This window comes from Zootoca vivipara, chromosome 15 (genome assembly GCF_965207765.1).
Source record: "Zootoca vivipara chromosome 15, rZooViv2.hap1.1, whole genome shotgun sequence".
Lineage (NCBI taxonomy): Eukaryota > Metazoa > Chordata > Lepidosauria > Squamata > Lacertidae > Zootoca > Zootoca vivipara.
In genome coordinates, this window is record NC_142598.1 from 11,360,608 (window position 1) to 11,486,783 (window position 126,176).

The 126,176-nt window shown below is 44.5% G+C and overlaps 5 protein-coding genes across 13 annotated transcripts; 3 read left to right on the forward strand and 2 right to left on the reverse strand.

Annotated features, from left to right (window-relative positions):
• The first annotated feature begins 1,698 nt into the window (after window positions 1–1,698).
• Window positions 1,699–24,625, forward strand: C15H19orf38 (chromosome 15 C19orf38 homolog). 4 transcript variants are annotated; one of them, XM_035141269.3, is made up of 8 exons: window positions 1,699–1,830; window positions 5,070–5,393; window positions 8,385–8,438; window positions 8,694–8,786; window positions 12,368–12,392; window positions 13,082–13,125; window positions 14,304–14,341; window positions 24,321–24,625. In XM_035141269.3, the coding sequence occupies exons 1-8, from the start codon at window positions 1,782–1,784 to the stop codon at window positions 24,336–24,338; spliced, it is 645 nt and encodes a 214-aa protein (XP_034997160.1). In that variant the 5' UTR covers window positions 1,699–1,781; the 3' UTR covers window positions 24,339–24,625. The 4 variants fall into 4 exon arrangements, with proteins under 4 accessions (XP_034997160.1, XP_034997159.1, XP_088514969.1 ...); XM_035141268.2 differs by lacking the exon at window positions 24,321–24,625 and adding an exon at window positions 14,639–15,110; XM_088658844.1 differs by lacking the exons at window positions 1,699–1,830; window positions 24,321–24,625 and adding exons at window positions 3,413–3,544; window positions 14,639–15,110.
• Window positions 24,626–26,114: 1,489 nt separating this feature from the next.
• CARM1 (coactivator associated arginine methyltransferase 1) lies at window positions 26,115–67,576 on the forward strand. Of its 2 annotated transcripts, XM_035141258.3 has the most exons (16): window positions 26,115–26,323; window positions 41,260–41,385; window positions 41,800–41,906; window positions 42,997–43,101; window positions 43,744–43,854; window positions 46,774–46,951; window positions 51,269–51,359; window positions 51,685–51,766; window positions 52,922–53,007; window positions 54,831–54,920; window positions 56,166–56,303; window positions 58,028–58,117; window positions 60,326–60,438; window positions 62,238–62,315; window positions 64,506–64,574; window positions 65,993–67,576. In XM_035141258.3, exons 1-16 carry the CDS (start codon window positions 26,170–26,172, stop codon window positions 66,127–66,129), a joined length of 1,755 nt encoding a protein of 584 aa, XP_034997149.1. In that variant the 5' UTR covers window positions 26,115–26,169; the 3' UTR covers window positions 66,130–67,576. The 2 variants fall into 2 exon arrangements, with proteins under 2 accessions (XP_034997149.1, XP_034997150.1); XM_035141259.3 differs by lacking the exons at window positions 60,326–60,438; window positions 62,238–62,315.
• Window positions 67,577–67,949: 373 nt separating this feature from the next.
• YIPF2 (Yip1 domain family member 2) lies at window positions 67,950–85,086 on the reverse strand. 5 transcript variants are annotated; one of them, XM_088658855.1, is made up of 10 exons: window positions 85,004–85,086; window positions 81,967–82,014; window positions 79,928–80,073; window positions 77,097–77,177; window positions 75,676–75,763; window positions 73,716–73,814; window positions 72,827–72,993; window positions 71,601–71,783; window positions 68,759–68,879; window positions 67,950–68,525 (listed from the first exon to the last, which is right to left on the reverse strand). In XM_088658855.1, exons 2-9 carry the CDS (start codon window positions 81,995–81,997, stop codon window positions 68,769–68,771), a joined length of 906 nt encoding a protein of 301 aa, XP_088514981.1. In that variant the 5' UTR covers window positions 81,998–82,014; window positions 85,004–85,086; the 3' UTR covers window positions 67,950–68,525; window positions 68,759–68,768. The 5 variants fall into 5 exon arrangements, with proteins under 5 accessions (XP_088514981.1, XP_060124973.1, XP_088514982.1 ...); XM_060268990.2 differs by having other exon boundaries at window positions 84,806–85,042; XM_088658856.1 differs by lacking the exon at window positions 85,004–85,086 and adding an exon at window positions 84,207–84,341.
• TIMM29 (translocase of inner mitochondrial membrane 29) lies at window positions 84,281–86,545 on the forward strand. Its single transcript, XM_035141271.3, has 2 exons — window positions 84,281–84,355; window positions 85,753–86,545. The coding sequence occupies exons 1-2, from the start codon at window positions 84,292–84,294 to the stop codon at window positions 86,379–86,381; spliced, it is 693 nt and encodes a 230-aa protein (XP_034997162.1). The 5' UTR covers window positions 84,281–84,291; the 3' UTR covers window positions 86,382–86,545.
• A 9,976-nt stretch (window positions 86,546–96,521) lies between these two features.
• On the reverse strand, window positions 96,522–103,635 carry LOC118075321 (homeobox protein NANOG-like). The gene is made up of 4 exons (XM_035097234.2): window positions 103,434–103,635; window positions 100,710–100,981; window positions 99,169–99,258; window positions 96,522–96,959 (listed from the first exon to the last, which is right to left on the reverse strand). The coding sequence occupies exons 1-4, from the start codon at window positions 103,633–103,635 to the stop codon at window positions 96,522–96,524; spliced, it is 1,002 nt and encodes a 333-aa protein (XP_034953125.1).
• Window positions 103,636–126,176: the final 22,541 nt, after the last annotated feature.

Below are 126,176 nucleotides of genomic sequence, written 5' to 3' on the forward strand. Positions count from 1 at the left end.
ATATCTTACAAAATATCTTACAAAAAATATCTTACAAAAATATTTCCGGGGTCCTTGGCCAACATTGAATAGGGACGTTCTTTTCTTTCTTTCTTTCTTTCTTTCTTTCTTTCTTTCTTTCTTTCTTTCTTTCTTTCTTTCTTTGCTAAATTTGTATTATTATTTTTTCTGTTTTACATTTTAGAGTATTCATTTAAACAACCTTAAATCAATGGTTTCCCTTCTTCTCTTTCCGTGGTTCAGTTTACATACCATAAATCCCTGCATATTTTACATAAGCTGCTAAATTCAGTATTCCATTATTCCATCCATCACTGTTGTGGACCCCTACCCAGCCTCACCTGGTACTCCAGCTCCATGGAGCCGTTGCCCCGGTGTGCCCTGTTAGAAGCACTCCCTGCGCCCGGCTGGCAGCAGGAAGGTGAACTCGGCGTTCTGCGGGGCGGGCGGGCAGCGGCGGGTGGGCCTGGCCGAGGACCTCTCGGGGCGCCCCCACTGTTGAATTTATCTTAATACTGCCAGTGTTTTTAAATGTACACAGTTTTCAGCCATATATTCAATAAACATTTTCCAATCTTCTTTAAATGTATGTTCTTCTTGTTCTCTTATTCTATACATTGTTGTTGTTATACCACGACCATCTGACTGGCCTGCCCAAGCAATTCTATGAGTGGCTTCCAACATATATAAAGACATAACAAAACAATAAAACAACTACCTTCAGATGGTTACTTATCTCCTGGGTTCCGGGTGTTAGAAGAATTCAAAGGTCTCAAATATAGAATAAGTATTCATAAATGCACACATAACTAAATTTATAAGCTATGTGCCTGAAATAGTACAGGAGGGCAATCCTGAAGTCATTTTGACTCTCCCAATGACCTGAAATATTCCTCTGCAGTAAGGGAGGCAAATGGGGAAAGCCTTCCCATTTTCTTTTTGCTTACAAATCCAGCCATTAATGCCACATGGGAGGTATAGTTGTGCATTCTAACCAGTGCTGGATCTCTGCCCATGGCAGTCTATCTAATTGTCCACCCTGTTTCATTGTCACAGGGAGCACTCTGGGTTCTGCAGGGCTAGACAGGACACTCATTACAATGGGGTAGCTACTGTATTACAGTACAGTGGTACCTCGGTTTATGAACACAATTGGTTCTGGAAGTCTGTTCATAAACTGAAGCGAACTTTCCCATTGAAAGTAATGGAAAGTGGATTAATCTGTTCCAGATGGTCCGCGGAGTACTTACACTGAAGCGTTCATAAACTGAAGCGAACTTTCCCATTGAAAGTAATGGAAAGTGGATTAATCCGTTCCAGACGGGTCCGCAGAGTACTCAACCCGAAGCGTACTTAACCCGAAGCATGGATGAAATTGGTTCCGGAAGTCTGTTCATAAACTGAACCGTTCATAAACTGAAGTGAACTTTCCCATTGAAAGTAATGGAAAGTGAATTAATCCGTTCCAGATGGGTCTGCGGCGTTCGTAAACCGAAAATTCATAAACCAAGGTGTTCATAAACCAAGGTTCCACTGTAGTTACAAAGCAACCAAGTTTTGTGCATTTTTTGTGGCAATGGATTTGAGAGGGAAACAATAAAGTCATATTTGCAACAGGAAGTTGAAAGGTCTTGAAACTTTGGGCATATTGCAATTTCCTCCTTAGGTGGTGAAACTCCACATTAAGCAAATTGTCTTCTCTTTTTTTGTTCTTTCATATCTTGCAAGGAATTTGCAATGAACAGTTGGCTTTTTCCATCTCTGCTTACAAAAGATACAAAATGTTCCACAAAACCATGGATCTGAAAATTCTCTTTCTTCTGCTAGCTGGTATGTTTTCTGCTATATTTTTTTACGCCTTCTTTTGTGCAAGGACTTTCTGACGGCTACCCCAAAGGGACAGGGGGGAAAATGAAAGGAGGGGAAACTAACCAGGTGCTAGTTTGTACGGTAGGCAACTTACTGTCAATGTTACACAGATGTGGACTTTTGGAGTAGGCTTTGGCCTTACTAAACCATTGGGTGGGATTCTAAGAAGATCTGTTACAAAGAGGAGGGGTGAAGGTGAGGAAACATTCTTTGATGTTAAACAGTCTGCAATGCTCTTAAAAAAAAAAAGATTAGAAGAGGGAACGGGGCTAAACGAAGACACGAGTCACAATTGTGGCCTAAACAACAAATTCATATCTGATAAGGAAAGAGGTCATAAGTAAACAAAGCAGGCTAGAATTTTTGATAGTGTTCTATAATATTCAATTTTGGATAGTGCCCTGTTGCACAGTTTCAGGGAATTTTTTTAGGTTTGTGTGCAAGAGCACAAAACCATGCATTACCATATCTAGTTATCATGTTTCATATGATTCCTGTTTATATAATTTTGATGATGATGATGTTTTGACCAAACATTAATGCAAAACATCAATACTTTTTCTTATATTTTTAAAAAACTTTCTAAATAACTAGTGTTTTATAAATATTAAAAAGCCATAGGGAAGGCTTTTCCCTAAGGCCAAAATTTGGATAGGTTCTTAAAACTATGTTAGAAGCACAAGAAGGGCAAAGTAGGTTTACTGCTCATTTCAGAAGCTGAGAAGCTTGCAAGCATAGTGTGAATTTTGCTCTGCGGCATTCACAACATAAGGGGAAGAAATACAAATTGGCCCCCAGGGGCCCAACAACATCATATGTAGCCAATTTTGTGGCGGAGCTGAACGGATTCTGCTGTGCAGTTTCATTATAGAATGGTTAGAATCGTATAATTGTAGAATTGGAAGGAACCATAGGTAAAGGGACCCCTGACCGTTAGGTCCAGTCGCGGATGACTCTGGGGTTGCGGCGCTCATCTCACTTTACTGGCCAAGGGAGCCAGCATACAGCTTCTGGGTTATGTGGCCAGCATGACTAAGCCACTTCTGACGAACCAGAGCAGTGTATGGAAATGCTGTTTACCTTCCCGCTGGAGCGGTACCTATTTATCTACTTGCACTTTGACATGCTTTCAAACTGCTAGGTTGACAGGAGCAGGGACCGAGCAACGGGAGCTCACCCCGCTGCGGGGATTCGAACCGCCAACCTTCTGATTGGCAAGCCCTAGGTTCTGTGGTTTCTATTCCAACCCCCTGTAATGCAGGAATCTCAGCTAAAGCATCCTTGACAGATGGACAACCTCTTCCTTAAAAACCTCCAAAGAAGGAGAACCCACCACCGTCTGCTGTCGAACAGCTCTTACTGCCAGAAATTTCTTCCTGATGTTTGGTCAGAATCTCCTTTCTTTTAACTTGAAGCCATAGATTCCAGTCTTACCATCCAGAGCAGGAGAAAACAAGCTTGCTCCATCCTCCACGTGACAGCCCTTGAAAAATGGTTCTCCTATTCTCTCTCAATCTTCTCTTATCCAGGCTAAACATACCTACTCCCTCAACCGCTTCTCATAAAGCTTGGTTTCCAGGCCCTTCATCAACTTGGTCACCCTCCTCTGCACACATTCCAGCATGACAATATCCTGCTTAAATTGTGGTGCCCAGAACGGGACGCAGGACTCCAGGTGGGGTCTATTGGTTTGCTGTACTGCTTCTCTAACTTGAAGACCTGAACAGAAAAGGAGGGCAAGCACAGGCCTCTCTGATGTAGTAATTGTTGGAAAGGAGAAGCTGCAGCATTCAGAGCAAAGGGTAGGAGAAAGGCTTGAGTGTCAGGCAAGTCATTTCCAAACATATTTTGCTAGCTGGCCCGGCCACGTGTTGCTGTGGCTCATCCCTGTGTTTCCCCCCACCCTGTCCCTATCCATGACGTATCCTGCTCCCCATCCCACCCCCAGCTCATCCCTGTGATATTTTCCCACCCTGTCCTGACCCATCACCTATTCCGTCCCCTCCTCCCCCCAACCACCCACCCATGTGAGTCCCCACCTCCATTCGGCCTAATTCGGCCTGGTCTGTAAAGGCGAGCCGAGGTGCTGTGGAGAGGGAAGGTTTTCTAGCTGCAGTACCAGTGTAGCCGCAAGGATTTCTAGCTGCAGTACCAGTGTAGCAGCCGCTAGAGGGTGCTGTTTTGCAACCTCTTCTGGCTTCTTTTTCCCAGCATGCACTTTTGGGTGAGTTGTGTGTTCTGAAACACAGGGTTTGGGGGGTTTTACGCTGCGCAGGTGTGACATCTGTCTACGCAAACAGTATATGCTGCCTCTCACAGAAGCATGGCATGTTGTGTGCAAATTTGAACGCTATCGGTCAAGCAGTTTCGGTGGAAAGTGGAAACACACCCACATGCCCCTTTTACATTTACATATATATAGATAGAAAAAATGTAGTGGGCAAATAAAGTGAAAGGATTGGAAAAAGAAGGGAAAAGAAATAGGTTTTTATCGATACATAAAAGTTGGGTTTTCTGAGCTTGGAGGCAGGGTGACAACAGAAGCTTGACAGGAAAAATATTGGGGCAGAGTGTTTTGCATAGCTGCCAACCCTCCCTTTTTCTAAGCCACAGCTGTCAACTTTCCCTTTTTTTTGCTGGAAATTCCCTTATTCCAGCACCGTTTCCCGCTGCTATCTTGGATTGTTAGATATACCGTAGACTGTCCCCGGGACAGGTGAGGCTGCTGAGCCCTTATTTTCAAATCCGAAAGTTGACAGCTATGGTACTGTTTTGATAATTATGTTATGTCCTCTAAAAAGGCTGGTTATTTCACAGTAAATGCCCAAGGTGGAAACAGCCTTAACTAGACAGCCAGTCTGAAAGCACAGGGGGGGAAACACCCCACCCCACCCACCTAGTCTAAGAACACCAGCTCTGAATTTTCTGAAAATTTGACCACAACTTATGGCTGGTTTTTGTTGTTGTTGTTGTTGTTGTTGTTGTTGTTGTTTTAAAAGATTTGAGAGCTCACAAAAACTGATCAAGACAAGGTGGACATCTATACCACATCTGCTGTAGAAAAGACTAGCATTGCTTAAGCAGATTCATCCTACTTGTACAATCACTTGACTGTGCCTTTTGAAAGTACAACCTCGTTACTGATAAAACTGCATTATTGATTTCTTTGAAACCTCACTCTTACCATTGTGCTGTTTCAGGCTCTTTGGTGGCTTCCAGCCTTCTTCCCTCTCCACTTATTTTTCTGGATATGCTTTCCGGCACACTCAACGAAGGAGACTCCATTAAGATTGCTTGTTTGGCACCCAGGCAGTACAAGGATGCCTTGTTTTATTTGTTCAAGGTGAGCCATGCGGATCCGCTGCAGGTTGTGCCTGCCGCAGAAGCACAGCACCAAGTTACTTTCCTTCTGGAGAACATCACTCGCAGTGATGGAGGGCAGTACAAGTGCCGGTTTGGCGTCTACAATGGAAGTGGGTTGAAACCGTCTGAGTTTAGCAACCTCCTTGAGATTACAGTGGAAGGTGAGTGCTATCAAAGCTAGATGAGCTCATTTTGGGGGATTGGTTGCACCCGCACTGCTTGCAAGCCATAACCCGCATCATACCCCGCTGTAGAGGCTACCCCAGAGCTTTCCAAACTGTGTGCCCTGACACGTTAGTGTGTCAGCTGCATAGCTGCCAAGTCTCCCGTTTTCCCCGGGAAATCCCTGTTTTTCCAGCTGTTCCTAGCTGAAAAAACAGGTTTTTTTGTTTTTCCCCGGTTTATTCTGGCACGGCAGCCATTTTGGAACTGGGCGGAGCATGCTCAGAAGCGACTTTTGATGCTGTTCTGCCCAGTTCCAAAATGGCTGCAGTGCGACTTCTGGCGCGGTGGCCATTTTGGAACTGGGCAAAGCAGCATCAAAAGTCACTTCTGAGCATGCTCCGCCCAGTTCCAAAATGGCGGCTGCGCTACTTCCGGTATGCTATTTCTGACATCAACTTGGCAGGTATGGTCAGCTACAGTGTTGTTTTGTTAAAGTATTTTTTATTAAAGATTTATTGAATTACAAAGGTGTGTGCAATGACTCTCATATTTTTACATGTATCATTTTTGCAAATCAGTTTCATTTGTTAAGACACTAAGAAGAAAGAGGGAAAACGAGGTAGGTAGGGGGTGGGAGGGTGGATGGGGGTGGGATTAGGTGACGATGTTTCTGTTTTGCTTAATATATGTAGGGCTTTATGTCAGCTTTGTTTGTGTAGGTTCTCCTTTATTCGCTTGTGGGTTTTTTGGTGGTGAGAGAGATTGGGGCTGGCCAAGGGTGTGGTTGTTCATTTGTGATTGGCTATGGTGGTCTTTGTTTTCATGTGTGAGTGGGGTGGGTGGGTGTTTTGGGTCAGGTTAGCCATACTGATTAGTATGCTGGCGGTAAATTTTTGTCATTATAAATGGACCAGAATGGTCTAAACCCCCCCTTTAAATCCATATCAATGAAAAGAAAAGAACTCACCCTAAAACTCACCTGCAGGTGGTACCTAACACCAAGAAAGCTCGCGCTAATATGCCCAGGAACCTCACCAAAATGCTGGAGAGGATGCACCTCCACAGGTACATACCTCCACATGTGGTGGGAATGCCCCAAAATGCAATTATTTTGGGCAGCAACCATACGAGAAATATGTAAAATAACCGAACAAGTAATAGAAATTACCCCAGAATTGGCCCTACTAAACATCTTCCAAGATAATAATGCCCATTTATACCACAAAGACCTCATAACCCACCTACTTTCAGCAACCAGAAACGTCATAACCAGACATTGGAGAGACCTGTCAGGAGTAAGCATGGACCAATGGTACCAAATAGTATGGGAAACAGCCTTACTAGAAAAACTAACCAACAAGCTGAAACTGACACGGGGACAAATAGAAGAGGATGCCTTCACCACAGTATGGTTCCCCTTTATCACACACACAGCCCAACAAGCTGCAGTGTTTAGGTGTGTTGTGTGAACGCTCCCTGTGCTCCTCCCAGGGCTGGAAAGGGGTTAGTTCAGGCATCCCCAAACTGCGGCCCTCCAGATGTTTTGGCCTACAATTCCCATGATCCTTAGCTAACAGAACCAGTGGTCGGGGAAGATGGGAATTGTAGTCCAAAACATCTGGAGGGCTGAAGTTTGGGGATGCCTGGGTTAGTTTAACCTCCGGTTTGCTAGGAAAACTGAATGATGCATGTCTAAAAAGTGTCATCGGCATGAAAAGGTTGGAAAGCCCTGGTCTACATACTATGTTTTTTTTAAAAGGATTGAAGTTGTTGACCTTTTTAAAATGATTTTACTCCAAAGTTGTTGAGCTTTTTAAAGGATTTTACCCCAGGAAATAAACTGCCACAGGGGCTGGATTCAACTGACCAGCGGGCCCCCAAAATGGACTTTGGACACGCCTGGTTACTATACTGCACTGAAATGTTAAAATGCTTCTTTGCTTATTCTTGAATCTTCCCCCGCCACACTTTCCATCCTCTTCTGCCACATCAGTGTTGCGTGCCTCAGCCTTGGAAAGTCATTGCTATAGGGAAAAGGTTGGGAATATGTTCAGAGAATCACAGACTCTGCAGATGAGAGCTGGCTGACAGAGCCGAGAAGGGGCAGTTCGACCCCCACCCCTTCCCGAAGAAGACACTGCTAGCTCTCGAGAAGCGGGAGAGTTAGGAGGCAGCCCGAGTGTTGCTAGGCAATCAGCAGATAAGCAGAGGATTAAGAATGGGTCAAGTGAAAGTGGGGAGGGGGCAGTGGCGGAGCTTCATGCTCCGCCAGCGGGGGGTGGTGGAGGGCAGGCGCGCTGCCTCCAGGGACGTGCCGCGCATTTTGGGGGCGGTGTGCGCGTTTTTGGGGTAGGGCGTGCTGCCTGTAGGGGCGGGGCGCCCAGCACAGGCGTGGGGCAGCCACGATGGCGCCCCTAGGATTGTGCTGCCCGGGGCGGCACACCCTCGCTGCCTCCATCTTCCTACGCTACTGGGAGGGGGAAGGCCAGTCTCTCAGTCCCCGTTCTAGGAGACTGGATAAGATCAGAGGATAACGGAAGGGCAATAGGGGAAGAGCCGGAGTTTGGTGCCCTTCCTGCTGTGGGAGGGGCAAAGATTCAGACTGACCAACTATCGTCAAAGTGAGCAGGTGAGACACCGTGCTCTGGATGTGTGTGGTTTTTTTTGTAAATAAACATATATAAAACTGCCGGAGAGTCCTTACTTCTTATCGGGGCTTGCCTGCCTGCCTGAGATCATTACAATCCATGATTGAAAAAAGCCAGAGTATGTGGAAGCTGATGTACCAAATGTGCCCACAGAAAAACTGGATCTTTTAATTACCTGGAAGCACCCTTTGTTCTGTTCCTGGAGATCATTGTTTGGCTCTTGTAGGGGTGGGAAGATGACTGATTTTAGCAAACCACTTTTCTTTTACATTTATACATTCCTCTCAAAAAGGAAAAGCTGCCCGGTCATCTCTTTTTTTTTTCCTTTTTCTTTTTCAGCATCCAGCTTGACCACTTTTCCTCCAACAGCTCAGCCGAGATCTGATTCAAAAGGTAGGCGCTAAAGGGAAGATAAGCAGCGAGCGTTTGGGAAACATGTCAGAGAGCCCCTGGGGAAATGTTTGGGGAAAGATGCACGGAAGTGCAGCCGAAAGAAGGCCTTTTGGAGCCTACCTGGGGCAGGAAAGGGGGAGAGAAAGAGGACAAATACACACACACACATGCTCCACGCTCCAGAAAAGTAGATTTGTATTTTCTTGTTTTGTTCTCTTGCATTAACTGAAGCCGACTTGCTTCCTCCATTTCCAGGACCATTCTGGGTTCTCCCTGTTGTCCTGAGTGTGGTTGGAGTACTGCTTCTGGCTGTGATCCTGCTGGTGGCCGCGGTTGCATTGAGACGCTGTATGTGGAATTCAGAAAATGAATATGTCTAATCTTCCTGTTTAAGGGCACTGGCCAATAAGGATGATGCCTAGCCTAGGTTGGAGACCTCTAGGACTTTCCTACAGACCCTGTTTCACTTTGTGGCCTTTTGGTATATTACTTGACAAAGATTTTGCCAAAACAGTCCCTAACCGTGAGTGCATGATACGCAACGGTGATGGAAAACTGGATGAGGGGTTATACTACTAGACAACCTTTAGCTGTAAAATATCTGAAAGATTTATACTGTATTCTCTTTGCTCTGAAAGGTAATTACCATACTTGGAGGTAATTAAATGGAGAGTCCAGATGACATCATTATCAGCCCATTGCAGACCAATGTTTTTATTTAGTAATAATATACAGTATGAGCAGGAATAGCACTATTATAGCTTTCTAGGGCTAAAGGTAAAGGAACCCCTGACCATTAGGTCCAGTCGCGGACGACTCTGGGGTTGCATGCTCAACTCGCTCTATAGGCCGAGGGAGCCGGCGTTTGTCATTGGCCTTGAATTAATCAGTTACTGTTTTTATGCAGAGAGGCAGAATATTTTAATTACTGGTTTCCTCTTTGCAGCCAAAGAAATAACTATTTTTTTAAAAAGCACTGTTTTATTTAATTGCAACTGTGTGTTTAAAAAGAAAATGAATATTAGTATCATCCTCCTTATCCCTTGCTTCCTGTAACATCTCTCCTGGTTAAAAGCTTGCCACAAGATTGGGACATTTTGGTTGGTCCAAATAAAGATATCATTCAACTATAGATTTCTGAGGTTTTTTTCCTTATGGACCAACACTGCTACGGTACCTTGTCTGTGTATGCGTGTAGAATATGTGAATACTTATTTTTGCATCTTTTTTTCCTTTATTGTGTATTTTCCCCATATTTGTTTCATTTAAAAACAAATTTATATTTAAAAAAAACTTTAGCTGCAGGAAGAGACCAGTAATTAGCTCCCACTCCAGCAGTGAACAGGAACTGACTAATTAAGGAACAATTTTGCAATGCCATAGTTCCACTGAACGGAAGCTATTATAGGGACAGAAGATGCAAAGAGGAAGCTTCTAGTTAAAGGGGAAACTGAAGAGGACCTTTGCTGAATGGGACTTACTTCTGAGTAAATATTATAGCAGTGTTCTGGCCATGGGGCTAAGCATTACTAGATAATAAAGTTCTATTATTAATTGCCATGTAGAAACACAATTTTAAATCCACTTCCAGCCGATTATGGAAAGCAATGCCTCAGAAATGCTAAAGCAGGCATCCCCAAACTTCGGCCCTCCAGATGTTTTGGACTACAATTCCCATCTTCCCCAACCACTGTTAGCTAGGGATCATGGGGGTTGTAGGCCAAAACATCTGGAGGGCCACAGTTTGGGGGGGACGCCTGTGCTAAAGGATCCTATACTGTAGCAGGAAACACTAGGTACAGTTTCTTACTAGTGGGGATGTGCGGTCGGTGGACGTGGCAGACTAGGCCAGTCCCCCAAATGTTCCTGGTAAATCAGAGTATTTAAGTCTTAGAGTCTGGTGCCTCCTTCTAAAAGCCTGGGAAGCTTCTATCTTGCTTAGGAGGGAGGCATGATACTTCAAACAGGGTCCAATAGCCCTCCTGCGACCTTCCCCCAGCCTGACTGATTTTGGGAAGGAGGCAGGCATCTTCAGCATCCTATTAGAGGCATGGCTCCTCCTTCCCAAAGCCCGGGAAGCTTCTGTCCGGCTTAGGGAGGGAGGCAAAATGTTCACGTGTGTGACATTTCTCCACCCCGCCCCCATTGCCTTTGCAAGCTGGTGCCCTATCGGTTTGTTGTGGTCAATTTTAAACACAAATCCCCTAAACTTCTAAACCTTGAGTACATCTCTTATCCACTTATAGCTAGAGTTTATGAAGTAAAACATTTTCAAGTTTCAAAATATTTTCAAAGTTTGAGCAAACATTTTCAAAGTTACAACTCTTTCCTCCCAATATTTGCCATGTTTGAGTTGATCAGACTGCAAACATGGTTCTTCTACACAATTTTTTTTGAAGCAAGCTTGCTTCAAATTATTATTATTATTTTAAGATGGAAAACGTCCAGGAGGGAAGTAAGCACCACCTGGGCTTCCTTCCCACAGGGAGACTGAGGGGCACGGGTGCACCCATTTCTATCACAGCAACTGGGCTTTGGGTAAATCTACCAATGGAAATCTGGTCACTGTCCGAATGGGGGAAATGGACACTCTCCGAATGGGGAAATGGACACTCTCCAGAAAAGGGGAAATGGACACTCTCCGAAAAGGGGAAAATGGGTACCCTCCCGCACAGAAATTGACAGCAACCTCCCTGCCTCTTACAATGCTAATATTCTAAGTCCTACTGGACGCTTGCACAGTGCAATGCCAGATCGGAACTCAGAAGAAGAAAAGGAAGGAAATTAGCAGGTGCCCTTGCGTTCCCTGGTCAAAAGTCATCTCTAACAAAGATTGCTGTGGCAGGGGTGCGGCTGCACCTGGGAATTGTAGAGTTTGGGAGTTATAGTTCAGTGTGGATAAAAGAAGTGTTACCTTAATTTACGCCCTCCAACTGACTTGGTCGGCTGATAGAATTTAGAAGGAAAGGAAGAAGTCACAGACATCCGTAATCTGGGCCACTCTGAAGGATTTTGGGTGTTGTGAAAGATAAGTTGAAGTGTGAACTCACTCGCATATCCCAGTCTGGGTAACACTCCGAAGGGCTAGGGACATATGAGCAAGAAAGGGTTAGAGAAGGTACGGGTTTTAGGTATTTGATAGGAAAGTTTTAGAGAAATGGTTGCTGTAGATTGTAGCCCACCCCACTGTTGGTCCCTATTTATACTCACTTCCGCAAGTGCACTGACTTTATTCTCCGCAATTTTGCAGAATTGAAGAAAGGCAGAAGGACAAGGAAATAAAAATAAAAACTCCAATTCAGCCGGCTAGATCACCGTTGCTTTCCCTGGCCGGTCCTGCTGGAGATCCCAGTTAAAGCCAGGATTCAGGGTCCGCCGAGGAAGGATAAGTCCCCCTGCAAGAGGCTGGGTGCGCTTGGGCTCTCAGTCCCCGGCACCCTCAAAATCCCGGGTTACCAAGTCTCCTGCCTGGCTCGCCAAAAATGATATAAAAGTTAATAAGTTCCCTTAAAGGGAGATCAGCCTCATAAGGAGGACTGAAATCCTCTAAGGAGCAGAGTTACAGGGAACCAGGCAGAGGGCCTTTGGGGTAGTTGCACCCACTCTGTGTAATGCCCTCTCGGCAGATGTCAAACAGATAAACAGCTAGGTGATTTTTAGAAGACATCTGAAGGCAACCCTGTTTAGGGGAGTTTTTAGTGTATGATGTTGTATTGTGCTTTTACTATTTTTTTTGTTTGGAGCTGCCCAGAGTGGCTGGGGGAACCCAGTCAGATGGGGGGGGGGATATAAAATTATTGTTGTTGCTAAAATTGCAGCCCTCAGCTGGACACAAGCAGTAGGGACTTTGTACCGTCAGAGTACCTAATAATGCCAGGATTGCATTTCCTTTTCTGATACTTCCCTTTTGTTTCTTCCCATTTTACTAGTTAAAGAGAGAAGAAAGAAGCAAAGGTGAGAGAAGGTCACCCCCACTTATGGACTTTCAAAAAAATCTCTGGTCGAGGTGAAACATTTCCGATGTGTCCTGAAAGTCGGGGGTGCAGCGGGGCAGACCTGTGCCTGGCTGGAGTAGGGAATTATCGGGGCAGAGGCAGAGAGTAGCTTTCCCCCTTGTGGATGTTTTCCCTGAGGGGCTTGCTTTGATGAAAGTTTTCCCCAGCTAAGGGGCGACTATCAAATAATTGTAGAGTTGGAAGGGACCCTGAGGATCATCCAGTCCAACCCGCTGCAATGCAGGAATATGCAGCTGTCCAGGGATCGAACCTGCAGGCTTGGCATTATCAGCACCATGCTCTAACCAACTGAGCTATCCAGGCACAATGGAAAAGCAGCATGGAACACAAAGGGGTTTTATTAAATTCTTGTCCTAGAAAGAGCTTATAGCGATCACCACGCACCATGCAGCAGAGGGCAGAGCTTGCTCTCGTTGAAATCCACTTGTCTATACAACGGACCCAGGAAATAGGGTCTTGTCCTTGTGCCTGAAAGGATAAATCAGACCTGATAAATTAGGATAAATTAGCCTGGCGGGAAACTAATGTAGGCAGTAACTCTCAGCAGCTTTTTTTTTTTGGGAGAGCTAACAAGTACTGCAGAATTGCAAAATATTCCCATTAGTTATACATATTTTATTTGCTTAGGGTACTGGACTCCTGCTGGACAGAAACAAGCTACCCCACTACAGGTATGTTGAATGTAAGTGCCAAGGACATGTGACAGCACATTTTCCGTGGCTCCTTCTGATTGCATTTGTGTATCAGAGGCAGGTGAAGCATCAGCCTAGAGAGTTCAGTGGTCACAAATACCACCTGAATGCTGAGCTTGGGACAAGACCCAGCAATGGGGTCAAGGATATCGGTTGTGCTCTTATTCCTGAGCAGGGCTCTGCAACTTTATATTCATTGGCACGCGAAAGAGAGGAGCCCATTCACTTAGCATCACAACCCAGATTTTGAAAGTGATGGCTTGCTTATCATTGGCAACGTATTATTTACACCAGGAACTGAAGAAATACAGGTGAAAAACGAGTCTGGCCCAGTTAAAAGCAAACAAAGCCAGGAACAGAGGAGGAAAGGACTGCTGCTCATGTTGGTGGCCCAATGCCCAGAAAAAGAAAGCTTTGCCTTAGCAAAACAAGTTCTCTCCAGCCCAAAGCCATACTCTACAAACAGGGGGAGATGTGGGCATACTGTGTTCCATTCCTATTACAGTCATACCGCTGGTTATGTTCGCTGCGGGTTGCGTACACCATGGGATACGAATGCGCCGAACCCGGAAGTAATGGAACGGGTTACTTCTGGCTTCGGCGATTTGCGCATGCGCAGAAGCATCGAATGACGTCACGCGCATGCGCAGAAGTGCTGAATCGCGCGGCGAGCATGCACAGATTCAGTGCTTCAGGTTGCGCACTGCTCAGGTTGTGAACGGGGCTCCGGAACGGATCCCGTTCGCATCCAGGGGTACCACTGTACTAGCATCTCTAGACTACTGTAAGAGAAATCTTGTTCCTACGTTATGTGGCTGTGCTGACAGTGAGTGGAAAGGTCCAGACTTCAGAGAGAAGGGAGGGACAGAATAACTTCTTAATTCATTTGTATTGAATGCTTTCCACCCTCTTTCCTTTTTTTCCCACCAAAAGAACAACCAATATTATACCCATCAGTTCACCGAAAAGGAATTAGAGTTGGTGTTGATAATCTTACAGCTACATGTCATAACTTCCTTGATTCTGTGTGATCCCACATGGTCAATGAAAATAAGATATTGCAAGTGCTGCTTGGTTGCTTTTAGATGTTAAGACATTTGTGTAACTAAAATTCATTCAGTTATCAAGTAACCTTGTTCACGCTGCTTCTTCCGCAGAGACATCATTTGATAACTCCGTGTACACTATTACAATGGTAAGTTGTTAACATGGGAGCCAGAAGTTGGAATCTAGTTGCTTTTAGGAATTGAGATCAGAGAGTCTGTGGGCTATTATAAAGCAGTCTCTCCATGGCTAGGAATAACCCTAAGGCAGTCACAAAAAGAGCTGGGTAGCAAGGATATATGTTATGGCATCCAGCGTATCACAAGAGAGAGAAATTTAATGGTGATTTGGCTGTTATGTAGAGCTCATCCTCATGGTTTAGCTCTCCCCATTCTAGCCTTTTTTGTCTCCTTAATTTATCTCCATCTTGGCATTTTTATCTCACAAGAAAACAGACCAGGAAGCTATAGAGAACCACGGTGCTGGGATCTCGTCAGCCACGAGTACAAGACTTTCATCCCGCTGCTCTATGGAAAAGCCAGATTTTGTTACTTTTGGAGGTTCAGAATGACCTTTCACTTGATCACACGGCCCAGGGTCTCTCTGATAATCTTCCTCCCTTACATCAATACCCTGCAAGTTGTTCCTCTCAGATCATTAACAGAAACAGAGTTCATTGAGCGTTTTTGGCCAGAGCCTCCTTTCTAAGTACTCTTCCACCACCAATCACACATGTGGAACATGGGTCATGTGGAGGTGGGGAAGATGCTGCACTGATTTAATTCATTTCTGGAATTCCTGATTTGGGAAAAGTGGGAACAATAAGGATGAAAATAGCTTTGAGAGTTCTTCAGCTCTGGGACTGTGGCAAGACTGGAAAGAGATGAATAAAAACTGGGTGACTTAATCTTCAAAAATAATGCCATTGCCTGCACATTTGCATGTTTGAGACAAAAAGAACTGTTTTTTTTTGTTTTTGTTTTTATTCTGCTGAAAACAGCAGCATTTGGATCACATATCCTCAGACTTCCTTTAAGTGCCTGCAACCGAATGTTTTGCTCTACCTTCCAAAAACACTGGGAAATTCAGAATAACTTTCCTGGATCAAAAGCAATAGTGCATTCTGGGGCACCTTAAAGACTAATGAACATATTTCTTGTGGCATAAGCTCTTCCTGAGAAGAAACTGGTACCTGCAGTGGCTTGCATAATATTTTGCAACTCTTCCTCTGCCGGGCCAGGCAAACTGGTCCATCAGGCAGGCTGGTCTTTCGGTCCAGCTAAGATGGTTACTACTGATCCTAAATTTGCATACATGTAAATTAGTCAATTGCCTTCCCTCAACAGGCAACAACATGAACAACACTCTGGGGTGGGGGGTGGCGGCGGTGGCAGGGGGGTATGCTCTGGATTTGGGTGAGAAAACACTGGAGATCGTGCTTCTCCCTACTGCCAGTCTGCTGCCATACCCTGTTGCAGCCCTTCTCAACCTGGGTCCCCAGACGTCGTTGGACTACAACTCCCGTCATCCCTAGTCCTGGTAGCTAGGGATGATGGGAGTTGTAGTCCAGCAGCCCCTGGGGACCCAAGGCCGCCCTGCTGCCTCGCTGCACCCTGCGCACAGGAATTGCCAGCAGTGGCTAAGGAACTCTGGGGACAAATTTGTGGAAGGTGTGCCTATCAATTGCTCCTGCCAACCTAGCAGCTCGAAAGCACGCCAGTGCAAGTAGATAAATAGGTACCACTGTGGCGGGAAGGTAAATGGCATTTCCATGCACTCTGGTTTCCGTCACAGTGTTCCGTTGCGCCAGAAGCGGTTTAGTCATGCTGGCCACATGACCCGGAAAGCTGTCTGTGGACAAACGCCGGCTTCCTCGGCCTGAAAGCAAGATGAGTGCCGCAACCCATAGTCGCCTTTGACTGGACTTAACCATCCAGCCGCCTTTCACCAGCCGCCACTGCAGTGTTTTACTTCCACTATTGCAGGCAGCCCACCTCTGAATGCGAGTTGTTGGGAGTTGTAGTTGGAGAAAGTACTCTTATGAGCAGATTCGGCTTGCAGGATTCCTGTATGCACCTGGTCGGCTGCTGTGAAAAGAGTTCTGGGCTAGATGGGCTTTTGGCTTAATCCAGCAGGGATTACTGTCCAGGGCTCCTCTGGGAGGAAGGGTGGGATATTAAATGAATAAATGCAAATGTTCTCAGACAGCATGCACTTCTTGAGAGAGTCACACAGAGAGGCAAATACACCTAACTGTCTCTCAGGATAATGATGATGATGATATATTTCTCCAGCCGCTCTGGGTGGCTCCCAACAGAATATTAAAAACACGATAGAACATCAGACATTAAAAACTTCCCTAAACAGGGCTGCCTTCAGGTGTCTTCTAAAAGTCAGATAGTTGTTTATTTCCTTGACATCTGATGAGAGGGCATTCCACAGGACGGATGCCACTACCGAGAAGGCCCTCTGCCTAGTTCCCGGTAGCTTCACTTCAGAAGGCCCTCGGAGCTGGACCTCAGTGAACGATGGGGGTGGAGATGCTCCCTCAGGTATACTGGGCCATGGCCGCTTAGGACTTTAAAGGTCAGCACCAACACTTATGCTCGGAAACATTAGAAGTCCTGAAGGTGTATAAGCATCTACAAAAAGTTGCTTCTTCTGCCCTAACACTGCCTCCGATTGAATCTAGCAAACCCTACAAAATCTCGACTTCCCACAGATACGGGAGAATAAATTTTCACATACTGTACACCCTCAGTTTAGCCTCCATTTCCCCCTTCATAGCCTTGCAGTCTGGATCAGACCTGAAGGACCTGTAAGCCTCAGGAAATACTGTAGACCCATTTCCTCCTACCAGGCTTGGTCCTCACATGTATACCTACCAAACCATAAAGAGAGCACCCTCATGAATCTCTCTTTCCCACAAAAATGTGGGAGTAAGACTGCCAGGCATGTCTTGTATTTGGCTGGTAAATTTCTGTTGTTGTGCAGAGCAAACCCATTTCCCCATCTATGCAACAGATAGTTCAACAGTCAGCATCTCTGTAAAGGTTTTTCGTTTTCGTTTTTTAACAGAAACATTTTAAATTCCTTTTCACTCTTACTGCTTTTATTAATCAGTTTTGTTTTCTGTTCTTCTGTTGCTTGCTTTAGTGGTAATCACTTAAATTAATTTTCAAAACCGGCTGGCTTTAAAAGACCCATTTTGTTTGTATGCATGGGGCCAGAAGCTGGAGATAACCTGAACCAGGAGATTAGACAGGGCAGGAAAGGACTGTACAGCTCACTTATAAATATGTAGCAAGGAGCTACACAGCTCTACTTCCCCATCTATAGAGCTGTGAGTCAGTCTTCTGGAGGGAAAATGAGCAAGCACGACAGGTAACACTTGCCCAAGCAGCAATCACCCACCATTCAAGTACAGCACTCTTCTAAAGATGTCTTAGATCTCTGTCCTCAAATCTCCCACAAGTATCCTGCCCCAGGACTTTGGAAACGGACACCACAACAGAGGGGCGAAGCAGAAGGGAGCAGTTTGTGGCCTTCCTTGTCCAAGAGTCAAAGCCCAACATTCTGCAAACTCCATTCAGACACCCCTCTTCAGCCAGAAAAGCTCCCTGAGGGGCTTACGAATTGATGAAAATAACTCAAGTCTCTGCCCAGAAAGACATGTCATAGAAGGGGGAAAGGATGCGGAGGGAGGAGGAAACAAAGGAAGCCCAAACACTGAAAACTTAGTATTCTACTACTTCTTCTTTGGCGATCACTCGTAGCCGAGTAAGGCTGTCTTCCATGAACATGGTTTTAATTTGAAGAAACAAAATAAAAAAATTCCTTCCAGTAGCACCTTAGAGACCAACTAAGTTTGTCATTGGTATGAGCAACATGCACACTTCAGATACACTGAAACAGAAGTCACCAGATCCCGACATATGGTGAGAGGGTGGGGAGGGGCCGGACTGTTTATGGCTGCATTTGGTCTTACAGGAAAAATTTACGACTGTTTACGACTGGTCCCATAGGAAAAGCAAGTGGTGAGATGGTTAAAGATAGCTTTATCGTGTATAATGAGATAAGAATCCAATGTCTTTATTTAGACCAGGTTTCTCCATTGTTTTAAGTTTGGTGATAAATTGCCGTTCAGCAACTTCTCTTTCCAGTCTATTTCTGAAATTATTTTGTAATAAGACAGCTACTTTGAGATCTTGTATAGAATGTCCTGGGAGATTGAAGTACATACACACAAAAGCTCATAGCAACAGCAAACTTAGTTGGTCTCTAAGGTGCTACTGGAAAGAATTTTTTTATTATGGTTTTAACAGTGAGTCCGTAAGTGATTGTGGAGGTCAATTCTGGATCCACACGTCCTTTCACAGTGGGGACATAGGTTTCTGGGTGGGAGTTGATCACAGTAAGGTTTTGCCAAACGTGTTTCCCTCTTAGCACATTTCTTCCTTTCGTCCTGAGTTTGAGCTTCTTCAAAGCCCATGGCACCTTTGATAAAGGCTGTTCTCCAATTGGAGAGCTCGCAAGCCAAGGTTCTTGGCCAGCGAAAGACATTTGACACCTGAGGCCAACCACAAAATGGCGGCCTCCTCACCCCGCAGGAAGAAGGGGTGGGTGAAGATCTGCAACAAGAACAAGGGGGGGGGGATAAAGGGCTATATCTGGAACAGCGCCACCTATGTGCCAAGAGGCTGCTCTAGAGGCTGTGGGATGCAAAGGGTTAAGTGCAGTCAAGTCACAACAATCCCTAGATAGTCCACTTGGAGGACTGAGGAGGAGGATATGACTAAGCGTAGTTTCCTCTTCCTTCACATGCAAATGAGTTGAGGAAGTGGCAGATAAATCCTGAAGGAAACAGCCATTTTCCCTCTCTTGGACCAGACCTCTTGGACTACACACATCTTAGTGAGTCTCTCCCTCAAGGCCTCCAGCCTAGAGAGAGAGATGAGATGGAGTCTCACTTCTTATAAGTGAACTTCACAATGTATATATTACCTTTTAACTAAGCAAGTCTACCTCTTGAGTGTGCTGTACCTCGAGATGCTTGTAAGTAAACATCTTTTATACTTTTAAGAGCATTGTGTTGTGTCTTTTCTTTTAAGAGGGAAAAAGGGGAAATACCAGGAAAATACACTTTATTTTAGTGGCTTAAATCAAGCCTGCGCAAACGTTCTTCTGCTGTGTATTTTGCAAAAGGGGAATGTTTTTACTCTGCTAAAGTTTTGTGCTTGCTAGCGCAAGCGGGGATAGGATATATTAAACAATATCTCCTCATCCACATTCCTGAACATTCCCACATAGGGTTATTGCGGCCCAGAGTTGCGTATTTTGTGTATTTTTGAAGGATTGATTTGGATTGTGATTTTGAGCTGTGTAGGATTTTTCCAGTTAGAGTTTCCTGGTTGAGCACATGGTCTCTTTGTTCTGCAGTGTGCTTGGGGGATTAACTACCCCTCCCCTCCCTCAGAGTTTACAGCACTGAGAAAGCTCAGAGGTAGTGAAGATATTTTTGAGATTTTTGAGATTTTGATTTTGATTTTTGAAAGATTTTGAATTTTGGAAATTTTGGAAATTTTTGAAGTTTTAAGATGGCAAGCTCCAGTTTTGGTAGTGAGGCAAGACCAAGTTTTATGCTGCTGGATGACAATAATTTTGTGCAGTGGAAGCAGCGCATTTTAGTTTATCTTGCTGCTAGGCGTGTTCTGCAGGCCATTAAGGAAGAAAAGCCTACAGGAACCGATGCAGAAGCTTTAGCCAAGATAGAAGCTTGGAGTATTAAAAATGATGAAGCCAAGCACATAATTTTGAGCAGTTTGAGGAATGAGCATCTATCGATGATAAATTTTGAAGATGATGCATCTAAGATCCTAGAGGACATTGAACGCATTTATGCACAATCTACAGAGAGTTCCTATAGATATTTGTTGGATAAGTTACTCAAGTTGAAGATGAATTCTAGAGAAGAGTTTACAGAGCATTTTAAGAATTTTTCTGAGATTGTTCAAAGAATTGCCTTTACTCCCAGAGCCTTTGATGATGTGACTAAAGTAACGTTTATGCTTGCATCATTGGGACCTACGTTTGCTCCATTTAAAAGTATAATGGATCACACAAAGGATTTAACTTTTAATGAGCTTATCAACCATTTAAGAGAGGAATGCAGAGATAGCCTTGATTCTCAAGAAAGGAATCCAAGGAGGAAGGATAGCAGCTATGCATCCAAGCATTTTGGAAAGTCCAGAGAGACATCTAGAGAAATAATTTGTTTTAGATGCAATGGGAAAAACCACATAGCAAGGAACTGCAAGGGTTCAAATGGGGATGAAGTTGAATCCCACCCCTCAAAAACACAAGGCATTAAGAAGGGGAGTCGTGAGCAAACCATGTTGATGCAGGAGAGGAGTCTAGCTGTCCAGAATCGTGAAAATAAGCGCAATAAGTGGATTCTTGACAGTGGAGCGAGTTCTCATTTCTGTTATAAAAAGGAGTATTTTAATGAGATTAATAATGATGAATCCTCTGAAATTGAGATTGCTGATGGCAACATTGTAAAGGCATTTGGTGCAGGAACTGTGAACTTGCAATTCCACGTAGATTATGAGACAATTAATACAAAAGTGACTGAAGTTAAGTTTGCACCAAAACTCAATTGCAACTTACTGAGTGTTTCCAGTTTGGACAGGAAAGGATTTAAAATTACATTTGAAAAAGGGCAATGTATTGTGACTAAGCATGATGAAGTTTGTGCTCAGGGCACACTAAAGGACGGTGTATATGAGCTTAATATTTCAGAGAACCAGCGGAACCAGTCGACAAGGATGGCCCAACCAAGCAAAAGGGATCAAGCAAGTCTGGAACCAACAAGTGAGGAGTTTGTATTTTATCCTCTTGAACCAATACAAAGTACTAATCCAACTTCTAGTGTCGTAGCACCCCCTATAGGTGACACCCGAGAAGACGTGGAGGTCCAGGCCCCTGGCAGCACCAGAGACGAAGATGATGACGAGCAGCTGTATGGGGATATGCCACTGCTGGAGGAGGATGAGGAAGCTGATGCGGTCGAAAGACCAGAGGTCAGACGCTCATCCAGAACCAACAGAGGTGTTCCACCATTACGGCTGTCCTACCTTACAAGGTCGGCGTCTCCACAGGAACCTTCCAAATGGGAAGAGATAGAGAGGATGCCACCAGATGAAGCCAGTCTCTGGAGGAAAGCTGCTCAGGAGGAGATAGATGCACTTCATCGGAACAGGACCTGGACACTCACAGAACTACCTCCTGGTAAGGAAGCAATTGGAAGTAAATGGGTGTTCAAGGTTAAAAAGGGTTCAGAAGGGGAGGTGCAACGCTACAAAGCTAGGCTTGTGGCACAAGGTTTTTCCCAGAAGTATGGTGAGGATTACGATCAAGTGTTTGCACCGACAGTTCGATACAGCAGTGTCAGACTACTTTTAAGTATTGCAGCATCTAAGCAAATGTCGGTTTACCATATTGACATTGCGACAGCCTTTCTTCATGGCGAAATTTCTGAGCAGATTTATATGAAGCAGCCCAAAGGTTTCATTAAACCAAATGAGGCACATCTAGTGTGCAAGCTGCAGAAGGGACTTTATGGTTTGAAGCAAGCAGCGAGGGCTTGGAACCAGAAACTTCATGAGATGCTGGTGCAGCTTGGGTACAAGCAAGGGACTGCTGATAAGTGCTTGTACACCAAACAAAGGGATGGACAGTTTTCGTACATTTTAGCCTTTGTTGACGACCTTTTAATTTCTACGTCAAATGAGAAGGACTATAAAGACATAGTCAAACACCTCAACAGGGAAGTAGAGGTCAAGGAACTAGGAAAAGTGAAATACTACTTGGGAATTCAAGTTGAGAGAGAAGAGGATGGATCGTTCTTACTCAGCCAAAGGCAAAAGATAACTGAACTGATTGAAAGCATGCAGATGCAGGATGCACACCCAGTTGCGACACCGATGGCCACAGACTTCTTGAAGAATCAAGAAGGTTCGAAGTTGCTGCCAAACAACACGCAATACAGGTCAGCGGTCGGCAAACTTTTGTATTTGGTTACCACATGCAGACCTGACCTGGCAAGTGCAGTGGGGATCCTAAGTAGGAAAGTAAGTTGTCCCACTGAGCATGATTGGGCTGGTGTTAAGAGGGTTGTTCGTTATCTAAAGGGAACCATGGACTGTAAATTAAAACTGCCAGCCGTCAGAGACCCTAAACTGCTTGGGTATACTGACGCGGATTGGGCTGGGGATAATAAGGATTATAAGTCCACCAGTGGTTATGTTTTTATGTATGGGGACGGAGCTATTGCATGGGGAAGTTATAAACAGAAATGTATAGTTTTATCGTCCTCAGAATCCCAATACATTGCGGCTTCGGAAGCTTGCAGAGAGATCGCCTGGCTGGATCAACTCCTGAAGGACTTTGGCGTGCCAAGGAAGGGACCTGTCAGCTTGATGGAGGACAATCAGAGCAGTATGAAGCTGACACAAAGTGAAAAGTTCCTTGCACGCACCAAACACATTGGGGTCAGGTACCACTACATACGCCAGGTGATCGAGGATGGACTTGTTGAAATGTGTTACTGCAACACTGACCAGATGACTGCAGATGTCCTAACAAAGCCCCTGCCAAGAGAGAAGTTCCAGGATCTTCGTGGCAAGCTGGGACTCTTGGGTGGTTGATTAAAGTTGTTTATGTATGTTTTTGTGTATGTTGTGAATTGCCTGAGAAGGGGTTTGTGGGATGCAAAGGGTTAAGTGCAGTCAAGTCACAACAATCCCTAGATAGTCCACTTGGAGGACTGAGGAGGAGGATATGACTAAGCGTAGTTTCCTCTTCCTTCACATGCAAATGAGTTGAGGAAGTGGCAGATAAATCCTGAAGGAAACAGCCATTTTCCCTCTCTTGGACCAGACCTCTTGGACTACACACATCTTAGTGAGTCTCTCCCTCAAGGCCTCCAGCCTAGAGAGAGAGATGAGATGGAGTCTCACTTCTTATAAGTGAACTTCACAATGTATATATTACCTTTTAACTAAGCAAGTCTACCTCTTGAGTGTGCTGTACCTCGAGATGCTTGTAAGTAAACATCTTTTATACTTTTAAGAGCATTGTGTTGTGTCTTTTCTTTTAAGAGGGAAAAAGGGGAAATACCAGGAAAATACACTTTATTTTAGTGGCTTAAATCAAGCCTGCGCAAACGTTCTTCTGCTGTGTATTTTGCAAAAGGGGAATGTTTTTACTCTGCTAAAGTTTTGTGCTTGCTAGCGCAAGCGGGGATAGGATATATTAAACAATATCTCCTCATCCACATTCCTGAACATTCCCACAGAGGCAGGATTGTGGGGGCTGACCAGGGGCGAAACTAGGCTTTATTTCACCCAGGTCAAAGATCCAGGTCTCTCCCCCCCCCCTGCACATTTGTGTAATAACACACAAAGGCTGGGAGCATGGGAGGAGCCAAGGAGGGTGCAGGGAGGAGCAGCTGCCCCCCAAAATCAGTAAAAAGATATAGCTAACTGAGGTTCTGCTCCCCCTAATAAAATGCCCCCCAAAGGCCTGCCCCCCCCCCAACAAAAATACTGGCTACACCCATGGCTGGGAGCCTGAATGTTGCCCTTCTGTAGGCCTCACCTGGAGCAAAAAACCTGACTAGCCCCTACCATAGCTATGGCTCTGGGCACTGCCAAAAAGGAATCTCATCCAGCTTCTAAGGAGCATGCCATAGCCATTGCTGCCACTGGGGTAGCAGCCGGTGATGCATTCCTTGGAACCCATATCTGCTGCCCCTGTGGATCCTGCTGCCCAAGGCAGTTGCCTCACCTTGCCTCATGGGTGAGCCGGCCTTGACACCTTGACAAGGTTCTTATAGCAACCAGTTTGGATGGAAGTGGAGTTGCTTCACAGCAAAATTATTTCGGGATGCGGCACAACATTGCAGCATCCCGAAGCAAGGGACTCCACAAAAACTGGGCTGCAGGGACCGTGGAGATTCCTCTCTTTCCCAGTTTGTAGGCTGCAGCATCCAGTTTTGAATCCAGATAGAAGGTGCCATTATTATGGAGTGTTTCTGGATTTAAAATTCTATTTGTTTGCCTTGCTAGGAAGTGAGCGAGGTCTAGGACATCTGATGCCAAGAAAGGTGGCTCTGAGCTCTGGTGACAACAGCGGTGGTGACTCTGCGTTCTTCAGCTGTGCTCCTTCTTCCTCTGCATCTTAGTTTCCCTTTCCCGCGTAAAACCTACTTTTTCAACCTGTATGGTGGCAGAAGACGGACCAGGCAACTTGGCTGATGTATTTGGCTTCAGCATAATCTTTTGAAGCTGTTTTCTGTCTCAGTGAAAATGAGAAGCATATTCTGATGCACACAAACACCCCCAAAATTTTACACATCACTTGGTAAGACAGGTGAACTAATAACAGTGTACTGGAAGAAGCAAAGATCACCAGTGTTGAAGCAATGATTCATCAACATCAACTTCGTTGGACTGGTCATGTGCGGATGCCTGATGATCATCTTCCAAAGCAGCTACTCTATTCTGAACTTAAAAATGGAAAGCGTATTGCTGGTGGTCACTAAAAGAGGTTTAAAGTCTGTCTCAAGGCAAATCTTAAAAAATGTAGTATGGACACTGACAACTGGGAAACACTGGCCTGCGAGCGCTCCAGTTGGAGAACAGCCTTTATCAAAGGTGTCATGGGCTTCGAAGAAACTCTATCTCACGATGCAAGGGAGAAACGAGGAAGGCACGCTTGGCAAATCCACACCGTGATCAACTCCTGCCTGGAAACCAATGTCCCCACTGTGGAAGGACGTGTCTTCCCAAGTGATGTGTAAAAATTTTCGGAGACACCACTGATGGAATCAACCTGAAGGTCCCATTACAGCTGATGACAAGACTTCTCGAAAGAATTTGTTTAGGGAAGTTTTTAATGTTTAATGTTTCATTGTGTTTGTAATATTCTGTTGGGAGCCACCTAGAGTGGCTGTGGCAACCCAGTCAGAAGGGTGGCATGTAAATATAATAATAATAATAATAATAATAATAATAATAATAATAATAATAATCCCCCGGCTGCTGCCACCGCTTCTTTATGGCAGTGCAGTTTATTTGAAAAGCACTGCAAGGGAAAGAAACCTCTTTTGCGCTCCTAATTGCTTGACTACCGTAGTTTTTTAATATTTATATATGATTTTATTTTATTAATGAATAAAAGGTTTTTTATGATTGTTTCCTTTTCTATGTTTTTAGCTGTTCCCATTTTATCCACAAGCTGCCTTGAGTCCCTGTCAGGGAAAAGGGGGGGGGGGAATAAAGAAATCAATAACAACAACTACATCTGATCTGAAGAAGTGTGCATGCACACGAAAGCTCAAACCAAAATAAAAACTTAGTTGGTCTTTAAGGTGCTACTGAAGGATTTTCTTTATTTTGTAACAACTACAGAGTTTGCCATTTCAATGCATACCCACTCTGCTTTTGTTCCGCACATGCAGGATATAATAATAATAATAATAATAATAATAATAATAATTACTAGTTTGCCCATGAATTGCAATGCATGTCAACTGCATCCTTGCCCCTTACAATGCAGGATTTTGCCGCCGCGCTTGGGATCCGGAAATGCCGCGCACGATCGCTTCGGCCATTTAACCTCGCCTCTTTCCCTTTCTTCTCCCGCTTTTCCCCCCGCGGGCGCTGTCTCCGCTAGCGGCCGGCAGGGGTCGCCCTCCTCCTCCCTTGTCCCTCCCCGCTCCCCCGCCCGCCCATTGGCTCCTTCGCGGCGAGCTCCTTCCACCGCCGCCCGCACGGGGGCGCTGTCTCACTCCCTGACCGGCAGCGCTCAGGAGGCGCGGCTTCCGGCCTCTCCTCCTGCTCCTCCTCCTGCTCCTCGGCGCCTCTCGCAGCAGCAGCAGCAGCGGCGGCCGCTAGTCGGGCCTGGGATGCCAAGATGGCGTCGGCGGCGTCGGTGTCGGTCTTCCCCGGCGTGCGGCTCCTGACCATCGGCGACGCCAACGGCGAGATCCAGCGGCACCAGGAGCAGCAGGCGCTCCGCCTCGAGGCCCGCACCGGGCCCGACGCTGCCTGCCTCGCCCTCTATAGCCGTGAGTGGAGGCCCGCGGGGGCGAGAGACGGGGCAGGTGGCCGGGCGGGCGGGCGGGGGGAAGGGGCCTGCTCGGGCTGAGGGACGGGTGAATGAATGGAGGGATGGATGGATGGCTGGGGCGAGAAAGGGCCCGCGCCGGTGCCTCTGAGCATGTGGAGAGTGCCGCACCTCCGCCACGCTTCCAGTGACGGGGGCCGGCACTTCGGTCCCCCCGGAATGGCGCCGCCTCACTCTTCCTCCAGCTCTCCCCGTAGCAAGGAGGAAGAGGGTCAGCGAAGAAGTGCCTCAGGAACGGGGTTTGGATGAAAGGCCGACATTGGGATCCTGCCGCCCGAGGCAGTCGCCTTGCCTCGTGGGTGAGCCGGCCCTGCATCCCAGGGATAGTTTGCATGTTTTGTGCCACGATGGGCATCTGCTGAGGTGCAGGGCAGTGCTTTTTACCCCTAAACATTTTGTGAATCTTTGTACTTTTGTCCATTATTATATTAATTTATCACGATTTGAACTACAAAATGGTGATTTTCTTTAGTCAAAATGAGAGTACCCCTAAACATTTTTTTAGGGGAAAAAAGCGCTTGTGCTGGGCCAGGCAGACAGGTTTGAATTGTCCCGATACATCAGGGGTTATCCTTACGTTCTTAAGATGGGGCAGGCAGGCATCGTCCTTTGAAGGAATGGGCCAGGGTGACCGCTCATTATTCTCACCATCAATTGCATTTGTATCCCGCCTTTCCTTCAGAGAGCTCAAGACAGAGTACAGAAATTCTGCTCCTCCACATTTTACGCGCGCAATGACCCTGCAAGGTGGATTGTTGGGTTGAGAGGCAGTGGCTGGCCCAAGGTCACCCATTGAATTTTGTGGCCGAGTCCGGACCCTGGTCTCGCTTTCCAGGAATAGAGACTGGGAGTGGTAATCTTTACTCCTCCTTTGCAAGCAGGTGGGGTGGGAGGCTATCCCATGCCTATCCAGATTCCTGCCTGTTCCGTGCTGAGTGGCTGTCTGTGCTTCTTGCTCTTAAACACAAACTGACAGGTTTCTTGGAATACAGTACTTCACCTGCTGGATGAAGTGTTGCCTTGAAAGGCTTTCATAGTCTTATGTAAAACTTGCAGGGAGGTTAGTTGGTTCTTTAAAAAGAGTTGCAGATGTCTGTCTAGCCATCTGAAGTACCTTAACTAAACTAGTAGAAGTTGATTCCCCCCTTCCCCAAGCCATCCCTCAAATTATCATATCAATAATTGATTTCAAAAGAGTTGGGGGCACATAGTGGTTAAAGCTGCATGTGAAATATTTACTGTATTGTGATTCTAGAAGACAAAAAAGTAAATGGGTTGAAAGGCCAGGTAAGTAAAGATTTTAAAAGCGCTTTTTTTTTGGTCAATACATGAGATTAAAACTGGAACAGGGCCTTTTAAAATTCAGCTCCTGTGGAGAAGATCCTTAAGTTTGTTTCTGGCCTGGAAGCCAAACAGGTCCAAAATCTGACAGTTTTTATTTTTAACTGGGTTAAGAGGTTGTTTTGAATATCAGAAGAAAGTACCGTACTGTCAAGTCAGTCATCAAACTATAGAAGCATATGTAATGGGCTTCATTTGTCCTAGGTACAAATGGCATTTTAAGAGTGTTTTCATATACTGCTGGAATGGCTACTTGGAAGGATTCGCACCATTGTAATAACAATACTTAGTGACTGTATAGTACAGTACTTTAAAGTTTCTGTTCATTATCTCAGTAATCCAGTTCAGTAAAATAGACCAGTTTTAAAATTGCAGGTTGAGGCTGGGGTTGTCAAAGGTTGCCTAATGAGGTTATGTCTGCATAAGATCTGAATTGGATCTTCCTTAGTTCGCAGCTCCCAGTTTAAGCTACTCTGCAACACCACTGGCAGATTCCACTGCAGTTGTGACATCCTGATGCTGTGCTTTGTGTATGTTTAGTTAGCGAGGTCCTTCAAAGGGACCTGCTAATGTGTGCAGGATTGAAGTCCCAGGTTCCCAAGTAACAATGCAATGCTGAACCAGGTCTACTCAGAAGTAAGTACTATTCAATTCAATGGGGCTTCTAGGCAAGTGGGGTTAAGATTGCAGCCCAAGTCAGTCATACATAGCAGAGTAGTGCAAGTGGCTTTTAGCTTCTGGGACAGAAACACTTCTATCAAGTGTATCATTCTCTCTTTTTTTATCAGTAATTTTTATTATTTTCTCTTACATCAACTTAAACATAAACAAATAGAACACATAAACCATATTCACAAATCCCCAGGTTACAAATACAAGATAGGCAGTCCAATAAGTCCGTTCTGCCGAACTTGACTTCCCCTGTGCATTCGTTTTGGTTTTGTTCATTAAAATCTGATTAATGGGCTTTTTTCCCCTTCCATACAATATCTTTATATACAATCATTTCTTCTATGCATACATTATTTTTACAGTAGTAGGTGTTACATCATTCCTGTCAGTGTTTTTACCATTTTACAGTGCCTTTTGAGATATTCCAGAAATTTACTCCAATCCTTGTAAGTCATCAAGTGTATCATTCTCTGAATGATTGGTGGAAAGGATTCCTAGCATTAGGAAGAAAATGGGAAAGTGCAATGAAACTGGAGTATGTGGTTCAAGAGGGGACCAAATTGTTACCATGGAAGTTATCCAAAGATGTCATTCTAAAGGCTTTTAATGTGCTTGCATCAATGAAGGAAGGAGCAGGCTGCAGCCAATAGGTGTGCATATGTGACAACAGAATCAGCCTTGAAATTATTGGGCACGCTAGTAAAGTGTTCTGCATTTAGACCTGCAGAGAACATAGCCACTTACTAGGTTTAGCCAATAAGTGCCTCACAGAGTGGACGGTGTGTGCTGTTAGCTGTCATTCTTGCTTGATGATGATGCCTCTTCTGGAGACAACTGCAGGGAGACTTGAAAGACTTGAAGCTGTGGAAAGAAGCCACTGACTTTATTAGAATGAAAGCACCGCAATCCCGTGTGTTGCAACACAGTGCATCATGACTCCTCAGTAGGGTGACTACAACTCAGTGCTGGACTTGACAGGTTCAGAATATTTCATATAAAAAGGTAAAGGGGCCCCTGACCATCAGGTCCAGTCGTGTCCGACTCTGGGGTTGCGGCGCTCATCTCGCTCTATAGGCCGAGGGAGCCAGCGTTTGTCCGCAGACAGCTTCCGGGTCATGTGACCAGCATGACAAAGCTGCTTCTGGCGAACCAGAGCAGCGCACGGAAACGCAGTTTACCTTCCCGCCAGAGCGGTCCCTATTTATCTACTTGCACTTTTTTGATGTGCTTTCGAAGTGCTAGGTGGGCAGGAGCTGGGACCGAGCAACAGGAGCTCACCCCATTGCAGGGATTCGAACCGCCGACCTTCTGATCAGCAAGCCCTAGACTCTGTGGTTTAACCCACAGCACCACCTGGGTCCCTCATGCATCATGACTCCTCAGTAGGGTGACTACAACTCAGTGCTCGACTTGACAGGTTCAGAATATTTCATATACATGATCTCTAATCCTTTCTAGCTTGCATACCAAGTGAGCTCTTGTGTTGGGGGCCTGCAGTAGCAGGGTCAGGGGATACAACTGCAGTAGAACTGACCACTCTGTTGCCCAACAGGCACTTTGTTCAGGCTTAGTTGGCCTGATTAATGATGTGGAAATTTTGGTAAACTTCAACATACATGATGACTCTTTAGTGCTGGCTTAGGAGTTTATGGCCTCCATGACAATTGACCTGTTAACTGGTTGAAATTGAAACAAAAGCCCCCATGAAGACATACTTCTCTTGTGTTGCAGGGAACAGCAAAAAACACCAAGCTAATGTACGAGAACTGTCTCAGGGGAAGGTTGTGGGACTCAAGAGTGCAAATGCTGCCAAGTGAATAGGTTTTTGTCTTTCAAAAAGGCCTGGTTTCTTTTTTGCTTGACTCTGGAAGACTCATTGCAAGGTTGTCCAGGGGAATGGGGCCTACAAGACCCAACAATGGGTAGGCATTTTTCTAGTGCTTTTATTTTTCTGCAGAAAAATGACTGCTTCATAAGTTCATTAGTAACAATGAATGAATGCAATTGCAAATACAATATTAGGCAAGCATGGCAGTTTCAGTTTTTAGATTTATTTACTAAATGCAAGTAAAATAAATTGCAATAAATAGGCTGCTCTCTTTTGCAATAAAACTTTCTTTTGCAACTTACCCAAATTGCCATAGGGAAGTTACCCTAAATTGAATAGGGTCCCCCCCCATTAAAAACGTAACACCACTGATAAAACTAATCAGCTAAACACACAAAATTGCTTTTTCAGTAGATTACTCTCACCATCTTGAAGGAATTGTATAATTTTGACAAATCCAGTGTAGTGGTTGAGAATCTATAACTTCCCTTAGGTGTTCATCAGCTTTGCAGAATTGTTGCTAGTTTAGGTTAAATATGAGGAAAATATTTTGACACCTGCTTTCATGCACTAGTGTAACAAACTCATTGGTAGATGTGAATTTGCAGAGCAATTGTTTGTTGCTTTTGTTTAAAACATTTGAGAACTCAACATGGGTCCTCCTTAATCCTCTCTTTAGGCTACACATAGTCAGGTCTTTCCAGCTATCTTCTGAAACCCTTTCAGCTTTTCAAAATTCAGTTTGAAGGGAATCTAAAACTCCAGAGAAGGTTGTTGTTATCATTAATTAAATTTCTCTACTGGTTGGTATCTCTACTACCAGCACTGAGCAGTATGACAGCCATTTTAGAAGCAGCTGGCTCAAGGGGTTCAGCCTAAAACAGAAGTGATTTCTGCTACAGGAGGTGCTTTCTCTCGCAAGTGCCACTGTCTTGATCCCTGTTTTTGACCTCTTAACTAGGCATTTTTAGCGCCTACATTGTATTGGATATTGGACATGAGGCTCACAATACTTTACTTCAAATAACTCTTAGATTTGATGTTCTCTTCTAACAAGAGAGAGCACAAATAAATAAGATAATGTGCTATACTCTAGTGCTTGGTTTTAGTATGCTGAAACACTGCAATGTGCAACCTCCATTACCAGTATTTTCTTTTTATTAATATAGCTCTACTGATTTTTTTCTGTGAAGTATGCAAACAAATGCAAAATAAACAGCAAGTCATTTTGCATTAACCAAAACAAACACGAGCTTGGTGTCCACCAGCAAATTCTGGTATCACATAAAAAAGAAGAGAGTTTGATATTATCCCTCCAGACCCATTACCAGCATTCTTGAAATTATACCTTGTATACTTTCCCCATCTCACCTCTTGTAGAAGTTAATTGCTAGCTGACATTTAGACACACCTTGCAAACTGGACTCTTGGTAACTTAATGAATAGATACAAGTTATTTCTTTTCCTCAACAAGAAGATCTCCAGAATGGCTGCAGTCAAATATTTAAAAAACACACACATTAAAATATGTAAAAGAATAAAAGATGACAAAAATCTGAATTATATAAACAACTCAAGAATACATAAAAACTGGAAAGAGCATGGAATATAAACCTTCGAACCATGTCACAAAAGTGAATTCTTTAAGCCTTGTTGCTGTTCCAGGTTACCAGGAGGCAAAACTTCACTTGTCAAGCAGCAGCTTTCAGAACATTCTTCTAGAGCAGTGGTTCCCATTTGGATTATGTGGACCTGTTGGGTCTGCAGACCACTAATTGGGAGCCACTCTTCTAGGGTAAGTGACCTGATGCTTGGGCCTGTAGTTTCTCAGGTTAAATCTTAATGTTAAAAGCAAAGAAAGACCTCGGTCCATAGTGTATTGGTTGGCATGTGGGCAAACTACTAACCCGAAGTCTTGAGAAAGGGATGCTATAGCTTGTTTGTCAAGCAACAGTTTTCGCTATGTTGTCGTCCTATGCTTTCTCTTGCGACTTTGATTTCAAGGGATGCTCAGCAGATAATTTGAAGGGAAATTGACAACTCTTTCTTTCCAGGTTTCTTTCTAAGCCCTAACAAGTTTCTTGTTTTCCTTCTACCACTTACTTTACTTTACTTTTTTCTAATTACCAAAAGGAAAAATACCAGGTGAACTATTGGATCTTCTTTAAACAGTATTTCCTACCAAATTATGGCTTCTATCCAAACTAATTCTGTAAAACAGGGATTCCCAATGTCTTCTCAGGGCCACTCTGCTGACGGTAGTTCAGGGACTAGAAGTATATTTTTATACACAAACTGATCCCCTTACAGATGCCCTAAGCACAAACATAACACGTTGGCATAACCTAGTAGAAAGGACTTGACAGGGATTGGGCACCTACGACCCATCACAGCCATGACAACTGCATGCAAAATCTGAAAGAGATGTCACTGTCCTGATAGCCACCCAAAATATGTAAACAGAGGCTCTTACTTGTAAGTAAGTGACCCTTATTCAGGCAAGTAACAGGGCTCGTGATCATAGTGAAGTGTGGGGCACCTCTCATACCTTGAAAACATTTCCCTTATGAGTGAAAATACTGGGTCAACTTCTTACAATACCTTGATTAAAATATGGTAAAGCCAGCCCAGGACCTGATAAAATTGCTTTGGAATCTCAGTCCGGTCAGCCATATTTCCTTGTTTGTTTGGGGTTGAATGAAAGTGACAGCTGATTGATTTGACACTTCCTTTCTGGTTGGATGGGGCAAAGTTAGGAATGTGAGAGCTGGCTAGAGGTCCATTTACCATGTTCCTGGTAGTTTCAGAAAAGAAAGGAATGGTGTTTAGTAGCTCGATCTGATCACTGGAAAGTTTCTTCTAATGCCTGTCAGTTATCAGGCAAAGTTTCCAGTTGCTAACAAAATACGTTATGGCTGTATGCAGATGATAATCCTGCTTCACTATTTAAGCTAAGTGCTACTTGGAAATCCAGCAGCACTCAGATCCTTAGTATCCATTGATTATATATAGCTGAGGGAGCGTTTGTATAATTAAGGTGTGACCCTATTTTTAACATTCTGTTAGCTGAGTTTTCTATTAGTGAATACTAAGCTATTTAAAGTTCACAGAAATCAGATAAAATTGATATTTTTTCATTCACCTACGAGAGTTTCAAAAAACGAAGGTACAGCCCTGAATTTCTCTTTCAGCAATATGGTAGTTGAATACCACAATATGGAGGTAAGATGATGAGAGCTTCACATATGATTGTCTTCAGACATGAACTGGAACTCAGATTTTTTCTTTTTCTTTTTTAGCTTTCTGATATATAGAGGGAGGGGGATTTCTGCCTTCATGATTTAAACATACATTTTCCACCTGATTTTTCTGAAATTTTGAACTTTTCTATCCACTTAAGAGATCCTCTATGTAAATTTCATACTGAGAAGACAGATTGTAGCAGATTTACAAGAAAAGTAAAGATAGTGAGTCCCCCGGTAGAAATTCAGCACAGCAGCAAGCAAGTGTAATAGAAACCCTGGCAGACATCCAGCAGGTACTACCTTCCAAATATGGAACTTGCCACATATGTAGCTAATGAACTTCAACTAGACAGGGACATAACGTTGCCTGATTGTTCCTTGTGAACATTATTGGTCTGGAGTTTAGCTCTAAATGACTGGGTAGTCATTAGACTAATGTGTGTTCCCCGCCCGTGCACTATTTAGTATTTAAGAAGTACAGTAAGGTTGGTAATTCTGTAGGAGCTATGACGCCTGGACAACTTAAATGTTTCTGCAGACTTTAGCTAAATTATGTTGTTTTTCACTGGGACTGTTTTAAGTAACGTTATATTACTTAACAGTATATAACAGGCCCTCTGTTGCCTAGCACAACTAAGGACTTAACCAGTTCTTCAGAGGAGAAGGGAATTTTCGGGACTGTATACCTCTTACACATTTGCATCGTAAGTAGCTGGGTTGTAGAACTTGTGTATGTGTCGCTGTAGCATACAAAGTTGGAAATGCAGAACTGGAAAAGCTAGAGAGCTAGTGTAGAGTGGTAGTGTCCAGACTGGACTGTAAAGATGGGAGACCTTGTGCAAATCTTGTTTCCGTCATGGGTTGCAAGGTAAAACATGTGAAATCCTTTGAATCCTCCAAAGCATCATATAAATGCTAAGTATTGGTGAGGATGCTGTTTCTGCTAAAAAGGAGGATATACGTGGATATTAGAGGGAAACAGAAAAGATTGGTGCCTGCTCTGAGCCCACAAGCTTGAATTATTATGTGTTTATATTTGTTAGCCAAGTAAATGGAGCAATAGCCAGAATCCAGCTCCGCCTGTAATGGTGGAGCCAAACCTGGGAAGAAATCAAGTACCTTATCCACTATTCAGTTATTGAATGAGATACAGATGTAATAGTTAAGGTACTTCATGTCATTTCATTTCACTTTGGTCCCAACTTGTGTGACCTACTACCTGGGCTCTGGATATTGCTTCCTTTACTTGGCTAACACATTAAACGCATATGTCTGAAGATGTTCAGACAGGCATCAGTCTTTTCTGTTTCCTTCTAGTTCCCAAGGTATCTCCTTTGAATTCAGTGCACCATACATTTGCTTCGCTATTCCTCTTGAAAGATAATGACTTGGCGTAGTAGAAAATTGAAGCTGAATCTCTTTGATCCATATACAACATAGATCCACTACACTACGCTGTCAGGTGGAGTAATCACTGCATAACTGCTATCAGTAAGGGAATTTTTGTTGTTGTGATACATTCATAGTTAGAATCCCTGTTATAATTGAATTCTACCCATTTAACTCATTGTAGTGGTCTCAGGGTCTATAAGCAAGAGTGAAAGCAATATGGTTGGCCGTAAAAAAACAACTGGTCATTTGATCAAGTATTTTTTTTACGTCTTTAGGTATTGCAATTAATTATTTTAGTAGAATTGTATTACTACAAAACCCAAGTTAAGTTGTGACCGAAATCCAGTGGAGAAATAGGTAAAGGTAAAGGGACCCCTGACCATTAGGTCCAGTCGTGACTGACTCTGGGGTTGCGCACTCAACTCGCATTATTGGCCGAGGGAGCCGGCGTATAGCTTCCAGGTCATGTGGCCAGCATGACAAAGCCATTTCTGGCGAACCAGAGCAGCACATGGAAACGCCGTTTACCTTCCCGCTGTAGCGGTTCCTATTTATCTACTTGCATTTTGATGTGCTTTCAAACTGCTAGGTTGGCCCTCTCTGTACATCTAGCATAAACACACTGCAAGTGTTTTAAGTAAAAATGAAACATTATGTAAAAAGCACTAGGGTAGTGTTGTGTGCACTAACATACCCTTTCTCCTTAGCTAGTACGCTTTGTACCTTTACAGCAAGATCCACAAAGAGCCTTGTGGCACCTAAAAGGGCTACTGGTTGTTGTTGTTGTTGTTGTTGTTGTTGTTGTTGTTGTTGTTGTCTAGTCATGTCCGACTCTTTGTGACCCCATGGACCAGAGCATGCCAGGCACTCCTGTCTTCCACTTTTGGTCAGTTTGGTCAGACTCATGTTGGTAGCTTTGAGAACACTGTCCAACCATCTTCTTGTGCCCTCCATCTTTCCAACATCAGGGTCTTTTCCAGGGAGTCTTCTCTTCTCATGAGGTGGCCAAAGTATTGGAGCCTCAGCTTCAGGAACTTCCTTCCAGTGAGCACTCAGGTCTGATTTCCTTAAGAATGGATACTGGTAGGTTTGATCTTATTGCAGTCCATGGGACTCTCAAGAGTCTTCTCCAGCACCGTAATTCAAAAGCATCAATTCTTCAGTGACCAGCCTTCTTCATGGTCCAGCTCTCACTTCCATACATCACTACTGGGAAAACCATAGCTTTAACTATACAGTGGTGCCTCGCTAGACGAAATTAATTCGTTCCACGGGTCTTTTCTTACAGCGAAAAATTCGTCTAGCGAATCCCATAGGAACGCATTGATATTTTTTTGAATTTTTTTTTTGCCCATAGGAACGCATTAATTGAATTTCAATGCATTCCTATGGGAAACCGCGATTCGCTAGACGAATTTTTCGTAAAACGCATTCGTCTAGCGAGGTAACCTCCGCTCGAAAAATCCTTTCGTTAAGCGGAAATTTCGTTAAGCAGGGCATTCGATAAGCGAGGCACCACTGTACGGACCTTTGTTGGCAAGGTGATGTCTCTGCTTTTTAAGATGCTGTCTAGGTTTGTCATCGCTTTTCTCCCAAGAAGCAGGCGTCTTTTAATATCGTAACTGCTGTTACCATCTGCTTTTTTGTGGACTAAAATTCCTTGGTGTTTCTCAAACTGTGGGTCGTACAAAAAGGAGCCCCCCCCCTTCCCAGGACAAGTAGCCACCTTAAGAGACATGCTTACTTTCTTGCTTGCTCCATATATGCCCTACTTAAATCAGATTCAGAACATGATTACAGATTGCGTTTGAACTAAGTACAACCATGTTGGTTCTCCAGTGACATCCACACATTCCTGGTTGCTGGGATTGGCGTAGTGGTTTGTGACTCACCTAGCTACTAATCTTTATTTAGGGAAAGGATAATTGGGATGTAACAGAGTGGGTGAGGATCAGCCTTTGGTTTCATGGACTGTTCTGCTTGCAACTCTCTGGATTGCTTGGGAAAATGTTGCCTGAGCCATACCACAATATAAGGTGTCTGAGGCATACCACTACCAATGTAAGACAAGTTGAAATCATTTTATTTCGTTTCACAGCAGTCATGGAGATGAGCCTAAATGTTGGGAAATGTAAAATCTAAATTGGCCATATTTGGATTGCTTATCCTTATTCCAGATGCTTCTCCTGTTTTGTGAACAATCATCACATAGTAACATAAACAGTCTTTGATTTTTCCTCTTCTGTATTTAAGCCTGGCACTTGCTGGAAATACACTGAGAAAGTACCTAAGGAAGAATGTGTTCCAATACAGCAACTTTGCAGTACTAGCAGTGGAGCTTAGCGTAGATAAAATATTAGGAGGTGGGTGAGACACAAGCTGCACCCTTGGAATAAGCCTGCTATTGGAAGAAAGCTGGACTCTGGAGTGGAAGCAAGGCAAGCGTCTCATCTCATGAATCCAGCTCTGATGTGACAAGCTCTGGCGGCCTTTTTGAATTCACCAAGCATTCAGCCCTTTTGTGCTCAGTGTATGGAAGCCCAGAGCACATCTGCTGTGCCCCTTTTATCACTCACAAAGAACTTGGAGGCCCAGCTTGACAGCTTAATTAATGTGCATGAGAGACATTTACATTGAATAGCTTTCAAAAGCAGAATCTTGAAAAGGCAGGGCTCTCTTCTAGGATCTGAATTGTGTTCTTTGCAAGGCACACAACTGCTCTGGGATTTTTATCCCCTCCCTGTCTTGGACTAACCCTTGCCTTTCCAGTCAATTTCAGTCTGTGGCATTGTTCATATCCTATCCTGGCTGCTTGTGTCTTCAGGAGACCAAGCCTCATTGTGTTAATTTTACTACATTGTGCAGTAAAATGACTCCAACTGAGCTCATGGCCTTGTCTCTGACCTGTCATTGAATTGCCAGCTCTTGGTGTTGCAGGGAGATTGCTTGGTGGAACTCTTGATTTGTTCCCTCTTCATCTCCATCCTGTCCTCTCGATTTTTGTCGCAGCGCAACATGCCATAATCTGTCCAGGGGGATGAGCAGAGCTTTAGAATAAAAAGCAAACAAACAAAAGGGGGAAAAACTCAAAATTGTCAGGTCTCTCTCAGAACTCTTAGTATAAAAATTGCACAATGTATTTACACTTCAATTTGCACTGGTTGTTGCATTCATTTATTATACAGGAGCGAAGAGGGCAGTTTGATGCTCGGGATAAACTAAAATAAATTACAAGAGTGCCCACTGGAGTTACTAGAAGGATGCTGTGTTTGTATTCTGTGCCATTCTGTGCTTGTATTCTGAATGCTTACCTAGTGAATGCTTGCCTGTGGGGCAATCTGAGGTTGTGACTGTGAATGTGTGTGGTGCCCACAGCCTGGTGCTCCTTTCCAGTGGAGGAAATGAATGTTCATTTCCAGGAAGCACTCTTTTTTTTACTATAGGAATGACTGAGATTGATGTAGTCCCAGGGTTATATTATTTAGAAACCCCAGCAATTGTTCTTTAAGGAAAGTGTAGCTGTGTTTGATCTTGCCACTTGAGTAACCACTTCTATTCAACCTCATATTAAAAGGAGAGAGCCTTCTTTTCTAAACCACTCAGGGTAGGATTCTGGGCCTTCTATGGTATAGTATTTTGAGCTTTTGAATTCTAGATGAGCCTTGAAATATTAGAATGGAATTTGGTACATTGCTCAAGGCCCAGTTTAAAAGAACGAACCCATCCTGTCGGGTGGGGGGATGGAGTGCATGCTGAAAAGATGCGAGACAGAAAGCAGCGTGCTGTCTTTTGATGACTCAAGCATGCCCCTTTTTATTCTGGAGTGTTCTGAACACTATTGAGCATTTGGAATATGAACCCTAGTTTAACCCAGCACCTGTCTTCAAAAGGAAGGGAATGCAAGATGCATTGCATCATGATATGTTTCAATGTATATTTAGGTAAAGGTAAAGGTACCCGTGACCGTTGGGTCCATTCACAGACGACTCTGGGGTTGCGGCGCTCATCTCACTTTACTGGCCAAGGGAGCCGGCATACAGCTTCCAAGTCATGTGGCCAGCATGACTAAGCCGCTTCTGGCGAACCAGAGCAGCGCATGGAAACGCCGTTTACCTTCCCACTGGAGCAGTACCTATTTATCTACTTGCACTGGCACTGGCATGCTTTCAAACTGCTAGGTGGGCAGGAGCTGAGACCGATCAAACGGGAGCTCACCCCGTCACGGGGATTTGAACCGCCGACCTTCTGATTGGCAAGCCCTAGGCTCAGTGGTTTAGACCACAGCGCCACCTGCGTCCCCTAACATATATTTAGACCCTGTCAAGTAAACTTTCCAGGTCATGGGAAAATGTTGTTCTTTCTAGTAACTACCAGCCCTTGTTTCTGGGAAATTCTGATAGTTTTCAAGTTTTATGTGTGAACAAAATAGAAATTTCACAGTTGCACACCTAAATTGGCAATGATTCAGTAGGGTAAAAAGGCATGTAGGCCTTTACTACTGGCTTTCAATTGCATTCCAGGCTTGTGTTATATGACACTGCTGAGCTATTGCATTTATTCTCACTGATTCCTGAACTATATTTATGAAATCTTAGTCAGATTTCTTTGAATACTGCATATAAGACAGCTTGCTCTGTCACAAGAGTGCTGTCATAAAAATAACAGGACATTTAGCTAAAACCAACACCAACATTTGCTGAATCAGTTGAGTTTTCTCTTCCTGCTTTGTTGTGAATTCAGTTGTGGTTCTGCAACATGCTTGGTGGTCATGGATGTAGCCTTCTGATAGTTACCAGGAACAGAGGTTCTCCATATGTTTTAAGGGTTTGGAGAGAGCCCTACTGGAGAAGGCACTCTGACATCAAAATAATTTCTTAGACACTCAGACATTATGATCCACAGCAGATGCAAACACTGATGAATAGATGCTGCAAGACAGAGGTGAGCCCTCTTCCTTTCCCCCCTTTCCTTTTGACAAGCCATCCTGGCTCAAAAGATGCTCAGGGCTGCTTTTCCTCAGGCCATGATTAAGTGGACTAGTGTCTGAATAGAGTATTGCAAAAACTGTTCAACTTAAACTCTTGACAGAATAAATTACTCTGCTTGTTAACCTTTGCTAGCATGCGATTAACTTGTTCAACCCACAGTGCACCCTGAATGGATTGTTAAGATGCTTACGGTAGGAAGAGTTTAGATAGATTAACTTGGAATCTACAGTGGGTTATTTATTTTATCTTGTTTATATAAGATTAATTAGTATTAGGGGCTAGGCACTGTTCTCCAAAATTTCTCATAGCTGATGCATATCTTTTTCCTGAATTAATATTGAGAACACATTTTACAGCCTCAACAGTTTACCTTTAAGAGTGCAAGAGTAAGAACTACCTACTTTTAGAGGATCCCACTGTGATGTTGCTCTATAAGGTATATACCGGTAGCCATTGAAACCATTGTGCTAAACATATGTGAAAAAGCAAATCATGAATATAGGTAGTTAGGACAGACAACGTATACTTTTGCGAACATCCTTATACATTATCATTTGAAAACTAAATGTGACAAATACCTTAAACTTTCAGTTTCCATTCAATGGCTGAAACAGCTTTCACAAATATCTAACTAGCTGCCTAACTGGCACCTTAAGGAGGGCTGAATATGAGAGAAGATTGCTGACAAACTACAGCTTGAGAATTGAGCAATACATCTGCCAGGGAGATAATATAATTTACCATGTGGGAAAAGTTTCTCATGAATGGACAAGAATAAGAGATTAAAAAAAAATAGGTTGGAGGAATTCCCTCAGTGTAGCATATATGCAAAACAAAGAAAACGGAATAAAGCAATTGCAAACTTTGCACATGCTAGGCACTGAGTGCATGAAAGGTAAATGAAGCAAAAGCCTGTCACTGGTTAGGGTTCAGTTTCCCTATAATCCAAACCAAAAAAACCTTGACTGCATATGAACTTCCTTCAAAATGACCCACCAAAGGGGACTGTGGGGCAATAACTAATAGAAAGATGGTTGATGTGAACTAGCAGATGCCTACTCACCTTACTGAATATCTGTAGGGAATGGCTACAGGTAGTGAGGCATTTCTTTGCTGTAATGAAGATTAGGAAGTTCCTGAAATTCAGGTTCTTGCTTCTGCAGAAGTCCCTGTTCTGCTGAAGTCACAAATCTGCTCCAGAGGGCTAGAGGAAACCCCACAACAGATTTAGGGTGTGTGTGGTGGAGGGTGGGGAGAGAGTTCAGTTACACAAGTGTAAATCCTTGTGCTGCTCGAATGAGATATTTGGATATTTGCCCTTGTGTCCCATCTTTTAGGAGACAATGTTTTCAGCATTTGATAGAGTCACTGATTCTATTTTCTTCTTTCCTTCCTTCCTTTCTCTCCACAGAAGATGACGTTTGCGTGTTCAAGTGTTCTGTGTCGAAGGAGACGGAATGCAGTCGAGTGGGCAAGCAGTCTTTCATTATTACACTGGGGTGTAATAGTGTCCTTATACAGTTCGCAACGCCAAGTGGTATGTACCACCAGATTTGTGTTTGATTTACGTACATCTGCTGCTCAAGGGGCTGTGAAACTCCAGATTGCTTCCTTAAAAAACAACTTCAGAAGAAAATAACCTTGCTGGTTTCAAGATAGCACCAGATACATTTTATATGGGTAGCCTTCTGACTTGCAATGGGTGATACGTAGTCTCTGACATGCTCGTTGCTGAGGCTGTGAAGCTGTATGCAGTCAGAGGGTTAGATACTGCGTTAATAGCCCACATGGGTTCAACACAGCATATGAGACGATTGCCCCTCTCCTTTCGCTGCCATCCTAATCTCCATCCCCCAGGAAGTGTGTCGCCTGTCAGTTCTCCAAGTTCTGTGTTGGATCTGAACAGTGGACATTTGAATACTAAACAGGCTGTGTTTGACTTTTCTTTTAGACTTCTGCTCATTTTATAATATCTTGAAAAACTGTCGGGGCCACAACACTGAGCAGTCTGTGTTCAGTGAGCGTACAGAAGAGTCTTCTGCTGTGCAGTACTTTCAGGTAGGTGGGTGAGTTCAACAGCTGATGCTTTTTTCTGGTGTGTTTGTGGAGTCACCGTAAGTTCCTTGTGTTCATTTCCCAATGTATGTTTCTTGCAAACTGGAGATTTTTAAAGCTCCCTATTGGTAAATAAGGGGCTTCTGCTAATTGAGTGTGTATGCTTGTTTGGTAAAAAGGTAAAGGGTAAAGGGACCCCTGACCATTAGGTCCAGTCGTGACCAACTCTGGGGTTGCGCGCTCATCTCGCATTATTGGCCGAGGGAGCCGGCGTATAGCTTCCAGGTCATGTGGCTAGCATGACAAAGCTGCTTCTGGCGAACCAGAGCAGCACACGGAAACACCGTTTACCTTCCCGCTGTAGCGGTTCCTATTTATCTACTTGCATTTTGATGTGCTTCCGAACTGCTAGGTTGGCAGGAGCTGGGACCAAGCAACGGGAGCTCACCCCGTCACAGGGATTTGAACCGCTGACCTTCTGATCAGCAAGCCCTAGGCTCAGTGGTTTAACCCACAGTGCTACCTGTGTCCCATATGCTTGTTTGGTACTCACTCATTAACTTTTTCAGCTGTTGAGGTAGGGATTTGGGGAGGAGGCTTGGAAATCTGGGAAACAAAGCAAAAGTTGTATGTTAAGGGCTGAATGACAGGAAGATGAGCAGAACTTTGTCTACTGGAATCCTCCATAGATTCTCGGTGTGCTATAAAGCATTCAAAAGAACTGGCCAAATTGTGGGCACAGCTTTCTCCAAAATCATGAGGTCATGGGCCTTAATTGCAATTGTGCAGATTGCTGGATGCATGTTCTGGTCATTGTCAGAAACTGGGGCAGTGTAGTGTCAAGAGTAGTTCTGCAAACTAAAATTACCAGGGCTTGTACACAGGCAATATATGTGCATTTAATATTTCCAAGTGGCTTACACAGCACTGCCACATGGAGAGAGAGTGAGTGCAAGAAGTGAGTTCTTCTGGTGGCAATTACGCGTAAACTATGCTATCGTTTGGGATACTGAATGCCTATATCAAGTGAGGTGCTTCTTTCTTTGAGTTACATGTTTACCGGCTTTAGCAGAGGCTTTTTGTTTCCCTTTAGTTTTATGGATACTTATCTCAGCAGCAAAATATGATGCAGGATTATGTCAGAACAGGCACGTACCAGCGAGCAATCCTGCAGAACCACAGTGACTTTAAAGACAAGGTAAGGGGGTGGAGTCTATTGGCACTTTTTGAGTGCATCCTGTATTTGTGATGCAAGCAGTACAGGCTCCTCCTAATAATCCTGTGTTTGTAAAAGGCAAGACCAAATGTCTGCAAGTTTCACACCCAGGCTGCACTTCTTCTGTGTTCAAAATAAATGTTATCTATTTCGCATATTTGAAAAGTGGAAAACATCTGAGCATTTGAAAAGCAGATTATAACAATTAAATTTTAAAATAGATGTGGCCTCACACCCATGGCAAGGGTCCTGAACTGGATCCTAAGAAATTCTGTCTGTACACCTCTGCTGGGCATTGGAATTCCAGGGTCAGTGAAGAAATGTTGACTAGACCAGGTCAGGTCATAGAATGAAGTCTTATGCTTAAATGCTTCTAGGGCTGGTTTGTTCTCTAATATGAGGACACTGCCACTTAAAATCTGGGCACTGGAACTGCCTCCTTCAAAGATGGAAATATTCCACACTTTAGAATTTTGCAGTTGGTTTGGTTAGATTTTGTGTTACATTCTAACTTCCTGTTATACAAATATTTAATGCATTTACAAAGTCGTTTGGGGGGGAGGGAGAACTTGCTTATGCTTAGTGACTTGACTATATGTCTTGTCTATTCACTTTCCCCACCAGATTGTATTAGATGTTGGCTGTGGTTCTGGCATCCTGTCGTTTTTTGCAGCACAGGCTGGAGCAAGAAAAATCTATGCAGTGGAAGCCAGTACAATGGCTCAACATGCAGAGGTCAGTGATGTTTCAAGGCTTATGGAAAAGCCTCTGGGGATCCACCCATACTTAGGTCACAAATGCTGACATTTTGCAGCTGACAGGACAGTTTCCCTTCTCTTCCTTGTGCTGCTCTAGCCTTATGAAGAGAAAGTGGTGTTGATTTAGGCACTGAGAAGAAGCTAGGCTTCGGTGCAAGGGTGGAACTAATCTTTCCCCCCATACAATCAGTTTGCTTGTGTGCATTTTATATGACGATCTGGCTCAAGATTATCTCGAAGGTCAGGATGGGGAGAAGTCCAGAGGAAGGTTTTTGAGCACATGTATGAAATTAACTTTGGACCAGCCTAACCTACTTGACAATCTGGTTGTGAATATATTGTAGGGAACATCCCATGTTTATAGTACTGAGTCTTTGGGAGGCATTTCCAAATTTTCCACATTTCCAATTTTTCTCCACAACCACTTTGTGAAGGTGGGATTGTTATTTCTGACTTAGCATTGGAAGTGATGTCTTATTGGAACAGGGCTAAACCCAAATTAGGCTGATTCTGCACATGTCTAAAATCCTGGTCTAATAATAATAATAATAATATATTAATTATACCCCATCCATCTGGCTGGGTTTCCCCAGCCACTCTGGGTGGCTTCCAACAGAAAAATAAAACACAGTGATCTATTAACTCTAGTTCATTACTTCCCCTGTGCCATTTTTATCCTTGCTGCAAGTTTGCAGATGTTGCATTCTGTTCCAAGGAAGATACTCTGTATCCCTTTAAGCTGCTCAACAGAGTTATTTTGAACTATTTTAGCATTTAGGAATGCTATTGTATTTTGCACACATGGCAGGAACCTGCATCCCTTCTGATGCACTAGACCAGGGGTCCCCAAACTACGGCCCCCGGGCCGGATGCGGCCCAATCGGCCTTCCAATCCGGCCCGCGACGACCCCCGCCGCCCGCTGCCGCCGCCCGCTCTCACGGCGCGCGGCGCAGCGGCGATCTGAAAAATCGGCAAAAAATCGCCGAAAATCCTTTGTGCGCATGCGTACGGGCCTCTCCCGACCCGGAAGAGGTCATTTCTGGTGCACTTCCGGGTCGGGGGAGGCCCATACGCATGCGCACAAGCGATTTTCGCCGATTTTTTTTCTGCCCGTGTGCGTGTGCGCATGCGCACGGGCGAGCACTCCCCCGCCCTCCGGCCCGCTGCGCGCGCACTCCCCTGCAGTCCGGCCCACCGCGCGGTCGGCGCGGCGGGCACCGGCCCGCCGCTCCGTAAGTCTGGGGACCCCTGCACTAGACTGAAGGGATAGCTCAGTCAGTAGAGCATGAGGCTCTTAATCCCAGGGGATTGAAGCCCCACGTTGGGCAAAAGATTCCTGCATCGCAGGGGGTTGCACTAAATGACCCTCGGGGTCCCTTCCAACTCTACAGTTCTATGGTTCTACTTTTTGCTGTTATTTAAAGGAGAGAATGGCAAATTGTTCACATGCACATCCTTCAACTGAGGGCTGATTCAGACTTCCATTTGCTCCAGGCACAGGTGGCGCTTTAAAGCTCCATGTCTGAGCATTGGTGGGTTTTTGTTTTTTTGTCCTGGCACTTTCCCTGGGAAAGCCCACATTTTGCCTGAAACGAAAAACCCTATTGCCGTTTGCTCCGATTCAGCAGTAAAACATGGGTTTTCCCAGGGAAAGTACTGGGACAAAAGAGCACACGGTTGGATACAGAGCTTTAAATCCTGGACAAATGGAAGTGTGCATGAGCTCACAGATACTACATATGTATTTTGTATCGGGATATCTCTACCCAAGTTTATAACATATATATAAGATGCCAGGTGTCTGAAACTGGGGAATCCTATCATGGGGTCCCAAGTAGAAGAAGAGTTTGGATTTGATATTCTGAAGGAGTCTCAAAGCGGCTCACAATCTCCTTTCCCTTCCTCCCCCACAACAAACACCCTGTGAGGTGAGTGGGGCTGAGAGACTTCAAAGAAGTGCGACTAGCCCAAGGTCACCCAGCAGCTGCATGTGGAGGAGCGGAGACGCGAACCCGGTTCCCCAGATTATGAGTCTACCACTCTTAACCACTACACCACACTGGCTCTCCTGTACATGCTGTCAGTGCATTAAGTGCCCTGTACATGCTGTCAGTGTTTGAAACTCCCATTGTTCTAGGCGCATTTTGTGACAGGGAATTTCATTAGCGCGAGCAGTTTCTGAGCTCTGGTTGCAGTACCTTGCCTAAGATTTCAGAGTAAAACTGCAGAGTGGAAGAAAAGGAGGACCTTTTCCTGCCTCCCCACTTCCAGCTACTCCCTGAAGACTAGAGAAGAGACCCTCTTAAGAATATTGGTGGGTGGGCAGGGGAAGGGCTAGACCATATGAAAAGTGAACATAATATTTTAACTGCCGTTCATTCATTTTCAGCTTTGTATTCTTGTTATTAAAAAGTGTGCCCAGACATTCTGTTGCTGCACCCATAACCTAGGTTTAAGGTGCCATTTAGCTCCTAGCTTTTATATCTCAGTTTCTAACACTGCACACTGTGGCAGCTATCTGGAACTGCCAAAAGATTGTACTGCAGCTTCCGGTACCAGTCCAGCAGGGAGCAGATGACAAAAAAGAATCAACAAAGCAGCTGATTCTGGCCTGACATCTCAGTGTGAGGAATTCATTGCTTAAGTTCAAGATGAACTGTTTAGCCACATGCTGAACTTGTTTCCATGTCCTTGGTCCTGACAATGACATAAGCAGCAGCCCTGAGTATCTGCCTACCTGTCTGGGATAATATTGTTTTTGGTATACTGTTAGAGAAGCCCTTAAAAGCATCCACCCCTTTCTCACAACAGATATCTAAGGACCAAACAGGTGGGGGAATTTCTGTGAGTGATCGCTCTCTTTCTGTTTCCCTCCCATGATTTCCTCCTGAACAGGTTTTAGTAAAGAGTAATAACCTCACTGACCGGATCGTGGTCATTCCTGGGAAGGTAGAGGAGGTCTCACTTCCAGAACAGGTGGACATCATTATCTCTGAGCCAATGGGGTACATGCTTTTCAATGAACGTATGCTGGAGAGCTATCTGCATGCCAAGAAGTATTTAAAGCCCAGTGGTAAGTGACTTTTGCGCCCGTGGTGCAGTGATAGGGTATGGCTGGGCAGAAAGGCTTTTGTCAAGGCTTCTTCTGGCACACTAAGCCAAAATGGCATTGGGTTACTCAATAAGCAAGTGGTGCTTCATAATATTTTAATATGAAGGGAGTGCATTTTAATACGGAAATAATCTTGCAGGCTGCAGGAGGTGACCCTACTCTGTTTTGCTCAATGTGGCTCTCTGTCTGCCTTAGATGCTGGTGAAGGAAGAGTTGGGGATGACCTGGTTTCCTGTTCATGGTTTAAACAGGGGTTCACTCACCTTTTGATGCTAGTATAAAGTAGAGGTGGGCCAAAGAGTGAAGGATTAGGAAGCCATGCGAAGCTTCTGTATGCCAGTGTTTATAGCAGGGGCTAGGATCAAAAAGCCTTTGGTTTAAGAGAAAGCTGTTCCAAATCCACTCATGCAGCAGAGAGCATGAAAATTGGCGGGTTAAGGCACCTGCCTCAATTTCTGCGGTTTGTAAGCACTAAACATGTTTTGCCATCTTGCATGTGGTGCTCACTTACAGCATAGGCTTCATGCACTCAAGTCTTTTCTGTTAGTCTTTCAGGCCTGATTCTCTTGTTTTGAAGGCTGGGGCAGCAGTGAATCTGGCGTTAGTGGTGTTAAGTCAATAATTTAATAAGATACATACCGTAGTTGTTTAAGGGCAGGACAGAATTCTGCAAAATAAAATTTGCATGCAAAGCCTCAAATCCCTTAATTCTCACAACCGGTCCCTTGCAAAGCTTATCTTACAAAAACTTGATCCTTTGTTGTAATTTCTAAGCTTTTTAAAGTTCCGACAGCATAGTATGTATCCAGTCCTGTGCATTGCAGGGTGGAGGGATGTTGAAGCCCTACCCTTCCTGTAATGTACTGTGGATTGGCTTTAGTGGACTGCGGGGAGCAAAGCAAAGGTGCACATTGAGACCTGAAACTTCTCTACAGTGTGTGTGTATGGGAAGGAGTGTGTGCGTGTGGCGGGAGGGAGTTTCCCCCCAACCCCAATCCATCTTGAGGAAGAGGAATTTGGTTTGGATGGTGCCTAACGGCACACATCCACCAAGCCCAATTTCCTCCACTTTGCCCCACCAGACTAAAGGGAAGCAAGCGGCAGGCTCCACTATGCCGATGCAGCTCTTCCCTCTCCAAGCAGGCTTCAGTAGCACAACGGAGCGTTCACTAGGTAAGTCGCCCACAATTCTCTCTTCATTGAGTAAAATGGAAACGTTTTAACTTAGCAAGTTTCAATCTTCACAATGGATTTTTCGAAACCAACAAGGGGCGCCCCCTAGCAACGTAAACAACTTCCAAAAACAACATCTAAGTAGCCAGAAGCAAAGGGCCTTTGTTTCTGTATCCAAATTCCTAAGCTGCTCAAACTCACCCTTTTACATGTGTTTTTAACATTCAACTAACTTGTACACCTGAGCTAAAAAAAGAACACCCCCCCCCAATAAGACATATCATAAATCAATCCTACAAGGAACTTGTGGGACCTACAAGATGGTGTTGCGGTGTATTACTCTTTCCTTTTTTGATCCTGAGGGCCATGTGGAATGGGGGACTGGAGCCAGTGATAAGTGGGGTTTGGATCCAATCTTCCCTAAAGCAGGCACAGCTTTCCCTTCTCTTGTGCGCTCTCTCTCTCACTTTTCCCTCCCCCTATTCTCAGAGCATCAGGGTGGGAGGAGGGAGGTTTCAACCTTTCCTTCCAGCATGTTGAGATCCCATTGTGTGAGCTCTTTGGCACCAGTCAACTGCTGGGAGTGAAGAGGGAGCCTCTGGGCTGCGGGCTGCATGGGTTTCCCATATGTGCCCTAGAGCAGTTGTTCCCAACTGGTGGTGCATGCCGTGTAACCCACCCAGGGATTCCGTGGTGCCATTCACAAAACAAAAACTACCATAGAGATAGGAAAATTTTCAAAAGCTTGGCTTTTGAAAAACAGGGGGATCCACAATTGGGAACCACTGCCCTACATCAAGTGTGGGCAGACTTCAGGTTTGACCGATCTACCTTGTGGGTTTTTTTTACTTGATTCCCAAAGTTTGTCCATTCGAGCTAGATACAAAAAAACATGCTGTTAGAATTGAACAACAAGATCCATCTGAGCACATTCAGATCCTGGGAATTTGTTTTCAGTATTATTATTATTATTATTATTATTATTATTATTATTATTATTATTATTATTAAAATTTCCATACCACCCTTCATCTGAGGATCACAGGGAGGCTTAGAATATAAAAACACAAAAATACATAACCTAGTAACAAACTAAAACAATGCCACCCCCCTCTCCAGTACATGAACTAAACAGACCTCTTGGTGATTTAGCACAAAAGTTACTCCAGTTTAGCGTTCTTCATTTTGGCCACTGGTAAGGTAAGACCTTATAGGCTCCCTTGGCCTATAGAGCGAGATGAGCGCGCAACCCCAGAGTTGTCCGCGACTGGACCTAACGGTCAGGGGTACCTTTACCTTTAATGTAAAACAACTGGGAGTCAGGAACGCTTGCTAATGTATTGCAAATCACCCAGTGATCTTCTGCCCACCCCTGCCCTCAAACGCTGCAGTTCAGGGTCCAGCCAGCCTGTAGTAGGAGCCTCCTAGTGTTGGTTCTCTATAGCACTATAGAGGGGTAAGGTTTATGGCTAGCTTCCTGTTCTAAACCTGAGCATCTGAGTTGTATTAGCTGGGGTGGCAGTGGCTCTGGAGAGAGTGAAAGGGAAATGGCTTTCTCCATTCCTTCCTTCTGAAATGTCCCCATATAGACAGGGAGAAGAAGAGTTCTATTCACTGCATAGCACCAATGGGTGCCCCCTGCTCCCAACGCTACCTCTGTCCAGTGAGCTTCAGCAGGCTAGTTTCCTCTCTCTTTCCTCTGCCTCCCATTTTCCTCCCTTTTTACTCAGTTGACATCCTAACATTCTGTGTTTCAGCTGTTTCCAATCCACCAGCCATTTTCTCACCTCTTCTGGTGGGCACCATAACTGCTCTCAGGCATAAGCTGCACATAGCTGCCAAGTTATCCCTTTTTTTAAGGGATTTTCCCTTATGCTGAATAGGCTTCCTCGCGAGATAAGGGAAAACTTGGCAGCTATGAAGCTGCATTGATAAGCACTCAGTCTGCCCCATTTCTAGTTCAAAATGGCAAAATCCAGGTTATTTACATAGTGGGGCAACAGCATGTCATGGTCCTTCCACCCTGCTCCCCAAAAAGCAAAAAAGACAGGAGTTCTTGTTGCTGTTCAGTGCAAATCTGGAAGTTCACTCTTCAGATAATGAGTTACTATTTTCTTACCTCTAAGCCATCAGTCCCAGAGGCACACAGGTGCTTGTTGTGCACTTTGACTTAAAAAAATATAATTATGTTTAATTTACAAATTAAGTTGCTCAGGTGTATTGTATCCACTGCCTTTTTCTTGGATGACCCCATTTTGCTTCCAGACTGATCTTCTGCACTCAACCAGCCAATTTTGCTACTAGAAGGAATTGCAACATTTTCATGCTTTATAATAGTAGGACAATTAAAAGTGGTCACGCCTTATAGAGACGCTCCCTCTATTGGTTCTGTAATTAGCAAGGCATCATTGCTGGTGTTCATCAGAAGCTTGGTAGAGGCCGAAGGATGATGCTGACAATGAAAGCATTCCCCATAAAAACAGTAGATCAAATAAAAACCAGTTTTAAAGAGGAGAAGCTATGCGGAAAGTGAATAATAAATGCACCGCGAGGAACAACCGCCATCATTTGAAACAGACACATCTTCAATGGGCTCCTGGTGAGGTGATACAGTGGGGCAGTGGTCAGAATTGAACTCAATCAATTCTGTGGGAAGGTTTTGCCTGAGGTGCTGTTGATTTCCTTCAAATGCTTATGGCAGTGACTCAAGGTGCAGCAGAGTATTAAGGAAATTAGTGGTTTGAAGGCATTCATGGTGCCAGTTTAAATAAATCAAGATTTGATTAAATAAATCAAGAACAGATTTATTATTAATGACAGTTTTGTTTTGTAAATCTCACTCTACGCTTACCTGCTGCTCCTCCTATCTCTTTTAACTTGTTTTTATTTTACTGTCTTCCCAATTTCTTTTTCTTTTTAACCTGATCAATCCTAGCTGCCATTCTGTCTGATTTTTAACCTGTTCGTTAATTTCTTTCCAGATCCCCCCTCCAAATCCTGAAGTTATCCACATTGGGGTTTTTCTTTGTTAAAATTGGAAGGGGACCATAAGTATATTTCTATAAATAAATAAACAAACTATGTCCATCTTCCATTCAATTTCAGGAAATATGTTTCCAACCATTGGGGATGTCCACTTAGCACCATTCACAGATGAGCAGCTCTACATGGAACAATTCACAAAAGCTAACTTTTGGTAAGCCACTTTTCCTAGGAAGCAATACTCTCAGCCCAGTTCCACAACTGCTGCAGTTTATCCGGCAGAAAACTAGCTGCTCATGTAACAAACTGCAGTGTTGATCTGTGCCAGACAGACTCAGGTTGGGGTAAACCTTAGCAGTCCGATCTTTCCTAGTCTCCTAGATAGCAATGAAGAACCTCCATGGTCCTCTGCAGTGTAACTGCTATCTTTCTAGTATAGGTTCTTTGGGAGGAGACTAATATTTGAAACCTCACATTGGTGCATCCTTGGATACCCAGACCCTCCCAAGTCACCCAGCCTGCTGTGTTTTGACTTGCAGGTATCAGCCATCCTTCCATGGGGTAGACTTGTCAGCACTTCGGGGTGCAGCAGTAGATGAATATTTCAGGCAGCCTGTTGTGGTAAGTCTGTCCTATAACGCTGACATGTTGCGGCAAAAGTTGACATTCTTCCTGATGGTGGGAGCATGGTGAGGGGAAAGGATGAAATGTGATTGAAAGCTGTCTCTAGTCCTCGGAGCCTTCCTAAGGGAGCTTCTGTCTGAAGAAATGGGTGGGGGGATTTTCCAGCTTTTGGAGTCTATTTATCGAAGCCTGTGTGTGTTCATTAGAGACTAATACCATGTGCTAGCTTGGTTACTTGCTCACAGGTAGCACAACCAGTAATCAGCCCAGTTGATGAGAACCCACAAGCTTCCAGCCTCCTCTTGATGGCTTGAACACCTGTTATACTTTAATTTTAAAAACCATAGTGCACCTGACATGAGCATTTTTTCTTATATAGAGAGCCATCAGTTTTATGGCTTTGCTGTTAGACACATTTACACAAAGATGAGATTGGGTGGCCTGTAACTTCTCCCAGGTCTGATTTCTTCAAATGGAGCAAGTAAACGCCAGGGAACTGGTGCTGCCATTTGAAGGAAGTGATGAGCATTGGGGGGGGGGGTAGAGTGTCTTGGTCAGGGGTCAGCAAACTTTTTCAGCAGGGGGCCGGTCCACTGTCCCTCAGACCTTGTGGGGGGCTGGACTATATTTTTTTTGGGGGGGGGAAATGAACGAATTCCTATGCCCCACAAATAACCCAGAGATGCATTTTAAATAAAAGGATACATTCTACTCATGTAAAAACACCAGGCAGACCCCACAAATAACCCAGAGGTGCATTTTAAATAAAAGGACACATTCCACTCATGTAAAAACATGCTGATTCCCGGACTGTCTGCGGGCCGGATTGAGAAGGCGATTGGGCCGCATCTGGCCCCCGGGCCTTAGTTTGGTCTTGGTTCATGCCACTGTTTTGCATGGAACAGAGCAAGGCTGGCAACCACGATGCTCATCTCCGCTTCCCTCATAGGGTGGCAGGGAAGACAGGCATTGTTCTGTTGTATGGCATAATATTCACAAGCATCTTCTGGTCCTCAGTGTAAGTTAGTAGTCTGTTGTCTGTCTTCTTTACATTTGTCTGGGAGTGGAAGTGGGTGGAGAGGAGCTCAGACTTGTAGTTTTCCACTTCCTGACCCAACCAGAGGTTTTCATTTATGTGCTTTTCTTCCCAAGGACACCTTTGATATCAGGATTCTAATGGCCAAATCTGTTAAATACACAGTGAACTTCTTAGACGCCAAAGAAGCGGATTTGCACAGGTATGTTATCCCCTTTATAGGAGACCAGAGGGATAATCCAGTCTGGCTCCCAACTGTCTGTTACACAGGGGTGGGAGAAGCCAAAGTTATACTGTTTCTGTCTTTAAAAAGGAAAAGAAAAAAAAGAAATTGTGTCTGCGGTACATGCCAGTGTATGAATCTTCATGATTGTATTGTTACTGTTGTGTGGCAGAGAAAGATGAAAGTAGCCTGGCAGTCTTTTCTGAGCCATATTTTGGTCCTGCATAGGAGCCCAGTCTTCTTCCCTTGACCCTTTAACCAATTAAGGTTTGCTAGAAACAGTCTGGGGGCTTGATGCATGCTTTGCTTGCAGGAGACCTCAGACTTAGGGGTCAGGATAAACAAAAATGGGCTGAGTTGGTATAAGAGAGTTCCAAGCTCAAGAGGGCCAACATTTAAGAACTGTTTGTGTTGACTTCCTGTTCTTTGTGTTTTCTGCCATCCATCACTCTGCTTGTTGAGGTTTCAGGCCGTGCCTGCTGAGGCTATTGATGGTTCATTCAAAAAATTACAACCTGTTTTTGAGGGCACACTGTCCAACCAAAGGAATTTAAAGTAAGGTTTTAAAATAAATCAAAATAGCAACAGTTTAACCATTAACTTAAAACCACCAGCAGCTAAAATTCTTCTAGCATAGTAAATAAATCAATAAAAACCTCTCCAGAGTTTTCCCAAAAATCAGCAGTGACAAAGCCATATATATACACTGTATATTCCTGCATATAAGACTACTTTTTTAACCCAGGAAAATCTTCTCAAAAGTTGGGGGTTGTCTTATATGCCGGGTTGTATTTCTTATACGGTGGGTATATCCCAAATTCTGTATTTTAACTGGAAAAGTTGGGGGTCGTCTTATTCGCCCAGTCGTCTTATACGCCGGAATATACGGGTATTTCTCTGGGAGTTTCAAACATGGAGAACGCTCAGTCTCTGGTTTCCAACAGTCTAACCATTCTTACAAGTTGGTTAGAGAGCAGGGCCTCTGGTCTTAATTCTGGGACTGGCTCATGGGGAGTCCCTTGTTTTGCCACTTCCTATACAGAAATACAAAGTCAAAAAACCTTCCTCAATGGAATGGAATCTTGTCTTAACGATTTCCCACCCACATCCAGGTTGGGCTTGTTTCCAGAAGAAGGCTGTTGAGCAATGACAAGATACAATCGTCTAGTGTAGAATGACTATGCATAGTACTTGCATGTCTTAAGTCTATATCAGTGGGGTGGGTCTTATCTTTTGACCTCCTGAAAATGTGAACGTCCAAAATTTATATTCAGGTTAGAATGAAAAAAAAGCCAAAAAAAAGTACCCTTAAGAAAGCAGCCACATGCTATTGATTAGTGCAGCTGGAGAAAGTGGGAGCCACAGCCTGATAAGACCCAACTTAAAGGAAGGTCTTAGGTGACCTCCATATGAGACAGAGGCAGTCTCAGACCTCCATCTACATGCATACATACATGCACAGCAGGTGGCACTGTGGTCTAAACCACTGAGCCTCTTGGGCTTGCTCCCGTTGAGCTCCCGTTGCTCTATCCCAGCTCCTGCCAGCCTAGCAGCTCAAAAGCACGCCAGTGCAAGTAGATAAATAGGTACCACTGTGGTGGGAAGGTAAAGGGCGTTTCCATGCGCTCTGGCTTCTGTCACAGTGTTCCGTTGCCCCAGAAGCGGTTTAGTCATGCTGGCCACATGACTTGGAAAGCTGTCTGTGGACAAATACCAGCTCCCTCTGCCTGAAAAGCGAGATGAGCACCACGGGACTGCGAGGGAGAGGGTGAATTCACGTGGCATCTCCTCTTGTTTTCCAGGATAGAAATCCCGTTCAAATTCCACATGCTGCATTCAGGTCTAGTCCATGGGTTGGCTTTCTGGTTTGACGTAGCCTTCATCGGTTCAATGTAAGTGGTGGCAAAAGTGCTCTTTCCTCCCATCAGAACTTGGATTTTATAAAACAGATAACTGATTATCACTCCTACACTGCAGTAAACTGGCAAGTTCAAATTAAATTATCTTTTGACTTGTGTCCTTCGGTAGATGAATGTAAATATGTTTGTTTAACATGGCAGCAGGGAAACGTGTTTTTTTAAAAAAACAACCCTCGGGATAGTAAATGGAAGCTTGCACTTCTTCCCAACGCTAGATTTGCTCTTGGCTGTACAGTTTGATGGAGCGAGTGCTTGCTTGCCAATTCTGATTTTGTTTCTTTATTTAATTCCAAGACCAGTTAAGGTACTGCTTGGTTTTAAAGCTCTTAATTTTTAAAACCCTGACTATCTTGGGAGAATGCTGCCTCCCATGTGAGATTATCTAATGAGGTCCTATTGCAGGGACTACCTTTTTATGGATGCCATATTAGTTTCAAAACATAACTAAATTGTTTCTGTAATTGTCTCAACGCACAAGAAAGAACTCCCTTGGGATATCTGCTTGTCTTGCTGTGTCACTGTTTTGCAAGCAGACTAAGGTGGCCCTGTTCTATTGGGTGTTTTGGAGGAGATACTCTCTTATTACACTGTTTTTTATAGTATTTTAGCTGTGTTTGTGTGTTTTGTGATTGAATTTTATAGTGCTTTGAGAATTGTTGTTTTCAGCAACCACTAGTCAACAAAAGTGACTGTAACAATTAGATGGAAAGCATATCTTCAGTTTCCTGTTACTGCTAACATAACAGAACCAAAATATCCTCAAAAAGTAACAAGTCTTCTATTAATTGTGGCCTTTCTAATTAAAGTTGGCCTTCGCTCATTAATCAAGTGAAGCTTCAGCTGGTTAAAATTTAAGCAATTTAAAATTGATTTAAGCACTAATAAAAGTTGACTAAAAGGACTGGACTGTAACACTAACCATTAAAAGCAAGATGAAGCAGGAAGGTCTTGACAGGTGCTTCCAAAATTTGCACCTGCCACCAAAGTGAACTTTCAAGAGGGACTGACTTGAAGAGGAAAAGCAGGAGCCTTGGTTTCTCTGTGGAGAGTGAAAACAGATTGGTCTATGACAAGCCAGACCGGAGTGCAGCTACTTTGCAGCTGGGGATATGCTGGCAGTTGGGAAACAGAGCAATCTGAGAGGGGTAGGATGTGGATTTGTGAAAACTCAACTCCTTGTGTCTAAACATGACTTCCTTGCCTCTCTCCTTCTGCTAGAATGACCGTTTGGCTTTCAACCGCTCCGACAGAGCCTCTAACCCACTGGTACCAAGTCCGGTGCCTCTTTCAGTCTCCACTTTTTGCTAAGGCTGGTGACACCCTCTCAGGGACATGCCTGCTCATCGCAAACAAGAGGTAAGCCGAGAGGGGCCATCTCAGCCACATGGAAAAATAATCCCTCTTGCAGCTAGGTCAGATTCTGCAGCGGCAGTGTCGTCTAGGGTGTTGTGTGCTGGACTTGAACCAGAGAAAGAGGAGTTCAAAGCTATGTGCCAGGCTGATTAAGTTGTTACCAGGGTGGGGGAAAATTGATGATTTAAAACATATTTTAAAAAAAATCTGATTACTTTGGATATAAATCGGATTTTTTGATTTAAATCGGATTTTTAAAATAAAATGCTTTTGGAGGAAAAATATTTCTAAAGCTAGTTTTCTATTTAAGTTACATTATAGTCCAAAGGCTATTCATCAGGAAAGAAGGATTTGTTTTAAGTTTTTCATGTGCGTTAAAACTCAGTCTCGATTTTTTTTGGGGGGTGAAAAATGTGTAACTACGTCAGTTAACAAACATGGATACATATGCTATAATGTTATTGTTTTAGCTAAATAAATTGTTTAAATTGTTATTAAGGAAATGATTATTTTTTGCCTTCCAATAAAGTTGTCCAAATATAAACTGTTAACTCATTAAACCTCACAATAATTTCATAATTATCTGTCTATGTATTTATACTAGTATAACCAAATCAGTAATTTTTGATATAACTGTAAAAACTACTCTGAAAATTTTTTATTCCAAAAATGAAGCCTTCATCTGGTTGTAATTAAGATTTACCAGCAAGAATGAGTCTTTCTGTAAAAAAAATGATTTAAATCAAGTCTTACTGACTAGTGATTTAAATCGTTATTTTAAATCAAATTCACCCTGGTTGTTACCTTTTCAACAATAAATAGGGATAATAGTTACTTTCCCAACAGGAAGATGCAACTTAGTTCTGGGCTTGTGTAACTTGAATCCAAGCTCAGCCTTCTTGGCTGCTAGCTTTTTTTGGGGACTGTCCTCCCTTTCCATAACCCACTTCGGTCACAGCTGCCTTTTTGGTGTTTCACTCTGCTTCATAGAACCCAGCAGGATGAGCAAGCCCATTGCACTCCTGACATTTTGGGATTTGCCCCAACTTCTCCTGTGAAAGAGGACTCACACTATGAAAGAGACTGAGTTTTAGGCCTTATCTGAGTCCAGTTACACTCCTTCATGCCTGGCGACTTATTGCCATTGCGAAGATTTCTGAAAGTATAGAATCAGGGAGGCCTGCAGTTAAGATGGAGAGGCTTATGTATCCAATCATGCTGGTGGCTGCCCCAAATTATCCTTTTTGGTGATGGCCCCCCCAGTTCTGAAATCACTTCAGTGTGATATATCCTGGAAACATGCTCTCTTAAATGAGCTATTAAGACATTTCTCTTCAGACAAACTGCTGCTAAGTTGTTGTTTTTAATGTTGGCAATGTTTTATCATTGTCACTATAATTTTATTTACACTGTAATATTTTAGCTCTAACCCGCTTAAGGAACAACTGTTGAAAAGTAGGCTAAAGATAAAAAAATTAAGATATCCCTCGTCCAGGTAGAACTGGCAGAGCAGAAGGTGAGCTGGCTTTGTTTGAGCTTTGAAGCTTCTGCAACACTTGGGAAGTGTATGTTGCCGGACTTCCTGCCGGTGTCTCCATTTCCTTTTCCAATAAGCAAGATTCTCTCACCCTCCTGTAGAGTCCTGGTCCCCATTAGAAATGGCCCTGCTGAATTGTCAGAAGGAACTGGAGAGTCCTTTACCAGTATCTCTTCCCCTTCTCTTTCAGGCAAAGTTACGACATCAGTATTGTTGCTCAAGTTGATCAGACAGGCTCCAAGTCCAGCAACCTCCTTGACCTGAAAAACCCATTTTTCAGGTATGTCATAGTGAATCCCACAAGGGTTTTTTCCACCTCTGTAATAAAGTTGTGGGTTTTTTTAAAATGTCCGCTTGTGTGAGTGAGGATGCAGTGTGTTTGAGGAACTGCTTTTCAGGGAACTACTTCTGCCTAACTCAAAAGCAAGTCTTGACTGAGCAGACTGGGAGGGGAAGCAGGCTAACTCTCCCTGATTGAATCGTTTTGCTTTCGTGACCTGTGTTGGGAGGGATCGGGGGCTGGGTTGGAAAGACACTCAGCAATTTCAGGCAAAGGGGGTAGGAAAGGAGCAGAATTGCGTTCCTTTCTTACCAGTATAGTCAGATAGCTTTTTGCTGGCGAGAGGAAAGCAAGGGGGACAGAAAGATGCATATTCTTTCCTATTCCTCCTCTATCTTCTGAGGTGAGCCCCCCAATAGTATGAATAAATGTGAACCACTAGAATGTGGGTCCTTTCAGCAAGGCCAAGAGTATAAGAAGCCCCCCCCCCCGGATTATCTCACATATCATCTCACCCAGTATCTGGGTTTCCCTCAGTGGCCAGCCAGATTTTGAATAACTTTCCATCTTCCACAAACCAAGCTACTTCACTGCTCACTGCTTTTTTGATGAGAAGAGGGGACACGGGTGGCGCTGTGGGTTAAACCACAGAGCCTAGGGCTTGCCGATCAGAAGGTTGGCGGTTCGAATCCCCGCAACGGGGTGAGCTCCCGTTGCTCGGCCCCAGCTCCTGCCAACCTAGCAGTTTGAAAGCACCTCTAAAGTGTAAGTAGATAAATAGGTACTGCTCTGGCAGGAAGGTAAACGGCGTTTCCGTGCGCTGCTCTGGTTCACAAGAAGCGACTTAGTCATGCTGGCCACATGGACCTGGAAGCTGTACGCTGGCTCTCTCGGCCTATAGAGCAAGATGAGTGCTGCAACCCCAGAGTCGGTCACGACTGGACCTAATGGTCCAGACCTAACCTTTACCTTCATGAGAAGGGAGACATCTCCTCATTGGGGTCCTGGTTTGTTGTGAATCAGATTCTACTGCCTTAAAATATTCACATCTAGTTAGTCCTTGTTTTTATTTCCAACAACATCTTGCTAATTTATGTTGTGATCTACCTTGAGTGGGTGAGGAAAGGTTAGTGTGCAGATATTTTAAATACATTTGCTCCTGGCCAGTGACTGCTGGAGCCCTAGAAATCCGGTGGCATAGTTGCCTCTCTGCATCTTGCATTTTGGACAGAGGAGCCCTTAAAACGGTGGCAAGCAGAATAGTTGCTCTTGCTTTTTCCTGGTGGGATGTGATGGCAAAATCTCTGTGTTGTACAACATGCATTGCCACCACTTCTCGAATACTTGGTTTAGTTTGAGAAGGTGGCTAAGCTGTGGCTTTCCAGATGATGTTGAATTACAACTCCTATAATCCCTCATCACTGACCCATACTGTGTTCGGATGATGGGGTGGCACTTCGTGGGCTGTCCTTGGATTTAAGTGTGGCAGAGGAATTCTGGCACCAGCTTCTTAACAACAATAGCTTTTTGGAGACACAGTATTGTAGAAAGGGTTTGGGGTTTTTTTATGTGTCCTGCCATGTGTGTGTTCAAATTTTCAAAGTGCTTCAAGCTCTACCCTGCAAGAAAGTGAAAGTAACAGGAACAGCATTGCTGCAATAGGAAACTGAACATTTTGGCATGATTGTCATGGCTATTGGGCAGTGCTCAATATGTCTCTCTCTCTGTGTGTGTGATAGAGATATTCTGTATTTTACTACTTGAAACATCAGTTCTATATCTGCATAAACATTCAGGTAAGCTATTCCCCTGCCTCCTCTTTTTAAAGATGAAAGCAGAATTTTGCTTTGGTGTGTGTTCTTCTCTTAAACCAAAGGTGGATGCTTTTTTTAAAATCCTAGAATGCATTTGAATGCATATGGAAATGTCATATACTTTCCTTCAGTGGTCTCTTGGCCCCACAGTATTAGCTTCTCTCTCTATGCCAGTTTGTGTAACCCACTTCATGGATTCCACAAAAGCTTGTGCCGCAATAAATTTATTTTGCTTTTAAGTTGCCACAAGATTCTCCTGCTCCTCTGGATGATGGCTGGAAATGGCTCACTATGTCTAGAATGATGAGCCACTGGGGCGCTTTGATCTCCAGTGTATTGATGTTGGCGCTGGTGTTTGTGTGTGTGAGTGAGGGTGTGTGTGTCTGCCTTCCAGGTACACAGGTACAACTCCTTCACCCCCGCCAGGCTCGCACTACACCTCTCCTTCAGAGAACATGTGGAACACAGGTGGCGCCTACAACATGAGCACAGGGATGGCTGTTGCTGGTACTGTACCTTCTTCACTGTCACTCCTGGGCAAAGCTGATGGGTCATCTATGTTCCTCAGTCATTTTTGGGTCTAGGCAGTCAGGACAACAGCCAGGAGTGCTGGATGCCACAGGGCTAGAGCTTTGCCTTCGATTTGAAGGTTCACTGCATGGTTTTTGCTGTAAAGCTTTCTCATACAGTAACATGAGGGCCTGCGGCAAGCAATCTGCTTTTGTTTGCAGCCGTATCTTCGTCCACTTCTGGTGGTTCAAAGTCCTTTCTGCAGCGGAGCATAGGAACATCTTAGACCCATGTAATCAAAACTGAGCAGTCTGCAGAGGCAAGCATTGCAAGTGGGAGGATTTTCTAGCTAATGTCACGGAGTTTAGATGTTGAGTAGCTATGGGGTGATGAAGAGCAAATTTTCTCCTCCAGGGGCGAGCCCTATCGGCACTGTGTCCATAGCATTAATCAAGCAAATCATTTGCAACTAGAACAGTATTTCTTGGGATGTGGCAACTGCCTTTCTGTCTCTCTGTAGAGTTGGCACATGTGTGATGCAGAATACCATACTTCTATATAATCACTATCCTTACAAGAACCTTGGGGTGTTGGTGCCGCTGCCCTTATCTTCCTGCTGGTGGTTATGCAGTAGATCATTGTGTGGCATGTACACCCTCAGTCTGTTGGAGATTATCTCAGACCAGAAAGAAGCTGGCTCCCTTGCCCCGAGCTCACACATGAAGATGCTCGTACTTACACAGCAGACATGAATTTTCCTTCTCCAGTTGACCGTTTTGAGGTTGACTACTATTCCCCTTTGGTGACTGGAGCACTGAGACTGAGGAGTACCTGTTGCGCTGGTGCTGTCAACATTTTTCTGTTTGTGTTTCTTGCTGTCACCTGCAGACAGCTGCCTGTAACCCCTCAGCAGCTTGCTCAATGTTTTGTCTCATTCTGCTGAGCCCCTGATGCCGTAACCTTTTAGCACTCGTAAAGCTAAGCAGATGTGGATGAGAGATTGCTGGGAGCCCTGTGTCTGCTGCTTTTTTCAAGGAAGAGTGGACGTGGAGTGTGATTAATATAAATCTCCTATTGTCCCTGGGGGTACAGCAACCTGGTGTATGTTTGATGTCTACCCAGCTTCTGTTGGGAGAAAATTTCCCTTTCCCCCGACCATCCTCCTGTTGGGCTCCTCTCCGCTGGCCACTGCTGTTCACCCCCTTTGTACCTGTCTGAGTTGTGTTGGCCAACACCTTTGTCCCCACTCCCAGGCACAGCAAGTGCTGTAGCCTCCATCAGTTGCTGAGATGGTTCCAACAAGGCTGCCAGCCTTCCTCGACCAGAGAAAATCCAGATTCCATCCACTTCTGTTCAGCTAGTTCTCAAGCAGCAACTCCTTCCTCCTCCAAAGGCAATTTTGGCAAGGCATCTCTTTCTCAGGCAACCCAGCCAGACATATAGAAGGGAAGAGAGAACTTCCAAGTACTGTGGAGTGGAGTGAGGAAGCCCCTCTCTTACTTTTCTGTAAGAACCAGATTATGGCCCAGCCTCACTGCGTTTGCCCAGGAGAGCTTCTGCATGAAAAACCCTATCCCTGCCTGGAACAGCCTGCCCCCTTTTGAAAATCAGCTTATGGGAGGAGGGGTGGTGCAGTGTGTGTGGCCTGGAGAGGCTCATGCGTCTGTAACACTTACCATGTAATGGCCTCTCCTGCCACAACGGTGCTGGGCAGGATGCTTGAAGGTCTAGGTGTGTGTGTCTTGGTTAGTGCCTTCCTCGTTTCTCACCCTCTTCCCTTCTACCCCGTGCTGCAGGGATGCCCACAGCCTATGATCTCAGCAGCGTGATTGCTGGTGGCACCAATGTTGGCCACAACAACCTTATTCCTCTAGGTGAGTTTATCTGCAATGTGGAGCAGATTATATCTAAATGGGAGGATCCTAGGAAACATGAGAGTCAGTGGCTGAGATGAAGGCCCCAGGTCTCAGATCTCCTGAGCACCCAATCTTTTGGGCTTTACTCCTGGCTCAGAGGTCATGAGGAGATCCTTTGCCCTACGTCATCCAAGTACTGGGCTTGTGAATGTTCAACAGGGTATACATGCCTTTGGCCACATAATTATCTTCCTGCTCATTGTCCTTGAGTTTAGCGTGTGCATTAAGCCCAACTGCAGGAGAAGAGTGTCCCTGCTGGTTCTAAGAAGTTGGGTTGAATAATTAGAATTTTGGGTTCAGTTCCAGTTCCAGTTCATTTGTATTTCTCTGGTTCAGACACTTAAGTTTTACAAAATGTTTTAAAATAGAACTCATAAGACTATCATGACTCATTTGCTTACAGTGTAATTCCTATGAAGAGTACGCTTGACATTTAACATTATTATTTGTTCTTAAAACTGTTGCCTGCACTGCTATTCCTCAAAACTCATCAGCCATGTTTGATTCCTGATGGAACAGAAAGGTGCCCTCTCTGTGTTGGGTTATATGCTCAAATAGTTTGAACTGTGCCAGCTTCCAAAAGCAGAAGCAACAAGAGAGATTCAGTAGAAGCCATACTTGATATTCTTCAGGCCTAGTCTGTGCTGTAGTGCAAACACATGGGTTTGGGGGCCTGTGCAGAGCCAGTTTCAGGAACAAGTTAGAGAACTAGCTTGAGAATTGGGGCCTGCTCCTTGTCCCCTTGAAAAGAAGCTAACAAGGGATGTGCAGCAGAGGGTGAGGTGGGAACTTTGCAACTGCCACATAGATGTCAAGTGTAAATCACAAAGAAAAGGCACCTGCAGTGGGGAAGGAAGGCAGATTGTGTGACTGCACGGATAGCAGTTGTTATAGTTAAGCAACCTGCACCACTAATTGTGATCTCTGTGCATTCACACATGCATAACTGGCAAGCTGACATCCCTGAAGGTGGGTGTCAATGTTCTTATAAAAACAGAATGCCGAACAGCCTTGCCACAGTTGACTGCTGGGATCATTGATGGGATGGTCATGATGCAGTCCTCTGTGGGACACCTTGCTTTTGAGCATCAGGAGACCCATTATCAGTAGATAGTAGGCTTTACCCTCCCTGCAATCTTGGCTCCGAGTACTGTACTTTGTTTTCTCATAGGAATGAATGGCAAACGATTACCTTTATGGGCAAAGACACCAATTGGCATACTCTGGACACCACTGGGTGGGGCAGATAAAAACTACTCCATGCCCCTTGTGGCAAACGTGTCTACTCCCATCTGTATCCCCATCCTGGCTTGTTTGTGAATATGAAGGAACTAAGGAAGTTATGAGAAGGTGTGGGCAGGCTTAGCTAAACAAGTGCTGGCATTATACTTAAGCAATAGACATGTACCTGCCCCAGGAAGCTTGCACAATAAATGGTGATGGAAGGGGGAGAATGAATGAGAATGTCAGTCACAGCCGGTTCATCATTGGAATATGAAACTTTAGAAATTTAGCCATGCACACTTTATTTAAATTTGCTGTTTCTTTGCCCTGAGAGAAGTGGTTTGGGGTCAAAGTACGTAAATGCAGAACAACCAAGCTTAGAATCTCCCTTCCTGTCTCTCTTGGCCTACTTCTCTAGACCTGAAGTGGGTGCATTATAGGTTTTTTTCACCACTTCAGCCCTAGAGAGGTTGGCCAAGAGAGACAGGAAGCAGGATTCTGGGATTGGCACGTCTGCATTTACTATGTAACTAGTTAAGCTACTTCTCTCAGACCTCAATAATTGAGATACTCATTTTGAACTGGTTATGGTTTGGGGTGGCTCAGGTTGAGTCCAAGGCATCTTAGGCTCGGGTAGTTCTGGCGTCACGAATCAAAATGCCTCTGAATTTGAGATCATACTTGTTTGGAGGCCCAGGTGTTTTATCTCTGCTGAGTAGTTAGCAGCCAGAGGCAGAGTGGGAGAAGCAGTCAGAGAGTGGGATTCACTATGTTTACAGCCTGTTTTTGAGATGCTGTTGGGAATGGTCCATCTGTGGTGCATGCTTACAGCTTGGGAGGTGGGGGTTAAGGTAAAGTGAAGTAGCCTAGCGCAGATTGAACATGTCTGTGTTTTTCCTCCTCCTTTTTCTTCTTCCTGAGCAGCCAACACTGGGATTGTCAATCACACCCATTCCCGGATGGGATCCATCATGAGTACAGGGATTGTTCAAGGTAAACCTGGTCTGGGCTTTCTTGGGAGTTGAGGGGAAAGGATGTGTGTGCCTCTGTTGAGCCTTCTCCTCTTTGGGGGTTTGAGCTGGTACTTCTTTGGGAACGAGAAAGGTCAAACTGGGCTGCCGTGTTAATTGCGGAATGCAGTCAAACCTCGGTTGTCGAATGTAATTCGTTCTGGAAGATGGTTTGACTTCCAAAACATTTGACAACAGAGGCTCGGCTTCCGATTGGTTGCAAGAGCTTCTTGCACTCAAGCAGAAGCCACATTGGATGTTTGGGTTCTGAAAAATGTTCAAAAACCAGAGCATTTCCTTCCGGGTTTTTGGCATTCAGGAACAGAGCTGTTAAGGTTTGATTGTACTGTATCACCCCTGAAGCTTAAACTTGATACCCCCAAAATGCCAGTGATGTGAACACTAAACATTTATCGCATCCCATTTTGGCATCCAATTACTCTGCTTCATGATGGGTGAATTAATTGCTGAATTGGGTAGGTGAAGAGATTGACTTGGCTTATTGTGACAGAGGTTTCCCTAAACCAGCGTTTCTCAACCGCTGTTCCGCGGCACACTAGTGTGCCGCGAGACGCTGGCTGGTGTGCCGCGACGTGCGGCGACGAGAAGGGCGATTTGCATTGTCACGTGCCTGGCGGCTGCCAATAGGCAGCACTAACCCGCCGGAAAGGAAGCCGGCCGGGTCACGACGCGGAGCGAGCGCAGCTCTCAACAGCCACCACCATGGGAGGGTGGTTTTAGACAAACTTAAAGAAGCTGGCTGGATGAGCTCAACCTGAAACTTGCTGAGCAAAGGATTGTGCTGGCAGAGAAATCAGCGGCTTGTGAAGCCTTATTACAGTAGATTGCAACCAACACAGCAATTGGCAAGTGTTTCTTACAGTCATAATTATATAGTCAATATAGGGCGGCACAGAGTTAAATTTTTTAACTTTTTTAATGGTGGTGTGCCTCGTGATTTTTTTCATGGAACAAGTGTGCCTTGGCCCAAAAAAGGTTGAGAAACACTGCCCTAAACAAGCATTCACCGTCTTAGATGCATGGACCGAGAAGCTAGTGGGCTATATTGTGACAGCTTCAGTCTCCTATCAACTTCAGTAAGCTATTGCCTACAAAATTTCATGCCATAGCACTTTGCCTCTTGTTCCTGCAGTGTGTGGTTGCCCAAGGTGGTTGAATTTCATTTTTCAACCGTGTATGCAGATAACACTCAAAAGTGAGGAGAATCTGAATTTATATTGAAACCTGTCAGTTCAGAGTTGCTTTAGCTCCCTCATAGAGGTTCTCAGTATATATAAAAAAAGTTAGTGGTCTAGTGCTCAGTATTTTTATTTCTGCTAGAAACCCGACTTGATTCCTTACATATGAGACTTCTGAACTCTTTTCTTTTTTCCCCTGCAGGTTCATCTAGTGGTCAAAGTGGAGGAACATCAAGTGCTCACTATCCTGTCAACAGTCAGTTCACTATGGGAGGCCCGGCCATTTCCATGGCATCTCCCATGTCCATCACAACCAACACAATGCATTATGGGAGCTAAGAGACCCTCACCCCTGATCCTCTGAACTGACAGCACCAGGAAACCAAATGAAGAAGAAAAAAAACCCGCCCTGCCCACCTGCCTTCTGCACCTCAGTTTGGCAATTGCTTCTCTGGATTTCTTCTACCCCCTGCCTCCCTCCCACCCCCATCCCCCCCCACCCCAAATTAGGCTTGCCAGAGATGTTCTGACCATTGTACAATAGAAGACACCCCCCACTTGTTCTTTGATAGCAGACTTGTACACTTTTTTTATGAAATGTTGGAAACTTCAACTTGCTCAACCATGACTGAGTTCCTGCGCTCACTGTGTCTTACAACCAATCATGTTGCTAATGGTATCATTCTTCAACTCTTCCATGACTGATCAGCATTAGGCACAGGTTGTAGAGCAAAGCTGCAACAGGGCTTCTCAGCAGTACTGTGGACAGCCCAGCGGCAGTGCCAGTAACCTGAGCCTTCATCCTTGCTCCCAGTGTTTTGAACGAAGGGGCTGCAGCTGGCTGTAGAGTGGGCACAGGCGAAAATCCAGCTGCACATCCTTTCATCTACGCGTTGGTTTCTTTCACCCAACCTCCGGGTTCGTTGCTTTGCTAAGACTTAGGAGGAGGAAGTGTGTTTCCTGTCGTGAGGGAAAAGCAAAACGCCAACAAGCCAGGGTCCTGGCTGGCTTTGCGAGGAGTTCCGGCAACTTACTGCTGTAGATCTTGGGCTTCCGGAAGAACATCTGAGATGAGATGGACTGTTGTGCCACGAGTATCTTATCAGCCGGTCTGATGATTGCCTGTCTCGGGGGGGGGGGGGAATCTCGATGTAGCATCAAAGGGTTAAAAAAATTTAAAACATGAATGTACCAAAAAGAAAAAAAAGGTTGCTGGCTGGAAGTGAACAGTTTGTGTATCAGTTTCCTGTTGCTCAGCTCATCTTGACGGCTATGCCCAGTTCTGGCTCCATTTCCACCCTGTTTTCTAGGCTGTTGCAGCTGCTGTCTCTAGTCCATTTTTTCTCTTCAGCTGGGCAGGCAGTGGGTACTGGGTGCCAAGTGGCTTAGTATATAGACTTGCCTGCTCCCTGCAGTAGCCACCAGGGACTCTTAGAGTAGATGGTTCTGGCATCTGTTATGGAAGCCCCTTTGTAGTCTTTGTATGTGTAACCTGTAACCATTAATGGTATTTTCTTTCTAATTTTCCTTTCAGAGCCACCAGTTGGCATGTTCGAAAGGAATTGGCAGGGACCCGTTTTATGGAGGGGGGGGGAAGTGTGTTTTACTTAGGCAGTTTCCTTTGGCTCCCAACAGGGGCTTGGTGGGCTGAATTTGGGGGGGAGGGAGGAGGGGGTCTTGTGCAGAAGCTCCATAGTGGATGAATTGTGGGGTCTACACAGTCAATTGTTAGGTCTGGCTGATCAATGATTTTGTGACTATTGAATAAAACTGGGAGGGTTTTGAAGACTTGTTTACAGTGGCTGGTTTCCCCCACCTCAGGTTTTGATGTGACTCCACAAAGCTCATTTCCCTTTCGCTCACATCTTCAAAAGACAAGCCTCTATTTTTGACATACAGTTAAGAGACTCTCACTCTGTACAAAGGCTGCCTTTAGGACCTCAGACAAAGGACCTTTGTACCTTTGGGTACAAAATCCTTGATGAGGAAACCCAGAGGTTTCCCACCCATGCCATTAGGTGTTTCTTTCTACCAGATTTTCGGTCACCCTCTTTCACTGTCAAAGACAGCATGTTACATGGATACTTTTGCTGATCCTGTGTATGTGGCCACAGAGGATGACAGTGTTGGCTGGAAAAAAAGCTTGGAAAGAGCCACACTCCTCTTAAAAGGCAGTTTTATTTAAATTAGCTTTCCATAGAAAACAAAATCAAGTAGCTAAACTAAATCAAAGTAATCTGCAGTGCTCAACCTCCCTATCATTCAAGCTTCCCTCCAAAGAAGCTCTTATTCTATTCCTGATAATCTACCCTTACTCACCGAGGATCTAAATAGTCTCAGCCATCTGCTGATTCTGTTACATCCCGCCGTTACCAAAGATTTAACCGGAAGGGGAACAATAGAGAATCACTCCATGAAATCGCTTTCTGCAGCCCTGTCAGGACCTCAGGCCCATCCTGTGATGAAGGAACAAAAGGCAGCTGCATCTATCCCATGTAACGTTTTGTGATGTTAACAGCCAGGCCTTTAAATTTGTTTCCAAAAGTGAGGCTCTTTGCAAATCGGGCACCTTAGTGACATGGCTGGCTGAAGTAGGACGACAAAAGCCTTGAAATGGTGAGGTGATGCTGCTTGGTCCCTGTTCCAGCTCAGGTGTCTCCTTGCCTCTTGAATGACTGTGCACTTTCCTTCGCCCATGGGCTTTCCCTGAGGCCAGACATTCATGATGAAAGTGTCTGCAACAGAGATTGGTACAGTTGTAGGTCTTGTAAGCAGGGCATGCACTAAGGGAGGAAGATGAGAGATGCCAACCCCTTGTTACGTCTCCCAGAAGCACGTTAGTTCCTATGCTTCCATTGGTAGGGGGTGGGGATCGTGGAGCAGTGGGTGCTTTGACAAAGAATATTTGACACCCAGCAGCATTTTTAGCATCTGTTGCATGCCATACGGGGTGGCCAGAAGTTCTTACCAGCTGCCTTTCAAATGTGCGTATTGGAGTGGTTGGCTGGGTGAGGCGGTGTGCTTCTGCCGAAATGAGCAGCTGGCGTGGGATGAGAAGGTGTGCCGGTTGCATTCTGGAAGAAATACAGCTTCAAAGAGAAGAAAATAAATCAGCTGTAGAAATCAAGCAGGCTTGCCTTCCTCCACCTATAGTCAATAAGTTAATTTGAAAACTCAGTGACTGCACTTTGAAGAATACTCTGGTTTAATCAAAACCTGAATGCAAACAAGCAAGAGCAAAACCTGTGTGTCTAAAACTGAATACATGACCTGTGGCAAATTATTTTTGGGCTACTTTTCTGCTACCAAGTTAACGGCAAAACAAGGTCCTATATTAAGGGCCGGAGATGCCATATATTCTCTAGAGTAGCCCACTGGATGTGCCTGCTTCCTTGTTCTGCAAGTTGCTTAGGGAGCAAGCATTACCATTTCCCGTTTCACAGAGAAACTGGTCAGTACCTGTTTCTTCAAGGCTTAGACGTGCCAAAAATACATAGATTTGTCAGCCGGGGGGGGGGGATCAGGTTTGGAAACATTGTGTAACACTTTTTCTTGTTACCATCCTAATCCAGTTTGGGAAATGGCAGAAGTATAAATAATACACCATTCTCTAGAGCACAAAGTTTTCTTTTAAGAAGCTGAAGTTTCCTAGGGTAGCATAGTGAGACTGTAAATCTGTACATTTGCAATCAGCATGTACTAATAATTGAAATGTAAGTGGGAAAACTGGATTCACTTTAGCTGGGTAATTTAATCCACCCCACCCCACGTTAGGCTGGATATCCAGCTATAACTGTTTCCCTATTTATTAGACGAGAGCTTTGTACAGGATGTCCAAGCAAGCCCTGGGGCATGTGCGTAAGAACAATAATCCACATCCTTGTTGGATCTTGGCTGTGGAGTTTGTATTGACACTACCAAGGTGGGGCCAAAGAGTTTGCTTAAGAGTTCTCATTTAAGTTCAGTGTTGCAGGCAGAATGTGATTAATCCAGAGCACATTGCACTCCTCTGTCTCAGCCTACGGTGCAGTGTCATTTCCAAACCTTGAAATGCATGCATGTGAAAAGTCCACACTGTAACGCCAACTGTATTTTTATAACATGCCTAAAACTATATGAAAACACAAGACAAAAGTGAAGGGAGTTTAACAAAGGAAAAAATGGATTTGGGGGGGGGGGAAGGCTAGCTGCAAAACAGCTCACTTATTTTTATAGGCTTCGAGGTTTAAAAATATAAAACGAAAAGACAGCAAAAAGCAGATAAACCAAGCTTTTAAGGAATGTTAGAATATTAATACTAATATTTATTAACATTTGCCTCTCTTCAAAACCCTAAGTATTCTCAAAGCAGCTCACAATCAAGGGAGTATAAAATGTTTAAAAACACATTGAAATCCTACAAATTAAAACTAAAAATGTGAAACTAGCAAAAAAACAAATCATCACAGACAGCCAACAATCCCATTACTACACTGAGTGTAGTATTCAATTAAAAACCACCCCAGTTTTCTCGGGTGGACTTAAAATATCTTTAGGGCCTGCTTAAGACGAGGAGAGAGCAAAACGTATCTCCCTCAGGGAGGGAGTTCCCTAGCTGAGAACCATATTTTGCACCCTCCAGCCTGGATAGAAATGTGTCACATAAATCCAAGTCCCACCCACCACCAGCATGCAGCCTTCATACAGAGAAAAAAGCCCCTCCGCCCCCCCAGCTCTGGTTTGCAGGTACACCAGCGGAAGAACCAAATGGTTCTCAAAGTGAGAGCAATCGTTACTCCTCCATTCACCCCAGGATGCCGTCGCAAGCGGAGGTCTTTTTGCACCAGAAATGTCCTTCCCATTACATCTGGCAACATTTCCCCCACCCCTGGTGGTCCAACCAGTCTGAAGAAAAGTTCTGATGAGCTCAAAGTCTTGATCCTGACCAACATTTAGTTGGGCCTTAAAAGTGCTGGAACAGTTGCTAGAAAGGTTTCAGTGGTAAATCGCAGCCTGTTGTTTCTTACTTTAATCAAATTCCTGTTCCGTTCCTCGTAATTTTGGGCACAATGAGCACTAGGATAGAATTACTTTATCTATACAGTGGAACCTGAGAAGCCAAACACCTGTAAACTCGAACCTTTCGGCTCGCAAACGATCAAAAACCGGAAGTGATCGTTCCGGTTTTTGAATGATTTTTGGAAGCCGAACGTCTGGCGTGGCTTCCGATTGACTGCAGGATGCTCCTGCAGCCAATCAGAAGCCATGCCTTGGAAGACGAACATTTTGGAAGTCGAACCGACTTCTGGAACAGATTTCGTTCGACTTCCAAGGTACGTCTGTACTCCCACTATGCAATGTTTACATCATATTCTAACGATTTTTTCAGGGGTCTAGTATAAAGCTACCTCAAATATTGTAAGATCAGAGCAGATTTTGTCAACATGTTGCCCTCCAGACAACTCCCAGCCTGCATGACCAGGTAGGCAAGGTTTAGGGATGTTCATAATACTAAATTGCCACAGGGTACCCAAAATTATACAGTAAAATCATGCAACAACATCATCATGTTTCTAAAGTCCCTCAGAGTTTTATTAAAAGTGTGTGTGTGTGTGTTAAAAAGTGCCTTCCTGTTTCCAGCCCCGAGTACTTTTGCTGCTGTAAAATCTCTGCAACTTCTGAGGCTAAAAACTCATTTGAAATATCTGACTTTCTAGCGGCTGCAATCGTACACAGCTTATTTCCCTCTACTTTTCCTTCCCCTCTCGGCACAAGTAGCATTTTGCTCTCCAAACCTTGCCCTATCTTAATGGGAAGAGAAGAAAACATACCTTGCAACCAATAGCCAGAAGGACATGGAGAGAAATGACGACAGCCAACAGAGCACAAGCTGCCAGCCTGGTGTCTGAGCGGATAACTGGCCAGAAGGTAAGAACCAGAACTGAGCCAGAGAGACCCACGGCAAAGATGAGCAGCAGCCACTGCAGCCAGGATATAGGAATCAGCCACAGCATCTGTGAATGAAGGCGGTTGAGTTTTAATTCAGGTCCCTTTTGCTGAAATCCTGCTGCACAAAACTAGCAGTGCTTGAGGAATGTGTGAATGTCTGGAGGCGGTTGGAGAATGGATGGCGGCTAACAGATTGAGGCTGAATCCTGAGAAGCCGGAAGTACAGTTTTGGGGGACAAAGGGTCAGTGGGTATGGGGGAATCCCTGGTCCTGAATGGGGTAAGTGTGTCCCTGAAAGACCAGATGCGCAGCCTGTGAGTCATTTTGGACTCACAGCTGTCCATGGAAGTGCAGGTCAATTCTGTGTCCAGGGCAGCTGTCTACCAGCTCCGTCTGGTACGCAGGCTTGAGACCCTACCTGCCCGCAGACTGTCTCGCCAGAGTGGTGCATGCTCTAGTTATCTCCCACTTGGGACTACTGCAGTGAAGGTGACCCGGAAACTACAATTAATCCAGAATGCGGCAGCTAGACTGGTGACGGACTGGCCGCCGAGACCACATAACACCGGTCCTGAAAGACCTACATTGGCTCCCACAATTTCTGAGCACAGTGTTTGTGCTGACCTTTAAAGTCCTAAGCAGCCTCGGCCCAGTATACCTGAAGGAGCGTCTCCAACCCCAATGTTCAACCCGGACACTGAGGTCCAGCTCCAAGGGCCTTCTGGTGGTTGCCTCACTGCAAGAAGTGTGGTTACAGACAGAGGGCCTTCTCAGTAGTGGCACCAGCCCTGTGGAACGCCCTCCCATCAGATGTCAAGGAAATAAAAAACTATCTAACCTTTAGAAGACATCAGAAGGCAACCCTGTTTAGGGAAGTTTTTAATGTTTTATCATGTTTTGAATATTCTGTTGGGAGCCGCCCAGAGTAGCTGGGGAAACCCAGCCAGACGGGCAGGGAGTGAGTGAATGAATGAATAATAATAATAATGGAAAGCACAATGGAGCAGGACTTTGTGAGTACTTTCTACCGGAATATTATGCTCTGCAAACTAAAAAGGAACGACATATGAACCAGTCTTCTCCCTGCCACTCCATTTGCCTTACTCACCGCAGTGGGGATGTACACAAATAGGGAATAACCATAGACGCACACCATCTCCAGGAAGGTGTAGGAGTCCACATGGACCTGGACCCCCTTTCGCCACTGCAGATAGCCCCACAGGGCAAGGGGTACCAGCCAGGCATAGCAGTAGATAATTATTCCGGCAATGGACACTATAGAAAAGGAAAAGAATATTAAGAGCAGCATTTGCTCCAAGGCAAAAACACTGGGAGGGTCAAGAACCAGGGCTTACCCTCCCAGGAACAAGCCTCTACATATTTGCCTTCTGCCTGCCCTTCTCCCGCAGAAGCTCCTTAGCATAACTTAGTCATAAAATGAATGGAAGCTTTAAAAGTAGTTCTGTTATGATAGTAAACCCAAGAGGGAGGGAGGGAGGGAGGGAGGGAAGGGTGTATGTGTGTATGCGCGCACACACACATGCACAAAACTTCCTTCCTTCCCTCCCTCTTGTGTTTACTTATCATAACTGAGAACTACTGTACTTTTAAAGCTTCCATTCATTTTATGACTAAGTTATGCTAAGGAGCTTCTGCTCCTCTGCGAGAAGTTAAGGGTATCTGGGAGCCAAAATTTAGGCATTCTGAATACTGTCCATTTACCCATCTCACACATCCTCAGTAGGAAAGAAAGGAGTCATTACTACAACTCTTGTTTCCTGCTTCTTTGTAGGCCGCATGCCACCTTGCTCAAAAGCTTTTGCAGGTAACGTGCAACTTATTTTTTACCTCCCCCCCAAAAAAAACTCTAATTTGCCCATTCTTTGTGTGCCTTCAACAATACCCAATATATAAAAGGGGTATGATTGCATTCAACCGCTTGACACTCTGTCCAGAAAGCTTAAATTGCAAGAGACGCTCCCCCGTCAACCCCTCACCTTTGTGGAACTGGGGGCTGCCCTTTTTCTCCTGGAAGCTGGACAAGTTGCCGCTGATAGCCAGCGTGAAGACCAATGTGGCACAGATCCAGAACGGTCCTGTGAGAGGCAGAAATACAACATTAGAAGACCCAAAAAAAGACGGGCAGAGGAGACTTCCTGTCTCGGCACGGGGCAAAGAATGGAGCCGACTGTGAACTCATTTACCATATACAGAATAAGGAAGCAACTAAAGAGCTGAGGGTCCGGGGAGGTTTCTCAGCACATCACTGGAGGCTACCTGGTAGAGCATGCCTGAGAGGGAAATCTACATTCCCCAAGCACAAACCTTGGACACACAAAAGTGTAACACATTGTTAGGCTATCAGTCCATCTAGCCCAGCCTCCCTGCCCCAACCTTCTGTTCTCCAGATGTTTTGTGCTTAACACCCATCATCCCAGCAAGCTTGGCCCAAGGGTCAAGGGTGATAGGAGCTATAGTCCAAATAATCTGTAAGAAAGAATCAGAATCAATGAAGAGTCTTCTTCGACATCAACTTCATTTCGACTGGTCATGTTGTTCGGATGCCAGATTAACAAAGCAACTACTCTATTCCGAACTTTAAAAAAATGGAAAGCGTAATGCTGGTGGTCAACAAAAGAGGTTTAAAGGCTCTCTCAAGGCAAATTTTAAAAGTGTACTATAAACACCAACAACTGGGAAACACTGGCCTGCGAGCGCTACAATTGGAGAACAGCCTTTACCAAAGGTGTCATGGGCTTTGAAGACACTCGAACTCAGGACCCAAGGGAAAAACGTGCTAAGAGGAAGGCACACCTGGCAAATCCACACTGTGATCAACTCCCACCCGCAAACCAATGTCCCCACTATGGAAGGACGTGTGGATCCAGAATTGGCCTCCACAGTCACTTACGGACTCACTGTTAAAACCGTGTTCATGGAAGACAATCTTACTCGGCTACGAGTGATCGCCAAAGAAGAAGAATAATCTGTAGGGCACCAAGCTGGGGAAGTCTGATCTAGTCCTAATTCCCATGGCTTTTACCGGCCCAGCTCTTAGACATCCATTGACTGATGATGCCCGGGGTAGACCTGGGACCTTCCACTTGTGCAAGGTATGTACGTAGGGATGACAGAGCAAGGAAATGAAGGCTGCACTTCTGGAAGATGACCAGCAAGCTTCACCTCCCCCCCCCCCCCGCCTGCTTAATCAGGACTTGCTTCTCAGGATGCTGAGCAATCTGCATTCTCTGTCTTGGACATAATAATAATAATAGTAATAGTAATAATATTAATAATAATTTATTATTTATACCCCGCCCATCTGGCCGGGTTTCCCCAGCCACTCTGGGCGGCTTCCAACAGAAAAATAAAACACAGTAATCTATTAAACATTAAAAGCCTCCCTGAACAGGGCTGCCTTCAGATGTCTTCTAAAAGTCTGGTAGTTGTTTTACTCTTTGACATCTGTTGGGAGGGCGTTCCACAGGGCAGGCGCCACCACCGAGAAGGCCCTCTGCCTAGTTCCCTGCAACTTGGCTTCTCGCAACGAGGGAACCGCCAGAAGGCCCTCGGTGCTGGACCTCAGTGTCCGGGCAGAACGATGGGGGTGGAGACGCTCCTTCAGGTATACTGGACCGAGGCCATTTAGGGCTTTAAAGGTCAGCACCAACACTTTGAATTGTGCTCGGAAACGTACTGGGAGCCAATGTAGATCTTTCAAGACCGGTGTTATGTGGTCTTGGCAGTCGCTCCCAGTCACCAGTCTAGCTGCCGCATTCTGGATTAGTTGTAGTTTCCGAGTCACCTTCAAAGGTAGCCCCACGTAGAGCGCATTGCAGTAGTCCAAGCGGGAGATAACTAGCAACATAGTATGCTACATCACAGTTTACAGTTCAATCCAGACTTTGCAAAGCGGGAGGCAGTGCTCTGCATCAGCCTGAGCTTCTCTGTACTCACCATACAGGTCAGGGTTATTCCGTAGATGGTGCCATACAAAGTTTTTCCCTGGCAGTGGAAGCAGCGACCCCTTTATCCTGTCCAACACCTGATAAACAAGAAATAGGCCTTGCGTCACCAAAATGGACCCCTTGGGGATGTGCAGGAATGCAGGGCTTTTTGCTTCCCGTCTCAGGTGGTGCAGGGACTACTAGAAATATTGTACAGGCATTTCTATGCCTTGCACTAGATAGACCGCATTGTCAGGGTATGATAATAAATAATAATAATTTTTTATTTATACCCTGCCCTTCCCGGTTTAAAAACCGGGCTAAGGGCGGTTAACAGCAAATATAAAACATTGATTAAAATGCAACTTTAAAAACAGCATAAAATACAACATAAATGCAGCATTAATGTCAATAAAATTCAAAAATTCAGGGTCATTTGGGGGAGGGGAAAACAGTTCAGTAAACATCAAGTGATTGTCAGGGCTAACTGGCCAAGTTGGTCCTGCTAGGGCCAGCAAGGAGACCAGGGAAGAGTTTAACCCAGAAGGGTTCCTTCATAGAAAAAGGGAATGGAGGATCAGGCTAATTCAAATTGAAGGCCAGGCGGAATAGCTCTGTCTTACAGGCCCTGCGGAAGGAGATCAAGTCCTGCAGGGCCCTAGTCTCGTGGCACAGAGCATTTCACCAGGTCGGAGCCATCACTGAAAAAGCCCTGGCCCTAGTGGAGGATAATCTGGCTTCTTTAGGCCCGGGACCCTTAAGCTATTATTATTCAGGGACTTTAGGGTCCTCTGTGGGACATACCAGAAGAGGCGGTCCCATAAGTACGGGGGTCCTAGGCCACATAGGGCTTTAAAGGTCAAAACCAGCACCTTCAACCTGACCTGATACGCCACCGGGAGCCAGAGCAGCCAGTAGAGGACTGGGTAAATATGCTCCCATGGCAAGGAGCCTCGCTGCAGCATTCTGCACCTGCTGGAGAAGACTGATAATATGTTTGCTCAACGCCAAGCAAGCAAGCTTGTGAATTATGAGTTATTCTAACTGCATGGTTAGGAAATCTCCATTCCCATAGTCAGAACATCACCGCTGTGAATTTCAGCTCCTGAAAATATCAGTCGATCAGGAAGATCTTCAATTTGTAGCCAACAAAATAACGGTAATTCAGCCACAGCAGATCCTGGAGCCAAATTAGGCTCAAAGCACAATACAAATGTGCCAGCCATGAGGTTGTGCCTCCAGCTATGAAACAGAACTGGACCTTATGGATCATCTAGCCCAGTGGTGGCCAAACCTGGCCCTCCAGCTGTTTTGGGATTACAATTCCCATCATTCTACATTCCCATCATTACTACATTCCCTCATCTTGTCAAGTGTGGCTGATTCTTGGCTGCGCCTATGAAGCTAGAACTACACGGGTAGTACCCTTACCTGGTATGTGTCAACATCGAAGAAAGCCTGGTAATATTCAAAGGTCCAGAAACTGGATTGCTTCTTCTGGGAACTCAAGAGCTGCAGGGATGAGAATGCAGGTTACTGCTTTGCCCTTGGCCAGGAAAGATATTTTGGGTGAGACAAAGCAACCCCTGGGGCTCTTGTGAAGATAGAACTCCTGACCTCGTGCCCTAAGCATTCTTACATTAAAAAATAAAAGAAAAAGAGGCAGAGTGCTTCACTCCAAATAATGACCCAAGGAAAAGACCTCTTTCTTTCATGGACGCTTCCCCTCCCAGTTGTGTGTGTTAAGAGGTGGGGGTGAAACTTAGGGGACTGTAATGACTGGGGAACATTATTTTTATGGAAATTCTTCACACAAGGAACAATAGGAATTTCGGCTGCTCAAGCGTGAATTAGTCAGGTAGGGTGACACAGCAAAGTGCTCTGTGTGTGTGTGTGTGTGTGTGTGTGTGTGTGTGTAGGCATTGTGTTGTTATTTATTGTCTTTCTTACCCACCCTTCACAATAAGGTTCCAGGGTGGGTTACAGCATATTTTAAAAAAACACCACACAGTAGATTTAAAACATCAACAAACAAAAAGCACACCTATTACCTAAAAAACACTAATTCCATACAACACGTTACAGGCGGGACCCAAAACCAAATTCTTCCCTTCTCAAAGCAAACAATGGAAGCCAGACAAACTTCTGTGGAAAGGAAGGTCCACATTCTTGGAACTACCACCAAGAACATGGGTAGGCAAACTAAGGCCCGGGGGCCGGATCCAGCCCAATAGCCTTCTAAATCTGGCGCGGGAATCAGCGTGTTTTTACAGGAGCAGAATGTGTGCTTTTATTTAAAATGCATTTCTGGGTTATTTGTGGGGCATAGGAATTCATTCATCCCCGCCCCTCAATATATATAGTCCAGCCCACCACATGAGGGGGGACTGGGGACTGGTCCCCTGCTGAAAAGGTTTGCTGACCCCTGACCAAGAAGGTAATCTCAGAAGCTCCCCCAAACCTGTAAGAGCGGCAGGACTACCAGGAAGGCCTCCTCTGCTGATCTTAAGCCTCAAGCTGGTCCACACAGGGAATGAGGCATTCTTTCAGTTATTTGGAGCCCCACCCCCTTATCTAGGCTTTCAACACAAATGTGAGGGAGCACCTTAAATTGGACTGGGAAGCTATTAGGGAACCAATGCAACTGCTACAGACCAGGTGTTATATGCCAGGGGTGGCCACTCACAGAGTTAAAAACTGGCAGTGATCTACCCCCTTTTTGGGGGCTCAGGTCAAAGTTGCTAAGCTTTTTTTTAAGAAGTCCTGTGTGAGTGTCTGGAGGCGGTTGGAGGTCGGATGGCGGCTAACAGATTGAGGTTGAATCCTGATAAGACAGAAGTACTGTTTTGGGGGACAGGAGGCGGGCAGGTGTGGAGGACTCCCTGGTCCTGAATGGGGTAACTGTGCCCCTGAAGGACCAGGTGCGCAGCCTGGGAGTCATTTTGGACTCACAGCTGTCCATGGAGGCGCAGGTCAATTCTGTGTCCAGGGCAGCTGTCTATCAGCTCCATCTGGTACGCAGGCTGAGACCCTACCTGCCCGCGGACTGTCTCGCCAGAGTGGTGCATGCTCTAGTTATCTCTCACTTGGACTACTGCAATGCGCTTTACGGGGGCTACCTTTGAAAGTGACTTGGAAACTACAACTAATCCAGAATGCGGCAGCTAGACTGGTGACTGGGAGCGGCCGCCGAGACCACATAACACCGGTCTTGAAAGACCTACATTGGCTCCCAGTACGTTTCCGAGCACAATTCAAAGTGTTGGTGCTGCCTTTAAAGCCCTAAACGGCCTCGGTCCAGTATACTTGAAGGAGCGTCTCCACCTACATCGTTCTGCCCGGACACTGAGGTCCAGTGCCGAGGGCCTTCTGGCTGTTCCCTCGCTGCAAGAAGCCAAGTTACAGGGAACCAGGCAGAGGGCCTTCTCGGTAGTGGCAGCCGCCCTGTGGAACGCCCTGCCACCAGATGTCAAAGAGAAAAACAACTACCAGACTTTTAGAGGACATCTGAAGGCAGCCCTGTTTAGGGAAGCTTTTAATGTTTAATAAATTGTTGTATTTTAATACTTCTGTTGGAAGCCGCCCAGAGTGGCTGGGGAAACCCAGCCAGATGGGCAGGGTATAAATAAATAATAATAATAATTATTATTATTACTATTATTATTATAGTGGTACCTCGGTTTACGACGACGATTCATTCTGGGGAGCCGGTCGCTCCCTGAGTTTGTTGCTCGCTGAAGGCATGTTTCTGCGCATGCGCGAAGCGCTGATAGAGTGCTTCTGCACATGCGCGAGCTGGGCAGATTGCTTCTGCGCATCCGCAGAATCCGGATGTAAATACTTCCGGGTCCGCGTCGGTCGCTCTCCAAGTTCGTCGTAAACGGAGGCAGTCGCAAACCGAGGTTCCAATGTATAATAAAATCATGAGCTTTTTTAAGTTGAACCAAAGTTGTTGAGCTTCTTTGGGGGGAGCCAGTGATCTACCAGTAATCTACCAGGGACATCCAGTGATCTACCGGTAGATCACGATCTACCTGTTGGACATGCCTGTTATATGCATTCTATGCCTCCTATCCTCCTTATCTATGTAAATCGCTGTGCTTTAAAAGCTCCCATTTGATCAGTTATCTCCTTTCCACTCTCTTCCAGGTCCATAGGAAGTAGCCCCTTGGCTAGGCTTATGTTTCCTTCCTGCCGCAAAGCAGCTACTTCTCCAGCTAGCTATAAATCAACATGCAGGACAGAATTTGAAACAGCAGCACCTCTGTTTTATCATCCTCCTCTTCTGCCTCACGCTCCTCATTGTAGCCGGAAGACATGTTTACGGTTGTGTGGCTTTGCCGCTCACTGATGCTAGGAGTGGTGGCATCCGCGTTCTCAGCCAGCAAATCTATGGCTTCGTCGAATTCTGCAGAAAATAAAATACGCCAGGCAGTCAGGACAGAAATACAAGCACAATCAGATTTTGCTCTACAGCCCCTGTAGCTCAAAGCTAGGATAGGACTTCCATAGCGTGACACTCAATGAAAGCAGTTTTGCAGGTGAGCAGAAGTAGATTTTTGCTTTGCCTATTGCAGAGCTGCCAAGTTATTTGTCTGGAAGAAATTGTTAGCCAAGCCAGTCACTGCACCATTTTCTCATCTGGTGCTTAAAATCCCAGGATGCCACGAACAGAGGAGGTGAAAAAACCTGGACAGCTTTATCCTCTAGTTTTAACATACTTTGTTTTGCTTTATTACATTTATATCCCAGCGTACATAGTTCTCCCTCACCCTCTTTTTATTTTCACAACAACCCTAGGCTGGGAGTGAGCGACTTGCCCAGGGTGACCCAGGCTAAGTGGGGATTTGAACCCTGGTCTCCCAGGTCCTAGGCTGGCACTCTAACCATCACACCACACTGGCGTTTCAGGTACAATTTCATGTGAATGTGGTACCAGAGGCAATATTTGAAATTCTGAAAGAACAGGTATAGGACCCCACTGTTTGGTGAGCAGAACTTCTGCATTTCTCCCTCCTTGCTTCAACCTGTTTTTTTTTTGGGGGGGGGGTTCCCCCCAAGAAAAGCTCAACAACTTTAAGGGTGTCCTGGTTTCTACTTTTTGAAACATGGCAGCCCTAGCTTAAGGTAGAAACAAAACTTGGATACGTCCAAAGAACTTGTGTTTCCTTGAGAAATCAAGGTAGGCTTACCTACCTTCAGAGGCAGCCAGAGCAATCTACACCAAAGAAAAATCAGCACACACGTACCCCCCAAAAACCCAGCCTGCTTACAACATGGGTTTTTTTTTTTGCACTATGCAAAAAAAATCTCCACAGGTATAAAAACTGTTCATTATATTCTCCTGAGAGATGCTGTATATGATGGTTTGTGGGCTGGGAAATCCCCAGTTCAGGTCCCACCACAGCTACTCCTATGCATGATTACTCAGAAATAATCCCATTGTGTTTCCATGGGGATTACTCCCTACTATGTGTTTAGGATTACTTTTGAACAGACATGCATAGGCTTCCACTGTAAATCCCATTGCCTTCAATGGATTCTGCTCCCATTACAAGGTTCAATCTTTGCTCCTTCAACCCTCTTTTAACAGCAGGCAAGTGCTCAGCACTTATGTGGTGGGTACTCTCCAAGAGCCAGAGTTCAAAATTAGCAGGGCGCCAGGCACATTTTGCGACTAAAGTTTCTGCATTTGCAAACACCTCCACAAGTCTGGGTGCTGTTTTTTTTGCACCTGGCTGACACTCGAGGATTACTGAAATGTAGGTGCTCTGAAGCCTTGAGATAGACAATATGTTAAGGAGTTTAACAATAAAGAGTAGAATGTTTTGAAAACTGAAGTATGGTAGCAATATTTTTATTGTAAACACCAAATGAAACACGTATTAACAATTTTCGCTTAAAAATGTGACATTAACTATCTGTCACTTATGTGAATTGCTTATCACTTAGTACATGCTTATCAAAATAATAAATAAAGTGTTGTCAAACCACACACCCACACACCCAGTGGTGACTAGACAGCCAATTTTGGCTCCCACAACCCAAGTCCCAGAAGCCATTTGGCTGCTAGCTTTTCGATCCCAGTTTCTAACACTGCCAAGAGCTGTAGACTGACTATTCCTGGTACAGAACACTAATGAGATAGGAAAGGTAGATAATCCAACAAAGGTTATGCTCTTGTAAGTGGGACATGTATGAACATGGAAGTTTTGAGGTGGGTAGAGAAAGCACACTGCACAGCCCGGTGCCCAAAGCTTGACACAATCCAGAACTCACTCAGGGGAATTAAAACACTCACCGTGAAACTTGAGCTCATCTGGGGCAGCCATGATGTAACTGGATTATCCTGGAAAAGAAAACAAACTGCGTTGACAGAACATCAAAGAGCTTTGAAGCACCTTAAAGACTGAAACTTCTTCAGATGCATGAAGCGTAATCATAAACTGGCAGGTGCATATATTATAGACATACAGATGTGTACATTTAAATGGTTGGGTTGCGATGTATGGACAGGAGGCAGTTAAAGGCAGCTTCAAAACAGGCGTGTTTTGAAACCTGTGGCTCTCTGTATGTTGCTGGACTCTTATCAGACCCAGGCCAGCACAACCAACAGTCAGGGACGTTGGCAGTTAGAATCCTAGAACTGTAGAGTTGGAAGGGATCCTGAGAGTCATCTAGCTCAACCCTCTGCAATGCAGGAATCTCAACTAGATCATCCAGGGCAGGTGGCCACCCAACTGCTGCTTAAAAACCTCCAAGGAAGGAGAGTCCGCCGCCTTCCAAGGGAGTCCTTTCCACCGTTGAACAGCTCCTAGTTGTAGTCCGACAACATCTAGGGTAGGGGGCAGAGACACCGCTAGCCCTCTGACTTAAAAACAGCTGGAGTGAAACCAGGGCCAGATTTAGGTTTGATGAGGCCCTAAGCAACTGAAGGTAATGGGGCCCTTTCTATGTCCAGCTGTCCTTTGTCAACAACAAACGGTCACTGTTTTTTTGTGTTGAATATATGCTATATGGTAATTTATGGACCTAATAGGTATCTAAAGCCATTTGCACATAACAAAATATGTATTTTATCAAAGTAATTGATATAGAAATGAGCACACCAGTGATATTTTAGGGAGCAGCCCAGCAGGCAGGGCCCATTACTTACATCATAGGAGCCTACACAACATGTAGGTTTTATTTTATTTGCTTTTTATCTTATATTTTTGGAAATGTACATCCAGTTTTTTCCCTTTAATTTTTTGGGGGCTCCCCAAGAGAGTGGGGCCCTAAGCTATAGCTTGTTTAGCTTATATGTAAATCCGGCACTGGTTGCAAAAAGGTTCCCAGCTGCTGCAGCTCAAATGCTGGCAGTAAGCTTCCTAGTGGCGTAGAGATAAAACACCCAGCGCATTTTGCAAAGCTAAGCAGGGTCTGGTATAGGGTGGGGGGTGGGGGAACTGGCGTCGAGAATCCTGCCTCGTAGGGGGTTGGCCTAGATGACTCTTGGGGGTCCCCCTCTACCTCTAGGATATTCCAGGAAGCACTTCTCCTCCCTCTGCCATGGCGAACCTGCGCCACGGAAAGAAACAGCCCTGGGCCCTGAGCATTACAGTCCCTTGTCCAATTTTTTTTTGGGGGGGAAGCACTCTGCACATGCTCAGAGACCGGGCGTGCTTTCCAGGCCTGAGAGAGAGAGCACAGGTTGGCCTCTTGCCACTCGGAGGCTGCGACACACCCCCCCCCCCAACCTTAGCCCACCCTTGGCGGCCAGAAGCCCCTTACCCGGGCGAGGAGGGGCTTAGCAGGCAAGAGCCCACCCCCGAGGGTCCCTCAGCGGCGGCGGGGGGGTGTGGGGAGAAGGCCGGCCAGCCTCACCAGGAGCTCAGAGGAGCCTCGGACGGCGACGAGGGCGCAGCTTCCAGCGAGGCACCGCCGCCGCCCCTTCGCGGCTTCCGGCGCGCGTCAAAAGTGCCCCTGGCGCTCATAGACTCGGAAATACAGCGATTGGAGGCCCCGTCGTGGGTCGCGTGACGGGATTTCCACACAGACACGGGTACTTTGGGGGCTGCACTTGTAATTTCGCCTGCGATGGCGGAAACCCGTTAAAGGGAAGCAACCCGGCGGGACTTCAAACCGCGCGTGTTTTTCTGCTCGGAGGCAGAAGCAAGAAAGCAGGGCAGGCTTGTGAAATGTCCGAAGAATCCCAGATTTGGGGAGTTGGAAGGAACCCCCGAGGGTCATCTAGCCCAACCCTCTGCAATGCAGGAATCTTCACTAATTCTCGCCTTTTTCCTATTAGCCGCTTCGAGGTGTTTTGTTTGCTTTTTTTTAACAACCAAGCGGCGTCAAGATGTTATGAAGTAAATCAATAATTTTACACACACACACACACACACACACACACACACACACACACACACACACACACACAAACACCGCCCTTCGTCCTAAGATCACACGGCGGTTTGCTGTATAAACTACACAGCGAACAACAACAACAAAAAGAGCTAGTCTACATATTTCCTATCTCTATGAGCTCCCGCTCCTCGCCTTCTCTTCCTTCTTCCGGTCTCCGCTGGGCTGGTCCGTCGCGCTTTAGCGTCCGGCTTCGCGGTCCTTTCAGAAAAGGCCGGCGATGGCGGATCCTCCGAGCCCGGAGAAGAGGCGCCTTTGGGGGCGGTTCCGCACCGGCCGCATAGGTGAGGCGAGCGGGTGGCTGGAGGGGAGGCCCGAGCTCGAGCCCTGAGCGGCGCCTGCTTCCTCAGACCTCACCCCGAGAGATGGGCGGGGAGGGAGGGAAGGGTTCGCCGCCGCCCCTCTGCATGCTTCCCTGGGAGAAGGAGGTGGCGGCGGGGGGGGTGCCCTTCTGTGGCGCGCTTTGCCTCGGCCCGGGGCCGCCTCCTTTTCCTTCCTCCCTGCGTGGAGCTCACGCAGCTCCAGGTTCCTCTTAACCAGAGTCAGGCTTGCGGAACTCTCTCCCACAGGCCTTAAAAGAAGATTAGAGACAATCAAGGAGCAGCGCCGGATTAAAGGCGGTGCTGGCTGTTCTCCCGCACAGAGTGCTGAGACCGGGGGGGGGGAACACACACACAAAATGACCGCAATAACAATCCCAGTAATCATAATAAAACATATATTCATATAGGTACCTATTCAAAGTCGTGAAGCGTGCTAAATTTTGGGCCGGTTCAGGGTTCACTATATGACCTGCATGGCATGGAGGAGCATCAGCGCTCAGGGGGTCTGCACTGGTTGCTGATCTGCTACCGAGCCGGGTTCAATGTGTTGCTATTAGCATATAAAATCCATAACAAATTGGAGCCGCATTACCCGCGAGATCTCCTTACCCCACAGGTGTCCGCTCATGCATTTCAGTCAGCGGAACTGGCACTCCTTCAAGGTGCCACGTAATGCCTGTTCTACATTTGGAAGAATGCGGTTGTTCAGCGTGGCAGCACCTGTGCTTTGGCTGCCTATTGAGATCACTGTACTTTATTATTATTATTATTATTTTGCACGTGCTAAAAACATTCTGTTTAGACACCCAGGTGGTTAGAAAGTCAAAGCAACTCACCTCTTTTATTACCTCTGTTTCTGCATGTTTTAAAGTAGGGTTGTGAATTTTTCTCAATTTTACTGTATTGTCTTTTCGCAAAGTGAGGGTTTTTACAATCAAGATGTGTATAAACCTTACAAAATAAATACATAAATAAAACAACCACAAGGCTATCAGCCAAGGCTACTAACTATGCCCATGCAGCAGAGGCCTGGAGTGGGAGCCCCCAGTTGGCTGGGGGGCATGGGGTGCTCTTGCCATGACAGCATGAGACCAGCAGGCCCCTGATGGGCTCCTCTGGCCAGCTTAGCCCACCGAGTCACAATGGCTATGCTGTACCTCCACCATTTGCTGGAAACCTTGGCAGGGGATAGTTGTTGTTCTGCTCAAATCCTAGTCACTGGTTTCCCACAAAAGGCATCTGGTTTAGCTACTGTGAGAACAGGATGCAGGACTAGATGAGCCATTGGCCTGATCCAGCAGGCTCTTCTTCTGTTTTTACCTTCCCTATTTTCTTCTTTCCCTCCCCTCCCCCGGCAGCTTCGTGGTGCAAGAGCCTCCTGCACGACTATGCCGAAGCCTGCAAAGAGGTTGTTCTGGGTGTCAGGCAGCGGCCGGGGAAAGCTGGGCTCTACCTCTCGCTGCTGGCCGGAGCAGTGGGCTGCAGCCTCCACAGCCCCTGTGAGTCTTCCTTCGAGGCCAGCCTCCTGGAAGCCTCGGGCACCCTCCTCCTGCTCTCGCCCTGGACCCGCAGCAGCAGCTCGGAAGGTCATGTACAGCGGCTGACGAAGCTGAGGAACCGAGGCCAGCTGCGCTTCCAGAGCCTGCTCTTCTTCGCCCTCATGTACGAGGCTCCTTTTGATGCAGGAGCAGATCTCTACCAGGTGCACTGCAAGTACCTGAAGCCACGCTGGATGGAGGTTCCCAGCCAAGTCCTCGATGTGGGCTTCTGGGGGCGCTGGTGGGTTCTGCACTCCAAAATGCGGGATCCGGACATTAATGAGGAGGAATTTCAACACCTGCCAGAGCATCTCAGGACAATTTCTTTCCATAACCTCCATTCGGAAGCCAACGAGAAACTTTTTGATGAGAAATACAAGCCTGTTGTCCTGACAGAGGAGCAGATCCAGCAAACAGAAAGGGAGAGTCATGGAAATCGACATCATTGATGTGCCTTGGTGGCTGTAGTTTATCATCTCCCTTTGGAGATGGTGGAACAAAGAAAAAGATCCGTTAGGAACATGGTCTGTTTTCTTCTAGGATCCTGATTTTCACTGTATTGTTCATGTAGACTCAGGCAGGTATGGTGAATAAATGAGTAAAAAAAGAAGAAGCACCCATTCTCTTGAATTTTTCTTTGATTCCCTCTCCCTTTCAGTTCTTCACATTTAAATTCTCAGGAGCTGTACCTCCACAGGAGCTCTGTCCAAAGCTTATTCTGAAGATGTACAGTATAGGGTTTGTTATTCTCTTGACTTTTCTCCAAGCCTTCCCTTTCCTACAGTATATGCACTTGAATAATTATTTTGTGATACTGTTAGTGAGAAGCTGGGAGATCTTCAGTTATTATAGTGCTGCCTAGCTTAATATTTTGTGGAAATCTTCCATCTGAGGTGAAAAATAGTTCCTAGCATCTTCCCATGTGTGTCTGTTCAGAGGTAAGCCCCACTGAGTTCATTAGGGTTTACTGTTAAGTACCTTTGTATACTCGGGTGGCACTGTGGTCTAAACCACAGAGCCTAGGGCTTGCCGATCGGAAGGTCCTTGATTCGAATCCCCGCCCTGCTCCTGCCAACCTAGCAGTTCGAAAGCACGTCAAAGTGCAAGTAGATAAATAGGTACCGCTCCGGCGTGAAGGTAAACGGCGTTTCCGTGCGCTGCTCTGGTTCGCCAGAAGCGGCTTAGTCATGCTGGCCACATGACCCGGAAGCTGTACGCCGGCTCCCTCGGCCAGTAAAGTGAGATCAGTGCCGTGACTGGACCTAACGGTCAGGGGTCCTTTTGCCTTTGCCTTTACCTTTACCTTTTTATAGGGTTACAGTCTTCAATTTTGCTGTTGAATTTGGGGGTGGAGGGTCAAATGGAAAACTTATCAGAAGCGGAATGGGAGAGCCCTAACAGATGTGTTAGTATTTTTTTTTTAAATTTGTGTTCATCTCTGCATTCTCATGAGCTCCTGTAAGCTGGGCAGTCCATTGACAGCAGCAAATAACAAAAGAGCTGGTGCAATTGCATTAAGTGCAGTGGAGAGAAAAGTCTTAGAATGCAGGAATCTCAGCTAAAGTATCCATAACAGATGATCACCCAACCTCTGCTTAGAAACCTCCAAGGAAGGAGAGTCCACCACCTTTCATTGGTTCCGTCCACCAGATGGCAGCGAACGGGGAGTGGGAAGAAAGAGGCAGTAGGTACAGGATTTTGTCACCAGGTGGCAGAAGCAGAGTGGCTGGCAAGGGAGTAGGGAGTTTAAAGCAAGGCTCAGTTGTCAAGGGGGATCCAGACTCTCCATTGTTTAATAACAGCAACAATAAAAAGGCCTTTTCCTCTTCTAAACTGTGCACCTTTCTAAGGCTGGTCTATTTTTGTAAAAGAGGTGATGGGGATTTTCCCCACCTCAATTTCTATTCCTATTTTTAGTGCACTATGCACACACAATTATTCCTTATTTCAGTGAGGGTCCCTGTGGTTAGAAGAGTGTGGGGTTGCAAACTAATAAAGTCATGCTTTTACTGCAAAACTATATGCACTGAGGCTAGTTTGGATTTCCACCCCAAAATACTCTTGAGATGCAGCAAAGTTCAAGTTACTAGTAAATTGCCCCTTTGGATCTCTCAGCCCAAATTCAGTGCTCAGCTTGAATCTAGAAGCCTTCTGTTCCACAGAAGTGCACACATGTTGCTCTTTTAAATGTGTTGCATTTTAAATCAATCACATTGTTGATACAAAATAATACTGGTTTAGAGAAAGGCAATGGATCTTGTCCTCTTTGTTTTTGATGGGGTGGGGGCACTTTTGCCCTTTCACAGTTGGGCTATATTCCTGCATTTCTCTGTTATGTTCTATGAGCAACTCTCACTTCCACACAGCGAGAAGACACAAAAAAAACAACAAAAAAACGGGGGGGATTCATCTAAGTAGGTAAAGCTGGAGGTCCTGACTGGGGGGCAGGGGGCGAGCATATTTGTGTACGTGATGGTGTAGTTCAGTTCACCAGATGGTGTAGTTCAGTTCACCAGAAGCTGTAATTGCAGGATTTTGTCACCAGGTGAAGGTAAGCAAAACCCCGCCCACCTGAGGGGAGGGGTTTTCTTTACAGCATAATATTTTGCGTTGCAGGTAAGCGGGCGCTGCTGCGGTCATAAGATGGTTGCTGTATTCAGAACCGGGAAGGAATTTCCCCTGCATTGGCAGGTTTCGCCTTCCCCACAACAATTCGTCACAACTTTGGTGGTTTTTTTTAGGCCTTGGCAAGGTTTCCTTTTGTCTATCTTCAAGTTGGGAGGGATGCAATCAGGCTCCCTTCCCATGCGGCGGCATTGCAGGGGCCCATTTAAAAGGGCTAAAATCGGGAGTCCCTGGCCCTGGAGCGGCGGCTTGTAGGTCAAACTCCTGGATGGGGTTAGTGGGAGGGCATGCTGTGTAAGTTTGCGCTTTACAGTCCCGTCTCACTGGCCTCATCAGCCTGCATATCCTCAGCCAGACGGGTTGAGAGCGTTACCTGCCAAGGCCTGGGCCAAGTTTCCCACTCCTGAAATTCAATAAAGCAGTGGCCAGTTTTAATCCATACTCTTGACTCTTGACTCTTTATTGGGGAAGCGGGTGGGCACCACAGACAGGATTTAGCGCTTGTGCACGCAATTTAGTCCATTTGGGAAAATAAGAATTGATAACGAGAGCCATCGATATACAGTAATAGAAAACAAAAGGAAGTCCTAATTACTGGGATTTGGAAACAGTGTTTTTTTCTGTTTCAGGATAATAGTTTTTTTTTTACAAGCTACACTCTTGCATATGTGAAATACTGTACTGTAGGGTGTGCATCTCTCGAATCCTACCCTAACAGACTCAAGCAGCTATAACGTGCTCTCACTGTGTCCCTCTCTTTGCTGTAGTAATATACTATATCCATTCACTGGCGATGATGTGCCCTGCACTGCATTGAAAGCATAGCGGTTTACCAGTGAATTACCATGGAAGGTTGTCTTGCGTTAGGATTCTAAATGGCAGCTGCTAACTGTTGCACTGTATGCAGCTACCATTTGGAATCTTAACGCAAGACAACCTTCAGTACTGCTAGTGCTTCCTAGACACGACACAGTAGGAGGGGGAAGGGGGAATGAAGAGGAGGAACATAATCATTTTTTACCAAGGGCTGAATTCCCTCAAGAGTAGCCTGCTGATCGGTTGGCATGATAGTGGAACCACAGGCTTCTGACTTGACTAATCTGCAATAAAGACCACCCTGCTTCAATTTCAACTAGGGCTCTGTCAGATAAGAATTCCCAGTCCTATGCAATTTTACTAGAATTATAGGGTTGCTCTCAATTATATATGCAGAATAATAATAATAATAATAATATAATAATACCTAAAGGAGCGTCTCCAACCCCATCATTCTGCCTGGACACTGAGGTCCAGTGCCGAGGGCCTTCTGGCAGTTCCCACGTTGCGAGAAGCCAAGTAGCAGGGAACCAGGCAGAGAGGGCCTTCTCAGTAGTGGCGCCCGCCCTGTGGAACGCCCTCCCATCAGATGTCAAAGAGAAAAACAGCTATCAGATTTTTAGAAGACATCTGAAGGCAACCCTGTTTAGAGAGGCTTTTAATCTTTAATCGATTATTTTATTCTTCTGTTGGAAGCAACCCAGAGTGGCTGGGGAAACCCAGCCAGATGGGCGGGGTATAAATAATAAATTATTATTATTATTATTATTATTATTATTATTATTATTATTATTATTACTACTACTACTACATATATATACTGCAACAGAACTATAGTTGTAGAAATCAAGTGAAAGTAATTCCTTTCTGTTTTACACACACACACACACACACACACACACACCCCTGTGGCAGAAATTTATGAATCTGGAGAAACCCAGATTTCATATATAATAAAATGTTGCCTCTTTATTCTGTCAGATTGATTTCTACAAAATTCAGAAGACTGCATATTTCCCGGGGTGTCTCTGTGGTGAAGTTAGAGTGCGAACCTCTCTGGAATTTAATTTTTAGCACACATTTGATTGCAAGCAAGTTCTGTCTTAACTTACACACAATCCTTTAAAAAAACAACAACCCACAGGTGATAAAAGTATGATACCTTGGAAGCTCCCTGATGAAAGCTGGGAGGCTTTACCCCCTTCTGTGTGAGATAAGGATTAATTTTGACCCCTGATAGAGGGCTCTGTATTTTATTTCCCTTCTTCCTCCTATTTTTCTCTTTGTTTTCTTTCTTTTTTCTTTTATTTCCTTTTCCGTTTCTTCTCTATTTTTATTTGTATTAGTTTGGTTTTTATTGTGTGTTGAAAACTTTCAATGAAAATGCATATATAAAAAAGTGAGGTTTCTACACAAAGGTGGCTATATAATTTGCAGGTGTTTGCTCTTAGAGCTACCCTAGAATGGTGTTTCTTGTCACTTTTGCAAAGTACACTGCTCAGATTTTTTGAAATCATACTTGGCATTTATATCGTGTCTGAAGTTCCCTACATACATCATCATGTGGGCTCTTATATAAGAAGCTATATAGGTATTATCCCCATATTTTGGGGGTTGAGGGTGAGACAGAAAAGAGCAAAGTCTAAGCCCCCCCCCTAAGGTTATCTTGATGCCAAAGAAGGAGGGGAGCTTATTGGAGCTGAAACCCTGAAGTGATACATCCAACATTAAGGCAGGGATTTTGCCATTTATCATGTAAAATTTCATCCCTTAATGCAGGAGGGCAGAAAAGTGCCAAAGAATTAGCATAGACTGCCCTCTTGTTGACAACAAGGCAAGCAAGATGGCTGGCCATTCATTCAATCAACATCTTTGGTCCAAGGTTTCCTGAAAGAGCAGACAGAGCCAAAGGGGACAAATGCCCCCTCCTGGGCACTGGGAGAAGAAATGCAAAATTGTCTCCCCCTGCAGTGAAACAATTTGCACTGGGAGGTGAAAATTTCCTTGCAGAGTTTGGCTCTGGTTTGGTTTTGGGGGGTTCACAGTTAATTTTCCTCTTGCATATTGTAAGGTAGGGCAACATTGCCTGCAAAACTGCGACAATTTGTGGAGCAGGTGGGCAAGCGAAAGGAGCATTATTAGACTAAGAAGTTAAACTATTTTATTTTATTTATTGTACAATATATTTATATACCACTTGGCTGTACTAAAACCTCAAATCGGTTTACAAAAAAACCACAAACCCACCATCAAATTATCAGGGGAAACCAGTCGTGTTCTCTGCACAAGTAGCGCTCAGAAAGTGAGATAAAGTCACTACAGTAAACATCGCAATAGATAATAAAAAATAAAGCGTGAGGGTGCATGTTCAGATTTAAGAGGCCTTCCAATTCTCGCATTTACAGCTTGCCCAATTCTGGACATGCAGTTCTGTGACATTGAGCAATGCAGCAGCAGGAGAGGGGGAAGAGGCATTGCGTAGAACAATGGGATAGAATCATATACAGTGGTACCTTGGTTTAAGCACACAATTGGTTCCAGAAGTCTGTACTTAACCTGAAGCGAACTTTCCCATTGAAAGTGGATTAATCCGTGGAGTACTTAAACTGAAAGTACTCAAACCGAAGCGTACTTAAACCGAGGTATGACTGTACAGTATTTGTAGAAGGGGCCACAAGGCTCACGTAGTCCAACCCCCTGCAGTGCAGGAATATTTTGCCCAACGTGGAGCTTGAACCCACAACCCTGAAATTAAGAGTCTCACGCATTGCAGGGGGTTGGACTAGATGAACTTTGTGGTCCCTCCCAACTCTATATAATTCTATGCTCTGTTGACTGAGCTATCCCAGCAGGATGTGGGAGATTGACAAGTATGGGGAAATGTTGTCCTCCTGACCTTCTCTTTTGCAATGGTCATGTTCTCCTGCACTTCTCCAAAGATGGTTGGCTGGATAAAGTAACCTCTGACGGCAGCTGCAGTACCAGCAGAGCAACTGGGCTTCTTCCTTCTGTGCAGGACTAACGTATCCAAGGACCTTCTTCTACTGAGCCTCATCCAACTGAGGCTCCTATAGCGCTGCTTAGAAGGGAATGGACTCCTGAAACTATTTCTGTTCCTTCTCGCGCAAGAACGTTTGGCACGATTGTCCAGCCATGTTACTGAGGATACCTTTCAGCTTGTGAGGCCTGTGGAGGTGGATGAGGGTCCATCCCTGCTACCTGAAGTGAAATCTGATTGGTATTGTTGGCATCCATCTGTTTGAAGAGGCAATGGAGTGTGCCTCCATGGGTGAAGCCAATCCGCTGTGTTTAAACCACCAAACTGACCTCCCTAGGGTACAAGTCTGGGAAGATTGTGTGGAGGTCCTGGGCTGCCCAGACAACAAGATCCCCCTCTTGGCCTCGCTGTGATATTTTTCCTCTTTTCTTGGCTATGATGTTAGTTGCCATCCTAGTGGCTCTGGTCCTTTCTAGATAGTAGAATGAGGGTTAATGCGACATGTAGACAGTATGCAGTTCTGCTTTTCCTTTCCAACTATCTGTCCCACAAGACGCTCCTGATTAGGGAAAACATCCAGGCTTTTCTGAAACCTGCTTTGCTTCCAAAAAGTTTTCCCCATTGCTGTCCTGACACCCATATTAAGGTGCTTAATGGTAAAGGGCCCCTGACCATCAGGTCCAGTTGTGTCCGACTCTGGGGTTGCGGCGCTCATCTTGCTCTATAGGCCGAGGGAGCCGGCGTTTGTCCGCAGACAGTTTCCAGGTCATGTGGCCAGCATGACAAGGCTGTTTCTGGCGAACCAGAGCAGCACACGGAAACACCGTTTACCTTCCCGCTGGAGCGGTCCCTATTTATCTATTTGCACTTGGACGTGCTTTCAAACTGCTAGGTGGGCAGGACCTGGGACCAAGCAACGGGAGCTCACCCCATTGCAGGGATTCAAACCGCCAACCTTCTGATCAGCAAGCCCTAGACTCTGTGGTCATGTGGCCAGTGCTTAATACTAACACTTAATTGTACAGGGTATTGGTTTATTTGGCTTTGACACTACTCCCAAAACATTGATTGCCCTGGGTTTTAGTGCAGTAATGCTTCTGGTTGGGCACCATGAGGAAAGGATGCTAGACTAGACGAGCCTTTGGCCTGATACACTCCCAGCCTATAGACGTTACCCCAGAGAAGGCAACAAGCAGGACACTATTTTTAATTCTTATATTAAAAAAAAATCCCTTCCTGGCCCCCTAGAAGGTCTTAAGCTGAAGCTTGGGGTTGTTCTCACATCACGTTGCCTTCTCTCCACCACCCAAGTTGCCGACTCCTAAAGAAAACTTCCTTACTTTTCCCAATTGCTGTTGCCTATCCCACCTGCCTCATGTTAGGTTAGTTGTCATTATGTGTGTCCCCATGTATGTTCTTTAATGGCTCTGGTTGCATCTAGGTACAATTTCAGCTTTGACACCACTCCCAAAGCATACTACACCCAAAGCAAGGTGTATTTTTTTATTGTTGTCATTGAAAGATTTTCATGGATAACAAAGGTTTTTTCAAAACAAAATAAAAAAAATCCTTCCAGTAGCACCTTGTTTATTCGTTTAGTCGTGTCCGACTCTTCGTGACCCCATGGACCATAGCACGCCAGGCCAACTAAGTTTGTCATAGGTATGAGCTTTCGTGTGCATGCACACTTCTTCAGATACACTGAAACACACAAAGTGTGAATGCACACGAAAGCTCATACCTATGACAAACTTAGTTGGTCTCTAAGCTGCTACTGGAAGGGGTGTTTTTTTTTTTACTGCGTCAGACCAACACTGGCAGGTAAAGGTAAAGGGCCCCCTGACCATCAGGTCCAGTCATGTCAGACTCTGGGGTTGTGGCGCTCATCTCGCTCTATAGGCCGAGGGAGCCGGCGTTTGTTTGTGGCCAGCATTACAAAGCTGCTTCGCCGTTTACCTTCCCACTGGAGCGGTACCTATTTATCTACTTGCACTTTGACATACTTTCGAACTGCTAGGTTGGCAGGAGCTGGGACCAAGCAACGGGAGCTCACCCCATTGCAGGGATTCGAACCACCGACCTTCTGATCATCAAGCCCTAGATTCTGTGGTTTAACCCACAGCGCCACCTGGGTCCTACCTACCTACCTACCTGTAATCTTGTTTTCAGTTTACGAGAGTCCTATATGTATACACCGGTAGGAGTCCTATATATACCGGTAGGTCAGTAAAATTTGTTGTGACACATTGCTATCAAAGGCAGTGTGAGGTTGGGGGAGTGGAGAAAGATGTGGGGAGGGGTGAGAGAAAGAGGGGGGTGATTATTTTTCCTCCTTGCGCATAGTACATGTGCAGCATTCGGTTGCTAGCTTGTTTTGTTTGAGAGGCAGGGGGTTATGCAGTTGTCTTGTTGGGCTGTGTGTGCAATGAATGAGAGCCACACAGGGTGAAGGCATCCTTTGTCCTTCCCTGCACTCATTTCAATTTGTTGCTTAGCTTTTCTAGTGGGGTTGTATAATTCACCTTTCAGACTATTGCAAATAATTAAGCATAGCAGATATGCTTGCCCTTCCATTTATAAATATTTGGGAGGATGTAGCAGGGTAAAGGTAAAGGTAAAGGTAACCCTGACCATTAGGTCCAGTCATGGACGACTCTGGGGTTGCGGCGCTCATCTCGCTTTACTGGCCGAGGGAGCCAGCGTACAGCTTCCGGGTCATGTGGCCAGCATGACTTAGCCGCTTCTAGCGAACCAGAGCAGCGCATGGAAATGCAGTTAACCTTCCCACTGGAGCGATACCTATTTATCTACTTGCACTGCGTGCTTTCGAACTGCTAGGCTGGCAGGAGCTGGGACCAAGGAACAGGAGCTCACCCCGTTGTGGGGATTCGAACCGCGAAGGTCGGCAAGCCCTAGGCTCTGTGGTTTACAATAGACAATATGCTTCAGTGCTGGGAAGGATGCAATAGGCTTGTTTATGAGTGAGGGAAGGCTGCATTATTATTATTATTAGCATGAATATAACCAGTTTTAGGCCTCGTTTAACCTTAATCCAAGCTGCTCTGAGGGAAAAAAAAAGCTAAACAGAAACACAGTTATCAGGATGTACTTTTTACTAACCAATCATAACACCAATGCCTTGTGCAAATTAAAAATGAGACAGCAATATAGTAAACACTCTACGTTAACTAGAAAGCAGGTGTGTTCTGTATGCAAACACATGAACCACGAGAATATGAAACACTAAAAACATTTGGAAAGCCCATTAACTCTCCCCTCATTCCAAAAGAAAATCTAATCTAGGCAGTTAGGCTGCTGCTAAGCAGGTAGGTCCACAGTACGGCTGGATAGGAGGCAGAAGTTTCCTCCCCCTTCCAGTAATCACTACATAGTAAGACTTAAAAAGCAAGGCTGGTCAGAGGAAAAATAAACAGTGTCCTGCAGTGTCATATTAAAAAAAGCACACAAGCCGCCATCTTTTCTGGCAGCTACAGTAGATCCCCTATGACGATAGGTCTTGTCGTATTGGTTAAGGAAATTTTATTTTATAATAAAAATGGGGGGCATGTAATACTAAGTTCCAAGTTGGCCATCAGCAACCAAGCCCTAGCTAAGAGAGCCTTTGGCTAGAGCAGGGGTCCCCAAACTTATCTCGCCGAGGGCCGGTGCCCCCAGCGCTGATTGTGCTGCGGGCTGGAGCGTGCGGGAGTGTGCACCCATACGCGTGCGCACATGTGAATTCCAGCGCACTTTTGGGGGGACTTCCAAATTTTGAGCTCGAGGAAGTGATTCACACAGCAGGCAACCAAGGGGAAATTGGAGCACGGTTAATTCTAACATTTGCAGATTCCTCTTCGTGAAAATGGTTTTCCATACACATTGAGTGCCTTTTCCTGGAGCCAGCCAGGATGAACTGATGAAAGCAAAGTTCAGAGCCGCACACGCGTACACACACACACACACACACAGCCCCCCGAGTCAGAAGACAGTAATAAAACTGCCCATTTTCTGTTGTTTTTTTCAAGTGCCAAGATCCCTCACAGATGCCAATGAAGGAGGTGGGAAGATAGGAGTGGGACTCCTATTTACAGCAGGAGAACCTGAAGAGAGAGAAAGCAGTAAAAGAATGAGAGCCCTGGGTGGCGGGGAATTAGAGCTGCTCTGGTGTCCTTGAGTTTGCAAGAGTGTCTGTCTGATAATGTTGCAGGACAGAGGTTCCTGTTGCAGTGGCAGATACACTGGGAAAAGGATAGCCATCCTCCACTTTCACAGCAGCATACTCCAGGCTTGCAGAGAAACCGTGATAGAAGTTCATCTTTTGCTGGCTGATGTACCCAATTGCCTGTGGGCTATAACAGGGCCCAGCAGCCTTCCCAAAGAAGCCTCCGTCCTCTCCTCCCCCCATAACTGGACACAGACCCTGGGGGCTGCCGTAGATCTGGCTGTGATCACTGCTATAGTTCTGGTTGGTGACACCGACGGGATTGCTGACGTAGTTCTCATGGGCATTGGCCAATGAATGGATATTCCTAGCATCGTTTATGGCGTATCCTTGGTGATAGGTGGGGTTTATGTCCAGGTAACCGTTCTGTAAAGAGAAAAGTAGTGATGTTTCAACACACACCCAAATAGCAACGCTTAGCATTGAGACATCACCTGTGTTGGTGCTGACCTTTAAAGCCCTAAATGGCCTCGGCCCAGTATACCTGAAGGAGCGTTTCTACCCCCATCGTTCAGCCCGGACACTGAGATCCATCTCCGAGGTCCCTCTGGCGGTTCCCTGTCCGCGAGAAGTGAGGTTGCAGGGAACCAAGCAGAGGGCCTTCTCGGTAGTGGCGCCTGCCCTGTGGAACGCCCTCCCACCAGATATCAAGGAAATAAACAACTATCTGACTTTTAGAAGACATCTGAAAGCAGCCCTGTTTAGGGAAGTTTTTGATGTTTTATAGTATCTTTAATATTCTGTTGGGAGCCGCCCAGAGTGTCTGGGGAAACCCAGCCAGATGGGCGGGGTATAATAAATTATTATTATTATTAAATTATTATCCATTATCTCAGCTGTCCTTCAGGCAACTTTAGAAGTTAGGAAAGGATAATTCCCATCTGGAGATTGAGGGTGGAGGCCAGTATGTGTGTGCCCGGTGCCATGTGCGTTCATGGCAGAGGATGTTTCAATGTAAGACAGACCCTTTTGCCCTAACTGAACGCCTACCTTTTTATATTAAATTATACTAAATTTTCTATTAAAATATTGTGCTGAACTATAAACGCTCCATAAGACCATCCATCCCAGCTCTGAAGGAATGTTTGTTTTCAAACTTACAGGTGAAACTCTGAAAATTAGAATATCATCAAAAAGTGCATCTATTTCAGTAATGCAACTTAAAAGGTGAAACCAAGATATGAGATAGATGCATGACATGCAAAGCAAGATATGTCAAGCCTTTATTTGTTGTAATTGCAATTATTTGTCGTTAGGCAGGTCAATTAAAAATGGAATGTAATTAATGAAATGTAATAGCGATGTTTATTTTTGTATTTTGTATTTGTTTTATTACTGTGGAATTTCCAAAAGAAAGCATTTGTAAAAATAAAAATAAAAAACAATAAGTTGCATTACTGAAATAAATGCACTTTTGACAATATTCTAATTTTCCGAGTTTCACCTGTATATACATGCCACATTAAAATAACGATTAAAAAATTGTGTGTAGGATGTCTTTACTGTGTGTCTGGTCTGTCTGAGACCACTGCGGGTGTAGTCCCAACAGACAGCCTAAGGTTTAAAATCTACCAGTTTGTTTAGTTATTTTCATGCCCCCAGAAGTGACACAGAAATAGGAGGAACAGATGGGTGAAAGTGGCTGGCTCTCCTGGACTTTTAGGAACAGGCCTTGTCATAGAATCAGAGAATCTTAGAGTTGGAAGGGACCCCCAAGAGTCATCTAATCCAACCCCCAGCAATGCAGGAATCTCAACTAAAGCATCCATGACAGCACTCATGGTGCTGAGGGGCACTATTTTGATCACATGTCCATGTCAGGATATCTGTCACCGCCCCTCCGCTCCTATGTAACAGACCTTCTCCCTCAACCAATATTTCAAAGCTCCAAGCTCCGTTGTCATACTGAGGCCTGCTTTGTATTTTCCCCCCCAGATACACATATGGGACGACAGTATACAGTCATACCTCAGTTTAAGTATGCCTCGGTTTGAGTATTTTCAGTTTAAGTACTCCGCGGACTCGTCTGGGACGGATTAATCCACTTTCCATTACTTTCAATGGGAAAGTCTGCTTCAGGTTAAGTACGCTTCAAGTACAGTACAGACTTCCGGAACCAATTGTGTACTTAAACAGAGGTAAAAAGGTAAAGGGACCCCTGACCATTAGGTCCAGTCGTGACCGACTCTGGGGTTGCGCGCTCATCTCGCATTATTGGCCAAGGGAGCCGGCGTATAGCTTCCAGGTCATGTGGCCAGCATGACAAAGCCGCTTCTGGCAAACCAGAGCAGCACATGGAAACGCCGTTTACCTTCCCGCTGTAGCAGTTCCTATTTATCTACTTGCATTTTAACGTGCTTTCGAACTGCTAGGTTGGCAGGAGCTGGGACCAAGCAACGGGAGCTCACAGGGATTCGAACCGCCGACCTTCTGATCAGCAAGCCCTAGGCTCAGTGGTTTAACCACAGCGTACTTAAAAAGAGGTACCACTGTACTATAAAGGCAGCACACTGGAGCATCTTAATGAGTCAGAAGCTGGAGAAGTTCTGCTCCATCTGATGGGCTGCCTTATTACCTGCGGTTGGCATATTCCTCTTCTCATCCACACAGCTTCCTTCTGGGTTCGTTTAAACTTCATCCGCTGATTTTGAAACCAGGTTTTTATCTGAAATACATAGTACAAGATAAGCAGCTTCCTTCATCCATAGTCAATCTATGCAAAGGTGTATTTGCATCACTCACAAAACACACACTTGGATCTTTACGTTGTCAGCCACGAAGGCAAAAAAAGCTCACCCAGTGAGCCTGTTTATACAACAGGCTTACAGGTGAAACTCGGAAAATTAGAATATCGTTGAAAAGTGCATTTATTTCAGTAATGCAAATTATTTTTTCTTTTTCTTTTAATTTTTACAAATGCTTTCTTTTGGAAATTCCACAGTAATAAAACAAATAGTTACAATAATACAAAAATAAACATTGCTATTACATTTCATTAATTACATTCCATTTATAATTGACCTGCCTAATGACAAATAATTGCAATTACAACAAATAAAGGCTTGACATATCTCGCTTTGCATGTCATGCATCTATCTCATATATTGATGTCACCTTTTAAGTTGCATTACTGAAATAAATGCACTTTTCGACTATATTCAAATTTTCCGAGTTTCACCTGTAGAATGAACTTGGCATTCCTTCTTCAAGAGATCTCTGGGAGTTCTGTACAGCTGAGTAGAGTTGGCCATTCCCTCCATTTCAATGTGCAGGTGGAGATTTGTGACCAAATTGGCACTACTTGCATGCAATTTCATTTTTAATTTGTATACCGCTTTTCTATATTACTATACACAAGACAGTATACAAGCAGAAGAAACAAAGATTGCACCTTATAACAATTTGATCCAATACAAAAATGTCTTAATAATAACAACATAACTTTAAAATAAACAACTTGCATCAGATTTAAGTAATATTCAATAACCCCTTAGAATACAATAGTACCCAATAAAATTAAATATCAGAAAACAGAAACAGCAAGTCACAGTGCATAAAATAGGAAGGACCTCAAAAACAGCCTAATGAGAACTGAAAGTGTGCCATGGAATTTTAACTAATCTGTTGTGATGGGGAAGCAAAAGATTAAATGACTAATCAAGATAACCCCGCACTGCAACATTTTGTTGCAGTTCAAACTTGTAGGTGTCTAATGGAAATTTCACCACCAGCACCAAACTAGAACTCCCAGGGAAGCTCAGAGAAGCCATGGCAGTTCACAAGGAAACAAATACAATTCTGCATGGTACCAAGAAAGAATAAAAGCAAGCTATGTAAGAAAGGAAGCTGTAGGAGGACAGAAAGAAGGAAGGCTCAAATAATCGCGGCACACACAGTCAGAAGTGCCTCCTGTGTGGCAGACAAATATTAAAGCTGGCTCTCCAGACAGAAACGGTACTGTTCTGCAGGACAGCTTATGCAAGAGCCGCCAGCAGTTAGAACTACTGGAATTCTGACTCTGGAAAGTCAAGTACTTGTACAACAAGAGCAAATCTTTAAATAAAAAATTCAGGCCAAAGGTCTCCCGGCCTGACCCTGCTTCTGCAAAACACTTACTTGTTTGTAGGTGAGTCCCAAGCCTGAAGCTAGTTCCCGGATCTGTTGTGGGCTGAGATATTTCTGCATCTGGAATTTGTGGTGCAAGATCTGCAGCTGCTTTTGAGAGAAAGCGGTCCGGGTCTTACCCTTCTTGCCCTCTTTACTTTTCTCCTTGCACCCCTTGGGAGTAGAAGTCAGATCTGGGGAGGGGGGTGGCTTGTTTGGGCTGGTTGCAGAATCTGGTGCATAATAAGTGAATATCCCAGAGCTGGAAGATCTTGGGGAGAGATCTAGGAATCAAGCAGAGACAGTATGCAAAGAATAAATAGGGCAGAACCAGGCTTAAAAAGCCAAAGTGCAAAACGTGTTTGATAAAAAAGTTTACATTGATTAAAAAAAAGCACACAAACTTTCTATATATGTATTGCAGAACCCTTGCATCAGGCAAGATCAAACTGTAGCTACTTCTTAGACCTCCTGTGATATTTGTAAGTTTGCACACTCTGAACAGAGAAACATAAAAAGAAACCTTCAATAGGCTGCAAATCCTAACTCCACCAACATGGGACTATACCCAGGTAAATTAAATAGCACTTACATCTGAGTAAACATTGCTAGGATTGCATTGCTCATCTCCAGGAACCAACAGACCACGCCCACCAATTAACAGTTATCCTTAGCATCACTAAGGGACCCAGGTGGCGCTGTGGTTAAACCACTGAGCCTAGGGCTTGCTGATCAGAAGGTCGGCGGTTCGAATCCCTGTGACGGGTGAGCTCCCGTTGCTTGGTCCCAGCTCCTGCCAACCTAGCAGTTCGAAAGCACGTCAAAATGCAAGTAGATAAATAGGAACCGCTACAGCGGGAAGGTAAACGGCGTTTCCATGTGCTGCTCTGGTTTGCCAGAAGCAGCTTTGTCATGCTGGCCACATGACCTGGAAGCTATACGTCGGCTCCCTCGGCCAATAATGTGAGATGAGCGCGCAACCCCAGAGTCGGTCACGACTGGACCTAATGGTCAGGGGTCCCTTTACCTTTACCTTTAGCATCACTAGACTGCAGAACACTAATGAACTAGATGTATGCAATGCTTTCATTCTTGCTTAAGGTTACAGGTAGGTAGCCGTGTTGGTCTGGGTCGAAGTAAAATAAAAAAATTCCTTCAGTAGCACCTTAAAGACCAACTAAGTTTTTATTTTGGTATGAGCTTTCGTGTGCATGCACGTGTGTATCTGAAGAAGTGTGCATGCACACGAAAGCTCATACCAAAATAAAAACTTAGTTGGTCTTTAAGGTGCTACTGAAGGAATTTTTTTATTCTTGCTTAAGACAATCATACCTTAAATGACTCTGCAAAACACTGTTTGGTCTGTAACTGGCTTGCAAAATGCTTCGGCAAAATTCACGCTCATAACAAGGGCAGGATTAACGACGAGTTGACACCCAGATCACGCTCACATTTCGAGTCCGCAAAATGTTGGGAACTGAACAATTTGTGCCCAGTAATAATAAAGGTAGCAATTTTCCGGTCATCTACACAACATAGGTTTAAAGCACAGGACTTCCCACAAAGAATCTCGGGAACTGTCCTTTACCTCTCAGAGAGCTACAATTCCTAGCACCCTTGGCGAACTACAGTTCCCAGGAGTCTTGGGGCGGGGAGGAGGAAAAAGCCATGCGTTTTAAATGTGCCGATTTGAGCTAGCCGATTTCTTTGGCTAGGCAGCGACTCCTACCACTGACCTCATTTTCCGATTGATCGCCCATTTTGCTCCCTAGTTGCGGGGCAGTTTCAAACCCAGACAATTGGTCCTTTAATACCTCTTCTCCACCAGGGGCTGGGCTTTTGCACTGGCCTGGAAATCCAGATCCATAACTTTTTTAGCCCAATTAGGTGCCGCGCACCTAACTTTGCATAGGATCCGACTGCGCACCTGCAACCTGTTCCTTGCGCAGTCAGCAAAATGTGCTCCCAAGGAAATATTTCTGTTTCTTTATCTACTGCGTTTCTATTCTGGTTTTCCTCCAAAGCGTTCTAGGTGGTGCACATGGCTGCCCCACAACCTCCCCATTTTATCCTTCAAAACAACCCTGTGAGGTAGGCAGGTTGGGCTGAGAGTCCGGGGATGAAGCCCAGCGAGTTCCATGGCTAAGTGAGCATCTGAACCCCGGTCTCCTACTGCCGTGCACACCGCCCAAGCCTATCATGGAAAAGGTCACAATCCAAACTCGGTTAAAGGACCCCCACCGAAATTATCATTATTATTATTACTTACTAAAATTGTAAGGCGCTTTATCTGGCCCAAGGCAACCCCAAGTAAGCTACTTCCGAACAAACAACCCCGCTTAGGTGCATTAAAACTAAGCGAGAAGGGAAATGCTCAACTTTTGCATCCAAAACCTTTGCATGTATATTTTCCTGTTTCACAGTTTGCGAATTCCAAGCTTTGCATTCGCTGCAAGAAGCTCCCAATGCTTGCTTAACTGAGAAACGGAATTCTGTAGATGCGGGGTTCCCCAAACTTGAGTCTCCAGCTGTTTCTTGGACTACAAGTCCCATCCTCCCTAGCTAGCAGGACCAATGGTCAGGGATGATGGGAACTGTACTCCAAGAACAGCTAGAGACCCATGTTTGGGGAAACTGGTGCAATGGAGTCAGCTTTTCTGGGTGAAGTGACTTTAAGAGGCTCAAGCAAAGAGGGCTGTAACCTTCTTTGCGCGTTTCCCTAGTTGATCCGCTTACCTGGGTTACTGCTGGGGTCCTTCCCTTCCGGGCAGCTAACAGCCTCGTGGGCAGGGAACCCCCCGGAGGAGCTCCCCGGCTCCATCTCCTCCTTCACCGAGGGCCAGTAGTAACCGTCGTAGCCCATGTCAGCGGCGGCCGCCGCCGCCACCCCTGTAGGGTAGACCCGGTAAGGGGCATTGAGGGCTAGCGGGAAGCTCATGAATGGAGGAGCCGGCGGGACCCTTCGGAAGCGTGGCTGGATCACCGAAGGGAGCGCGATCCCCTGGGGAATCTTTTATGGGCTGCAGGCAGGGCTTCCCCAGTCATTATCATGTTAAAACGGGGTCCAATTCGCTGGGCGGGGCTAGAGGGAGGAGCGGGAGATCGGAGGATGGAGACCCTCGTTCGCAATTTATTTCCTAACTTTTAAATATTGCTTCCAGTAGCATCTTAGAGACCAACTAAGTTTGTTATAGGTATGAGCTTTTGGCTGCGTCGGACCAACACGGCTACCTACCTGTAACTTTTAAATATTGATTGTTATTATTATAATTATTATTAGTTATTAAATTTGTATACTGCCCTAGACCCGCAGGTCTCAGGGCGGTTGCAAACATGAAACTACACCGTAAAAACACGAAATATATAAGAGAAATAAAAGCAAAAACAACCCAATAAACCCCCCCCTCCCCAACACATTTTTAAAAGGGCATTGAATGTCAATTTATTCAGTATTTTATTTATTAAGTTTGTATGTGTTTTAATTTGTTGGAAGCTGCCCAGAATGGCCAGAGCAACCAAGTCAAATGGGCATAATATAAATACATTATTATTATTTAGTCCATCTGTAGATCTCAGGGCAGTTTACAACATAATAATAGAAGATAAAAAATACATAATAAAAACTAGAACTAAAACAAACCAGTAACTTGTTTGTTTTAAACCCTCAAAGCAGTTATTATTCTTATATTAATTCAGATATACTGGGGGCAGATTAATCCAGGGAAGATCAGTCGATCAACAGCTATCAACGTAAACCAAGAGAGCTGAAGGGAGCCTCCATATATAGGGGCAGTATATCTCTAAGGATCAGGTGCTGGGAACAATCACTGGGGAAATGCCATTAGTTTCACACCTTTCCTTTAGTTTTCCAAAGGCATATGGCTGGCAGGCCAATTCTTATTTCTTTGAATGCAAGGCACCAAAGAAAAGCCCTTGTCTTCCAGGGGCTTGCTATCCAAATTTCAGCAGGGTGGGATGACGGCATGAAGAACGAAGAGGCTGGGAAGTGGAGTTACGGACAGGAGAGGAAAGAGAGCAATATTGCCTTTTCTACCTGCGAAAGGGAGGATGCAAACATTACCAAATAGCCATTGTGGGAAGTGGAGTTACGGACAGGAGAGGAAAGAGAGCAATATTGCCTTTTCTACCTGCGAAAGGGAGGATGCAAACATTACCAAATAGCCATTGTGGTTGTTGCTAAGATTGGGTTGGCACAGAAACCGGGATGGTGGGAAAGTGCTAAAAGGATGTGATGACAGGCTTGGTATCTAGGCACCTTTATCTTCCGTGTGCTTACTCAGAAGTAAGCCCGCTGAATTCAGAGGAGGCCAAGCAGAGGATCCGCAGCCTGAATGTGAGACCTGATGATGATACCTAGAGGTGGTGCTTAGGCTGCAGAAGAGCTGATTGAATCCCCAGCTCACCTGTGACCCTTGAGGAAGGACTTGTTGAGGAAGACCTTGCATTCCCACCCACAGCTCCTTGTCTCTAAAATGGGGATTGCCACTCAGAGGTGTCAATAAGCACCAAAAGGTGCAAAAAGCTATAAAGTTATTATATCTGGATGGGTATTTTAATGCAGCAGCTCCTAGTGTTGGGTGGGGACTGGGAAAAGTTCCATGGGGAGAGAGGATTTTTAACACACACATTTTATTGGAATTTCTCTCCCCCCTCTCTCTCCAAACAAGGAACTTCTAAATGTAGCATGAAGATTTGAGACCTCTCCCCCTCACTTCCACCTGCTTCCAATTAAAAGACTCAAGGCACAGGGGAGGAGCTCCAGGAAGAGGCAAAAATCTGCCTTCCACCACCTTCAGTTGATCCTTGGGCTCTGGTGAGTTTCCTTGAGGGCAACACAAATGCAAGGTTGCCCATGTGTGTTAGAACTATAGAATTGTAGAGTTGGGACCCCAAGGGTCATCTAGTCTAACCCCTTGCAATGTCTATGTGGAGTGGAATCATAGAATCATAGAGTTGGAAGAGACCACAAGGGCCATCCAGTCCAACCCCCTGCCAAGCAGGAAACACCAGCAAAGCATTCTTGACATATGGCTGTCAAGCCTCTGCTTAAAGACCTCCAAAGAAGGAGACTCCACCACACTTCTTGGCAGCAAATCCCACTGTCGAACAGCTCTTACTGTCAGGAAGTTCTTCCTAATGTTTAGGTAGAAGCTTCTTTCTTGTAGTTTGAATCCATTGCTCCGTGTCTGTTTCTCTGGAGCAGCAGAAAACAACCTTTCTCCCTCCTCTATATGACATCCTTTTATATATTTGAACATGGCTATCATATCACCCCTTAACCTTCTCTTCTCCAGGCTAAACATACCCAGCTCCCTAAGCCGTTCCTCATAAGGCATTGTTTCCAGGCCTTTGACCATTTTGGTTGCCCTCTTCTGGACACGTTCCAGCTTGTCGGTATCCTTCTTGAACTGTGGTGCCCAGAACTGGACACAGTACTCCAGGTGAGGTCTGACCAGAGCAGAGTACAGTGGTACTATTATTTCCCTTGATCTAGACGCTATACTCCTATTGATGCAGCCCAGAATTGCATTGGCTTTTTTAGCTGCTGCATCACACTGTTGACCCATGTCAAGTTTGGTCTACCAGGACTCCTAGATCCTTTTCACATGTATTGTAGGGGGCTGAACTGGGTTATCCTAAGGGGCAGAAGAAGGGTGGATGGAAGAGCAAGTTTGTGAAAGGCTCATCCCAGAGGCGGACTTTGGTCTTTCAAATTTCAGCGGCGCCCTCTGCGAGGCCATATTTTACCTCCCCACTGGACCTCTTGCCTTGTGGTCTGCACATGCACTATGTCACCATTGCAGAGCCCTGCTGTGCCCTCTTGGTTCGGCACCCAGTGCCAGGCTGCTCTGAATCTGGCTCGGCTCAGTCACTTCCCGTTATGGCCAATGGGCAAAATAGTAAAAGGTGGGGTTAAATGGCAGTGAAAGTGGAAAGGATGTGAAGTAATTAAATTAAAGCTCATCAGTAAGTGGTGGTGATACTATCATGACTAACAGTGCAATTCTTTGTATGTCTACTCAGAAGTAAGGCGTGGTATTCAACTAAATTCTAGCCCTTTAGTAGACCCATTGACATTAAATTAGCCATGTTTATTCGTTTCAATGGGTCTACTCTGAGTATAACTTAAGCTGTTCCATGTGTTTGCTTGGAACAGTAATACAGAAAAAGCCGATACCATTAGATTTGGCTAATGTTGCCTCTATTCAACTTGCCTAATTTGAGTTCTGATTGGTGTCCATTAATTACCTGAAAGAGCATCTCCACCTCCACCATCTAGTCAGGACACTAATGACCTTCTCTGAGGGTTTTCTGGTGGTTCCCTCACTGTGAGAAGTGAAGTTACAGGGAACCAGGCAGAGGGCCTTCCCCTTCTTGTGGAACGCCCTGCCATCAGATGTCAAGGAGATAAAGAACTATACAACTTTTAGAAGACATCTGAAAGCAGGGAAGTTTTTAATGTTTGACTTTTTTATGTTCTTATATGTGCTGGGAGCCACTGAGAGTTGCTGGGGAAACCCAGCCCTATAGGCAGGGTATAACAACACTACCACAAATTCATTTAATGGAACAACAACAACAACAACAACAACAACAACAACAACAACAACAACAACAACAACAACATATTTATACCCCACCCACCTGGCTGGGTTTCCCTAGACACTCTGGGCAGCTCCCAACAGAATATTAAAAACACGACAAAACATCAAGCATTAAAAACTTCCCTAAACAGGGCTGCCTTCAGATGTCTTCTAAAAGTCAGATAGCTGTTTATTTCCTTGACATCTGAAGTGAAGGCGTTCCACAGGGCAGGCGCCACTACCGAGAAGGCCCTCTGCCTGGTTCCCTGTAACCTCACTTCTCGCAATGAGGGAACTGCCAGAAGGTTCTTGGAGCCGGACCTCAGTGTCTGGGCTGAACAATGGGGGTAGAGATGCTCCTTCAGTGCATTGCTAAAAGTGGAAACATTTAAGTGGAAAAATACATAGATGGATTTCCCCCCTTGCCCATCTCACATTGCTGTCTATAACACTTGGAAGTCCCACAAATCTGTGGTGGAGAGAGTCATGACAGTGGCATGGATAGTTCTCACCTGGTCTGATGGACAGCCTTCAAAATAGCTTTATTCATCATTTGTGCAGCTTATGGGAGGAACCAAGCAAGTTCCTTCATCTGCATTTTTAAGGCAGCAGATCAAAATAAAAAAGTTGTTGCTTTTCTTAATCCCCCTTAATTTTAAGGAAGCCAGGTAATCCTTTCCCTGGATGAATACAATGACCAGGCCAAACCAGTCCTGGTGGGTTCTCCCATTGCTCTTCCCTGCAGCAGCCTTCCTGGAAAAGGAACATAGCTGCCAAGTTTTCCCTTTTCTCGCGAGGAAGCCTATTCAGCATAAGGGAAAATCCCTTAAAAAAGGGATAACTTGGCAGCTATGAAAGGAATATTTATGCATATGAACAGTTGCTTCCCAATTGCCCTTGGGGCTGTCAGGTCACCGAGAGGACAAGCTTCCCCTGCCATTAAAACCTCAGACTCCTGATTATCTGAACATGTAGAACCATTAAGGCTTTTGTTGGCTTTGGAGATGCAGGCTCAAAATCTAGCCTGGGGCACAAGACTGTGGCTGGGCAAGGTGTGAAAAGAGAGTGAAAGGGCAATGTACAGGTTGGCAGAGCAGCTAATGGGCAAGGGATGGAGCAACCTGCTCTTCCATGCCCCATTCCTGCCCTTTGCTTCAGTGCAGAGAGCCCTTTTATGGCATGAAAAGATATATAGATGTTGCCAAAGCACAGGGGAGGTAACATGTCTTGCAGAACGTGTTCCCTATCCACAGATTGCACAGCTCTTCATGGATGTGTTGTTATGTGAGTCATTTTGGAGGTGCAGGTAAATTCTGTGTCCAGGGCAGCTGTCTACTAGCTCCATTTGGAACGCAGGCTGAGACCCTACCTGCCTGCAGACTGTCTCCCTAGAGTGGTGCATGCTCTAGTTATCTCTCGCTTGGACTGCTGCAATGCGCTCTACGTGGGGCTACATTTGAAGGTGACCCGCAAACTACAACTAATCCAGAATGCGGCAGCTAGACTGGTGACTGAGAGTGGCCACCGAGACCATATAACATTGGTCCTGAAAGACCTACATTGGCTCACAGTACGTTTCCGAGCACAATTCAAAGTGTTGGTGTTGACCTTTAAAGCCCTAAACGGCCTTCGGCCCAGTATACCTGAAGGAGCGTCTCCACCCCCATTGTTTAGCCAAGACACTGAGGTCCAGCTCCGAGGGCCTTCTGGCGGTTCCCTCCCTGTGAGAAGTGAGGTTACAGGTAACCAGACAGAGGGTCTTCTCGGCAGTAGAACCCTCCCTGTGGAACACCCTCCCATTAGATGTCAAGGAAATAAACAACTATCTGACTTTTGGAAGACATCTGAAGGCAGCCCTGTTTAGGGAAGTTTTTAATGTTTGATCTTCTATTGTGCTTTCAATTCTGTTGGGAGCCGCCCACAGTTTCTTGGGAAACCCAGCCAGATGGGTGGGGTATAAATAAATTATTATTATTATTATTATTATTATTATTATTATTATTATTATTTCACTGTTAGCTTACCTTTGTAGTGAAAGGTTACAACATACTTTTTGCCAATTTCTGGATTTGTTTGTGGACCTTGTCGTCTATTACATACAGGTGAAACTTGGAAAATCAGAATATCATCGAAAAGTGCATTTATTTCAGTAATGCAACTTATTATTTTTTCTTTTTCTTTTAATTTTTACAAATGCTTTCTTTTGGAAATTCCACAGTAATATAACAAATAGTTACAATAATACAAAAATAAACATCACTATTACTTTTCATTAATTACATTCCATTTAAAATTGGAATGTATATACAGTTATTTGTCGCCTAACGACAAATAACTACAATTACAACAAATAAAGTCTTGACATATCTTGCTTTGCATGTCATGCATCTATCTCATATATTGGTTTCAGCTTTTAAGTTGCATTACTGAAATAATTACTGAAACTTTTCGACTATATTCTAATTTTCCGAGTCTCACCTTTATGTCCTTCCTGATACAGTTGATGATGAAGGAACTAGAACTTCTCTGATTATGTTTCCATAGGGCACCCAGCAGTAGTCATTCTTAGTTGGCCAAAAATATGTCGTTGAAGGACCAGGTGGATGCATGAACTGAACTTTAGCATCCCTTTCCTCTACACAGCTGTTTAGCAGAAGTGTTTTACACAATAAAATGAACAAGGGTTCCAAGACGTGTTTTGTTTTTATTAATTAATAAAACTTAATTTTTAAAATGTTTTTATAACCACCAAAAACACCCTTCTTATTTTTAAAACATAACAATTACATGGTTAGCCCATTCTACAAAAAAAAGTATGATACATGTGTTGTGGTTTGTGTGCTATAGCTTATCGAACCTACCAAGGTAGAAAAGGACTAAATTTCACTTTGAATGGTCAGTGACCCTTTTCCGTGGTGCTTAATACCATTTTTATACCTTATTTTGAAAGAGACAAAAAATAGCTTACTTTTGAGACCAAAATAAGCCCAATTGGTGGAAAAATAAGCGGAGCAGGAGGTTCCCTACTGGGAAGAGGTGCTGTGACCACTAGGCCTGAGCTGTTTTGGTTCCTTTGAATAAAGAATTAACTTCGCTGATACTGGGTGTTCTTTTGCTGACCTGCTCCTGACTCCCAGCTCCTGAAAGCAGTTCACAAGAGCCTAGTGCTTTGCAGCAATAACAGGCTCCATGATCTTTTTGCCAAAGGATCTTTTTTGCCATTCAGTACAGTTTCTTTAATGGAATCGGAGAACATTTCACAAAGTTCAGATATGGTTTCTACAAGGCTAAGTTCTGTCTCACTAACCTTTATTTGAGATTGTCAACAAGTATATAGATAGAGGCGATCCTATGGATATTGTATAAAGTCCCTACCCCCTTGAACGATTTGTTATCAAGCATTGCTACCTCCTTGCTCACTCCTACATATTTCAAGAATATAGTTTCCTCAGAGAGAAGTCCTGCTGATTTCAAAGGGACTTATCAAAGTAAGTGTGTGGAGGATTATAGCCTGATCCCTTTCAAATTCACTGTAGCAGATGAAATTAAATTGAAATTAAAGGTAAAATTAAAGTAACCAAGTACAATATTTTAACTTAAATTGAAAATGTTAAGTTACAGGTAGGTAGTCGTGTTGGTCTGAGTCGAAGCAAAATAAAAAAATTCCTTCAGTAGCACCTTTAAGACCAACTAAGTTTTTATTTTGGTATGAGCTTTCGTGTGCATGCACACGAAAGCTCATACCAAAATAAAAACTTAGTTGGTCTTAAAGGAGCTACTGAAGGAATTTTTTAATTTTGAAAATGTTAAGAAATCATAGTGAGGAAGAAATAGGATTCTCTGTTACATGTTTTTACTATGTTTCAAGCAGCTGAAATGGGCAAAGTGCTTGAATTGCACAATGTGACAGTAGGGTTAATTTAGCTTCTATGTAACAATGCAGTTTCTACGACCCAGAATGGCTATTGTATTTGTATTTGTTTAAAAACCAATAAAAGTTTGTGGTTTTTTAAAAAAATAAAAAACCCAGTGTAACCCTGTATGTTCAATGGAATGTACCCATTGGTACATATATACCCATATAGGGGGCTGCACTGCAAGTTGCTGTTATAAATTCCCAATGGTGTACAGCAGTAGATTGTATAATACAAACCCTACTGAGATGATTTTTAAAAGAAATTATGAACTATTATGTCACATGATTAATTTTAAGCAAGCTTGGCAATGAATTGGTCTTTTGCTTTGCATGCCTCAGATGTGCTTTATTTTGACAATAGTTACTATAAAGCTTAGCATTTATCTTATAAAGCAGGGGTCCCCAGAAGCCCGGGGACTCCAGAAAGCCTACCTGTTCAATATGGCTTGGGTAGGCAAACTAAGGCCCGGGTGCCAGATCCAGCCCAATCACCTTCTAAATCCGGCCCAGAGACGGTCCGGGAATCAGCATGTTTTTTACATGAGTAGAATGTGTCCTTTTATTTAAAATGCATCTCTGGGTTATTTGTGGGGCATAGGAATTCGTTCATATTTTTTTCAAAATATAGTCCGGCCCCCCACAAGGTCTGAGGGACAGTGGACCGGCCCCCTGCTGAAAAAGTTTGCTGACCCCTGCTATAAAGCATAGCATTTATATAGCACTTTCCCTACGTTTAAATTAAAATGTGATTACTTGCTTTATTTTTCCTCTAATTTCGATTTAATTCAATACATTGCAATGCGTTTGAAAGAGATCAGGCTGCATGCCTCTGCACACTTACTTGACAAAGTCCCTTTGAAATAAAGAGGACTTAAAGCAGGGGTCAGCAACCTTTTGCAGCTGTGGGCCAGTCCACTGTCCCTCAGACCATGTGGTGGGCCAGACTATATATATATATATATATATATATATATATATATATATATATATATATATATGTGTGTGTGTGTGTGTGTGTGTGTGTGTGTGTGTGTGTGTGTGTGTGTGTGTGTATATATACATACATACATACATATATATATATATATATATATATATATATAATTGGGGGGGGGAAATGAACAAATTCTTATGCCCCACAAATAACCCAGAGATGCATTTTTAATAAAAGGACACATTCTATTCATGTAAAAACACGCTGATTCCCGGACCGTCCGTGGGCCGGATTGAGAAGGCAATTGAGACGCATCTGGCCCATGGGCCTTAGGTTGCCTACCCCTGACTTAAAGGGACCTCTGACCATTAGGTCCTGTCGTGACCGACTCTGGGGTTGCGGCGTTCATCTCACGTGATTGGCTGAGGGAGCTGGTGTGCAACTTCCAGGTCATGTGGCCAGCATGACAAAGCCGCTTCTGGTGAACCAGAGCAGCGCACGGAAATGCCGTTTACCTTCCCACCGGAGCGGTACCTATTTATCTACTTGTACTTTGGAGTGCTTTCGAACTGCTAGGTTGGCAGGAGCTGGGACCGAGCAACAGGAGCTCACCCCGTCGCAGGGATTTGAACCACCGACCTTCTGATCGGCAAGCCCTAGGCTCAAAAACTTAATTTTGAGTAAATGTGCATAAGATGGTGCCTTCATGCTGCATTCTTTTTCTCCACCGAATTCAGTGGCTACACTTCCAAACAAACAAGGATTCAGACTTCAACCTGCTGTCCTTTTCACCAGGTGGCTTTGGGCTTCTCACTCAAGTATACAAGTGAAACTCGGAAATTAGAATATTGTCCAAAAGTGCATTTATTTCAGTAATGCAGCTTAAAAGGTGAAACCAATATACGAGATAGATGCATGACATGCAAAGCAAGATATGTCAAGCCTTTATTTGTTGTAATTATTTGTCGTTAGGCGGGTCAAGAATGCTTTGATGGTGTTTCCTGTTTGGCAGGGGGTTGGACTGGATGGCCCTTGTGGTCTCTTCCAACTCTATGATTCTATGATTCAATGATTCTATGATTCAATTATAAATGGAATGTAATTAATGAAATGTATTAGCGATATTTATTTTTGTATTATTGTAACTGTTTGTTTTATTACTGTGGAATTTCCAAAAGAAAGCATTTGTAAAAATTAAAAGGAAAAGAAAAAAAATAATAAGTTGCATTACTGAGATAAATGCACTTTTCGACGATATTCTAATTTTCCGAGTTTCACCTGTGTAATAAAATTAAGATTCCCAATAATATAATAAGCCCCCCCCCCCGTGTTTTGTGGAACCCCACATCCCAGCCTGGGTTCTTCTGACCCAAGCATCATTCATAGCCAATTAGCAAGTACTTGAGCCTCAGGCTCCTTGGCCAAATAGCTCCTCTCCATCTGAATGGAGCTTTGGAAAAGTTCTCCACTGAGGAATGGAAGAGTTGGGGGAATGTCTGGGACTGAAGGAAGAAGACAGTTTACCTGCTTTTGTTGGAGGAGATAAAAAGATAAAGGGAGGGGAAGCCATGTAGAGAAGGCTGATCCTTGGCTTTCTGCTTTTGTTTTGTTTTGTTTTTTGTATTGACCTTGCTTATGTTTCTTTAACAGCTGCAAGGCAGGTAGAAGTTCATCTGGAGAGCAGTTTCCCCCATGCTTATTTTCTGCATGTTTATGTGCTGCTGCTGCTGCTGTGTAGACATTTTTTAATTGTAACTTGTATGTTTTGCTACACTGTTCCTTAAGGTGCCATCTATTGTCCTGGTTCTATGTTTTGATTGTAGTAGAAATAATAACAATAGCAATAACACTTTTTAAAAATGAATACATTTTATTAAGTTGCACCATTTTTAACATGCCTGTTGTCTTTGTCCATGGAGTTTTCTTGGCAGGGATACTGGAGTGGCTTGCCGGTTCCTTCTCCAGGTGGATCACGTTTGGTCAAAACATAACTTCTCTAAGTTATTTAAGCCCCTTCGCCACGACAAGGCAGTGATCCATGAAGGGGACAGCAGTCACGAAATTAAAAAACGCCTGCTTCTTGGGAGAAAAGCAATGACAAACCCAGTCAGCATCTTAAAAAGCAGAGACATCACCTTGCCGACAAAGGTCTGTATAGTTAAAGCTATGGTTTTCCCAGTAGTGATGTATGGAAGTGAGAGCTGGACCATAAAGAAGGCCGATCGCCGAAGAATTGATGCTTTTGAATTATGGTGCTGGAGGAGACTCTTGAGAGTCCCATGGACTGCAAGAAGATCAAACTTATCAATTCTGAAGGAAGTCAGCCCTGAGTGCTCACTGGAAGGACAGATCCTGAAGCTGAGGCTCCAATATTTTGGCCACCTCATGAGAAGAGAAGACTCCCTGGAAAAGACCCTGATGTTGGGAAAGATGGAGGGCACAAGGAGAAGGGAACGACAGATGGCTGGACAGTGTTCTTGAAGCTACAAACATGAGTTTGACCAAACTTTGGGAGGCAGTGGAAGACAGGAGTGCCTGGCGTGCTCTGGTCCATGGGGTCACGAGGAGTCGGACACAACTAAACGACTAAACAACAACAACATTTTTAACATATACAATCCAACACACAATTACATTTTTTCTCTTATTTTTGTGGACTTCCCAACCTGTTTTCCATGGAGTTGTTGTTTCTTCCCTTCTGCTGTACCTTATCTCCTCTCTGTTAAATCATAACCACAATAGGATAACCTCAATACTTCTGTTGCTCATAGCTGAAATCCTGCTTGCGAGTTCATCGTACTATAATACAGTATTTCTTTAAGTGGCCTGACAGCCATTCTTCCCTAAAATAATAACACTTGTATAGCACTTGCGAGTGTCCACTTGTATAGCACTTGCGAGTGTCCAAACTAGGTGAAGGAAGGTAGAAAATTTGAAAATAATCCTCCCATCAGATGTCAAGGAAATAAACAACTATCTGACTCCTATTTCAGTGTATCTGAAGAAGTGTGCATGTACACGAAAGCTCATACCAAAATAAAAACTTAGTTGGTCTTTAAGGTGCTACTGAAGGAATTTTTTTATTTGACTTTTAGAAGACACCTGAAGGCAGCCCTGTTTAGGGAAGTTTTTAATTTCTGATGTTTTATTGTATTTTTAATATTTTGTTGGAAGCCACCCAGAGTGGCTGGGGAAACCCAGCCAGCAGATGGGAGGGGTATAAATAAATAAATAAATTATTATTATTATTATTATTATTATTATTATTATTATTATTATTATTCCTTCTCGGTAGCGGCACCCACCCTGTGGAATGCCCTCCCACCAGAGGTCAAAGAGAATAACAATTACCAGACCTTTAGAAGGCATCTCAAGGCAGCCCTGTTTAGGGAAGCTTTTAATGTTTGATTGATTTCTGTATTTTAATATTTTTTTGGAAGCCGCCCAGAGTGGCTGGGGGAACCCGGCCAGATGGGCGGGGTATAAATAATACATTATTATTATTATTATTATTATTATTATTATTATTATTATTCCCATCAAGCCAATGTACTGCTGCCCTCTGTGGCCAGAAATGAATGGTCAATAAATAATCATATACAAATTTCTCTGGTAGTGCAAATCATAGAACCGTAGAGTTCGAAGGGACCCCAAGGGTCATCTAGTCCAACCCCCTGCAATGTAGGAAACCCAGCTAAAGCAACCATGATATGGCCCTGTGAGTTGTTTGTATTTGAAGTTACTTTGCTTAGCCCAGGCATCCCCAAACTGCGGCCCTCCAGATGTTTTGGCCTACAACTCCCATAATCCCTAGCTAACAGGACCAGTGGTCAGGGATGATGGGAATTGTAGTCCAAAACATCTGGAGGGCCGAAGTTTGGGGATGCCTGGCTTAGCCAGTGCTCCAAGCAGTTTCCTTGGAAGAAAATAATTGGGGAAAACAAAACCTGTATTAAAAACCTGTAGCTGCCTCTGAGGAACCCCATAAGTGGGACAGGGCGCCATTTCACTTTTGACAGCTGCTATCTGCAAGGGGGGGGGGAGTGCAATGCACCCGCATGCCAGTAAACGGAGCACAATTCACTTCTGCATGCAGTTGAGCCCTGGATTGCGGTCAGAAGGGCAACTTAATTAGATTGACATTCGCTGCAACTTGAGGTGGCAAAAAGGCCTTCATTACAATCACATCAGAAAATTAGAATATCATCAAAAAGTGCATTTATTTCAGTAATGCAACTACTTATTATTTTTTCTTTTAATTTTTACAAATGCTTTCTTTTGGAAATTCCACAGTAATAAAACAAATAGTTACAATAATACAAAAATAAACATGGCTATTACATTTCATTAATTACATTCCATTTATAATTGACCCGTCTAACGACAAATAATTACAATTACAACAAATAAAGGCTTGACATATCTTACTTTGCATGTCATGCATCTATCTCATATCTTGGTTTCACCTTTTAATTTTTAAAAAATATATATTTATTGATTTTATAAAAACACGTCAAAAAAACAGAAAAAGAAACACAGAATATACACAACAAAACAAAACACCAACATTACAATAAAAAGAAATATCAAATCAATCTTATATCACCAATCTTAATCGACTTCCTCCATTCCCTCCCAACTACGCTTCATTATCTTACTTCCTTGTTGTTGTTTAGTCGTTTATTCCTGTCCGACTCTTCGTGACCCCATGGACCACAGCACGCCAGGCACTCCTGTCTTGCACTGCCTCCCGCAGTTTGGTCAAACTCATGTTCGTAGCCTCGAGAACACTGTCCAACCATCTTGTCCTCTGACGTCCCCTTCTCCTAGTGCCCTCAATCTTTCCCAACATCAGGGTCTTTTCCAAGGATTCTTCTCTTCTCATGAGGTGGCCAAAGTATTGGAGTCTCAGCTTCACGATCTGTCCTTCCAGGGAGCACTCAGGGCTGATTTCCTTCAGAATGGATAGGTTTGATCTTCTTGCAGTCCATGGGACTCTCAAGAGTCTCCTCCAGCACCACAATAAAAAAGCATCAATTCTTCGGCGATCAGCCTTCTTTATGGTCCAGCTCTCACTTCCATACATCACTACTGGGAAAACCATAGCTTTAACTATACGGACCTTTGTAGGCAAGGTGATGTCTCTGCTTTTTAAGATGTTGTCTAGGTTTGTCATTGCTTTTCTCCCAAGAAGCAGGCGTCTTTTAATTTCGTGACTGCTGTCACCATCTGCAGTAATCAAGGAGCCCAAGAAGGTGAAATCTCTCACTGCCTCCATTTCTTCCCCTTCTGTTTGCCAGGAGGTGATGGGACCAGTGGCCATGATCTTGGTTTTTTTGATGTTGAGCTTCAGACCATATTTTGCGCTCTCCTCTTTCACCCTCATTAAAAGGTTCTTTAATTCCTCCTCGCTTTCTGCCATCAAGGTTGTGTCATCTGCATAGCATATCTGAGGTTGTTGATATTTCTTCCGGCAATCTTAATTCCGGCTTGGGATTCATCATCTTACTTCCTTAGTACTTTCCAAATCTTAATTTTCAATCTTTTTATCAATTATCTATACCTACTTATACTCTTAATGACTTATCAATACTATAAATCTCTTATACTTATCTCGAAATACAATTCTATTCTAATAAATCTTAAAATTCAATACAATAATAACACTTAACTAAATCTTAATACATAATAAACTTAAGTAACACTCTTCTACAACCTCTTTTACTTCCAGATCTTTTGCTAAAAATTACTAATCTTACAGTTCTTTTCTAAATAAACTTTAAATTTCTTCCAATCTTCTTTCACTGATTCTTCCCCCTGGTCCTGGAGTCTCCCAGTCAGCTCGGACAGTTCCACAAATTCTTTCAGCTTCATCCGCCAGTCTTGGTTTCACCTTTTAAGTTGCATTACTGAAATAAATGCACTTTAGGACGATATTCTAATTTTCCGTGTTTCACCTGGAAATGTTGAGGCGGCCCAAACAGACCCAGGAGCAGACAGCGCCAGCAAAGAGGAGGACCTCACACACATTGCTGGGCCCTCTTGCGAGGTCTGTTCTCCTCCGGCCAGCTGTCAATAGCAGAGGATCTGCCAGGTTGTAAGGGAGTTTGGATGTGGCAGAACTGCACCCAGCCCATGCCATGGCACTTCCCTGTACTTGGGATGTCCCATATTGTGGCCTTTCCCTGACCCAATTGCTGGAGGATGTCTCAGCAGCCTGCTGGCCTGTCCATGGGCAAGAGGGTGAGTTCTTGCTGTTAAGGAGCACCTGCCAGGTCCTCTCTGCCGGAGGGTTCTTTTTTTTTAAAAAAAAGGTTTTATTTATATTTTTCAAGTTTATACATTTCATTAGTTTTACAATCAATTTAACATTTCAAAGTTTGACTTCCTTTCCCCCCCTTTTTTGGGGGTTCCTTAAATTTATTTTTAAATATTTTCTACATTTCCAAATTCATTTAATTTGCTCATGTAATTATCTATAAATATATACTCTTATGAAACTGCAGGTTATTACAATAATCCTGCCAATGTTTTTATCTGTTTTTAATCTGTCCGTAAATATTCAATAATCCATTTCCATTATTTTATTACAATTTTTTAAAAATTTTTTATTAATGAATATTAAATCAATACAATGTGTCAATACTACAATTCATTCCCCCCTTCTTTTCCCCTTTCCTCCCTCCCTCCCTGGACTTCCTTCAACTCCCATGTCTGATTTGTTCTTAGATATTGTTTCTGCATGTTATACAATTGTACATATCATTCCCCTAATGTTCACATTCTTCTAATATAATAAAAAAATTGTGCATGCTTATTCAAAACCTGCCAATGAATGTAATTCTCTTTGTTGTTTTTTCAAATACTTTGTAAATAATTCCCATTCTTCCTTGAATTCCCGATTGTCCTTTTCACCACTGGTTTGTATGTTAATTTTGCCAGTTCCGCATAATTCATCAATTTCTCTTGCCATTGTTCTTTCGTTGGTATTTCTTCCTTCTTCCACCCTTGTGCTAGCAATACTCTTGCCACAGTGGTGGCATACATAAATAGGTTCTTCATTTTCTTCGGCAGATCTTGTCCTAAAATTCCTAATAAAAAAGCTTCTGGTTTTTTAACAAAGGTCTTTTTAAACATTTTTTTCAATTCGTTATAAATCATTTCCCATTATTTTTTAACTTCTCTACATTCCCACCATATATGAAAAAAGGTCCCGTCTTTTTCTTTACATTTCCAACATATATTTGACCCAGTTTAATGCATTTTGACCATTTTAACTGGTGTAATATACCCTCTGTACATCATTTTCATATAGTTTTCTTTCACCAAAGCACAGTCTGTAAATTTCAGATTTACTTTCCACAACCTTTCCCAATCCTCAAATTGTATATTGTGTCCAAAGTCTTGTGCCCATTTAATCATAGCTGATTTGACCTCTTCATCTTTTGTTTTTCATTTTAACAAAATGCTGTAAGCCTTCTTCAAGAGTTTTCTATCCTCTTCTATAACCTCTTTTTGGAACCTGGAGATTGTGTAGCTAAACCCTTATTTGTTATCTTCATTATACATCTCATTTAATTGTCTATAATGAAACCAACTCTGAACATAGCCTTTTATTTCATCATATTCTTTCAGTTTCCATTTACCTTCTATAACTCTATATATGTCGGCCACTTTTCCTTTTTACCAAGCGGTTTGAGCAGCGAAGCTTCAATTGGGGATAACCACAAGGTGTTTTTTTGCTCTATTAAATCTCTATATCTTTCCCAAACTCTCATTAGTGAGCTCCTAATTATATGATTGTAAAATATTTTCTGCACCTTCCCATTCCCATACCAAATATATGTGTGCCAGCCATACCTGTTGTCATGACCTTCCAAATCTAGAGCTTCTTAATCTCTGGTTTCACCTCAGATCGTATAAATCTTTTGCCTTTTTTATCTTGATTTCTTATTCTTCCAGTAAGTTTCGCCATTTCTGCATATTCCATAAGTTTTTGTATCCATTCTTCCTTTGTTGGGACTTCTGCTCCTTTCCACTTTGGGGCAAGTAGCATTCTTGCTATTTTTAAAATTTTCTATACAATTTAGGTACTTCTGTCCTGATAATTCCCAAAAGAAAAGCTTCTGGGTTTTTTGGGTTTTTTTACAAAAGTTATTTTGAACATCTTTTTCAATTAATTATATATCATTTCCCAGTAAGCTTTAACCTTTCTACAAGACTACCACATATGATAAAAAACCTCCTTTCTCTTTACATTTCCAACAGTTGTTTGATTTAGAGTTATACATTTTTGCCAGTTTACTCAGTGTTAGATACCAACAATGTATCATTTTAATGTAATTTTCTCTTAAACCATAACATGCTGAAAATTTTATATCCATATTCCACAATCGTTCCCATGCTTCCATATCTATACTATGACTGATATCTATTGCCCAGTGTATCATTGAGGATTTTACTTGCTCATCCTTTGTCTCCCATTCCAATAATAGTTTATACATTTTAGACAATACTTTTAAATTACATTCCAACAGGTCTTTTGTGATATTTGTTCCCCAAACCCTCGTGTCCTATCTTTCTTAAATACTTTGTTCAAATGATGATATTGTAAGCATGCTGTTAATTTTCCACATAATTCCTTAAATTATTTTAATTTATACTCTCCTCTCTCTTGTTTATTAAATTTCTATAAGTTGTCCACTGCCAGAGGGTTCTTGCCTTATCCATACTTCCCCCAGTCCAGAGCATCGGAATGGGGTTTGGATCTCACTCTTAGGACTCAGTTTCAAGCACACTTAACTTTGGAATGAGCCCCATTGAACCCAGCAGTTCAAGGAAACAGCCATAGAGCTGAGTAACCCCGTTCACCATTCCTTTGTGAATGTGAGGAGGCTTCTAAGTATCAGGAAACCACAGGAGATTTGAGTGGATAATCTTTGCTGCTGTTTTGTGTGATATTACCCTGTCTCCTGCCCATAACCAACAATGGACACGCTTAAAGGTAAAGGTAAAGGGATCCCTGACCATTAGGTGCGGTCGCGGACGACTCTGGGGTTGCAGTGCTCATCTCACTCTACTGGCCGAGGGAGCCAGCGTACAGCTTCCAGGTCATGTGGCCAGCATGACTAAGTCACTTCTGGCAAACCAAAGCAGCACACGGAAATGCCATTTACCTTCCCGCTGGAGTGATACCTATTTATTTACTTGCACTTTGAGGTTCTTTCGAACTGCTAGGTTGGCAGGAGCAGGGACCGAGCAACGGGAGCTCACTCCGTCATGGGGATTCGAACCGCCGACCTTCTGATCGGCAAGCCCTAGGCTCTTTGGTTTAACCCACAGCACCACCTGCGTCCCTGTGGACACGCTTACTTGCAAGTAAAACATGGAACTTTTACTATACAGTGGTACCGCGGGTTACAAACTTAATTCGTTCCAGAGGTCTGTTCTTAACCTTAAACCGTTATTAACTAGAGGCGTGCTTTCGCTAATGGGGCCTCTTGTTGCCGCTGCTGCGAAATTTCCATTCTCATCCTGGGGCAAAGTTCTCAACCCAAGATATTTCTTCCAGGTTAGCGGAGTTTGTAACCCGAAGCGTTTGTAACCCGAAGCATTTGTAACCCGAGGTACCACTGTAGTTGGTCTAATGGTACCAATTCAGCAGCTAGGGAAGAGCAGAATCTAGTCCAGGCGTTCTTACAAGGCAAAGGTGTGAGGAAGTCGGGTTTGAGAGCAAGGACGAAGGTTCAGGAGTCCAAAATTCATAGCCAGATTTCCATGACGGCTTCTTGTTCCATTGAGTTTCACCATCTGCCTGCCAAGCTTAGAAGCAGAGAACGCTCAGAACTCTTGAGAATCCTTGTCTCTGCAGAAATTCCAGCAGGCGGATGCTCCACCTTGGGGGCTGAATCACCTCCCCAACCTCCTGGGAAACAGCACTGGCCCCACACAACTCTCTAAAAAACTTTCCCTTCTCTGTCAGAGCAGGTTGCGGCCCCTAAGCCATTCTCACCCTTCACAGGAGGGGAACTGGCACCCCCTAGTGGTGGCAAGGTGAGGGCTCACCAAGAAGGCTCTGTTGCAGAGTCTCTCCTCCCCCCCACTTCTGAGCCCTTGCCCCCAAGTGCATCGCCCTCCTGGTGCAACAGACTGCTTGGAGGCAACCACGTCAGCTCTCTGTTTTGCTGCACATAGGCTGCCTGCACTTAAATGTCTCCTCCAGACCTTTGTGCTCAGTGCAGAAAAAGCTGGAGTTTGAGCTGATGAGGATGTTGCAGGCCTGGCTGGCATTTCTCCCTCCACAACCTCTGCATGCGTTGGCATCGTATAGAACAGAGATCAGGCCAATCCCAATTTTAGCAGGAAATTCAGTTCAGTTTTCTGTTTTGACAAAGTTCACTAGGTGGACAGGGGAGGGAAAGAGGGAGCAACGGTCACCTGCCTCATGCGGGGAGGTTATAGAGGAGAGCGGAATAAATTATTTGTCCAAAGGCTTGTGGCAAGGACGGCCTTTGTGCTTTTTGGCCAGTCACGCAGATAAGCTGAGAGCAGCTCCTTTGGTTACGTACTGTAAAGGAGAGCTATGATTTCTCCTGTGTGGATCCTGCCCTGGCCCCTTTAGTAAAGCTGGGGATTGCTTTTCTGTAATCGACTGGCTGTGGATTAAAACAGTAGCTCCACATGGCACCTGTTTTAATCATCATCATCATCATCATCATTTTTATTTCTACCCCGCCCATCTGACTGGGTTTCCCCAGCCACTCTGCACGGCTCCCAACAGAATTAAACACAACAGAACATCAAACATTTAAAACTTCCCTAAATAGGGCTGCCTTCAGATGTCTTCTAAAAGTCAGGTAGTTGTTTATTTCCTTGACATCTGATGGGAGGGCATTCCACAGGGAGGGCGCCGCTGCCGAGAAGGCCCCTCTGCCTGGTTCCCTGTAACCTCACTTCTCGCAGTGAGGGAACTGCCAGAAGGCCCTCGGAGCTGGACCTCAGTATCAGGGCAGAATGAGGGGGTGGAGACGCTCCAGCTAGTTCTGGTGTCTGAAGCTGATATCATCTACAATCCATCACTATCATGCAGTTCCTTGAGGACTACTGTTGTCCGATGTGTTTCTTTCAAACCAGCTTCCATCTGATTTGAAAACATAAGCCACGTTCATTTCAGAAAAGCTGCGGTGAGTTCATTGGAGACTGCCGTTGCATAGGAGTTGGTGGGTTTGGAAGGATGGGGGAAACAAAAAAGCAAGGTAAATTGGATGAAGACATCTGTACGTGCAAATTCGACTTGAAGGTGAGGAAAAACAACCTCACTTTGTTCTAAGCTGGCAATGTGTACAGAGCCTTGGGTTGGCCCTTCATGGTTTGTTTACCACAGGTCATCTACCTTTCTGGGTAAATTTGCAAACCAGAGAAACTGTCTTGGGCCCCACACAACACTGCAGCCAACAACACACCACAAACTATTATTCTGGCCACCACAAAATGCTTCTTCCAAGCCTAGTTTCAGTGAAGGAATTGTGTGAGGCGAAATGCAGCCATGACAAGCTGCACCTGCAGAAATTTCTTCTTCTACACAACTGTCAAAGGTGCCGGGGGGGGGAGGGCTGTCCTATTCTGCACCTGACCACCCTACTTTTGATCCCAAAATTTATTTAATTTTATACCCTGCCTTTTCCCCTGATGGACTCAAGGCAGTTTACAGATAAAACTAAGAACTGCTAAAAAAAATTAAGCATAATTAAAACTATCTATCTATTGTATATGTAAAACCTATGAAAAAAACATACAATAGTTGCAATAAAAACAGCATGGCCCCAGCCCTTTCATTAAAAGCAATCAGTTCCCCAAAGCCTGTTGGAGAAAGGAAGTCTTCATCTGCCAGTGGAAGGACCTCAAGGAAGGAGCCAGTCTAGCTTCTCTAGGGAGGGAGTTTCTCAGCCTGGGAGCAGCCACCGAGGAGGCCCTCTCTCCCCAAGCATACCTGTGAGGGTGGCTGGACTGAGAGAAAGGCCTCCCCTGAACATCTCAGGACCTGGGCAGGTTTGTGTGAGGGAATACGGCCTTTCTGAGAGCTAGGATGGCTTCATAGGCCATAACCTTTGAATTGAGCCTGAAAACAAACCTGTAGCCAATGGAGCTATTGTAACAGCAGAGCTGTCTGCTCCCTACAACTAGCCCTGGTCAACGATTTGGCTGCAGCTCTTTTCAAACTTTTCAAAATTCAGCCCCACACGGAGTGCATTTCAGTACAGTGGTACTTCGGTTTTCGAACGTAATCTGTTCCAAAAGACTGTTCAACTTCCGAAATGTTTGAAAACCGAAGCATTTACTTCCGGAATACTCAATACGGAAGCCACGTGGCACGTTTGACTTCTGAAAAGCATTTGAAAACCGAAGCAGTTACTTCCAGGTTTTGCTGTTCAGAAAGCGAAACTTTCGGCTTCCGAAACGTTCGAAAACAGAGGTACCACTGTAAAGCAAACAGGATGCAATTAAAATGTGTTTTACTGCGACCAAATCAGACATCTCAAGGAACGGCTGCAGCTGCCACACTAGGAAATGCCCTCCTGGCTACCACAGACACCTGGGCATCTAGGAGCACACCCAAACAGCAAACTGTGTCTGCAGTGTGACCCCCCCCCCCCATCCAGCGCAGACGCAATCCCTATTCCCTGTTCTGCCTTCCTACTATCGTTATTTCCTTGGAACCGTAGGAGCAGACTCCTAGGGGGCCAAGGCCCTTTTGCTCCCAGCCAATAAAATATTTGATGGGGCTGCCCCCACCCCAAAAAAGTTGGTGGGCATTGCCATTCAAGTGGTGTGCATCTGTGATCGATTATGCAGGGCAGGGCTTTCCTGGCTCCACCAAATATTTTATTCAAGTTGGCACCCCTGCTTGGAATGCTACCGTTTGTTCCATTTTAACTATTCTGACCATCTGTTTCTGGATACCCAACCAGCTTCCTGTCTGTCAGAAGACCCTCAGTCTATAACCCTCAGTCTATAAACCCTAACTTTTCTATAGGTGCCTTCTGTGAGGGACTTTATCAAAGCTTTTTGAAACATCAATAAAGGATTGAACCTGAAGGCTTTACCTTGATGCCAATCTTGATATAGCGACTGGAAGTCACTGACCCATTGTACTTTCCAACTATGTTTAACTGACCTTCTCAGCAAGTATAAAGTTCACATCTCTAACTCTGTTCCAAGACATACAGTCACATAGATCCTGGGTCCTTATTTAAACTTCCATAAACAGCAGGCTGAGAGTAAATGTGCCTCATGTTACTGGTGATTTTTGTGGGATGAAATGCACAGCTCAGGAAGTTATGTCGAGGGCTGGGTTTTCCTGTACCCCAACATTTTTATCCCTTGATTTTGATTCCCAAACTGGAAATGTACCATACGTACTTTTCCATGTACAGTGGAACCTCGGTTTATGAACACCTCGGTTTACACATTTTCGGTTTACGAACACTGCGGACCCATCTGGAACGGATTAATTCACTTTCCATTACTTTTAATGGGAAAGTTCGCTTCAGTTTATCAACGCTTCAGTTTATGTACACTTCAGGTTGAGTACTCCGCAGACCCATCTGGAACGGATTAATCCACTTTCCATTACTTTCAATGGGAAAGTTCGCTTCAGTTTATGAACGCTTCAGTTTATGAACAGACTTCCAGAACCAATTGTGTTCATAAACCGAGGTACCACTGTATAACACCCCCCATGTATAAGATGCCCCCTATTTTGGGGGACTCAAATTTAAGAAAATAGGGGGAGATGGCACAAACTTGTTGAGCTTTTTTTGGGGGGGGGATTACCCAGGGTTGTTGAGCATTTTTAGGGGGGAATGCTGACAATCACTCACCCACATGCACTGCTAAATCCGCCTCTTGTCTTTCCCCACATCAGCAGAACCTGCAAATTGCCGCAGTGCCGCCCAATCAACACCACCCACACAGCAACCAATAACACGCACAATAGCCGCTGACAGCCATGGCAGCAACCAATC

Coding starts and splice junctions, on each gene's coding strand:
- C15H19orf38 (XM_035141268.2), top strand. CDS start 1,782: ATGTTCCACAAAACCATGGATCTGAAAATTCTCTTTCTTCTGCTAGCT. Junction 1,831..5,069: donor TCTCTTTCTTCTGCTAGCTG/GTATGTTTTCTG, acceptor GTGCTGTTTCAG/GCTCTTTGGTGGCTTCCAGC. Junction 8,787..12,367: donor CGCGGTTGCATTGAGACGCT/GTATGTGGAATT, acceptor CCATTTTACTAG/TTAAAGAGAGAAGAAAGAAG.
- CARM1 (XM_035141258.3), top strand. CDS start 26,170: ATGGCGTCGGCGGCGTCGGTGTCGGTCTTCCCCGGCGTGCGGCTCCTG. Junction 51,767..52,921: donor ATTTCAGGCAGCCTGTTGTG/GTAAGTCTGTCC, acceptor TTTCTTCCCAAG/GACACCTTTGATATCAGGAT. Junction 56,304..58,027: donor CTGCTCATCGCAAACAAGAG/GTAAGCCGAGAG, acceptor CTTCTCTTTCAG/GCAAAGTTACGACATCAGTA.
- YIPF2 (XM_088658855.1), bottom strand. CDS start 81,997: ATGGCTGCCCCAGATGAGCTCAAGTTTCACG. Junction 73,815..75,675: donor GAATAACCCTGACCTGTATG/GTGAGTACAGAG, acceptor TGCCTCTCACAG/GACCGTTCTGGATCTGTGCC. Junction 72,994..73,715: donor CAGCCCCCAGTTCCACAAAG/GTGAGGGGTTGA, acceptor CCTTTTCTATAG/TGTCCATTGCCGGAATAATT.
- TIMM29 (XM_035141271.3), top strand. CDS start 84,292: ATGGCGGATCCTCCGAGCCCGGAGAAGAGGCGCCTTTGGGGGCGGTTC. Junction 84,356..85,752: donor GTTCCGCACCGGCCGCATAG/GTGAGGCGAGCG, acceptor CTCCCCCGGCAG/CTTCGTGGTGCAAGAGCCTC.
- LOC118075321 (XM_035097234.2), bottom strand. CDS start 103,635: ATGAGCTTCCCGCTAGCCCTCAATGCCCCTTACCGGGTCTACCCTACA. Junction 99,259..100,709: donor TGGGACTCACCTACAAACAA/GTAAGTGTTTTG, acceptor TATGTATTTCAG/ATAAAAACCTGGTTTCAAAA. Junction 96,960..99,168: donor GAGGAATATGCCAACCGCAG/GTAATAAGGCAG, acceptor TTCTCTTTACAG/AACGGTTACCTGGACATAAA.